This window comes from Abramis brama, assembly GCF_963993115.1.
Source record: "Abramis brama genome assembly, chromosome: 9".
Lineage (NCBI taxonomy): Eukaryota > Metazoa > Chordata > Actinopteri > Cypriniformes > Leuciscidae > Abramis > Abramis brama.
This window is the reverse complement of record NC_139971.1, coordinates 40956214-41064917: the sequence shown is the minus strand read 5'-3', so window position 1 is coordinate 41064917 and position 108704 is coordinate 40956214. Positions and strand designations below refer to the sequence as shown.

Genomic DNA, 108704 nt, shown 5'->3' with positions numbered 1-108704 from the left:
AACTTTTTCCAGGTGCAGAGCTGGTTTGGGGTCAGCTCGGCGGTTTTCAAACATCTACATTTTAAAGTCTAATTGGTTAAAAAAACTAAACTAAAATGTGAATATAGTCCATAAAATCAGTCATCATGACATTACTAAACACACACGCCCATGCAGAGTCAGCTGGCGTTGGTGTTGATTTCACCAACGAGCACACACTTTTAGCCAATCAGCGATCAGCAGGCAGACGCGATTTAGCGCGATCATTTGTAGCTATATTCAAGTGATTGCTCATGCCAAAGTGACATACTATACAGTAAGTTGCAGGGCTCCAGACTAACTTTTTTTACTAGGAGCGCTGTAGCCCCTGACTGAGAATTTTAGGAGCGCAAGCAGAAAATTTAGGGGCACACCTTAAATCAGCTTGCAATGCAATTATTCCAATTTCCCCCAAAATAACTGTAATACTGACAAATGATTTAATAATAAATAGACTTAACGTACAGATATTACAATGTGCAGTTTTATTTTAGGTTCACAGGCACCAGACTAACATCTGAGGGCAGCGGCACCGCAGACACTGAGTTCTACAGAAAATATCTGGTAGCACTGGGGCTTACAATAAAGTACTAGCCTAAGCTTAATTTAGGGCATAGATGAAATTAACTTTAATGATTATCATTCATAATGTCTTCATATTAATTAAAAAGCAAACTGGGTGAAAAAAAATATACTAGGGAGGGAAAATAGCTAATAGCTTAGCCAATAAGCATCCTACTGTTTACAATGGTAATTTATTTATTTTATTATTTTTAAATAAGTGTTTAAATAAGAGTTTAAATAAGCCAATTGTTGAAGGATGAACAAAAAATGTGTTGGTCATCACATTAAAAATAACATTTATATATGATAGTTTGGAAGTGCTGGAAAAAGATGAGTAACAGTTATAGTTACTTGTAAGCGTTTGACTATTTCTGTCACATTATGGTTACAGTTACTACATTAAATCCATGGTGAATGTTGCTGATTTGTGGACTGAAAGCCTTCTGAAAGTGTTTCTCCTGGTTTCCACGTCAGCGCTGTTTGATCTGATATCTATGGTTAGAACTTTGCGCCGAATCGGAATGTTTCTCACTGGATCTCGCAGCGATTATGTTCTTAATTCTGAGGCGAATTCAATGGATTTCTTCACTGGATCTCCAGAGTATGGATCTCCTAGTAACAGTGTCTTGTGATCGAGATCGGCCCGCAACCATACTGCGCTGTCTATTATTGGTCCGAACTAATAAACGGTCCGTAAAGCATAAAGGAGTAGCGCATTTTCGGCAACGTTGTGGTCGCGCCAGCGCGACCTAAATAAATATTTGGTCGCACCAGCAGGAAAAATGGTCGCAAAATGCGTCTGGAGTCTGGAGCCCTGAGTTGTATCTACAGTAAATAGTGTGGTAATGAGCAACTCTAAAAACATACACATGTGGTGGGAGATGACTCGATGGTGAATATAACTCTGAGAGGAGAGCACAGTTGAGTGACTTGAAATCGAATACTGTCCATGGTCTAGCTAGCCTAACCAGACATCTGCAACTTTTACACCGTCCAGACTGCATGCACTCTACTAATCCCTGACAGCTGCTGAAAAAGGTCTGAATCAACGAGGTTATTCTGCTAAATTCTGCGTTATGTTCTGCATTGTGTACTTCCGAGTGTTAAAGTCATCGGTTCATTTCTTGATTGCCGGTGACAGTGTCCACCTGGACATTTTAGTCATATTGGCTAATTCTCCTTAATTATTGCCCTGTAAAATGTATTCCCTGTATTGCCCTTTTGATCCGTTTTCCTGGAAAATTTTTATTTTTTTATTTTATCATCGTTATTTTGTTTTAATGAGTTAAAAAAAAATGGTGCTTATCAACCTTGAATAACATGGTATAAAATTATATCACATTATTTTTGGCAGTAAAATTTTGGGTGTTTTTTCTTGGAGTGGGCAGGTTTTGGTGAGCTTTTGGGCTGGAAATCACTGTACCAATCTGGCAACACTGTGCACCATTACAATACTTTTAGGCAACTTGTCATCATACACGTTAATGCTCAGTAGTACACATATGCGGTTCTTTAATGTATTTGCATTGTACTAAAATGCGTTCATTTTCAATGGGCATATATGCGGCTGAAACAGGTAGCCTGGTAGTGCATCCCAAATTTGTCAAAATTAACATTTTAATATAACATTATAGTCATTATGGCCTTTAGAAAAATGTTTTTTTGAGGAGGTGGGGTAGTGCACTAAAGGCCCCTGTGGCTAAGCTTTTGTCCTTAATGCCATTTTTTTTTCTGTACATCACTTTTACTTTTATACTTTAAGTAGTTTTGAAACCAGTACTTACACTTTTACTTGAGTAAAAAGCTTGAGTTGATACTTCAACTTCTACAGAAGTCTTTTTAAACTTTAGTATCTATACTTCTACCTGAGTAATGAATGTGAATATACTTTTGACACCTCTGCACATGAAACAAGTACATGATATCTTCACGGGTTTCTTGTCGGACAGGACATAGTAAGACACAATATACAAAGCACTGTATACAATATGATTATATGGAGTAGTTTGTATGGTTGTGTTGTGCATGTGTATCTCTAGCTTGCATTATTCTCATTTTATATGTAAAGCAGAGCGTTTGGGAGAGAACGAAAAAGATGGTTCTTTGTGTGTTTCTCTATTTCACATACGAGTATTGTGATGTCTTCATTGCTTTTAAAGGGACGCTGATATACAGTATTTCTAAATTGGTCAGATTCTGGACTAGCCAGTAGTGCTGGTTAAAATATCTCAGATTATAGCAATCTAACTGCGTATGGTGTGACCACGCTGGTGCATAAAGCCTTATTACAGGAAATAATACATTGTGCAGTATTACTCATACTTGTATAAGACATGCGTGCTATCCAGATTGGTAGAGCTGCTTGGTTATTTGGAACTGAAAGCAGAAATGCCAGCCACATCCTGTAGTCTCCTGAAGCCGTTGAGCAGTGGCGTGCACAGACCTCCTCCGGGGAAGGAGCGGAAGGACCAAAAGGGCACTTTAAAAAAAATCTTTTTTTTTTCTTTGTATTATTATTTTTAGTGACAATGGTGTATAAGTGTATTGTTGTTTATTATAATATTTATTGTAATAATTATTATTATTTACATTTATCAGAGAGGGGCAAAAGGGGCAGGGGCTTGAGCCCCTATTCTATTTTTCATAATAAATGCTAAAAAGAAAGATTTTTTTTAAATTAATGGTAACGAGAAGCCATCAATGGTCTTACCTGTATATCCTTATTGTAACAAATGCTATGAAACAATACAAGAACTACTTTTTCATAAGAAGATTCATTTCAAGTTAGAATCAAGAGCTTTAAGTCTGGACCTTCTTGAATTATTGACTAAACAATTGGTTTTCTCCGTGTGTAAAATGTGTTCTGCTAATAATGACAGATATTAGGGAAACCTGGTTTTCAGATATTCCAAGAGATGACAGGAAATTAACATGTTCAGTAGATATAAGAAAATTTTAAGTAAAGATAGTTTGACTTCTCATTGCAGTTACGTCATCAACCAGCTTCTTTGGTCCACACTTAAACCCATCCCAGTGTTCAAGCCAGAACTACGCCCTTTCTTCTCGAAGACCGATCCCAAGCAAGCAGTCGCCAGACGAGGTGAGCATCCTCATATGGCTCAGAAGAAGAAGGCAGAAAAATACTATAGCGGACTGACACACATTCAAAAATAATATAAAAACAAATTACATATAACAAAGGCCTAAATACATTTTTTAATCTCAGAATTATGGTTTTACGGATTTCTTGATATCTCACATGATCACATTGGAGTCAGGATATAAGGTTAATAAAGGATTATTAAATGCATGATAAATTAATGAATTTGTGTGTCTTGAACACTTGTTCCAAAAATAAACCACACATAATGCTGGAGAAATGTTTTATTCACTCTTAAAAAAAGGAACTTTATATTTTCAATAAAACTACATTCACCTTTTTGAGTGGATGTTTATTGCAACCATATTCATCATATATAATTGCAGATTACAACAAAATAAGACCTTGATCTGGAGTTAATAAATCAATAGAAGTGATCATTATGGACAAATTCATGAAAGCATACAATACTCTCTTATGGATGCAATTGAGAAAGTAAATAACTACAGGATAAATGATTGACTGATGGATGTAATATGAAAAAAAAGAAAGAAAATAATTTTCTTGTACAACAACATTAAACCAAAATATTTGTAAAAGGCAAGTAAATATATGCCAACTAATTTCAATTAAATCATGCCACACCCTATACCATTATAGTGATGCAAATTACATTTAGTTCAGACTCTCATTATCGATCAATATTGTTCAGCCTATTTATTAAAAGGTCTTGGGCTGCCGTCCTCTTTATAGATCAGGTCAGTAACACCGTTTATTAGTTTCTTGTCAGTTTCGCCCAGATCCTGTACATCAGCTTCAGAAGATGGCGGATCTACCTCCCACTCCTTCCAATCCATTTTCTTTGCTCTTGAAATCACCAAAATTGCCCTTTTAGAAACACCACGGAATTTCCCAGTAGGAGGAACGGGTGCGTCACAGTTGAATCCATTATACATTAGTGTGACCGCACTGGTGCATAAAGCCATATTACAGTAAATAGAGTCTACATTATGCAGTATTACTCATACTTGTATAAGACATGCGTGCGACATGCATTCTACAATCCGGATTGGTCGAGCTGCTTGGTTATATGCATCTGAAAGTCGAAATGCCAGCCACACCCTGTAGACTTTTTAAGTCGTCGTGTATCTGTTCTTTTCACATCAAACAACAGGATTGAAAGTGTACAGACACGGTGAACGCTCTGTATCAACTCATAACTTTCACAGGAAGCCACAGGACATCACAAAGCCTATCAACGGTAAGATTTTAATAATATGTGTGATAATTTATGATTGAAGCATAACTAGCTCAATATGATACATTCACAATGATTTGAGTGAGCATAAAAATATCACCCAAGGGTTTATATTTACATACCTCAATATCACTATCTGTGGATTTAATACTCATCAATTTAACATTTTACAATTGATCTAAAGTAACAACACTGATGTAAACTGATCACTAGCGCACTCATTTTTATTTCCTGTTTTTCAACAGATGGCAGATTGGCAAAACATAAACCAAATAGTCAATGAAGAGTGGTGGGAGAAGGCATACAAGTTGTTTCTTGAATGTGATCCAATAAATAGAATTCTGTACCATTCTAAATGTTGTATGACCGGAGATAATTGGGATGATTATGGATTCAACCGCACCACACATGTTCCTCCCCCTGGGAAAGTCAATGATGTTTCTAAAAGAGCCATTTTGGCGGTGATTTCAAGATCAAGGAAATGGAACTTGAACTGGAAGGATCTTCCGCCATCTTATGAACCTGATGTACCGGATCTGGAAGAAAATCACAAGAAACTAATAAACTGTGTTACTGACCTGATCTATAAAGAGGACGGCAGCCCAAGACCTTTTAATAAATAGGCTGAACAATATTGATCGATAATGAGAGTCTGAAGAACTGTAAATGTAATTTGCATCACTATAATGGTAGGGTTATTCTGTTCCATGTTTTAATTGAAATTAGTTTACAAATATTTGGGTTTAATGTTGTTAAATGGTTATTTTTGAATAAAAAAATTATGGTCTTTTTCTTCATATACATCCATCAGTTAATCATTTACTGTAGTTAATCATTTACTTTATTTGCATCCATATTTGTCCATATAATGATCACTAGATCAAGGTCTTATTTTGTTGTAATCTGCAATTATGATGAATATGGGTGCAATAAACATGGGTGAATGTAGTTTTTTGGGAAGACGATTAGTAAAAGGTTAAAATGAATAAATAAAACATTTCTTCGACCTAACCATTATTTCTGTGTGATTTAATATTAAAAACATCAGTGCTCCTCGAAGTGAACACTTCTCACATGTTGCCGGTCTGACCGCCCACACCGAATCAGAATATTAATTAAATTAATTGATTAAATCTTGTTCAGAGATTTTATAAGCTGTACGAACAGAACGGATCAATTACTGCGCAATATGAATGAAGCCAAACAGTTTAATTTTGCATAAAGTGGCGGCAGCGAATAACCATCTTGGATCTGAGAGGATCATTATTAAGATCCAAATGATCACACTCAGAATGAGCTTTATTACCGAGTGTTTACACGCACACAGAATTTGTCTTGGTGACAGGAGCTTCCAGTGCAGACAGATATACTTGCCTTTCTTGTAATTAAGTAGGATCAGCAGCGCTCCAGATTCAGTAACTATATGCCTACAGATGTTGACGTTAGGCCCCTCGATGTCACAAAATGAATTAATTTTCTTGTAGAAAATTATAATAATCTATACTCAATTATGCTTAAATGGACTGCTATAACCTCTTCTGAAAGAATAAAAGTCTTTGAAAGTAAGTGACCAAAAATGTAACAAATTGAATTTGTATAAAATAAAAATAAATCAAATTAGTTCATATAGGCTTACAAATTAAACAGTGTGTGACTCACAGAGTCATATTTTATCTCAGTTCACAACTGGACACAATATCACACCCAACAGGCAATATTATATGTCAAAATAAATTAATGTGTCTGTCACACTTCCACTAGCCTACAGATGAACTGAAAAAAAAAAAAAATCAGTTTAAGTGCACTGAATAACCACAGTAAGAATGATAATGAAACGCTCTGTGGGCCCCACATAGAAAAGTTAGTTGCTACCCACACACACCGTTGCAGGCCTGAGAAGTTGCTGGGGTAGGCTACGTGGGGGCCTTTGAAACAATAAACTGGCCGCGTCAATCTCCTGAGTGGGAAAAACAAACATACACAAAAGGTACCTGAACTCAGTTGGTAACCATAAGTGACTGCACCCTGAGTAATCCCAGGAAATCTTCCTCCGTTGCGCTCGTTGCTGCGCGCCCGATGAACACAGGCCAACGACACCTCCGCACATCCAACACATTCTGGCCAAGCGTCAATATGTGACGAGTTGGGAGTGAGAATGTGTTGGCACATCAGTAGGCCTCCGCGGTATTTATGGGATAAATTTAGTATCAAAATGATTAACATGTGCAAGCACACTTATCAATGAACTTGATACATGTTGCAGAAATGTTTTATCCATGCCTTTCAACTTGCGTGTGCAAAATTCAAAATTGAATGAATGTGAAGCAATTTGTACAAATAGAGACATTTTTGTGAATAGCCTACAAATGTTTTCCTTTGTATTAGTGTATCATAATTTGCGCATGCAACAAAGAATATGTGCATGTGTGGATCAGGTGACACGCGTGCATTCATTGACGTCCTTTCGATCTCATGAGTTGATCTCATTTGATTCATTTGGATTTTGAGACTTTCTTTTCGCGGTTTTTAAGCATTTCAAAACCCACACACAAACAACTACAAATGAATAGGCCTGGTGCTAATTATTAATGTGTGCACAACTACCCATCTATTTGACAAATTCACAAATGTGCGTCACTACATTTAAACTAATACAATACAACTTGTGTTTGCAAAATCCAAAATCACATGAATGTGCAGCATTTTGTACAAATAGTGACATAGTTGTTAATACAAAACCTCGATTTTGTATTAATGTAGGCCAGAATTTGTGCATGCAACAAGTAAGATGTGCATTTGTGGATCAGGAGACACGCGTGCATTCATTGACTCGTTTCTGAGTCGATTCTATTTGATTCATTTGGATTTTGAGACTTTCATTTCGCAGTCTCAAACCTTGTAGATCCACACACAGATGTCTGAGAAAACCTGCTACCACTAGATGGCAGTATTCCGCTAAAACAGACAACGGCAGCGTAATCAAGCGTTCCGCATTTAAGACGCTTAATGAGAGTGATATTGAAGCACCAAATTTAGTACACAATATAGGCCTACCTTATTAATAAAGCATACTTTATAGAGGAAAACAGATTACATCAGATTATGAACAACACCCATAGAAAACCATTAGAAAACGCTTAACGTGCAATAGCGCGTTGCATGTTCAATAAGGTATATTGGCTACTGAGTTTAATATCACCGTCTTACTGCATTGACGTTAAGCTTTTTCTTTATGATATGCTCTATAGGAGGAAAACTATATAGCATACAGACAAGAGCCTATATGAACGCGACGCGCGGCGTTTCAAGTTAATGGCATTTTCCTTCCTGTTAAAAAGAAAAAGCTTAACATGAAATTCTGCATTTGCGTTTAACTTTGCATGTGTATGGGAGAGCAACCGGTCCGAGAGCGCAGTAAAGTAAGATTCAGGTTTGATATTCGCCGCATTTTCTAAAGGGGCCATCTGCAAATTCCACTCACAGTCAAAAAAATATAAACGTCCAGTCATTCATTCAAATGAACATCCAAGGTTATAGTAAATGCCTAGTGGGCAGACTGACTTAGCCTACTGTATGTCCAGCCAATATCTCGATTGAACAGTAGCCTACAATTTTTTTAATTACTGTAAATTATTTTTCTATTCATGTTCCAAAGGTTGTGCGTTCCTAGTGATGATAAGTCAGGTGAAATTTTGCATTATTCACCTGTAGTAAGTCACCAAAAACCCGTTTGGTTAATTACAGTAATTTTTGTATAAAATAATAATTGTTTACTGTAAATAGGCTACAGGTATTGGGACAATTTCACCTGTAGTAAGCCAGTCTAGTCAATAGGAACATACTACAACCATTTTGAACATGAAAAAACCCTTTTGGTGAATTACAGTCTTTTTCTGCATAATACAGGCTAAGGGGTGGAGCCGAACCCGAATACGGTATTCGGAAAGGCACAAATAATGTGTTTTTTACGAATACTAATTTCGAACAAATACTTTAAAAATATTTGTATTCGGGAACAAGAAAAACTTTATTTCAAAAAGCTGCGTTTCCTGACCGGCGGTGCTGCTGATGTGGTGCCTGTAAATCCACTTGTTGATAAGAAAGGAGGAAAGAGCCACATATGGAAATATTTTGGATTAGGCTAATGTCACGTTGTCATACGGGGCCGTTCACATAGCGCGTTTTTTGCGCGTGCAGATTTCAAATGAGCGGCGCGGTTGCATAGCAATAGTGCGAACTGCGCTCTCCATGATGACGAGGAAGTATCAGCAAAGAATTCATTGATTTCTACCCCTTGCATTAGCTTTATATTTATGGAGATGAGAAATGAAATAAAAAGCCGTCATTATGTTATTAATATCAGTCCGTCAGAAAAGCAGTTCGGCTTATTCTTGGCTGGATAACTCTTAGCAGGTTTAAAAAGCCCTTTTAAAATGAAATATGAATGCAGTTTTGGATTAAATAAAAGTACAGTCAAGTCAAATAAAACACGTTTTATCTCCTGTATAGTTTGGTAACACTACAATAAGATACCATTCATTAACATTACTTAATGCGTTGTCTAACATCAACACATTGAGTGAACAATATATTTTTACAACATTAATTAATGTTTTGAATGTTATTTGATACAAACACTTGATTGGTCATGTTTGTTCACTTCATTCATTGTGCATTAAATAATGTTAACATAAATAATGTTAACTTTTGATTTAAAAAATGTATTTTTAAATTAACCCCAAGGAGAATAATTGCGACAGTAGCCTATATAGGCCTAACTATTGTTTATTGTTAGGTCATTTTATCTAATGTTATCTAACAAATGGAATCTTATTGTAAAGTGTTTTTAATACTACAGTTTCCATCTTTGTAAACGATACACTTTAATATATGTAAACTTAATCTAAATTAAGCTTTGGTACCGAAATTGGTACCGAGAACCGTGGATTTTCACTGGTATTGGTACCGTGACAACACTAGTAGCTCTGTTAGCTCGGTAATTTAGACAAGGCTGTTGACAGAGTAACGTTAACGTAGGTAATGGCTGTTATGTTATTATTATTTTTTAATGACATTCGTTGTTACATGTTCATTGCTGGATTTAAGGAAAAACATCAACCAATATTGCATATCCATAATTATTATGATTAAAGAATACTTACACTATAACGTAAATTAGAAGTGTAACGCAAAGAAATGGATTTTTACACCTATTTAGAATTTTACTCGAATACAAATACAAATACAAATACTTTTCCCCCCTCAACAAATACAAATACAGATACAAATACCGGCTGCTTTGCACATCCCTGAGGCTACATACATGAAGGGAAGTATTGTCCAAATTTTACTTGTAAGTCAGTCTTACAGGAACCTTCTACGAGCTTTGGAATTTGAAAATGTCTGTTTTTAAATATTTAAAGTAATTTGAATTAAAACAAATTATACATTTTAACGCAGTTAGTGTAATTGGCAGACGTTCCCTTGTGCATCATGAGCTGTGGTTAGCGCGTCAAAGCATTCTCATGTAGAAATATGCAGCTATACACACGCAGGGACAGTTGATTTCCAATTAATATTTCATGTCGATATACAATGGTTGCATATTGTTAAAACTCATCGTGCTATAGTAAGACATTAGCCCATGGCTGGACTGGCCATTGGGCATACCGGGCATTTTCCCGGTGGGCCGACGTGCTTTTCGGGCCGATACATCTCATACTCATACTCATATACATATTTTTTTTTTTTTAACGGCCCATAAAATTTGTACATCGGCGGCCCATTCGTTTGGTTTTGTTTTGCTTAATTTGCGGCGCTGGGTTTGTGCCGGTGTAAAGCATTGGTCCAAAAAAGTCAGTGTCAGTTTTTTTTTTTTCTGACAGACCAGCCCATGAAACACGTAGATCAGCTGACACGTAGATTGGTTCTTTTCTTGATTGACACTGGGCTGGCCCAATCACAACTTTAAACGAGTGAGCGAGCGTGCAGCAGTGTCAGTGTGTATCTGTCAAAATAGTCAGCGAGATGGAGAAGAAACGCAAGGAATGTGCAGAGAAATAGTGTGAAAAAATAGAACCAGGCCCTTAAAGCAGACGCTTTATGTGTCAAAATATATGTTTTCTGACCTTCATCAGCTCCTGTGATGATGATGATAGTGAGGAGGATCAGGAGAGAGATGAGTGAGTGTAGAGCCTGCGGTAAGCAGAACTACTTTCAAAACACTTCGGCTATGTCATGAGTGTAGGAACCCATAACCCAGTTACAGATTATTTCCACATCTGCATAGTTGACGATTACCGCAATTCACTAGAAATCTAATGAGAGGCGTTTGTAAACCATGTTTTCCGCCAAAATAAAAGCTTGATGCAGTTTGCGTCAAAATAAAAGATCATGTACTTATCTCTTTCAAGTATAGAAATTGGTACAAAACTAACTATGAAAGTTTCCTTTATTTTTTAGTGCATTTGTATTACAAAATATGGCAATTACTGTCATTGGATTAATATTATAACTATTATTATGTAGTAGGTGTAATGTAAATAGACACTGTAACTAAAAGAGGTTTGAATTTTTCTTTGTTTAATTTGCACACTGAATATGGGTTGGAGCTTTGATGAATTTAACATTAAAATGCACAAAATTTTTTTGAACCCCCCTAGAAGGACCGAGGTCCACCCACCACAGTTTTAACAAAAATCCTGTAAGAAACACTATGCTATGCCAATGCAGATTATAGCTTGTTTTAGGATTCACCACTGTAAAGTATAGTTCAACTGTATTAATAAATGTCAAATTTTTACTTATTTCATCTGTTAACTCTCACTCGTTCCTACTCACTCATTACATGGCATTAGTGGTTTTAATGAATAGGAGTTGGTATGCATATAATTAAGGGTGTGCAAAGATGGGTGGTGTTTATGATGATAGTGGGCCGGTCTGGGCCAAAATGCCCAGGCCGATTTTTTGTCCCAGTCCAGCCCTGCATTAGCCTATAACAGTGGCTAAAGGGTCAAGGGAAAACAAATGTAGGCCTACTGCGAAAATCGTCTTTAACATTTAAAAACAGACATTTTCAAATTCCAAAGCTTGTATAGGCTACTATGTATACAATGTGTATTCAGATAAAAATAAGCATATAATATGAACGCAACTGCGAAATTTCAAAGGGTTTTTTTTAACAGGAAGGAAAATGCCATTAACTTGAAACGCCGCGCGTCGCGTTCATATAGGCTCTTGTCTGTATGCTATATAGTTTTCCTCCTATAGAGCATATCATAAAGAAAAAGCTTAACGTAAATGCAGTAAGACGGTGATATTAAACTCAGTAGCCAATATACCTTATTGAACATGCAACGCGCTATTGCACGTTAAGCGTTTTCTAATGGTTTTCTATGGGTGTTGTTCATAATCTGATGTAATCTGTTTGCCTCTATAAAGTATGCTTTATTAATAAGGTAGGCCTATATTGTGTACTAAATTTGGTGCTTCAATATCACTCTCATTAAGCGTCTTAAATGCGGAACGCTTGATTACGCTGCCGTTGTCTGTTTTAGCAGAATACTGCCATCTAGTGGTAGCAGGTTTTCTCAGACAGCTGTGTGTGGATCTACAAGGAGAAACCTGCGAAATGAAAGTCTCAAAATCCAAATGAATCAAATAGAATCGACTCAGAAACGAGTCAATGAATGCACGCGTGTCACCTGATCCACAAATGCACATCTTACTTGTTGCATGCACAAATTCTGGCCTACATTAATACAAAATCGAGGTTTTGTATTAACAACTGTCTCTATTTGTATAAAATGCTGCACATTCATGATTTTGGATTTTGCACACACAAGTTGTATTGTATTAGTTTAAATGTAGTGACATACATTTGTGAATTTGTCAAATAGATGGGTAGTTGTGCACACATTAATAATTAGCACCAGGCCTATTCATTTGTAGTTGTTTGTGTGTGGGTTTCGAAATGCTTAAAAACCGCGAAAAGAAAGTCTCAAAATCCAAATGAATCAGATCGACTCAGAAAAGACGTCAATGAATGCACGCGCGTCACCTGATCCACACATGCACATATTCTTTGTTGCATGCGCAAATTATGATACACTAATACAAAGGAAAACATTTGTATTCACAAAAATGTCTCTATTTGTACAAATTGCTTCACATTCATTCAATTTTGAATTTTGCACACGCAAGTTGAAAGGCATGGATAAAACATTTCTGCAACATGTATCAAGTTCATTGATAAGTGTGCTTGCACATGTTAATCATTTTGATACTAAATTTATCCCATAGGTATCGGCCTCTCTGATGATGAACACAGACTCGTCCCTCGCGGCCGGCAAACTCCCGATTCTCTCGTCAAAACATCAACGAACAACAACCAAAGTCAGTTTCTTCCGACCTTGAGTCCGTCCACAGTCATCGATCTATAATATATATAATTGTTTTAATGGGTAACACTTTAGAATAATTTTCTGTCATTAATAAGTAACTATACTAAGTAGGCTAATGCAGGATGTCATAATTAGGCTACCTATTCGTTTGTTAATGAAGCCAATCTCATTAAGTAATTATTGATTATCTAATAAGGAACTATCTTAGTCCTAAATTCGATATTTACTGATTAGTTAAGCTTGTTTACATATTAGTTAATAGTAGCAGCTGAAGTGTTAATGTAGAACTACTAATTCCTGCATTACTTTATTCTATTATTCTGTTACCAATGATTGTAGCCTACAGATTACAAGTGTAGGCTACAGTTTATGTTGTAGCTAATTTACAGATGTACTGCAATCACACCATTGAACAATAACAGCAACAGTACATCTGGTTAACAATCTTTCATTTGTCAGATCTAGAGCAGATCTAATGTTACAATGTTCTTCTCAGGCGCTGTCATGATGTTTGGCTCTTCATACCAGAAAGCAGAAGGCAATATACAGCGGGGAAAATAAATAGGCTATTGAACACGTCATCATTTTTCTTAGTAAATATATTTCCAAAGGTGCTATTGACATGACATTTTCACCAGATGTTGGTAACAACCCAAGTAAGCCATACATACAAAGAAACAAACAAAAATAAGTTCAGAAATTAAGTTGTGTAATAATGTGAAATGACACAGGGAAAAAGTATTGAACACATGAAGAAAGGGAGGCGCAAAAAGGCATGGAAAGCCAAGACAACTGCTGAAAACTTACAGTAATTAAAAAGCAATCCAGCCCCCTGTCAGTGGAAATTAATAACAGCTGGTTCAGTCCCAACGGATGGCCTACAAAAAGGTCTCATTGCCAAGGTGTCACACAAGACACATCTCATGATGGGTAAAAGCGAAGAGCTGTCTCAAGACCTTCGCAACCTAATTGTAGCAAAACATAATGATGGCATTGGTTATAGGCGCCATTCTAAGCTTCTGAATGGTCCAGTGAGCACTTTTGGGGCCATAATACGGAAGTGGAAAGACAATTTCACCATAAATTTGCCTCGACCAGTGCTCCTCGCAAGATTTCTGATAGAGGAGTGAAAAGAATAGTCAGAAGAGTTGTCCAAGAGCCAACACCAAGTTGTATGGTGTTTTTAGGGTAATGTGCACTGCCATTTCTCCTCCAAATATGGTGTGTATTATGGCATCCAAACAGTTTAATTTTGCTCTCATGTGACCACATATTCTCCCAGTATTTCACTGGCTTTTCCAAATGTTGTGGAGCAAACTTTAAATGAGCTTCAACATGCTTTTTTTCCAGTAATGGAGTCTTGCGTGGTGAGCGTGCATACAGGCCATGGCGGTGGATTCTTTGAGACAACAGTACCTGCTATCTGCAGGTCTTTTTGAAGCTCTCCACAAGTGATCCTTGGCTCTTGGACAACTCTTCTGATTATTCTTTTCACTCCTCTATCAGAAATCTTGCGAGGAGCACTGGTCGAGGCAAATTTATGGTGAAATTATTGTCTTTCCACTTCCGAATTATGGCCCCAAAAGTGCTCACTGGACCATTCAGAAGCTTAGAATGGCGCCTATAACCAATGCCATCATTATGTTTTGCAACAATTAGGTTGCGAAGGTCTTGAGACAGCTCTTCGCTTTTACCCATCATGAGATGTGTCTTGTGTGACACCTTGGCAATGAGACCTTTTTGTAGGCCATCCGTTGGGACTGAACCAGCTGTTATTAATTTCCACTGACAGGGGCTGGATTGCTTTTTAATTACTGTAAGTTTTCAGCAGTTGTCTTGGCTTTCCATGCCTTTTTGCGCCTCCCTTTCTTCATGTGTTCAATACTTTTTCCCTGTGTCATTTCACATTATTACACAACTTAATTTCTGAACTTATTTTTGTGTTTCTTTGTATGTATGGCTTACTTGGGTTGTTACCAACATCTGGTGAAAATTTCATGTCAATAGCACCTTTGGAAATATATTTACTGAGAAAAATGATGACGTGTTCAATACTTATTTCCCCCGCTGTATATTTGCCATATTTCCTTGCTAGGGCAGAGAAGCATCAAACCTAAAGATCTGCCTGTTCCCAGATCAGCTGGCTGTATTAAAGGGTTAGTTCACCCAAAAACGAAAATTCTGTCAGTAATTACTCATGTTGTTCCAACCCCATAAGACTTTCGTTCATCTTCAGAATACAGATTAAGATATTTTTTGATTAAATCTGAGAGCTGGATCACTCCTCCATAGGCTTCTCTGTTATTGAAACTTGCCGGCCCAGAAAGTTAGTAAAGACAATGTTTAAAATAGTCCAAGAGACGACAGTGGACCTTAAGTTTAACAAGTGACGAGAATATTTTTTGTGCGCAAAAAACAAACAAAAATGGCGACTTTATTCAACTCTTCATTTTCTTCTGTGTTTCTCTGAGTGAGTTCACGTAGTGTAACAGCACAGCGCTTCTGGGTTGTACGTCAGAACGAAGGCTGACGATTGGCCGACGCTGGTCATGTGTGTGATGCGTAAGCCTACGTGGTGACGTACAACCAGAGCCCGTCTACGGAGAGCCTGCCCACTCCCTATTAAAGGAACACTCCACCGTTTTTTGAAATAGGGCTTATTCACCTTCTTTCCTACATTTAGATAGGTGGGCAAATGCATTTTTGTCTCAGTGCATGCATTGTTTTAGTTTGACAGGGTCGGCGCTAGCTTAGCTTAGCATAATGAATGGAATCCTTTGTTGCCAGCTAGCATGTCCTGAGTAAAAGTGATATAAAAAATAAAAAAACCCCACCTAATTACTTCTTGTGGCCTGCGTATTCACAACAAGTATAAATAGCGATGCAGATTAACACTAGGCGATTTCCTAGACAGATATTGACTTGTATATTAAGGACTATATTAGGGGGAAGCACAGGCGAAGCACTGCTACTTGGGCGTGATATCTCTGCGCCCAAGTAGCAGTGCTTCGCCTGTGCTTCCCCTTAATATAGTCCCAAGTCAATATCTGTCTAGGAAATCGCCTAGTGTTAATCTGCATCGCTATTTATACTTGTTATGAATACGCAGGCCACAAGAAGTAATTAGGTGGGGTTTTTTTATTTTTTATATCACTTTTACTCAGGACATGCTAGCTGGCAACAAAGGATTCCATTCATTATGCTAAGCTAAGCTAGCGCCAACCCTGTCAAACTAAAACAATGCATGCACTGAGACAAAAATGCATTTGCCCACCTATCTAAATGTAGGAAAGAAGGTGAATAAGCCCTATTTCAAAAAACGGTGGAGTGTTCCTTTAAGTCCTATTGAACCGAATTTTGGTTGTAGTTCCACCAGAGTTCCACTGGGGGCGATCGCCCATGAGTGCAGAATGAATGGGAGTCTATGGAGCTAGACGGCTCTTGCCGTTGAGAAATCTCAGATTTAATTGTAGGTTTTGCAAGTTCAACATGGGTTATAGGTCGAAAGTTGAATGAACGAGTACTTATGTCCTTTCGATTTCTTACAGGTTGAGTTGTTGTTGCCCATAACACGCTAGCATTCTGTTAATGAACGCTGATTGGTCAGTGAAGGACTGATTACGACCAGAGATACCGCTTGATGGCATCGTGGCATCCGAAGCGGGACCAGAAACAAACAAAACAAAAACTCTTCTAGCACGTGTATTTCCCTGTGTCAGCTGTGCTGTGTGTTTACCTGTGTCAGCTGTGTTGTTGATGCCTTGAGAGAAAAGAAAGTGCAGAGCGCGAAAGCACCAGAGTGACTGAAGGATTGCCGTGAAGCAGTATCTCTGGTTGCACGATGTGTATGACGTCATTGACACTTTAAAAGACTTTTTAAAGCAAATAAGTGACTCTAAAAAATCTAACACCCAGCAATGTGTAATTTCTTTGCATCTCCTTTCGAATACAATATTCAAATTACTAGACAAAAAATTATATCCTGAGAAAAGTGGATTTTGATGTGTATAGCGCCATAGACCTCCATTCATTCTGCACTCGTCCTGTGAGCGCCCTCATGTGGAGCCAGAGTGGAACTGCAACCAGTTCAGAAGCTGGAAGTTTACTGAGAGTGGAAGTTCTCACCTTATTAGACATTCTCTGGTACAACACAGCTGCGCTGTTACAAAGTCTTGAGTGAAGTGTAACATCTATTAAGTATTTCACTATTAAATCAATCTGATGTTTTTTAGGTCTTCTGGATTATCAAGCTGCTCTAGAAATCGACCCACGAAATGAAGCCCTGCGAACTGATACAGACAAGATTCGTGAGATCATACAGGGCAACACGTCACCATCCAACTCCTAAAAATCCACAGCATGCCGACTAGGATTATGGGTGCAGCTGTGATCAATTCATGAGGACACATGAAAATGTTATGTGTATCTGTGGAAAAAAATATAAAGCGTTTTTATAACAACTTAAATACAATAGTCTCAAATACAACATCATGTGTATATTTCTATGTTATGAAAGAATGAAAGATTTTCTACTGTTTGTAAAGAGGTCCCACAATTCATCTCAACACCGTTTCCAATCCTGGCTTCACAGTTGTTGTTTTTTAGTTATTAATGCAAAAACACAATTACAATAAGGCACTGCAAAATCACATTAAATCCCTAAAGAACAGAGCACAACTCTGTAGAAATGAAACAAAAATTACAAAAAGAAAGAAAGAAAGAAAAATTATACAACTGGGTCTTCTAATAGTTTAAGTTTCTTCCATGTAGTCTTTTCACTTTTTGATTTTACCCTTCTTAATGATTTACGATTATTTAAGGATTATGGGTGCTGTTCTAATCAATGCAGAAATGTACATAAACATGTTATGTTTTTAATATGAAACCACACAGAAAGACTGGTTAGCCAAAGAAATGGTTTTATTCATACTCTTAACTTTGACAGTATTTTGTCTTCCCAATAACTTGTTTATTGCAACCATATTCATAAAATATGCACAATACTGGACATAATCTGCTGTATATAACAAAACAAAACAAGACATTAATCTTGAGTTAATAGTCTATGGATGCAAATGAAAAGTAAATGATTAACTGATGGATATATAATATGAAGAAAAATTAAAGTAAAAGAAGAAACATTTCCTTAAACAAAACATGAAAGCCATCATACGGTCTCATATATTCAGTCTCTACATCATAAAGGTTTTCAAATTATTTTCTATTAGAAGATGCAACAGAATAACCATACATACTATTATAGTGATGCAACTTGCATTTAGTCAAGTCACCTTTATTTATATAGCGCTTTTAACAATATAGATTGTTTCAAAGTAGCTTTAACTTCAATAACCACTCCTGGTACCATATAATGTTCAGTCCATTTTTCAATGATGACACATTGTTGTGATGAACCGCTAGCTTGTGCTAGTCATTTATTTTATTCCTCTTAAAACATCCTGTCACCATGATAACATAAAAGTCCCAGTTCCTCTCTTTAAGTTGACACAGTAAATTATCCTCCAGCGCCACCTTATGTCTACATGGATATATTACATGTTACCGAATATCATTACAATAGTGATAATAGGAAATTGAAGTAAAAGAGATGGTTTTGGCTTTACAGCAGCTCTAGAATAAAGTTATTGTCCAGATAAAGTACATTTTGATTGATTCACTTCTGTTACAAAGATCATTAGTAATTAATTTAACTAACACGGCCGCTTAGTTGACTCACACTATCAATCAATAGTGTTCAACAGTATCTATAAAAAGGTCTTGGGCTGCCGTCCTCTTTATAGATCAGGTCAATAACACAGTTTATAAGTTTCTTGTCAATTTCGTCCAGATCCTGTACATCAGGTTTAGCATATGGCTTGTCTAGATTCTTCCAATCATGCCAATTCATTCTCCTTGCTCTTGAAATCACCACCAAAATTGCCCTTTTAGAAACATCACGGAACATCCCAGTGGGAGGAACAAGTGTGTCGTAGCGGAAACTATAATCATTCCATTTATCTCTGTTCATATATAATTCAGAATGATTCAAAATCATCGCTTTCGGATCGCTTTCAAGAAACAACTTGTATGCCGTCTCCCACCACTCCTCATCCACGTTCTCATTTAAGCTTTGCCAATCTGACATCTGTTGAAAAACAGGAAATAAACACAAGTGTGCTAGTAAACAGTTTGCATCCCCATGTTTTAAGAACATTTAACCCTTCCGTGAGTGCCGAACTTTACTATTGTGATTTGTGAAAGGTTTCACAGGACAGTTTTAGGCAGTGCACAGTTCTGCTGTGTGAAAGGCGAGTGGCTCACGTGTGTGTGGTGTCTCTCAGTGGATCTGTGTGTTGTTTTGGTGAGCTCTGATCTGATGGTCCCTGAGGTGTTCTGCGCGCGAGTAGCGCTTCTCACACTGCGTGCACCTGTGGGGTTTCTCTCCGGTGTGTATCCGCATGTGTCTGATCAGCTGACCGCTTCTCCTGAAGCTCCTCTCGCACTGAGAGCAGTGGTGACATCTTTCTGCCGTGTGTGTGCGTGTGTGGCTCTGCAGCTCCTCTGCGCTCTTGAAGCTCTTCTCACACTGAGCGCAGTGATGTGGCTTTTCTCCCGTGTGGATCCTCAAGTGGATCTCAAGTCTTCCTGGTCGTACGAAGCCCTTGCCGCATTGAGAGCAGTGATGCGGTCTGTCGTCGGTGTGTTTGCGCGCGTGTTCGGACAGATTCTCCTGCGATCTGAAGCACATGTCGCAGTGCTGGCACTGGTAGGGCTTGTCTCCGGTGTGAATGCGCATGTGTCGCGTGAACCGTGTTTTCACGCTGAAGGTCATCCCACACTTTGAGCAATAATGAGGCTTGCGTGCTGATTTCTTTTTCAGTGTCTTCCTCCTTTTCTTCTCTTTCTGTTCTTCTTGCTCTTCTTTATGAACCATGGTGAGCAATTCTACAAGAAATTTGTTTTATTGCAGATTCATTTTTAAGAAAATGCATATATTATTATTATTATAGTTACAACAGATGTATAATCTGACCAAAATTGTACAGTGAAACTTTTCACAAATCAGAATAGTTAAGGACACATGAGAGGATTAACTGACAAAAAACTACTGTGAAACCTTTCACAAATCACAATAGTAGAATTAGGCTAAGGACTTGAGCAAGGGTTGAGAATAGGGAAGTTAAGGAAACAGGAAACAGTTAACTGACAAAACTGTGCTGTGAAACCTTTCACAAATCAGAATAGTGAATTTAAAGGGTAACTAAACCCTAAAACAACTTTCTTTTTAAGTGAATGATCTGTAAGACTGGGGCTTTATTAGTGCTGTTCATTGATTCGACATTTGGGTAAAAAAAAGTGTTTTAATTCTACAATATGGTGTAAAACGTCTGAGTGCTGCCCTCCTCAGGATGAACGGTGAATTTTCCTATTGGAAGTTTATATTTATATTCATTTATATAGTTATTTAGATTATTTCGTGTAGCCTAGGTTGTTAATTAGCATAGTTGTTAGTGTAGTATTGTTAGAAGCATAGTTAGTTAGTAGCATAGGACACGGGAAAGGGTTAGCTAACAAAAACTGTACTGTGAAAGATTTCCCAAATCAGAATAGTGAAGTTACGGAATCAGGAAAGGGTAAACGGACTGTTAATATAATGTTTGCATCTCCAATCACGCATTTCCGGTTTAATCTGTTTACTTACGGAAGCCCTTAAGGCATGAATGAGTTATTTCCTATAAGAGAAGGAAATCCTATAATATCCAAAATAATGCATGGGATATTATTTGCAAGTCTATGACAGAGCACTGGATTTATATCCAAAAGAAATCTTAATTTCCAACCGCAAGTCTGAGGAGGTATTTTAATGCTTTAATCAAATCATCGTGAATGCATCATGATAACGGAATGCAACTGAAACTAGTTATGCTTCAATAATAAATTATCAAGCAGATTAATAAAAACTTACTGTTTAGCGATGTCCTGTGTATATACTGAGCGGCTGCACTGGATGTACACTTTCAGACAGTTGATATTGGTCTGAAAAGGACAGAAACTCGACGACACACCGTGAAGAGTTTGTGTTGACGTTCGTGCAAAACGCGAACCAGCCAGCTCGGCCAACCCGGAAGTGTGTTTGAGGAATACAGCTCAAAGACCGCCTACTTATGCACTAAAAGTATGTACTGATTTTAAGTAAAAGGACACGTGTCCTGTACATCTTCTTGTCACAATTAAAATCCTCCACATTCAATTTAATTTAATATCCCAAAGTTTCGGAGAGAAATGTTGTAGCAGTCGTGGATCATTCATGCAGAAACTCTCTGTTAGATAAAATTGGATGTCTGAAAACACACACACACACACGCACATAGAGAGACAAACAACTCCATTCGTGATTATTGCTCCTTCCTTATGGATAATAACTAGCACATTTCTCATGAGCGTGTGACTAAACAGGGTGTACAATAAATGATTAGATAGACAGAAAAGGAGATGCAAACATATTTATCCTGTTAGAATTAGAATCATGTGCCTTATTTCAGTCCAGCCATTAGCAGTTTGAATGAACAAAGACTACAAACTACAAAGTTTGAATACAAAGACTTTAGACCAAAATAGCTCAGCTTTATTAATCCTTTATCAGAAGATATAGCAAGAATATGAGGGGAGTTCCCCCGGATTAACCAATAAGAATATACATTACATCAGATAGAACAATACATTGTATAACAAGTCCATATATGGTCAGTTTCCTGGCTTAGATCACCACATATACATTTTTATACTGCTTTAGAATAGTGAATAGAAAACACTTCCTCCACTCGAACACTTCGGTCCACATAATGAAGAACAGATGTTGCCAGTACAGTCCTACAGAACAAAGAGAGACCTCTTGTATTATATATACTTGCAGGCTAAGACGGTCAAATTAGAAATTCTAACAATAACAATACTTATCCAAGATGAACCTATAGAAGACCCAAGTATTACAGAGTTTTATAGTATGTATATTATAAATGTTTTGTTCGTACACTTTTTGTTTATTGCAGCCATATCCATCAACATCATGGTTAAAAGGGTCAATTACAAAAACAAAACAACTCAAATAAGAGATGCAAATGTGTTTGGTCACTGTCCCTTAAATTGAGTTTTGTAATTTGGGATATACACATGGCTGTGGTCCAAGCAGGTGTTGAAGGAATTGTCCTGGTACATCCCGCACAACCCGAGGTGCTGTGAGAAGGTCTGGGATATGGGGTGATAGGAACAGGGCGTGGATTCAAACGTCACTGATCGAGCCCCGTAGTCGCTGGATGTAGTTTTAAACATCAGGTTCTGAGATCTGGCCATTGCTGGATCTTCAGCTGATGAGTGAGATCCTGGTTTGACCATGCAGGAGAAGACTGGATTTCCAGGATTAGCACATGGAAACTGATGCTCGGGATTTGACATGACTGACTGCAGGAAAGCAGAGGAAAGTGAATCATTAGTAAGATAGCCAGTTAATCCTTTTAGCTTAACTCAATTTATTTTCCTTAGTTTTGCTGTTATTAAAATATGATTTTAAGAAGATATTAAATGCAATTATCAGTGGTAATATTAACCAGAATTTATAAATACAGATCATTTAACGTTAACCCTCTAAACTTCCAGGAAATGGTCTCTCCATTTTTTATTTTATTTTGTTGTAATGTATTTTAAAATAAATTGTACTGTTTATTATTTGAACATGCCCATGTATCTAGCTTTTTTTAATTTAATATTTATAATATTTTATGCATTATTCTTTCTAGCGCAATTCCAATATTACACTACAATGAAAAAGATCAATTTAATAAAAAAGAAAAAAAGAAAGTATTTTGAAGTGTAAATATAAGCTTACCAGTTTTACACACAGCGAGAGTGGACGTAGTTTCACTCATGTGTTGTAGTTTCGTCTCTATGGCAATGACCGGTCACGTGAGCGGCGCGGGAGCATAAATAAAAAGTTGTAAACATTTCATTCTTCAATCAACTTGATTTGCTCGGAATGCTGGAATCGGCTGCAGATAAACAGATTAAACTAATCAGCAACAACGCAAAGAGAGACACTTAAAAAATCACTCACAGGATTCGTTTAGCCCAGACTGTAAAAATAAAATAAAAAAAGTTTTAGCCCTGTGCCGAGAGGGGTTCATGGGAAATGTAGTTTTTAGAGTTCAAGAATGATAAGACACTTCTGAGGGGATAGTTCCGAGTAAAACTACAACTCCCATACATCTTCCTCTCGGATATGTCTTTTTGTACTTTAGTTAAAAAATAAATGCAGCGAAGTTGAATGCTTTATTTTTATTCAACCAGAGTGAAAGTAAAAGTACCACAATTTCTTTATACCAAAAAAAAAGTAAACAAAATGGTTTTTTTCCCCACTTTGAAATAATGTTCCAGAAGCCTAGTTCTTGAAGATTAACTAGGTAACACTTGAGTAATTAGTGATTTTATGACCACATTTAGAGTAAAATAACGTTAATGTTGTGATTGATAATGAGTAATTCTTTATAATTCGTCATTATTATGTTCTTAATCTCATTCAGTAATTAGCCTATTGATTACCTAATAAAGAACTATCACAGTCCTAAATGTGATATTTCTTACAGATTAGTCAATCTTGTTTCCATTTTAGTTAATAGTTTTATTTAAAGTGTTAATGTAATACTGCTCGTCGTTTCCCTGCATTACTTCCAGTTATTAATTTGACAGACCATTATTCTGAAGTGTAATCACTGTTTTTGTGTCTGCTAAAAGAAATGTGCGTTTTCCTCTAGGAGGTAAATATGTGTCATGGCCTATGCCCTATGGGATGAATATATATAGTATCAAAATGATTAACACGTGCAAGCACTATAATCCATGAACTTGATAAATATTGCAGATGTTTTACTATCTACAACCAAATGCCTTTCAACTTGCGTGTGCCAAATTTCAAAACTGAATGAATGTGTAGCAATTTGTACAAATAGAGACATTTTTGTGAATACAAATGTTTTCTTTTGTATTAGTGTCATAATTTGCGCATGCAACAAAGAAGATGTGTGTTTGTGGATCAGGACACGCGTGCATTCACTGACGTCTTTTCTGAGTCAATCTCATTTGATTCATTTGGACTTTGAGGCTTTCCTTTCGCGGTTTTTAAGCATTTCACAAACCATACAAACAAATTAATAGGCCTGGTGCTAATTATTAATGTGTGCACAACTAGCCATTTATTTGACAAATTCACAAATGTGTGTCACTACATTTAAACTAATACAATACAGCGTGTTGTATTGTACAAACCTCACCTCACAAAATTATAAAAAAATACATTTAAAAATGATACTTTACACAATTATTGTCATTATTATCTCACCCCGTCATTTGAAACCCATTTAACTTAAAAACAACAACAAGAGAAATAAGAAAAACATGATATGAACTTGAAACGATGAGGGTGAATTAATTGTGACAGAATTGTCATTTATTGGTGATTCCTCTAATAACTTGTGCTGGTTGTCCTCCTCTAGTGGACGGATGATGAATCGCACGTCCTTCAAATTTGTAGAACACTTTTAAATGTGTTACTGTGTTATCTCGAGTCTTGTAGATGTGTCAGACAAACAGAATAAGTATTTAGATATTATCGTATTCATATTTAGATTAGTGGTTGATTTATGTTGTATATTTGTTTAGACATTCACCAGCTGTTGGTTTTATTATTATTATTATTATTATTATTTCTGGACTGGTTAGTGTAGATTTACTGCCACTTAATTTAATCATGGGATTTGATTTGGAATGTTGTTTAGATCAGATATCCACATCTATACTGTAAATTATGGTTAAAGTTCATACTTTATTTCTCAAAAAGGGGTTGCAAAGTGCTAGTAGATCCTGCTAATCTCATCTCTTCAGTCCCTCAATTTCACAAAAGTAAAACAAAAGAATTCTAAGTGAATTTGTTTTTAATATTCTGTGAACATTTTGGTTTAGTTTACAGAATAATTTCCAAAGTGCTTTATTTTACTGTAGTGCCTGTAACACAGTCTCATTGCCAAACACTGTCTTTTGTGCCAAATACTGAAACTCATTTGAGAAAATAAATATATTAAATATATTTATTTTCTCAAATAGAGTTTCAGTATTTGGCACAAAAGACAGTGTTTAGCAATGAGACAGTGTTACAGGCACTACATATGACAACATCATAATAATAAATAAATTTTTTATTTATTATTATGATGTTGTCATATGCACCCTTATGAAATGCATTACTTGTGAGCTGACTCTCTACACGCTGATAATCTACACGCTACTGATGATGGTAATGATGAACCAATAACAGCCACAGAATGTGATGGATAAGGCACATAAATTAAACTATTTTACAGATTGTTTGGGTCGATTTCCATCCTTTGCAATCGATATTTAAACGATTATAAACTGTAGGGTATAAAAATATCCTGAGAATAGAATTAGGTTCACGGCACCAGAGAGAAATCTTGACGGCACTCGCAAGAACATGGATAAGTCGCTACATAATCAAATTCACAAATATTACACCATTTAAACATTATTAAAAATACATAGGCTACTGAGTTACTAAACAATCTTTGTCAAAGATGTTACGAGCCCCTGTTTTTAAAATGCTCGTTGGAAAAGGGGTAAGCAACATAAAAGGACACGCGAGGCAAAGTGCAATTTAAACATTTATTACAAGGCTAATGAAGCCGGGATTCACCGATGCGTTCCTCGTTCTGTTTCACTCTTCTATCCTCAACAGGAGCCAATAGAGCAGCGGGACACGGGTGCGCAGAGGCGGAGCCTAACACACAGAAGAGAAAGAAACCAATCAGAGCACAGAAACAGAAACACACAAAATACAAATACAACACTCATAAGGCTTAGGCCGTAACAAAGAATACACTTGTTTGTTCACAGTTTGAACGTTCTTGTTTCCATTTGTTTAATTTCAAGATCTGAGGTGAATTATCCATTGTTTCTTTTACAGCCACAAAACTGGAGCACAAAATGATATTCAAAGTCACATTACACGCTTTTAACATTAAATAAAGCACATAAACAGCACCTGAGATTATCATCGCCACACTTTGTGTTTGTTGTTCCAGCGCGAAGTCGCAGAAAAATAGAAACCGTTTCTAAAATAGGATCGTCACGTGTCGCCGTCGCGGCTGGTTAGGACAAACACTCTGATTAACATGGAAAAGAACCTTTTATCGGCCTCGCGTGTAGTTAGGAGGACATGGTGTAATATGACTCGTCTCAGAGAGTGATTTGTTCATTTTGTGTTGACCGCGCATGCGCAACATCCAATAGGTTCTGTGCTGGAAACAGAAATGATTAGTTCATCTCTCGAGTCTTCGGGTTCGGGTCCGAGTCTTTCGTTCTTCCCGTCAGTCCCATCGAGGCTTTGCTGTCGGTGCCGGAAAGAGAAATGATTAGTTCACCTCTCGAGTCTTTCGTTCTTCTGTCACGTGATGAACGAATGACTCGAACCCAAAGTCAATAGACTCGAAACATGAACTTATCAATTCTGTATCCAGTACTACCAACTGCAAAGCTCAGTTTATGAGTGTCATGATTCATGTCTGTGTTCCCCTGTCTTGTCCCATGTTTAGCAGTTCCCCGTTATGTTGATTAGTTTCCTCAGGTGTTTCTGATTAGCCACGCCCCCTTGTTATCTTGTTTAGCTTGTTTGCCTCTGTATTTAAACCCTGTGTCTTGTGTCAGTGTTTGTGGGTTCTTGACTTTGTCATGTTCCCGAGTCTAAGTCTGTCTGTCAAGTTCTGAGTCTGTTTAATTAAAGCTGTTGTAGGGATGGGGAAATGAAGCCTCATGAATCACTGAGGCTTTCTCCTGACTGTTCCGGGAAAAGATTCAAAGCTTCGAGAGTGTCGAGAACAGCGCCATCTGGTGCTTATTTAAAATAAAGCAGCCAGAAGCCTGTGTTAGAAGCTCTGGCAGATGAAGCAACCACAACACACTCCATAGTTTCAATGTTATGTGTATAAATAAAAGCCTTACATGTTTGTGTTTGATTTGTTCATTAAATAAATTCATTTTCCCATTAAAGTGTGACAATAAAATATAATAGCTTATAAGCTTATGATTCAATAAGATTTAATGTAGGCCTACTCTCTCTCTCTCTCTCTCTCTCTCTCTCTCTCTCTCTCTCTCTTTCTCTCTCTCTCTCTCTCTACATACACACACACACACACAATGAATAAGGACATTGTCTGATAGGATCGTCGTTATTAAATGTCAATATCAATAATTGTAAATATCAACCAGACAGAGGCAACAATGACTCGTTAAATACGATCTGAAGTTCGAGCCTTCTGACACCCAAAGCGAAACGCGCACGTGACTGGTCAGAAAGTGAGGCTTCGTTTGTCATCGATCACGTGACTCTAGTAAACCAATACACGCCTCGATACGGGGCTTCACTACAAATTGTGTCGCTTATGTGATACGCGCATCGAAGCTTCAGTGTCATACGTAACATCACTAAGCTGTTGCACATGGATCCTGCTTCCTCCTTTGATTCAACCCTGCAGCGTTACAGAAGAACCCACCACAAATGGATCTAGCAGCAGCTTTGGAGAGTCTCCAGCCAAGAAGGCGGCCACGCCTAATTCTGATTCCCAGGATGGCCGCCTTCCCGCTTCCTGAGCTTCTTTCTGTTCCTGAGATCGCGTCTGTTCCGGAGTCTGAGCCTGTTCCTGGAGCTTCTTCACGTCAGCCCTGCCGAGCCAGAGACTGTTCACGTCACGTCTGCCGATCCAGAGACTGTTCACGTCACGTCTGCCGAGCCAGAGACTGTTCACGTCACGTCTGCCGATCCAGAGACTGTTCACGTCACGTCTGCCGATCCAGAGACTGTTCACGTCACGTCTGCCGAGCCAGAGACTGTTCACGTCACGTCTGCCGATCCAGAGACTGTTCACGTCAGTCCTGCCGAGCCAGAGACTGTTCACGTCACGTCTGCCGAGTCAGTGTCTCCGGACAAGATGGCCGCCCCCGAGCCAGTGTCTCCGGACAAGATGGCCGCCCCCGAGCCAGTGTCTCCGGACAAGATGGCCGCCCCCGAGCCAGTGTCTCTGGACAAGATGGCCACCGCCACGTCGCCTGAGCCCTCAGCAGAGATGGCCGCCGACATGCCTGAACCTGAACCCTCAGCAGAGATGGCTGCTGCCACACTGTCTGTTCCTGTTCCTGACCCGGTGTCTGTTCCTGCCCATAACCCCATAGCCGCCCCCAAGGAATTTCCTTGGGGGGGGCAGGAGGTCCCTTGATAGGACCATGGACGCCGCGCCGCCATGGCCTCCTGAACTGTCTGGTCTGCCCTGTAGCCCTGAACCGCCAGGTCCCCCTGAACCGTCTGCTCCTCCCTGGCCGCCTGAAGGGTCGTCTCTGCCCTGGTCACCTGAAGGTTCGTCTCTGCCCTGGTCGCCTGCACTGCCTGCTCCGCCCTGGCCGCCTGAAGGGTCGTCTCCGCCCTGGTCGCCTGCACTGCCTGCTCCGCCCTGGCCGCCTGAAGGGTCGTCTCCGCCCAGGCCGCCTGAAGGGTCGTCTCCGCCCTGGTCGCCTGCACTGCCTGCTCCGCCCTGGCCGCCTGAAGGGTCGTCTCCTCTCTGGCCGCCTGAAGGGTCGTCTCTGCCCTGGCCGCCTGAAGGGTCGTCTCTGCCCTGGTCACCTGAAGGGTCGTCTCTGCCCTGGCCACCTGAAGGGTCGTCTCCGCCCTGGTCGCCTGCACTGCCTGCTCCGCCCTGGCCGCCTGAAGGGTCGTCTCTGCCCTGGTCACCTGAAGGTTCGTCTCTGCCCTGGTCGCCTGCACTGCCTGCTCCGCCCTGGCCGCCTGAAGGGTCGTCTCCGCCCTGGTCACCTGAAGGTTCGTCTCTGCCCTGGTCGCCTGCACTGCCTGCTCCGCCCTGGCCGCCTGAAGGGTCGTCTCCGCCCTGGTCACCTGAAGGTTCGTCTCTGCCCTGGTCGCCTGCACTGCCTGCTCCGCCCTGGCCGCCTGAAGGGTCGTCTCCGCCCTGGTCACCTGAAGGTTCGTCTCTGCCCTGGTCACCTGAAGGTTCGTCTCTGCCCTGGTCGCCTGCACTGCCTGCTCCGCCCTGGCCGCCTGAAGGGTCGTCTCCGCCCTGGTCACCTGAAGGTTCGTCTCTGCCCTGGTCACCTGAAGGTTCGTCTCTGCCCTGGTCGCCTGCACTGCCTGCTCCGCCCAGGCCGCCTGAAGGGTCGTCTCCGCCCTGGTCGCCTGCACTGCCTGCTCCATGGGCCTGGCCCTCCATCCCGTCCCCGGGTCCGCCTCCGCTCCACCACCCTCCTGAACTATTGTTTTTTTGTTTTGATGGGCGTTGGGGGTTATGTCATGATTCATGTCTGTGTTCCCCTGTCTTGTCCCATGTTTAGCAGTTCCCCGTTATGTTGATTAGTTTCCTCAGGTGTTTCTGATTAGCCACGCCCCCTTGTTATCTTGTTTAGCTTGTTTGCCTCTGTATTTAAACCCTGTGTCTTGTGTCAGTGTTTGTGGGTTCTTGACTTTGTCATGTTCCCGAGTCTAAGTCTGTCTGTCAAGTTCTGAGTCTGTTTAATTAAAGCTGTTGCACATGGATCCTGCTTCCTCCTTTGATTCAACCCTGCAGCGTTACAATGAGGATGTCACGGGATGAACGAACGGCTTCGGGAGGAGAGGTAAACTAACAGACTGCATAGCCTGAAGACCAAGATGAATTAATTCATAGTTTCTGTTTCTCATAATTTGGCCTTTTCCTTGCATTGCAATTTTTTTCTTATTCTAAATGCGATCAACATTTGATGTGTTTGGGGAATTTGGCTAACATTTAACATTTTAAATACATTCTGCTGAAATGAACGAAATGACTCGGAAAAAAGATTTGTTCATTTTGATGAACGGGATTCAATGATCCGAGTCAGTGAAATGATCCGAACTTCCCACTACTACACGAAATAAGGATGCGTGGCCACAACTTATTAAGTTAATGTGTCATGGCCCCGACAAAACTAAGAGAACCGAACATGTCCCCTCCTGATGAAAGCAACTCATAATGCAAGACTTACTAGATCATTTTTATGCTGTTGAGCTGCTCACCTCAGTTCGCTCACCACATGGGGGAACTCTTCCTCGATCTCCTGAAACGCTTGCAGTGACAGGGTGAAAAGGCTGCAGGTGCTCAGCGCAGAAACTGTGGCCGACTCTCTTCCACCAAACAGGAGGCCGATCTCTGCAGAAACACAAAACCTCTTAAAACGGCGAGTATGAGGCTGGTTGTTTAAAACACACTGGAGTTTCACAGCAAAGATTATCAGACTGACCATCTGATCAAAACTGCACACAAAACTGGGAAAACATGTTCTTGATCTGGCAAGCTCTGTAATCTAATATTGAGCATTTTTGAGTGTGAAACTCATGCGATTGACGCTGTTCTCACGCTCTCACACCACACGTCTGTTTTCTCAGTGAAAAACACTGCGGAGTAAAGAGGACACTGACAACGTGGCGACAGACAAGAGGATCCTTTTCATATGAAACAAACTACATTTACAGCAAAAGTTTAAACAACTGCTTTAAGTGTGCATGTTTTGAAGTCCAAATGTTCTTGTTCTTGAATATTTCTTAAAAATTGCATATTATTTAACATATATATAGTATATTATATATATCTATTATGCATATATATAAAAATCAGGCAGATGAAACTAATTAAATAGTCTCAGGTGCCTGATTTTTTATTTCATTGCAAAATGTTATACATTTCTGTCCAGCTCTTTATATAAGGTTGGATATTTAAGCATGTCCAACTTTATTCGCATTCATACAGTATCAGCATAATGTATACAGCAGATCTAGACTGCTTGATTGCTTGTATTGTTGCAAAATGTAAACTATACTATCGACCAGCTCTAATCTGAGGCATGCAGAAATTCAGATATTATAAACATTAACATGATTTTCTGTAAAGCTGCTTTGAAACAATGTGTATTTGAAAAGCGCTAAATTTGACTAGCACTGCAATGTGGACCAGACCGTTACTCTACACAAGACTACTTCTCAACTTCTCATACATCACCTCCAAAGTGATCTCCATCACACAGCTCCACCTGGAAAGCCTCGTTCTTCACCAGCACGCGTCCACAGTCGATGAAGAACATTTTGTCTGGTTGAGCATTCTGGCAAATGATGATATCACCAGCATTGAAGAACTCATTGTTCAACTTCATCAAGATGGCGTCGGTGAATTCTTTGTTGTGCGACAAAAACAAGCCTTTGTTCAAAAGACTGGAGCATCTCTCTGCCATGATGTCCTTTGAAACAGAAAACATAGCACTATTAAAAATTATTTCTATAAAAAAATACTGTTTGAGCCAAATGATTGTTTGAACAGCAGAACAACGTATTGTGTGTTATCTGAAGTTTATATTTATGAATCAGTTAGAAACCTTTCTGAGCTGTTTTGAGACGACGTCGAGGATGTTCTCCTTCTCCCGGTGCCACTTGTACTCGGCGGTGGTGCGCTGGCGCAACTCTCTGGGCAGATTTTTGAACAATGTGGAGGATTGTAGCTGGTTTATCTGAAATATTGATATATCATGGCATAATCAGAGCCGTCTTGTATTTATTTGTTGAATAATCAAACTTAACAAATACAAACAGCTTTAATTTTAACTCTTAAAGTTCACCTTTACCTTGTATGCATTGCCAGTCGCAGACACGCTCCCAAATGATGTGATCACGCAACAAATCAATGCAAAACACATTATATTTCCAATCACCATACTTACGATCGCTAACCACCGTTCATCCACACCTAAAAAAACAAACAAAAGGGAATCACTTTAGTTCAATGTAAACTTTTTCTTTTACAGTTCTTCAGTGGTGTTTGCTCATGCAAAACCTTACGCCACAATGCTAGGCTAAGCCATTGCCTTTTTTGTTTTCATCTGGCAGATGGAAATCATATATCTGATCACTTAACAGTAACAGCACATCATGGATCAACTAACTTTGTATCACAGGTTTTTAAAAAAAAATCCCAAATCCTGATCGTAAAAAGTGATGCTGTCCTTATTAAAGTGATTTCAGGAGACATTTTTCTGCACCAAAGACTGATTATCAGATTGATTATCATTTCTCAAAAAATAATGAATGTGGAAAGAATGTTGTGCGGCGTACGTGTTGGTGTGTCAGCTGATCTCCAGAACATCTGAGAGAAAGCTCTGAAGGAAGCATAGGAGTATTTTTCCCCGATCGAGGCATTCTGCAAAATGTAACAGAAGAAAAGAAAGACATGTTGAACACATCATGTCAAACAAATGCCTGAATAAGCAATAAAAAGTGAGACATACCTCAATTTTCTCTTTCATAACCCAGCAGTCTTGGGGAAACTCTTCCATCGCAGAGATGAAGTATTGAACGCAAGAGTTCCAGTGCCAAATGAGGACCATCATCAGGAAAGCTAAGACAAGCCTGAATGACTTCTTGACTCCTTCAAGCTGTACATCAGACATCTAAAATGATAGATAATAAAACATAAAGTATCCACAGAACAGTAAGGGTGTACAAAATACAACCAAAAATGTTGCTTGCTGGTTTATCGTGTTATGACAGAGGAGGAAAAATGTGAGAAAATACTACAAAAATGATATTAAAAATCCTTTCATCTTATTTTTTTTTTCTATCGTATTATTAAATACTATTTTAGGCTGTTTGGGGTTCTTGAGTTGCTATATTATTTTTTAGAGCACAAAAGTAGAATGTTTTGTAGAACATTGTGTTCTTTCTATTTTGTAGAATGTTGGTAACCAGACAGTTGACGGCACCCATTGACTTCCATAGTAGTTCTCCTCTACTGTACAGTGTGAACATATTACCATTGAAAATGTCTTGCATAAACATGACGGTGAGTTTTACTTACACTTTCCAGTTCAAACCAGTATCTCAGAAGCTTTGGCACACGGAGTAAACGGATCATGCTGAGAATCCTCACAAACATGAGTATCCGCACCAACTTCGAAACCACCAGTGAAGTGGTGTCAGCGTGGTCAAAATGCTCCTGTGGTGAATTCATTGGTTGTACTGTAAGAAGCATCTCTACAATTTGATCAGTGTGAGTGATATTAACTGATGAATACAATTACCACAATGACAATGATAACGTCGACCGGAAATGCAGCCACCACATCAGGAACAAACCAAGACCTGAAATAATCCTTTCGAATTAATTTCGGATCAAGGATGACCTAGACAGAAACAGGAATGAATTTTATAAACGTATTTTAGAAATGTAAAGCCATAATAAATAATTAATATTACACTATAGACATACAAGACAATGAGGCATGTTCATACCTGACCGCCTTCACTGAAAATGCCCATTCGAAAATTAAAGCCAACATCAACACAAAACATGAGGTCTGAGAATAAATTGTAAGCCACCCAGTATTTGTGGGCACTTCCATGCATATCATCAGAAAATGCCATGTCCAGAGGAATCGTTATGAGGTTCACAAATGTTAAGACCACCATATACACAAGATAGAAGTTCCTAAAAGACAGAAAAAGGCTAATTTTAACATTTCTTTTTAGATCACTGTCACTGTGATGGCATTAATGGCACATTGACAGACATAAGAAGACATTACATGACAACATATGTATTTATTTAAATAAATAGTGATAATGCCATAGAAGACTTTATACCTTGAATTACCATGCAAAAAACATGGCACATAACACAAAGTATCATTCGTAGCACACGTTACGTATTAATTTCAATTGCAAGTGTAACATTTTTAATTTTATCGTTACATTTTATATTACTTGTATTTATTTACATTTAATTGCGTGTATTAAAAATGTGAATGTGAAATATGTATTTAAATTGTGTTTGATTTTATTATGATATTACAAAAAAATATTTGTCCAGTGTAATCAGTTCTCGTCTGTCATTCATGTTCACTCTTAATAACCTTCCTAGAGATAAAATAAGACGTCCTAACATAGCCTATATATGTTTACGTTACAACGATCACACTTCTAATTACCATATGCTGATGCTGAATAATTAGAAATTAAGCTAATTACGTTAGCTTGGTTAATATGAAATATGGTGAGCGTTAGTTTCCAGGCTAGTGAGTCTGTGTTAACGTTAACGTAAGTTACCTGAAGTGACTCTGTGGGTTCAAGACCCAGCGGTGGGTTTCGCCTTCAGCTTCGTTTTTATCTTCATTATCTTCATTTATCTTAATTTTATCTTCATCGTTCCGTTCAACACAGACTGTCACTGATCGTTGTCTTCCTTTTACGAGATCTTTAAGTTTCGTCCAGCTGGTTTTTCCCCGACCACTTGAGCTATTTTCACTCTTCATCGCGACTGCAACTGAGAAACTGCCTGATAAAAACAGACTGCAGACACGATTACACGTATTTGTTATTTGTTTTTGTTTGTTGTATTTGTTATTTGTTTCTGTTTGAATTTTAGAATAACGCGATCGCGAACCGGCGCGTGACAGTCGAGCAGTGATCGGCAAATTACACTGTTTTAAAACTTCGTTCATTCACTGGATGGTTTTCATTTGACTGTTTGATTTGTTGCAATATATCCTGAAATCGTAAGACATTTTCGTGGACAAATTTAAGTAGGCTACACTTCAATGACAGCCATTTAACAAGCGCGCGCACACACACATTATGGGTGTTGTTCATAATCTGTTTGCCTCTACAAAGTATGCTTTATTAATAAGGTAGGCCTATATTGTGTACTAAATTTGGTGCTTCAATATCACTTTCTTAAGCCACATTAAGCGTATTATATGAGAAAAGAACGCTTGATTACGGTGCCGTTGTCTGTTTTAGCAGCTACTACCATCTAGCCTATGTGTGTGTGTGTGTGTGTGTGGATCGTGCAAGGCTAAACAGGCGAAATGAAAGTCTCAATATCCAAATGAAACAAATAAGATCGACTCAGAAACGAGTCAATCCACAAATGCACATCTTACTTGTTGCATGCACATATTCTGACCTACATTAATACAAAATCGAGGTTTTGTATTAACAACTATTTCTCTATTTGTACAAAATGCTGCACATTCATGCATTTCTGGATTTTGCACGCACAAGTTGTAGGCTGTTGTATTAGTTTAAATGTAGTGACACATTTGTGAATTTGTCAAATAAATGGGTAGTTGTGCACACATCAATAATTAGCACAAGGCCTATTAATTTGTACTTGTTTGTGTGGTTTGTGAAATGCTTAAAAACCGCGAAAAGAAAGCCTCAAAATCCAAATGAATCAAATGAGATTGACTCAGAAAAGACGTCAATGAATGCACGCGTGTCCTGATCCACAAACACACATCTTCTTTGTTGCATGCCAAATTATGATACACTAAAAGAAAACATTTATATTCACAAAAATGTCTCTATTTGTACAAATTGCTTCACAATTTTGAATTTTGCACATGCAAGTTGAAAGGCATTTGGTTGTAGATAGTAAAATATATCTGCAACATTTACCAAGTTCATGGATTATAGTGCTTGCACGTGCTAATCATTTTGATACTATATTCATCCCATAATGGCCAGTCAAACTCACTTTTTTGTGAGTGTGATAATGCCAAAACATGTAGTAACCAAAGATGAGGAGTGATGAGGAGAGATAAAAAAAAGAAAAAAATACAGATATTAGAGGGGCAGATAAGAGAGACCACACACACACAAAAAAATTTGACCTCATAGCAAACATTTCATAATTTTATTGCATTGGTAGGAAAATGCTTACACTCATCTCGGATGAGCAACAATAAAAAGAACAACAGACTAGATGCATTTAAGCACAGATTAATTGAAAAAAAAGAGAAAAGTTTTGTCTCTTTAAAAAGAAAACTAAATATTAAGTCTAACAAATTTTTTTTTTGCTCTGTATCAAATCAATTATAAAAATAAAACTTTAACCATAGAATATGAAGAAGAGTTTCAAACTTCTTTAAATTCATGACTAATAGTAAGCAAGCAAGTCAGAGCAAGCAGGTAAATGTGCTGTATTGCATTCAATACAACAGAATCATTCTGTGCAAAATCAGAGCACAGCATCTACAGGTCTGTGCATAGTCATGCTGAAAATGTTCACGCTTCACATGCAAAAGAAAAACATCACAATAATTAAAATTTAAGTAGTGCTTTGACTGAGGATTTACCAACATAGTATGTACAGACTACACAGACATACAAATAACATAATATGCAGGAAGACTGAATAAAAAGAGAAGCCCCTTCATGACTTTGTCGTACTACGTATTTTAAAAAAGCCGACAACAACAAAAATGTCTCCAAGAAATTTCCATTACAGGTATTTTTTTTTCACCTTGAGACAACACACATTTTGAACAACATATTTTTTTCAAGCATGACAGGGATCACATGTATATAAAATAATCAGTTTGATACAGCACATTTAAGAGACAGTGTTATATGGTATATGTACACAGTTCTGGAAGTGTCCTGCTACATGAAATACATGCACAGTCAAAAACAGTAGGTGAGATGCAAGGTCAAAGCCTAAGCAGGAAGAAGACCTCAGGTTCTGAAGGGTTGGAGAAGTCAGGAGGGAGTACAGAATCGTCGTTATAGTAGCGATCTCCGTATCCGTATCCGTAGCGTAGCGAGGTGCAGGATCCTTCGGGCAAGCCTCGGGTCTCAGGACCCAGTTGATCCAGGTAACCAGCGATATAAGAGCCTGTAGAGTGCCTATTTGGAGGAGGATATTGGGAGGAGACTGGCTTATTGCGGAGTACTACTTCCATGGCACTCTGGTGTTTGGAGGCCTCCTGCTGTCTCTCACGTGCACGACTGGCTATATGACGTACACGACTTTGACTGCGGGATGACAGTCGCCTTGACAGAAATGGAGGAGGGTCTTCATGATCATCGACAGAGCTCTGAGGAACCACTGAAAGAGGTTTCGGGGCGGGTTGAGAACAAGAAGGGAGGGGACGCGTATAATCTTCATGTTCTAACGTCACAAGCTTGCGAAGCTGCTCAGTTAAGGGATCAGTGGACTTAGGACGACCGGACATCCCACACATCCGTCTTTGGTCTCGCATTGCAGGAGTGACGAAACTTCGGCTGATTGACTTGTACTTGCTCTGGAAGTTGCATGAAATGTCCTCGGAGGTCAGGTCTCCCAGGCTCTTGGACTTGGAAGAAGTAGCTGGGGAGAGTCCGTTGTGGATCTGAGGAGGTACGGGAAAGGCTTGGCTGTGTGGAGTTGGCTCTTGCAGTTCAACTGAAATCATGTCGTAGTCTGAAACGGGTGTGTATAAGTCCCTCTCTCGGCAGCCTTGAGTCTTCGCAAGACATTCTGAGGATGAAGAGCTTGTGTGTAAATCCTCTGCCCTGCTGACCAAGCTGTTTTGGTCTCTCGTCTCCTGAGTCCTCGCCTGATCTGTTCTGTGACTTCCAAGTGGAAATCTCCCGGTGTCATTATAACAGGTAAACTTCCTTGGCAGGGATTTGCCAGTAAGGTAGGTGTTAGAGAACAGATTTTGGTGTGGAGATTGGTATCTTTGAAAGGATGATGTGTTTGTGGAGTATGAGTGAACAGGAGAGGGAAGGTATGAGGGTTTGTATAGATGTGTTGGTTCGTGATATGGGGAGGTCTGGTTTGAGCCTTGAACACTAGTGAAATCTCGAGTCGAAGGGGTCAGTGTGTTGTCTAAGGGATCCTCGTCCACATTGATCTCCACCTCCATCAGACTGCTGCTTACTGAGTCCTGGCACAGCAAGAAACGGTCTGAAGCTGTGCTGTTAAATGAGGTTTCTCTATAACCTTCAAAGTTCCTGAAGGAACCAGTGGATTGGCTATAGCTTTGCTTTAGATTTCCACGTGCGGACCATTCTAGAGGCATCCTGATGGGTGAGGATCCCTTGCTGACCGCAGGAGAGTCAAATAAGATGTTTTTAGATACAGGAGAAAGCACCTCCTCATCCAAGATGGTAAAGACTTCAGGTTCGGTTGTTTCAGGACTGGAAGGTCTCACGGTTAGCTCTGAGGTTGTGCACGCAGATTTCTGAATGACTTCTTTAAGGGGAGTGCTGGAAAACTTATTGTTGAGATGAGGGAGGTCAGACGGGGGAAGAGAATATTTCAGAGGTTGTGAGTTGGATTGAAGTAATGTGCTCTGCTCAGAAGTGAGCTCAAATTGGCCAATCAGAGCAGAGATTGAGCCACAGGTGTCATACTCGTTATCTAGCGAGACAGCGTCAATAAGGCGAGAGAGAGCGCTGTCCTGAAGGGACACTTGACTCTTCAAGTCTTGCAGATCCATTCTAGGAGGGTGCGATTTGGTGACAGTACCTGAAGAAGAGGAAGAAGAGGAGGTTGTGGAATACGTGGCTGCTTTCGGTGTTAAAATGTTCTTTTTAGGAGCTTCCAACTTGCTAAATTCTCTTTGACTTCCTTTACTCTGTAAGCCACCATTATAACGCCGATCTGAAGGACTTGACCAATGGTCTGTTGGCCCTTTGGAAGAACATAATTGATCTGCTTCAGTCTGGTTGAGACCACTTCTTGAATGTTCTTGGTGAGAATCACTCAGACTTTCCCTACTGCCCACAATGACCAGGTAAGGAGTTTCGTTTGTATCTTTGGGCTCAGTGTTACAGTCTGGAATGGGGTCAGCAGAAAATGAATGTTCATCGGGCTCTTTGAAGGCAGACGTTTCAAAGAGAAGATCCACTGAGATGGATCTGGGTTTCTCATGGAGGAAGGAATCTGTGGAAGACATTGTTTTACAGGAGATGATTGTCAGTAACTTCAATAAACACAAATAAAAAAACATCCTCACAGACCAAATTCCAACACGAAACTCTGTACACCAGACAAATGAAATGTACCACCAAGTACGACGGTGAGAAGGAAGTTTGATAATGGCACTGTGTTGGTGCATGGGGAACATTGAATTTTTTTCAAAAGCTTTATTTTTTCCAAAAGCTTTGATGGATTACTTTTCGTATGAAACACAACAAAAGTTGTTCAGAAACATTGGTGCAATGGCTTAACACTGAAATGTTTTTGGGTGAGTCGACCTGAGTATGGCTTGTGGTTTACCTGCAGGGGTTTTCCTAGTCAGTTTTCTACTATAGAGAAGCACAACAGTAAAGACAGAACAAGACAAAGGCAAGTTAAGGTACTCAAGAAAGAAATGCGTGCAAGTCTGAATACGTAAAAGGGACCAGCAGAACTAAATGCAGTTCTTAAGGTCCTTGCACACTGAGTCCGAAATTTTCACATGTGTTTTTTCGTATTCGTGATTTGATGGCTCTGAAATGTCAAAACACCATTCAAAATGCTTGCAATGGATGCGAAAAACGCAGAAAATCGAACCTGAACCGAATTTTTTTATGACGGACTAAAGTTTTCGGAGGCAGTGTGCAAGTGTGATTGACATAACGTGAGGTTGTATTTATTTTTTAACGTGCGAATATTTCGGATGCAAATTTCGGACTCAGTGTGCAAGGGCCTTTAAAGGGATAGTTCACCCAAAAATGAAAATTCTGTCATTAATTACTCACCCTCTTGTCGTTCCAAACCCCAAGACTTTCGTTCATCTTCAGAACACAAATGAAGATCTTTATGATGAAATTTGAGAGCTTTCTGGCCTTTCATTGACAGCTACGCAACTACCACTTTGATGCTTCAAAAAGATCATAGAGAGATTGTAAAACCAATCTATATGAATTGAGTGGTTTAGTCAAAATTTGCTGAAGAGACACAATGATTGAATTTAGGCTTTTATTCACATTTAAACATTGATCAGTGAACATAAACGCAAGCTCAACCGAACCTACTTGATGCGTGAGAACAAACCTCATTGGTTCTTGCAGAAGATCAAACGTGATGCGTAACACAAGAATGAACCTCATTGGTTCTCACACTTCAAGCAAACATGCTTGAGCTTCATTTACCACAACTGATGTGTGAGTTGATGAATGTTTATATGTGAATAAAAGCCTAAATTCAATCTGTTTGGTCTAAACCGCTTAACTCATATTGATTAGTTTGACGATCTCTATGAACTTTTTTGAAGAGTCAAAGTGGTAGTTGTGTAGCTGTCAATGGAGGGACAGAAAGCTCTAAAATTTCATCCAAAAGATCTTCATTTGTGTTCTGAAGATGAACGAAACTCTCACGGGTGAATAATTAATAACAGAATTGTCATTTTTGGGTGAACTATCCCTTAAAGAGGACTGTGAAACAATAGAGAGCATGTTAAAAGGTTACATAAACAATGAAATTATTAATAGAAGTTAAATAATAGACACTGAAAATGTGCAGTTTTGAAAAGTTTTCTTTTCTGAAAGGATAGCGAAAGCTTTCTTATCACAAAGGTGCTGTAGTGTTAATGATTTGAAGAACAGGGAACTGTCAACATCCACTCTAATTTCCACTCTCCACTCTCAACATCCACTCTAATTATGCCTTATAGCTATAATGGTAGGGATAACAATATAAATGTATGCATTGTGTAACAGCTTTCATTCTGATTCATTAGGACACATGGTTACACTTTATTTTAAGGTGTCATTGTTACAGTGTAATTATATATTTACGTACTGTGTAATATTAAGTAACTACATGTACTTACTATAGGGATAGGGTAGGATTAGAATTTGGTTGAGGGCTATTTGCATGTAATTATGCATAATTTACTGTTATTACTATGGTAAGTACATGTAACATGTAACAACGGACACAGTCCCTAAGGGAATGTCAAGGGAATTATATAAGCAACTGACCAATGATTGTGTCAGATCCAGGATCAGACCCTTCCCTGTCTGGAGTGGACAGGCTGAGGTGAGTGTTTAGGAGCTTGTCCAGTGGCATTGATGCTGGGCGGTGTTGAAGAGCTCTTCTGTTCCCCGTTCTCCTCTCAACATGAGTGGGCTGAGAGTCCCCAATGCTGTGCTTTCTGTCATATGTAGCTTCAGCCAATGGCATCTTGGTCTTTTTGCGGCCCTTGGCAGGAGCGCTGGCAGTCCTCCGGAGGAGATGGTCGGTTATGGACCGTTTACGAGGTGGAACGCCGATATTTGTGTCCACTGAGGACTTGGAGCTTCTATTGAATAAGCCTCTGAAACCCCGCAGCTGACGACCCTGAGAAACCGACAGGGATAAAGAGAGAATTCAGAAATTTGTATGTATATACATTCTAAAAATGCTGGGTTGTTTCAACCCATGTTTGGGTCAAATATGAACGAACCCTACCGTTGGGTTAAATTTTTGAATCATTTTTTAAAACCTAACAGTTGTGTTTGTCCATATTTGATCCAAACATGGGTTGAAACAACTCAGAATTTTTTGGAGTGAGAGAATGATTAATGCAGTATTATTTAATTCCTAATATGATGCATTATTTGTGCAAAATGTGTGATCCCAACCTACATTAATTAATTTCTTTTTTTAATTAACATGATTTTATGGTGATTTATTGGTACTGGTGGTAACATATGATTCATAAAGTCCCTTGTAGTAAAATATAGTAATTACAAATAATATATTTGCATTTCCTCTTTCTGCAAAAATAAGGAGAGGAAGTTGTTGCTGCAAAACCTACAAACATTTGATATTTCTGAAAATCCCAGGATGTCTTTATGATAAACCAGATTAAGATGTACAGTCTCAGAGAAAAGTCTCACACACACACACACACAAATTGTTGCTGGGTCCCAGGTTAAATCAAACCATAATCAGAGACAATAACAATACATACATGCAATGTCACATTCATTTCAAACAGTCAACTTCAATATAATCACACAATGACAATCTTTGACAGATTACAGCGATAAGACAGACAGCACTTCTGCTCCTGTGCGAACTACTGCATTACTGACTACATCCAACAGATGGCAGCATATTCTTCTGAATCATTCAACCATCTCTCATTTCAAGCCTTCAAAATATAACCATTTCACTGGAAGCAACAAAACCAGCTTTACAACCAAGGACAAAACTGACCAAAACAGAATTACTTGCAAAACAAAAACGGGAACAAAAGTAAAAGACGTATCCATACAACTGCACGTTTACAACAGCTTAGTGTTTACTAGCCAAGAACACGATGTGACATCGACACATTAGTAGACGCTCATGCAGTATCATGCAGTGCACTACATATCCAGGGTACCTTATTAGCTCCTAGCAAGTGCATTATGGTATAGCTTGGGTTGAGGACTAAAGGACTCCACTGGAAAGTAAAAAGGTTGGAGGAACTTCAATAAAATGTCAACGGGGGGAAATATCAATAAAGATATTTTCCTATTTCAGATCCCTTTTTTAGATGGAAATGAGAACCAAATGTCACGTTTGTTTACACGGCAGTAGAAATGGACAGAAACAACAGCTTGCATAGCAGATTGTAATGATAACCAGCTGAGCTTTTTTACACCTTTTTTTTTAGCAATTTTTTTTTTAATTTAACCAAAGCAGTTCCACAGTTCCTGGCGCCTTAGTTATCAATAGGAACGAATCTAATTATTAAATCTATGAAGAAATAGCATTGAATTTAAATTGATAACATGCCCAGTGGAAATGTCTGTGGATCTTTATCAAACTGATGAGGTTCAGCTGTGTGTGTAGTCATGAGCTCACCTTTCCATAGATGTCATGCACTGTGATATGGACAAAAATGGATGCTTCTGTCATTCCCTCCAAATAAACGTGTCTATATCCTGTGGGAATGGGAAAGAGGAGCAATGATTGAAAATGGGATGGAAGAAAGGCTTTCTATTTACTAATGGCCCTGAATCCTTCATCATCATGGTCTATTTAATCTGCTTATATTAGTTATTTAATAAGCTGATTATGTGACTGCTGTTCACGTTGTTTATTAAACTACAATCACTTTTATGTCCCAGAGGTGAGCTTATTGCAACAGTTCCCACAAAAATGCTGAAATATTATGGACTGTGAAGATCATGAGATAGTGCGCAGTTCGCTTTGAAACATGCAGCGCAAACAAATAAGTATATAACTTATTTAGTCAGTCTTTTGCGATTTGATAAGGACACAAAGCCATATCGCGCTTTAGATTTGAGTTAGTTTGACAGATAATTCGCCAAAGCAATGGTGCAAAACAACGTTAAATGTTCTGTAATTATGAGAAGTTTTCAAATATTGTCAGCTCATTATGAAACCATGACAGGACAGATGCCAGAGCCTAGGTAATTAATGGGAAACAAAATAATTCATTAAAATGCATATTGATTTATATATATTTACAATAACATATTGGATATGCATTTCTACAACAAATCAGCCACAAGTTATTTTAAAAGTTAGTTTACTACTTTATCAAGGAGACAACAGTGTCAGTGAAGAACATGTTTTGATGAAATGGCACATGTGAAGTCTAAAGAAAATGTCAGGTAAAACATTATTTGTTGATTCAGAAAAATTACAGTTTAGAAAAAAATGACAATCCTCCTCGGTTGCATGTATATTCACTTTTAGAGGACACATGGTTACACTTTATTTTAAGGTGTCATTGTTACAGTGTAATTATATATTTAAGCACTGAGTAATATTAAGCAACTACATGTACTTATTATAGGGTTAGGGTAGGATTAATCATGTAATTATGCATAATTTACTGTTATTACCATGGTAAGTACATGTAACAAGGACACTGTAAAATAAAGTGTTACCGACAAATAAAATACAGTATTGTGTGTAAAAAGTGTTGTAACAATTTAATTTAATTTAAAGTGTCCAAGAAACACCCACATATACTGGAGAATGTGTCTTACCTGGCATGAGACTGCTGAAGGCCACGGTCCTCTGACCCACAAAGTCTCGTCCAATGGGGTCGTGATCCCAGACCAGGAAGCGCACAAGAGCCACGTCAGGCATGTGAAGAGTGAAGGACAGCGTCTCTTCCCACACGGGGTTAAATCCTGCATTACCAATCACACCGAAAGTTAACAAAGGCTGTTCAAATAAGCTCAACAAAACCCTGGAGTCATGAAGCCGTACCATTATCATCCACAACCCTGGTCTGCTCTTTACAGCAATCGACCGGAAGACCGATAATCTCCACCTCGACGAAAGGATCGATGATCTGTGAATGAAGTCCACAAGTGTCAGATACATTCATTGCATTTTACTCTTCTGAACCCAATCCACCTTATTCCTGAAGAGCTCACTGCGTTCTGAATTATGGCTGGCAACTTCCATTCAAAAAGACTGAAATGAATCATTTTAAATCATGAGGTTGCCCTACAAATAAAGCTGATCGTCAGGTTGACTGGATGAGCTGTCAGTTTTCCTTCTGTTTTATTTTCAGACATCGTGAGAATATCGTAACACGTGGTATTTTAACATGACAAGAATATCTGTGGCAAGAGCTCTTTTCAGTTGCTGAATCTTTTCCTCATGATTATTTAATTTTTTCCCTTTGCACATTTGTGGTCTGTTCTCCTGATTTAATTTACGATATATCCCATTAATAATTCACTGGAATACACGAAGAATCTCTAGTTTTTCTCCTCAAATCCTCACGTCTCTTTCCAGGATTGTTCTCACAGGTAAATACAATTTATAATCTGTCAAAATGATGGAAATCGCTTTGAAATAGTATCACACAATGCTGAAGTTAATGAACACTTTTGATTAAAGCAACGTATGTTACATAATACAGATATATATATATGTGTGTGTGTGTGTATATATATACAGTATGTGTGTGTGTGTGTGTGTATATATATATATACAGTATATATGTGTGTGTGTGTGTATATATGTGTGTTTTTGTATATATACAGTATATGTGTGTGTGTGTGTATATATATATATATATGTGTGTGTGTGTGTGTGTGTGTGTGTGTGTGTATATATATATATATATATATATATATGTTACTAAAGTGATATTTAACCCGTCCGTTATTTCTGTGGAACGAATCGTGCTTTTGGGGTTATTTGATCTGTTGAAAGTACCTTGTTGATACTTTTACACTTTTAAATGTCCTTTTAATGTTCGATGGTTGAAGGGTGAGTAGATTAATGTCATCTCATTGTGATACTTTAAAAAAAAAAACGTATTATTGTGTTCATAGAGCGAGCCTTTCACTGATTGTTCACAGCTTAACAAAGGTTACACTCATCATTCGCGTAAAGCATCACGGGGCGCAAGAATAAGGTGTGTAGGAGAGTGCTATCAGAGACGCCTGCTTACCTCACCACGGTCTCCCAGCATTGAATCCGGGGGTTTGGGAAGCTGCTGTCCACTAATGATTTTGATCACCAGCTGTTTCTTGGGATTCGCTGGGAGCGGATCATCATTCAGTGGGTTAAAAGCGCCTGGTACAGATTTTCAGAGAACAGAAGTACTTGACTTCTGACAAAGCATAGTGGTTGTGCATTGATGTAACAGTACTTTGAATGCATTTGCGTACCTTTGCACATCAGGCCGGGTTTGAGCACGTACCCACTGCCTCCGTTCTCCATGAACTTGGCTCTGTTCAGCTGCATCATACGACCCTCCGTCTGGTAGTTTAAAGCCACTGTGCGTTAAGCAAAAGACAAATCTCATTCCTTCTTTCCTTTTTACCTCTCCATCCTTCATTCATTTATTTATTCATGATTTTATTCTAGGAAATAATTTCATGATTTATTCAGGTGTGTAATGCTAATAAATAAACTGGATGGCTAACAAACTACGAAGTTTCATCATGGCCTGGTAAACATTTTATTCAATAAACAATCAGGGAGCAGAACTCAGCTGCGGCGCCACAACTTCCAATTTACTCTGGTTTATTGGACCCTTATGATGGCGCGCACACACACACAGACACACACACAGACACACACACACAGACACATACACACAAACACACACATGCAAGCACACACGCACACACATACACACACACACACATGCAAGCACGCACACACACACACGCGCACACACGCACGCACGCACACACAAACACACAAACAAACACACACGCACAAATGCACATACACAAACGCACACACACACACACACACACACACACACACACACGCATGCACGGACGCACGCAAGCACACACACACACACACTGGTTAATTTCTGATTCTCTTTCTTTTATTCAGTGAGGATGATTGATCAAAAGTGACAACGTATTTTGTATTTTTTTGAATACAAAAGATTTATATTTCAAATGAATATTGTTCTTTTGAACAATTCTATTTTTCTTCTACGCAACTTCTATGCATCAAAAAATGCAGAATTTTTTTTTTTTAATCACAGTTTCCACAAAGATATGAAGCAGCACAACTGTTTTCAACATTGATAATATTCATAAATGTGTCTTGAGGATCAAACCATCATATTAGAATGATTTCTGAAGGATCACGTGACACTGAAGACTGGAGTAATGATGCTGAAAATTAAGCTTTGATCACAGGAATAAATTACATTTTAAAACATATTACAGTAGAAAACAGTAAAAATATGTTTTTACTGTATTTTCTAATCAAATAAATGCAGCCTCTTTGAGCATAAAAGCCTTTAAATACTGTATATTTGCCAATTTTGAACAAAAATGCAAAACAAACGCACATTCACTAGTAAGCCTTTTTAACCCCATTGCATGTGTGTTTGTCTGTGTAAAAGCTGTGTCACTCTCTTGTGAATAGTGCTTGTGTGTGCATGTGAAAAGTGCATATGTGCATTTTCTTAAATGACTTTGCACATGCAGAATTGCACGAGTGAGCTAACGCACAACCAAGACCAGATGACATGTGGAGCAGGGAACATACGGCGTTACAGAGAGGGCTGCTAAAACACACACACACAAAGGGAGGTCAGTAGGTCAACTGGGTCAGATATGCATTTGCCAATTTAGATATTATGAATATCATGCATGGGCAGTTTTTGCCCAAGTTTTTGCATGTATGCATGTTTTTATTCATGTGAATGTATGACTGTCCGTTTATTTGTGAGTGGACATCGATCTGCATGTCTTTCCTCACCTAGTTGGCAACCCACATTCCAGTACGTCTGTGGGTTAAAGTTGCTGGAGTCGATCCGGTAGGCGGAGGGATAGATCCGAGAGAGCTGTCGTTGGTTAAAAGTCAGGAAGCGCTCAGACCGATGGTGCACCAGGTGCTGAGCTCGTGTCTCACTGAACGACAGAACATTAAAGGGCGATCCTGACGGAAAAAGTGTGAGAAAGTCTGGGTTAGATGCATTCATATATATATATATATATTAGGGCTGTCAAAATTAATGCGTTAACGCATGCGGTTAATTTTTTCAGTTTAGGGTAAAAAGTCAAGTGCATCAGGTCTTAAAGTGACAGCAGCCTAATAAACCTGCTAGTGTCTGTCATAAAGGATAATGAAAAAGAGAAAATCACTCACTGCTCTTGACTGAATAACTTCTGCAGCTTTAATACTGATTAATCTAAATTTAATTTATAATTTATGCAGGGAAGACTGTGAAGTGTTTGATAACTTTATTCAATTTCTGCATATTTCCCACCTGTTAGACCTACCTGCAAATCTTAAATCACTGTTTACAAGATTACGTGGATCAAAAACAATGAGAACAATAACCTTTTGTGCATTTTGACAGAACAAGTAAAAATGTGAACTGGTCTGACAGGGCCGATAGAAAATATTGAGCCCTGATATATTGAAGCGAGCGCACAGGTAAATGTGACATTTATTAACTAAATAAATATAAATAAAACACAGATTTCTCACCCTCATCTAAACACTCCTGAGAGGCCACAGAGTTGGTGAAGACCACCAGATCTGATAGATCTCTGCTCAGCTTTATGGTTTTCCTTCTCCTTCCGCCTCTGAAGACAGACACAGCAAAATATTGAATATCAGAATATCAGAAATGTTTCTTGAGTATCAAATCATCATATTAGAGTGATTTCTGAAGGATCATGTGACACTGAAGACTGGAGTAATGATGCTGAAAATTCAGCTTTGATCACAGGAATAAATTATATTTTAAAATATAATCACATAGAAAACAGTTATTTTAAGCTGTTTAACAGTGATATGAACGCAGCTTTGTTGAGCATGAGAGACGTCTTTCAAAAACATTCAAAAATCGTACAGATCCCAAACGTTTGCTCTCAAATAAGATATAAACGAATGAAAAATGAAAATGAAATGAAAATGTCCTCATGATTATTCAACGCATCTTCAAGCAGCGAGAGGTTTAAGCTCAGACACTAACAGCACTGTTAAATCACTCACTGCACATATCTTGACTAGGAAATCAGGGGAAATGAAAGATAAGAAAAGCCCCTTGCAGAGTGACAGTTTCATTACAAATGACTTTCCTCGTGGTGTTCATGTAACCCATTAATCATACAAATGATGGCAAACCCTCATTAGCATAAGACACTAACAATGTCTTCATGACTGCCACATTATGGGATGAATCTATGAAACAGTTGTGCTTGTGTTTATTTCAGTGCATTTCATTGTAAATCTTCTCAGCACAAACATGTCTCCTGTGTAAATTAGGCTCATTATAAGTTATAGCAACAAAACTCAGCTTTATTTTCCAATTAATTTGCTAATCTATTTGCCTGCTAATCTTTTTTGGGTGATTTTATGAAATGTCTGTACATGTTCTCTATAATCATGGCAGAAGTAATTCATTAAATGATGAGGAAATTATATAAATCAAATCTGCCTAATGTTGCTGAATGAAATGTCAAGCCAGGACGAGCTGCAGGACTGTGAAGCTTTGAGTGTGTTGATGGACCCGATTGACTCCATCTGTGTTTTGATCATCGTTCTGAATCCCAGAATTTTGCTTTTTTTATGAAACTTAGATAAAAAATGCATGAAGCTACAATACACTTTTTGTATAAAAGCAGAGGCTATGTTGTTTCTTTAAATATATTGCATGTTCAGATATTCTGGCCGGGGGGCCATGAAAGGTTTGTGAAAATGATCAAAAATGCTAGTGCTGGCTGGCAACTTTACAAAAAAGCAGAAAAAAAATGCTGGTGGGGAAAGGGTTAATAAACAGAAAGTTTGCATCATCCACCAAAAAGACGGATAGACAGACGGACAGACAGACGGACAGACAGACGGACGGACAGACGGACGGACAGACGGACGGACAGACGGACGGACAGACGGACGGACAGACGGACGGACAGACGGACGGACAGACGGACGGACAGACAGACGGACAGACAGACGGACAGACAGACGGACAGACAGACGGATAGACAGACGGACAGACAGACGGATAGACAGATGGACAGACAGACGGATAGACAGACGGACAGACAGACGGACAGACAGACGGACAGACAGACGGATAGACAGATGGACAGACAGACGGATAGACAGACGGACAGACAGACGGATAGACAGATGGACAGACAGACGGATAGACAGATGGACAGACAGACGGATAGACAGACGGATAGACAGACGGACAGACAGACGGATAGACAGACGGATAGACAGAGAGACAGACAGACGGACAGACAGACGGATAGATAGACGGATAGACAGACGGATAGACAGACGGACAGACAGACGGACAGACAGACAAACCTGTTGAACTGTCCACCTGATGACTCCTGCGGCCCCTCATCATCCGCTTCAACACTCTGACATTTCAGCCTTGATTTGGAGTGCCTCTGTGGAACACACACACACACACACACACACACACACACACACACACACACACACACACAAGCGCAGAACACGATAAATAAGTACATGGAGTGAATGTTTACTCCTTTGCATTGGATGGGAGGAAATGAAATTCCTCCTACACACACCAGAGAGGAACAGAATAGCACTGGCCTGTTTTAATGGGCATACAGTACTTGACATAACCACACGAGTGTGTGTGTGTGTGTGTGTGTGTGTGTGTGTGTGTGTGTGGAGTGGAGATTGGAGTGAGGACAAAGAGAGTAAAGTAAGGACCGGTTTTAGCCGGTCCTCACTTTCTGAGAGCCTTTAAAGGCCTGTTTGAGGGTCAAGACTTGGTTTTAGGGATAAGGTTATAATGAGGTTAAGGGTCGGTTTAGGGTCAGGGGTCGGGTTAGGGTCAGGGGTCGGGTTAGGCACTTAGTTGTGATGGGTAAGGTTAGGGTAAGCGGCTAGAGATTGCATTGTGTCAATGAATGTCCTCATAAAGATAGATGTACAAGAATGTGTGTGTGTAAGTGTGTGTGTGTGTGTGTGTGTGTGTGTGTGTGTCTGTGTGTAAGTGTGTGTGTGTGTGTGTGTGTAGCAGGCGTGACTAGTGTCCAAATCATGTGACTTTTTCAGGGCCATGAGGATCCAGGTATAACAGCTTCAGTTAATAGACTTAAGGCTCATTACTAAGAAAAGAAGAACCTTTGAGACCTCATAAACACACACACAGACACATGTCGAGAGCGGGAGGAAATATCACACACACACGAGAGACGTGCCTGAACACATCCTGTAGGAATGACGGATGCGACGAGAAACCGCAACGTAACGCTGACAACCCTGACTGCATTTTAATAAAGAAATCAATAAAGTGTCGACAGCCCAGTACAATCGCCCACAATCAAACTTATGGAGCAATGACCACAAGCCTTGTTTACTCACTTCATTGATTTGCTATTAAGGTGTTGAATTACACACCGACCACATTCAATATAAGCCATAGAGATAGGTGAGCGTTCAGAGAGTTTGTATGCAGGGAACAAAATATGAGAATGCCTCTAGAGTTCAGAGCTGTCATTATGAATATACACAATCATATATGATCTAGAAGGGACTATCAGATATCAAGTCAACAGGTGTGCTTAATCCATGTAGGAATTTTTAAATATAACCTCAGTAAATGTATGCGTAAAATACAGAGACCCAGCGATGACCCTCTGAAAACTGATCAGAGTCACTGATGCATCTTTATGATCTGATCAATAGCGATTATTCATAAAATCCTTCTGCCTCTGGGGAGCAATAAGGACACATTTATGTAACATTTGAGAGCGCTGACACGCTGAGAGGACAGGATGTAGGATAGCCAGACCTGATTCCACAGCAGAGACAGAGAAAAGAGAGAAAGAAAAGGAAGAGAGAGAGTGGGAGAAAGACTGTCTTTATTCTGACCTTGTGCTTGAGGTTACTGATGAAGGAGCGGCTCTGGGATTTCTTCATGCCATCTTTGGAGTTCTGGAAGACACAAACACACACACACACACGCATGCACACACAGACACACACGCACACACACACACAAAGACGCACACACACACGCACACACACACACACACACACACACGCGCGCGCACACACACACACACACACGTTGGGTTTTCATGTTTTATGTGGATTTTTCCATAAACATAATGATTTTTATATTGTACAAACATACAATAGCCTTGTGTGATGAACAGGAAGATATCCAGTGGTCACGGTGTCTATTTTCAGAACACGCAAAAGAGCCGTGTGATCATTCAAAAAAAAAAATTGTTGGCCCACTGATGCAAGAAAATAAATGGTTTGGAATGACATGAGTCAATAAACGATGTCTTATTTCCCAAGTTGTGATTAAAATGTTCCTTTAAAATGCATTTAATTCTAACTCAAACAGTCGAGTGTCAAAATCTATTCAAATGAGTTTTTGCGTCACGCATGGACATTTTCACATGCAGTGATGCATAAAATTAGTGCAGCAGTAACTTAAAATCAACTCCAGACAGAGCTTTCACTCAACAGTTTTTTTTCATAAATATTATGCAGGAACACTGAAGGGGAGAGAAAATCCCTCTGTGCTTTACAAACGGCTCATCAAAATGAATGTTTAGAGAGTGCAAAGTCTAATAATAGGGCAAGAAGAGAGGAAGAACGAATGTTAATTAAGGGATGCTCCATGTCTTTTTCTGGATTGCAAGACTGTGTGCGCACTGATTAGGTATTCCAATTCTTTTCTCTTTTTTCTTTCTTTAGAGCTGCCTATAATAGAACAGGATGAGATGGGATTGTATTTTATTGTTTTTTAGAAACCGCCTCATGCATCATTACATCTTTACACAGGATTTGGAGGCGACACAGACTCAGGAATGCTAAGAACAGACTCGGGAATGCTAAGAACAGACTCGGGAAAGCTAAGAACAGACTCTGGAATGCTAAGAACAGACCCAGGAACGCTAAGAACAGACTCGGGAATGCTAAGAACAGACTCGGAAATGCTAAGAATAGACTCACGAACGCTAAGAACAGACTCGGGAACGTTAAGAACAGACCCAGGAACGCTAAGAACAGACTCGGGAATGCTAAGAACAGACTCGGAAATGCTAAGAATAGACTCACGAACGCTAAGAACAGACTCGGGAACGTTAAGAACAGACTCACGAACGCTAAGAACAGACTCGGGAACGCTAAGAACAGACTCAGGAACGCTAAGAACAGACTCATGAACGCTAAGAACAGACTCGGGAACGCTAAGAACAGACTCGGGAATGTTAAGAACAGACTCACGAACGCTAAGAACAGACTCGGGAACGCTAAGAACAGACTCGGGAACGCTAAGAACAGACTTGGGAATGCTAAGAACAGACTCGGGAATGCTAAGAACAGACTCGTGAGTGCTAAGAACAGACTTGGGAATGCTAAGAACAGACTCGGGAATGCTAAGAAAAGACTCGGGAGTGCTAAGAACAGACTCGGGAACGCTAAGAACAGTCTTGGGAATGCTATGAACAGACACAGGAATGCTAAGAACAGACTCGGGAAAGCTAAGAACAGACTCTGGAATGCTAAGAACAGACTCTGGAATGCTAAGAACAGACTCAGTAACGCTAAGAACAGACTCAGGAATGCTGAGAACAGACTCTGGAATGCTAAAAACAGACTCAGAACAGACTCGGGAACGCTAAGAACATACTTGGGAATGCTAAGAACAGGCTCAGAACAGACTCGGGAATGCTAAGAACAGACTCAGGAATGCTAAGAACAGACTCAGGAACGCTTAGAACAGACTCGGGAACGCTAAGAACAGACTCGGGAATGCTAAGAACAGACTTGGGAACGCTAAGAACAGACTCGGGAATAATAAGAATAGACTTGGGAACGCTAAGAACAGACTCGGGAACGCTAAGAACCGACTCGGGAACGCTAAGACTCGGGAATGCTAAGAACAGACTAGGGAATGCTAAGAACAGTCTCGGGAACGCTAAGAACAGACTCGGGAACGCTAAGAACAGACCCGGGAACGCTTAGAACAGACTCGGGAAGCTAAGAACAGACTCGGGAATGCTTAGAACAGACTCGGGAATGCTAAAAACAGACTTGGGAACAGACCCGGGAATGCTTAGAACAGACTCGGGAATGCTAAGAACAGACTCGGGAACGCTAAGAACATACTTGGGAATGCTAAGAACAGGCTCAGAACAGACTCGGGAATGCTAAGAACAGACTCGAGAAAGCTAAAAACAGACTGGGGAATGCTAAGAACAGACTCGAGAATGCTAAGAACAGACTCGGGAACGCTAAGAACAGACTCGAGAAAGCTAAGAACAGACTCGGGAACGCTAAGAACAGACTCGGGAACGCTAAGAACAGACTCGGGAACGCTAAGAACAGACTCGAGAAAGCTAAGAACAGACTCGGGAACGCTAAGAACAGACTCGGGAACGCTAAGAACAGACTCCGGAACGCTAAGAACAGACTCGAGAAAGCTAAGAACAGACTCGGGAACGCTAAGAACAGATTCGTGAACGCTAAGAACCGACTCGGGAATGCTAAGAACAGACTCGAGAAAGCTAAGAACAGACTCGAGAAAGCTAAGAACAGTCTCGGGAATGCTAAGAACCGACTCGGGAACGCTAAGAACAGACTCGGGAACGCTAAGAACAGACTCGAGAAAGCTAAGAAAAGACTCGGGAGTGCTAAGAACAGACTCGGGAACGCTAAGAACAGTCTTGGGAATGCTATGAACAGACACAGGAATGCTAAGAACAGACTCGGGAAAGCTAAGAACAGACTCTGGAATGCTAAGAACAGACTCTGGAATGCTAAGAACAGACTCAGTAACGCTAAGAACAGACTCAGGAATGCTGAGAACAGACTCTGGAATGCTAAAAACAGACTCAGAACAGACTCGGGAACGCTAAGAACATACTTGGGAATGCTAAGAACAGGCTCAGAACAGACTCGGGAATGCTAAGAACAGACTCAGGAATGCTAAGAACAGACTCAGGAACGCTTAGAACAGACTCGGGAACGCTAAGAACAGACTCGGGAATGCTAAGAACAGACTTGGGAACGCTAAGAACAGACTCGGGAATAATAAGAATAGACTTGGGAACGCTAAGAACAGACTCGGGAACGCTAAGAACCGACTCGGGAACGCTAAGACTCGGGAATGCTAAGAACAGACTAGGGAATGCTAAGAACAGTCTCGGGAACGCTAAGAACAGACTCGGGAACGCTAAGAACAGACCCGGGAACGCTTAGAACAGACTCGGGAAGCTAAGAAAAGACTCGGGAATGCTTAGAACAGACTCGGGAATGCTAAAAACAGACTTGGGAACAGACCCGGGAATGCTTAGAACAGACTCGGGAATGCTAAGAACAGACTCGGGAACGCTAAGAACATACTTGGGAATGCTAAGAACAGGCTCAGAACAGACTCGGGAATGCTAAGAACAGACTCGAGAAAGCTAAAAACAGACTCGGGAATGCTAAGAACAGACTCGAGAATGCTAAGAACAGACTCGGGAACGCTAAGAACAGACTCGAGAAAGCTAAGAACAGACTCGGGAACGCTAAGAACAGACTCGGGAACGCTAAGAACAGACTCGGGAACGCTAAGAACAGACTCGAGAAAGCTAAGAACAGACTCGGGAACGCTAAGAACAGACTCGGGAACGCTAAGAACAGACTCCGGAACGCTAAGAACAGACTCGAGAAAGCTAAGAACAGACTCGGGAACGCTAAGAACAGATTCGTGAACGCTAAGAACCGACTCGGGAATGCTAAGAACAGACTCGAGAAAGCTAAGAACAGACTCGAGAAAGCTAAGAACAGTCTCGGGAATGCTAAGAACCGACTCGGGAACGCTAAGAACAGACTCGGGAACGCTAAGAACAGACTCGAGAAAGCTAAGAACAGACTCGGGAACGCTAAGAACAGACTCGGGAACACTAAGAACAGACTCGAGAAAGCTAAGAACAGACTCGGGAACGCTAAGAACAGACTCGGGAACGCTAAGAACAGACTCGGGAATGCTGAGAACTCGGGAATGCTGAGAACTCGGGAATGCTGAGAACTCGGGAATGCTAAGAACAGACTCGGGAATGCTAAGAACAGACTCGGGAATGCTAAGAACAGACTCGGGAATGCTAATAACAGACTCAGGAATGCTATGAACAGACTCGGGAATGCTAGGAACAGACTCGGGAATGCTAATAACAGACTCGGGAACGCTAAGAACAGACTCGGGAATGCTACCTTGCGCAGGTTTCTCTGGAGTCCCTCGTGTGTGGCGCGGAGCAGCGCTCGGATGGAGAAACTGTCTGTGTCTTCTTTGTCCCCGATCTGAGACTCTTTCATCAGAGAGTCGAGCTTCTTCCTGATGTGCGACTCCACCTGGTTCTGACTGGGCCCGTTAGACTGAAATGAATCAAATCAAAATCAAATCAAAATTTATTATAAAGCACAATAAAAACAAAACTAGTTGACCACTGTGCTGTACAATATTAAACATAAAAAATAAAGACTGCAATGCAATGTAATGAAGAAAAAAGGAGTACATCAAAACACTGATAAATGATAAAAACTCTAGGAACAGTTATATGAATAGGAGAAAAGATGGGTTTTTAACTTAGATTGAAATTCAGATTCTGTTGAAACTAATCTGAGACTATTCCACAGTTTTGGTCCAACAAGATAAGCATGGACTCTCTCAACTTTAATCTAGATCTCTGGACCATCAACAATCTTTGTTCAGAAGACCTCAGAGATCTAACAAATGTATTTGGATGTATTTATTTAAAAGTTCACAGAGATATTTAGGAGCTGATCTGGTCAGAGCCTTAAAAACGAGAAGTAAATTTTTAAAATCAATTCTGTAACGGACCGGCGGCCAGTGCAAAGAGCAAAATACAGGGGTGATATGATCAAACTTCCGGGTGCCAGTCAGGAGTCCGGCAGCTGCATTTGGAACCATCTGAAGTCGATTTATATTAGATTGACTTATTACAATACAAAGAGAGTTACAATAACCAAACCGAGGTGACACAAATGCATGGATCACTCTCTCAAACTCTGAAAAAGATAAAAAGCTCTTAGATTTAGATAGCAATCTTGAAATTAAGTCTTCTACAGAAATATTCTTAGAAGAAAATAGCGCACATTATTTCTAAGATAATTTACACTCTGCAAACTGAAGATATAAACGGCTAAACTGCCTTAATAAAGTCAGATTTACCAAATAGAAAGTCTATCCTGCATCAAGGCTGATACAGATATCTTTTTTCAAATTTTTTTCATTATTTTAAGGCTCTGTGGAATACTTGATTCTGATTGGTCAATCGCGCCATTCAGCGGTATGTTATTCCCGGATAACAACCTGTAAAAACTGATAACAGGCTCATCCGGTCAGCGCTGTATGCTTGTTAGGAATGGTTTTTCTTCATGGAAGTTTTGCATTTGGTAAGCTTATAAAATATTAAAACATAAATCAATATTTTGTGTACTTGTTACATACAAATGCAGCTGCTGCCATTTTGCAGACTGTAACGGATTATAAGATAACAAACAGGTGCGATTTTAAAACAGTTTCATCTCAAATCAATCTCTTATCCTCATAATTATTTATTAAATTATTGTTTTAATTATTGTTTAATCTTTTGTCATGCTTTAAATATATTTAGGTACAATTACACATTTGTAATGAAGTTGCAATTTAGTCAATTTAAAATATATTAACTTGTATTAAATATCACATTTTAATATCAAATTAATATCAAATAACACACCACAGTTAAAATTATTATCAAGTACTTCACATGTGCTTTATTGGTTAGTCAACACCTCAAAATAGAAATGACATTAAAGTATATTCTAGTTTACCATAAATGCTTTTCAGTGCATTCGGCTTTGCTACTACACTTTATTCATATTACAAAGACAACAGAAGTAATTATGAAATTACATATAAAAGATGTACTAAAGTGGTTCACAAAAAGCAAAACTCTAATCCATTTGCCATTAAAAGATTAGTTCACTAGGTCCGCGCTGAAGTCCATTATATAGAGAAAAATCCTGGAATGTTTTCCTCAAAAACTTTATTTTCTTTTCCACTGAAGAAAGAAAGACATGAATATCTTGGATGACGTGAGGGGAGAAAATTAATTCTGGAGTGAACTAATCCTTTAAATGGCAATTAAGCTGCAATTAAGTGTCCGAAAACATTACACTCAGTTCGTACTTATATTCGTTTAAAGTATTCATTTCCATAATAAGTACTCTTTTTAAAAGTATGCTAAAATGTACTTGCAGTGTGAATTCTGTAACTTTAATATGGTGCCAAAACAAACACGCGCAGTGAGAGACGCCGGAGTGATGTTTGTTCTCTCTCTTCACTTCAATGGCTATTCATGAGTCATTTTATTAAAAATCAAAGCCTGGCATACTGATCTGAGAGAGCAATAAAGGGTTCAAAGTGTTACAATTATGCAATTTTTTTATTTTTTGTTTGATTTCTGTCATTTATTAAAAAAGGTAAATGGCTTTAAAATCTCTTGGCCATAATGAGTGTCAACTTACAACATTGCCAGCGTGTTTCTTGTATTTTCTGACATGTTTAAGTAGGCATGTAATGAGATGAAGGATAGAAACCTTTAACTGGCTCCCAGCAATGACTTGTCTGAGTGGATCATTAAACATTAATTACTCCTGACAAAACAACATGAATATTTTGCAAGGGTACATTAAAATGCTATTAAAGCATTCTTCATTCAAGATCAACAAATAAATACTTAACTAGGAAACCAATTTATTGTTGATAAATGAGTCTGGGAAAATAAATGTTAAATATTGATTTCAGCATCAAAATCTGTGCGAAACTGTGGGCAGTCTGATGGTAACGGAGGCAGCGCTGCTGGATGGACCTCTTGGCAAATGGCCATGTTGTTGCATATAAGAGGTGTTTCCACAAAAACAGAAGCTTGCCAGGGGTTCGGCCTGCGATTGATCGGCTTTTAGAGACTCACTGTGAGCCAGAACGGTGTGAGGAGGAAGCCAGATAAATACTGGCTCCATCAAACGTGAGAGATTTTCAAAAGAGGTGGAGAGGAGGTGATAAAGCGTGAAAAAACATAACAGCTTGAGTAGTGGAAAAAGTAAAAAAAGGGCAAAATTAACTTATTGGTAATTCTGATAAGGTATTTGCACAAAATGTGTAGTAGTACAATATTAATGTACAGACCGGCATGGACGTGTTTAGTCATTCACTCTCGATTTTGCAAGACATATGCGGTTGCCTATAGGGCGTTAAATGATAGAGGTAACATGAGAGGATTTTTTTATCTATCATACCACTAACCTCCATTATTACTTACAGTCGCAGTGTTTAAGTGTTGCATAGCTTATGGGGCCCTATTTTAAGGATCTGAAGCGCAAGTATCAAATGCGAAACGCAAGTAACTTTGTGGGCGGATCTCGGGCTCTATTGCTATTATACCGGCGGGATAAATGACTCTTGCGCCCGATGCAAATCTAAAATGGGTTGGTCTGAAGTAGCTTCATTACTCATAGGTGTGGTTTGGGCGTAACGTGAAATAAGAGCCAATCAGAGCGTCATCTCACATTCCCTTTAAGAGCAGGCGCGCTTGATCCATGGCGGATTGCTATTATAACGGCGGATTTGCCAGGAGCGGTTCACAGCCAAAGAGACCGACGTTCTCGCCAGGACCGTAAAAGTGATGTTTTATGGGGATGGAGAAACCCACCCAAATTAGCTTTGGTTAAACAAGCGTATAATAATTTTGGTAAATGTGTAAGCTAGATTTATGCCTATTTTTTCACATCTTCATGGACACCACAATGATTTCCCTTGTGTGGTAATATTTTTCCTTGTAATTATGTATGGTTTGCAAAAATGTAAACTTCTGCATCTGTGTAGATGAGAGAAGCAAAGTGTATGCACGTTGTGCACACGCTACATTATGGCCAAGCATGCGCCCTTAAAATAGCATCTGAATAATGCGCCACTGACTTTAGACTAGGTTTTTCCTGGTCTGTGGTGGAATTGTTTTCTGAAACTGCAAAATAGCACCAGGGAACGTTTGCGCCGGAACACGCCGCCTCTTTTCGCTGAACCGCCCCCGAGAGCGCAAGTTCATTCCCTAATTTACCGACGTGCGTCTGTGGAGGGAAAACTAAGTCAATTGCGCTGGGTGCAAGATAGGGCCCATAGTCTTACCATGCTGTTCTTCAGCTTGAAGTCATCTTCAATCTCATCAGCACTGTCGTCGTCAGACACCTCACCCTCTTCAGCATCTGCAGACAGGTACAGAGGAAGACGCTTCCCCTGCAGACGAGAAAATGAGCAATGAATGCTTCCATAGATCTAACTTGTCAGCAAACAACCCAATATTGAGTGTTAGATAGTGTTTCACCTCTGTTTAAACTATCGACAGACCATACAGCCTGTGTGTGTTGACACAGCACCTCAGATATTGATACTGGAACTGATTCCATACTAATGGCTCTTGGCCACAGGCGAAAGATAAGTGTAGTATGAAACCCCAGGGATATTTTCTTTTTAGGAAGACTGCAATGTAACGTTTTCTCGGTTTGTGTTAATAACCCTGTTGTTTTATTCCCAATAAGACAAACAACTTGTTTTCACTTGTTATTCAGACAACAGAGGACCCTCATTTGGGAGGAACCCACAGTATCTAAACCTAAGGATAACCAGTGTTTTTACAACAGGTATTAAGATTCACTTTGGTTGATCGGATAACAAGTGGACGACGCAAAATACAGGTGTAAACGGTCTAAAACGTATTAAGCTTGACAACTTTCGACCACTTTCAGAGGTAGTCGAAAACACATTGCTTTCCTAGTGTAAACATGTGGTTGAATGTGATCAAACAGCCGCAAAAGATGCAGACTCTCCGTCTTCTGATCTAATGCGTGAACATTATGGGAAGTGCTCTAGCCAGACGGGATTTAAACTTTGTCAGCTGGAGACCCAAGTTTGGTTTAAAGATGAAAAACGTACCGAATACCATTCCTGGTTTCTAACACACACTCACATTGTTCGGCTGGTCTGTCAGAGCAGAAACTAAAGCTGCTGCTCTCCGTGTTTTCTGTCGTCTCCAGTCGCGTTCAAATGTAAATTGCGTGAGCTTATTTCATCAATTAGATCGAAAGATCTGAAAAAGCCCAAACATTTACCTGCCCATAGACCCTCCCCTCGAAGAAATCAGTGGTTGAAAGTGGACAAAAGAGACGGATTAAAACACCAGAAGTAAACAACAGGAATGTGTCTCCCTAGTCCACTTGTGATCTGATCGACCAAAACGCATCTTAATACCAGCTGTAAACAAGGCCTTAGACACTTCAGAGCATTGAAACCTGTTTACGGGTCATTAAGCCTAAAACTCGAAGCACAAACCCTTGTCTCCTCCTAGTCGGTCGGTCTCTCTCACAAATGCATTTGTGTGAGGGCTAGTGGGAAATAAGAGTCGCCGGTGGAAGGACAAGACGGAGGGAAAATCAATTCGATGCTTTTGACCTACAGAGTTGGCAGGAACACAGTCTGGCGGAGGGAGCTGACATTGTGACATGTTTAAGTGTGTGTGTTATTATCGAAAGAGACCCGTGTTCGAGTGCGGGGATTTACTCAAGTGTGCTCCAATCACAAAGAGTCCCTGCTGGGTTTGAGAGTCTGCCGTCACTGTTTGCTCAACTAGAAGGGTCCTGTAGAGTCGCAGGCTGGCAGTGCCATCTGTCTTGACCTGCTTTACTAATGCCAAGATCCTCCATGGCACAATGACGTCCGTATTTACAAAGAAATACTCTCTTCTCATCTGACTGACCACCTGTCATCCCATTACACCCTTAAAGAAATAGTTCAGCCCAAATGAATTCTGTTAACATTTACTCCTACTTCTGAAGCTACATAATAGCTTTGTGTGAGGAAAAGAGTGTAAGTCTTTTTTCATGTGCATATTCAAACTTTACAGACACTCAAGAACTGATGCTGTTTAATGTTACTAATGTCATAACTTGTCTTGATGCGACAAGTTTGAAAATGCCCATGTTTGAGTTGAATATCTCCGGACCGGAACTCTGTTTCTCTGAAGACAGTCAGATTGACAGCTGACAGATGTGAACATGATAACTTCTTATTACGATGAACACAATGCATATATTCACCTCAGAGAAGAAAGTATGGGTTGTATCTCATGTCTCGTTTTTGTTAATCTTGATTTGTGTGTTTTTTCTGTGCGTGTCGGAGTGAACTGCGGTACTAATAGAGTTTCATGAGTTGTGAGAAGACCACAGATAAAGTCAGGATCATTAAATTTCAGTTTGTTTTTCACCAAACCCTATCATATACCCACAAAGCAGTATATGAATATACAACACGGGTCGAAAGGGATCATTCTGTGATACTTTAGCATCTTTTTTTAAAAAGCTTGATATTCGCTATTCACCGCCATTATATGGATGAGCGTGAGATTATTTTTTTTTTAAAGAATTCTCATTTTGTGGTCCATAAAAGAAAATGGACCAAGTAAAAATTTACTTAAAGGGACAGTTCACTCTAAAATGAAAATTAAGTCATAATTTACCCACCCTGGTGTTGTTCTAATGAAACGCACACGGCATTAGAACAACACCAGGGTGGGTAAATTATGACTTCATTTTCATTTTAGGGTGAACTGTCCCTTTAAGTCAATTTTTGACAGTGTGACTATACTGGTTCATCAGTTAGACCAGCATCAAAACAAAACTAGCCTTATCCAGTGTGGAAATGTAGGAGGGTGCCTTTGGTTCACACCATCATACCTTTAAGAGTATCTTTCCTTTCAGGCTGTTCGGGCTGGGGATCTGCTTGGGGTCTTTGTTCAGGGCCTCCCCCACGTCCAGCTTGTCTCCGAAGATCTCCTTTAGGTGCTGAGCGATCTTCTTCTGCTGCTGAATGCTGCAGTGATTCTCTATGGACAGGATCACAGGGAACCTGACGCAGCAGGAGACAGAAGAAAGAACGGATGCAGGTGACAGCAATCATGAACCAGGGAACAGAAACAACAGTCAGCAGATGCTCCTTGCCTTGTGCCTTCCTCTGACATTAACCTTTTATCTGTGTTTCTTTCATCTAGCCTCATCTTCACTGTCATCTTCTCTCTCTCTCTCTCTCTTGACTTCTCACTATTTCCTTTTTCCTGTCGGTCTCTCTTTCTACTTTCTTTCCCTTGCCGTCTTCCTGTTCGGTTTACTTCATTTATGATCTGCACACTCAAAAAACACACAACTTTGGTCACTATTGAAGCTTGTTTCCGCCACAGAATAAAACATTTGAAAAGATAATTGCGACTTTTTATCTCACAATTGCGAGTTTACATCTCGCAACTCTTACTTTATTTCTTAGAATTGCGAGATATAAAGTCAGAATTGCGTGATATAAAGTCGCAATTGCGAGAAATAAACTTGCAATTCAGATTTTTTTTCTTGGAATTGCGAGTTTATCATCTTTTCTCAGAATTGTGAGATATAAACTCGCAAAAGTCCAATTCTAAGAAAAAAAAAGACTTTTTCCTTCAGAATTGCGAGTTTATATCTCACAATTCTGACTTTATAACTCTCAATTGCGACTTTATATCACGCAATTCTGAGATAAAAAGTCAGAATTTTGAGATAAAAAGTCGCAATTACCTTTTATATTTTTTATTCAGTGGTGGAAACAAGCTTCCATACTATTCTCACTCATAGTCTAAGATCTCGACATTGCATATTCTATTCACATTTCTCCAAAAAGATGTTTCCAAGAGCCTGTGAGAAAACACATTTTACAGAGCAAAAATATAAAAATGATTCTGTGCTCTTTGAAAATCGCTGGATTACATTCTGACAAGCTATACCTGAATGTCAGGTCTGTCGGGGAATCAGGGAAACCCTCTGGGTTTAAAAAGCCTCACACTCAAATACACACATACACATGCATGAAAAAACAAGAGAATCAGAAAGACTGAAATGGAAAGATTAAAACGATGCGCTGTGGGGCTAAAGTGATATCAATACTGTCTCAACAGGGATCATGGGATATGGTGAGTTTAATTTGCATGTGATATGCATGTGCTAAATGCTCATTTGCTCCATTATGGTAAGTCATTAGCTGAAACAGGTGGCTGTTTAATGATAAAACACCATTAAAGAGACAGAAAGGTAGTTTTCTAGGAGCATCCAGGCAGTGGAGCAAAAAGCCCTCTTCTATTATTACTGTACCTATCCTCATGGTGAAAAACAAAACAATTTTCCACAACAAATTAAATATAATGTTTATGTCATGCAACTCACTGGGTGCAGTATCTGATAATCGTGAGATGAAGAGAAGCAAACGCAAGGTCTGGGCCAAATCTGAATTGTTTTGGAGATAACAGAAAGCGGCCTAACACAAATCAAATTCCCTTGTCAAGCTGATTACTGAAATATTAATACATTTTTGAGGTGGCACTCAGCAATTCCTATTATATATATAATTTTTTGTAAATGTTTTATTTTATTTATACTATTTTTATGGAATACTAACACACTTCTTACAGCATATTATATACTGTATATAAAAATATTATGTGAGACAATATGCATTATGTGACAAAGTTGCATGTTTCATTCAGTGAAACATAAATCTATTAATATTTTAAATAAAATTAAATCATTACTAAATAAATAATACATTTTATTTTCTTTATAAAACTTTAATTTAATTTGAATAACTTAATAGTGACTTTTTGGAGTTTAACAACAATCATTCTTATTTTACAGGCGTGTTTGCGAACCATAATTCATTTTTTAACCATTAATGGGGATTACCAAAATAAAGGGACTGGTATTGGGCATGCGATGTCCATGATGACCAACATTTTACCCTTTTGTAAAATAAAACTGTATTTCTAGGCCACTGATATGACAGTGTGTGTATCTCATGTGATGCATCAAATAATTGTTGATTCTTTAAGCATAAAGAACATATGGTTGTTTTAAATGAGCTATGGATGTCTGTAATGTGTCCACAAGTGATGCTTTTAAAGCTGTGAGGAAAATGATTTCCTGACATCAAGAAATGACTGATCATAAAGGACAGAAGGAACACTGGAAATACGCACTCATTGTTTACAAAGGCGTATTTGTTGATGGTCTCAATGACAGATTTAAAGGTGATCTTGGAGGTCAGAGTGTAACCGTGTTGAACCATAGGCTCCCCGTCTGGGCCGTCCCAACAGTCCACTGTAACACAAAGCAGAGTCACAAACAGGGCTCAAAAAAACAAAACGTGATTTTGTTTACAACCACGGACACACTGATGTCCTCAGGTTCCTCTCACCCTCCACACAGCGGCAGCCGGCCTGCAGGACCCACGCATACATGTCCGTCTTGGAGTGGGACAGCAACTGGTCTCCAGTCAGATAGGTGTTGTGGGACGAGGCTATGAAATAGTTACACAGAGGCTGGTCCATGTCTTGATTGATCTCGTTGTGCTGAGGGTTGAACACATCACAGACTGGGCTCCGCATGTAGTTGGTGAACCCTGGATGGTGGATACAGGAATGGCTGTATGTCATATAATCTGTGAGCTAATATAAACAAATCCAAAAGAAAAATACAAGCAACCCTTTTTAAAAGCTGAAAAATTCAGTCAAATGATTGATGCGCCGCTAAAATATGGGGACGTCATGTAAAATAATATGAAATAACATATTAGTATGTTATGAAATAACATACTAATAACATACTAAAGGGAGATGGCAAAATTGCAGGAGTGCAACAATTGGAGGGATCAATTCAGTGAGTTTTTTAAAGCTTGAATGCAGTTTTTACCCCAAAAAAGTGCAAATGTTATGATAGATTGATAGATAGATAGATGGATAGATAGATATAGATAGATAGATAGATAGATAGATGATAAATAGATAGATAGATAGATAGATAGATGATAAATAGATAGATAGATAGATAGATAGATAGATACATAGATAGATAGATAGATAGATGATAAATAGATAGATAGATAGATAGATAGATAGATAGATAGATAGATAGATAGATAGATGATAAATAGATAGATAGATAGATAGATAGATAGATAGATAGATAGATAGATAGATAGATGATAGATAGATAGATGATAAATAGATAGATAGATAGATAGATAGATGATAAATAGATAGATAGATAGATAGATAGATAGATAGATGATAGATAGATAGATAGATAGATAAATGACAAATAGATAGATAGATAGATAGATATATAGATGATAAATAGATAGATAGATGATAAATAGATAGATAGACAGATAGATAGATGATAAATAGATAGATAGATAGATAGATAGATAGATAAATGACAAATAGATAGATAGATAGATAGATATATAGATGATAAATAGATAGATAGATGATAAATAGATAGATAGACAGATAGATAGATGATAAATAGATAGATAGATGATAAATAGATAGATAGATAGATAGATAGATAGATAGATAGATAGATAGATAGATAGATAGATAAATGACAAATAGATAGATAGATAGATAGATAGATATATAGATGATAAATAGATAGATAGATGATAAATAGATAGATAGACAGATAGATAGATGATAAATAGATAGATAGATGATAAATAGATAGATAGACAGATAGATAGATGATAAATAGATAGATAGATAAATAGATAGATAGATAGATAGATAGATAGATAGATAGATAGATAGATAGATAGATAGATAGATAGATAGATATAGACAGAGATAGATAGAGATAGACAGATAGTGTTTTCTCTTTTACACAGATGTCTGGTGGACTATTAAAGGGTCACACAGTAGCAGGTCATCAGTTCCATCAGCTTTACTCTAGTAGGAAGTCAATCTGAACTGAGCCTGTGTGTGTGTGTGTGTGTGTGTGTGTTATTGAGCTTAAGGGAAGAGAGCGTGGCCAGTGTTCAGACAGAACTCACAGACCCAGAACATAAAGCCCCAGCAAGACAAGATGAAGTTTCACGACACACATTGTATTATTACAACATGTATTATTATTGTTATTATTACATTCCGAAAATTTGCTACTGAAAATTTTCATCTGAAACAACTATTTAATTAATTTTATTAATGTGCTATTTTCAGTTTTAGGCCGAAATCAGTGACCGAATGTGTTTAGCGCTTCTCTGGTGGCACTTAATTTATATATTTAAATGCTTATTGTTATGGTTTAGCATTTGTCTCGACTAATCGATTAATGGCTTAAATGAACGGCTAACAGTCAACTTGCAGTCGAGGACAGCCCTATTTTCTACGTAATTAAGTAAAAATAAATGTATATACAGATGATCAAGAATAATTAGACTCTAGCTATTCTGTCAGGTACTCTGCGATAAACGTAGGAAAATAGGAAGAAAGAAAAGTAGAGAAACCATAAAGACATAATTCTCACCTTCGATTCCAAGAACTTCATTCTGCTTGTTCTCCTCTGAGACTTCAAACTTATTGATTATGTCCAGACAGTGTTCAGGAGTCACATTAGACATCTGTGCAGAAATCAAAAGAGAGGGTGAACCTCATGTCCCTCTTCCAGAGAGGATCCATGGACATGTCAATCATCTGCTCTCTGAGGGTCACCTCCTCTTAAAGCAAGATCACAAAAACCCTCCGAACTGCCATTCTTTCACTAAATGGCTTCATCCTTCAGTTTTATCTGCACCCTTTCCCTCTTTTCTCAAGTTCCCCAGGGCTTCGGGTCCGTGCGTGGGCAGAGAGAGGCTGTTCATAACCTCAGCTGGAAACACATTATAATGGCTGATAGAGAGACAGAGGCTTTCACTTTCTGAATCTTAAAGAATGCCCAAGAGCTCAGGCAGAAATGCATGAAGCACAGTAAAATGATCTAAATGACTATATACATGATAATTACAAATTGCAACTAAAATAGAATAAAAAGAACCAATTGGTCAGAGACAATAAAAGTGAAATTATTTCTGAATTATCAATCTGAAGCAATATGTGGAATGATACAATTTTGCTTTGGTTTATTTGGTTGCACTTTATTTTAAGGTGTCGTTGTTACAGTGTAATTATATATTTAAGTACTGAGTAATATTAAGTACATGTACTTACTATAGGGTTAGGGTAGGATTAGGGTTTGGTTGAGGGTTAGTTGCATGTAATTATGCATAATTAACTGTTATTACTATGGTAAGTACATGTAACATATGTAACAAGGACACTGTAAAATAAAGTGTTATTTTCTTCTGCTCACCAAGGCTGCATTTATTGATAAAAAAATACAGTAAAAACAGTAATAATGTGAAATACTATTATAATATTACATACAGTAGTAAGATGCAAAAGCTTGAAGAAAGGAGGAAAAGGAAGTAGTTCAGAGCCTGACCGTGTGAGACATCTGAGGCGGTTATGGACCATCAGTCAGGATGATGTTTATGGGATTTACATTAAAAAAACTAAGTAAGGCTGAGGTAGAGAGCTTCTGCAATAACTATATATGCTTATAAAAGCGTGAAAACCCCTAAAACAGTCATGGCCATTGGAACATGTGTGTATCAGCCCTTCAAGTCCCCCTGTGGTGAACATCAAGTTTATATGTTGTTTATATGTCTATGTGTTTTTAATATGCTTTAAGACAAACCATGTGCAAATTCATAAGTCAGCACCATTGCTGAGTATTAAAACTGCAGTGTGTCAAAAACGTGGTTTCCTACCATCACAAGCAAGAAACCAATCCCATCAACCAGGGGGCGGGGCTTTTCTCCACTGACTTTCTATGATGTTCAAAGCATGTTTAAGTGGAGGCGGAGAGACTAATTTGCATATTCATGAGTCTGCGTATACTAAATGAAGCAGGTGTAGAGTCACGTTCAAGCTATTTTAAGGCATTAAGAAGTCATTTTGATGATCAAATATGAGTTTTAAGGGATAAAATAATTGACTGCAGGGTGACATCGATCCAAGCTTCACTTCTGGATGAGAATGACACATACTGTAAATATGGCAAATGGAGAGACAACATATCATTTTGATCAGGAAGAGATGTTACATTGACCTTTTGCTCCACACGCAGAAAGTTGCCGAGTTCCTCTGCGGTCAGATGATCTTTCTTCTCACTGAAGCTCATGAGCAGCAAGAAGAGGTCTCGCCTTAAGGACATCATCTTATAGAAGACGGAGAACTCCTCAAACGTCAGTGAGCCCTGCTGGTCATCAGTGTCCGCCTCCTGTGATCACACACACAGAAAGAGCAAAGCTGCATGACATTTAACAAGAAAATATCCTTAAATGTCTTTACTATTACTACTACTACAACAATAATTATGCATAAAAGGAAGATTATATTGAAATCTATCCAATAAAACTGTGTCTTACTATCATGCCTGTTCGTCAATTGAGCAAAATTCTAAGTTTAAATGAGAGGTTTTTCATTCAGTCATGCATATTATCCTCCCTTTCTGTCCAATTCTCCCTGTCTAAAGTATTTCAAATTCAAATTCATTGTCTTTAAGAACTTAAGCAGTCACAAGTAAAAATGGAGAAACAAATTTTTAAGGCACATTAATCATAAGGTGATAAGGCACACAATGGAGTTCGCACAGCTCTTCTGAACAAATAGTACATAGAAAACAATGTCGTTCTTAAAATTACAATTTGTACCCTGCTTTGAGGGAACAGCGTGAGCTGGATTTATTGATTTATTGAACATTGATTGATTTATTAACATATTAGATTCAATTTACATGAAGTGTAAGAATTTTCACCTCTGTGAGTCCACAATGCAAGTGAATAGGTTCCCAAATGTTGAAGCTCAACAAGGTACTTGATAGTAATCCATACAATATACCAGTGCATGAATCATTGTCCTCTGAAGCACAATAATATGTGTGTGCAGGGCTTGACATTCACTTTTTTGCTGTCCAGCCACTGTGGCTACTGGTTTTCCAAAGTTACTAGCCACTCAGCATTTTAACTGGCCACAATTTTGACATCTGATACCATGGGGAAAAACTGCCATACAGATATTTTTAATATTATCTCATAATAATATTATCTCATGCACACCTTCCTGTAGCTCAAACAGTAGAGCGTTGGCGCTTGTAATGCCAAGGTCATGGGTTTGATTCCCAGGGAAAGCAAGAACTGATAAGAATGTAAATGTGTTCCTTGAAATGCAATGTAAGTCACTTTGGATAAAAGTGTCTGCCAAATGCATAAATGTAAATGTAAATTTGGCAGCAGGTTTATTAGGCTGCTGTCACTTTAAGACCTGACCCATGGATCCATTATACTGTTACACATGCGTTTTCTTTCTCAACTGTTTACATTCACTTAAAACATATCTGACTGTGTTTACGTCAATATTCGCCAAGACCATTTCTTTAAGACTTCCACTTTCCCGCATACCTGGAACATTTGTTTGACTTTCCTGCGAGGCAAGTTGACGTTCATCTTGTGTAAAAGCTGGTAGATCTCCTCAATGTTCAGAAGACCGTCTCCATTCTTATCCGCCTCCTCAAACGTCTGCTTCATCCACTTACAGCAGGGTTAAGGGAAAAGTGACACTGTGATGCCAACATTGTTTAAACTGGAATAAAATCATTGTAGTTTTGGATGGTTTTGGATGAGGGTGTCTCTTTAAAAGAAACCTAACTAGGAATGTTATTATCTAAACTACTTTTCAGTCTGTGCACACAGGAGAGGATGAGCTCATGCTTTTCTCTTCTCAAAACTGTAACACAATTAGCTCTAATGCACAACTGAGACAATCCCATCACATACAGACACGCAAGGCTTATTGTGAGTGCCGGTGTGCATTTGCATTGTTTTTCATGAAATAGTAATGTGTCAGTGCAATTTTAATGTGTCAGTGCAACTGGTCTGATCTCGTAAAAGTATATAAGTCCTTAGTTATAGTATGCTAAATATAACGGGCTTTATCTCAATACACTTAGCGGGCGAATGCATGATATGCAAGATATGCATGTGTGAATCATACTGTATGTAATACTGTATGTGAAATTTGCTAGGATATTTGCAGATGTGTGTGTATGGGAATATTTCTACATGCACAGGTGATCAGCAGTGAGAAGCTGTCAGGAAATACATCATCTATACTGTGGAAGAAGAGATGTCTGGTTTTATGAAGTATGACATTTGGCAGTGAGCCTGTGATGGATGTAATTACTTCTGTGACTGAAAGGAAAACTGAGGCTACTTGGAAGGGTCTGCAGACTTTGAAAGTCATCCAAATATAGCGGTCGATTCAGGGCTAATCAGAGGAACATTAACTTTTAACCTGAGCTGCACAAAGCAGAAGATCTATTTTATATTATGTGTCATTTATTGTTAATCTGTGCTCTTTGATCTATTATAAGCATGTCTTGTACAGCGTGGGTAAATTTATATGTCTGTTTTGTAGGACACGCTAAAAACATTGATTTTGTTATTAATTCCAGTCTGCATTTGAACAGTCTTGATATTGGTTCTTACCATTTCAAAATCAATCACAATTCACAAACAAATGAGTCTTCTGAACTGGTCCTTTGTATTAAAGCAAAAGCAAACAGAGCAACCAGTGTAGTCCAATTCATAAACAAATGACTTTTTTCAAGTCTGTTCTTTAAAAGAATCATTCAAAAAGCCATGAGTCACTCAGTTAATGATGAATCAACACAGTGATTCAGTCAGAGCGGTTGATGAATCAATTACGTTACTAAAGAAATGCAAGTTAAAGCTGAGGATCTGTGAACTGGAATCTGCATATCAATCCCCAACCCTACATTCTTAAAGGGGACAAAATTCACTTTTACATGGTGTTTGAACACAGATGTGTGTCCACAGTGTGTGTAAACAACCGGATTATAATGGTAAAAAATCCACCCACTCCTTTTTTTATAATCCCCATAAATCATAACCAAAAAACAAAAGAGCGGTTCCAGATTTCCCCCTACTCTTCCATAAGAAGCTCCGCCCATGATCTGCTTCACAAACGAGGGTCAGTTCAACGCTGGATTTGCACAAAAGTCGTTTCTGAAAGATTTTTAGCTTAACATGACAGTACATGCTAGTCGATTAGTTGAATCAACTTAACTCCACAACAACTACATAAATTTATCAACTAACCATTCAGAAACGTCCAGTTGGATCCTAGAAATTGTAGTCTCTCCATCAGTGTCCGACTCCGATTCGAGCACATAAGGCTAAACAACAGCTACTGACAATTTCTGACATTTTGGCTGCGTGAGATTCTCCAGTTTTGTTGTTGCCGGAGTATCCGAAGCATGAGCTGTAAAGGCTCCGCCCACTTCTGGAAAGGGGGGCGGGGAGCAGCAGCTCATTTGCATTTTTAAAGGACACACACAAAAACTGAGTGTTTTTACTCACATCCAAATAGGGGCAAATTTGACAAGCTATAATAAATTATCTGTGAAGTTTTTTTGAGCTGAAACTTCACAGACACATTTTGGGGACACCAGAGACTTACATTACATTTTGTGAAAAGGGACATAATAGGTCCCCTTTAAGGTGCGAACAAATTACCAAAAAAACAAAATTTGTGAAAGTATAGCTTTCTGTTAGCCTGGAAATCCAGACCTAAATCTGAAAGATTAATGGTCTGGCGTCGACTAATGAAACTCGGCCAGCTCGAGGGGCGGCACCAAGCATGCATTTGAAAATCTCACTGCACGCAATTGGATAACACTACGACCAATCACAACAAGCCCCATACGCTTAGCTACCAGTGGAGCTAACTGGTAGATTAGACTCTTGCCGTATCTGGTCGCAAAACAGCAAAAACGCCCTTCTTGCAAAGGAACGATTCGAGCGCCGTCTTCTGTTCCTCTTTTAGATAAAAAGCCAAGTCTAACTCGTTCATTGTAGCGGCCAAAGCCGTTTCAAACAACTGGTGTTCATCCATAGCCATCTTGCAATGTTTACTAATGACTTCGACGTCACAGCGCTGTCGTCATCTCGCCTCTGGCCCGCCTATATCAGATAACCCGATGTGATTGGTGCAGCTCGGATACAAGGGCATATTTAATGAGCATCATTACTCGACGCCAGAGTAACTCGCTGAGCAAATTCAACTTGTGCTCTCGCGAGAACTCTGGATTTCCAGGGTAGCTTTCTGTTGGTCAATGTGGTAAATATGCATGACCAACTTAAACTTGGTACAAAATCTGCATAGGGAAATCTTTCGCCCTTCCAGATTGCGTAAATTCACATTAAAATTTAAATTTGCAGAACAATGGTAAATGGGAACTGTGTTTGCGACCTTATAGTCCGGCAAGTCTTCCTCCATCCTAATTTTGAAGACTCTTTAAAATACTTTAGGCTGCTCGTCTGGTTCCTCAAGGGTTGTGTTTTTAATACTGAGGGCACTGGAAACTGTCTTCATGAACAACAGTAAAACGGGTCACAGTTGAACTGCCATCTAAGTGAAATTACCAGCGGCCATACGCTGTGTGTCTACAGTTATGGCAGATTATAATGACCGCCTCCTGATGACTCACTCCTCTTTAATGAGAATAACAGACATAAACATAAGGGAGGAGAGGATGAGCAGCTCTGGCTTTTTATCTCCTCTTCCTCTGAGGCCGGTTCTTTAATGTGAGTCAGTGCTTCTGTGAGAACTCCCCGCAGAGGAAGACTGAACTGTAACAACTGACTCAAAGAGCTCTCACTCTCTCTCTCTCTCTCCTTGCATTTCTCTCTCTTCTGTAAATCAGTCTAAATCAATCAGTCGATCACAAATCCTTTCTGCCTTCATCTATTCATCTAATAATGTATTCTCATCAATCCATCCATTAAAAGATTAGTTTAGCCAAAAATGAAAATTAAGTTCTGTTATTAAATTCTGAATGTCAATGCTGCTCTTTTACATACAACAAAGGCAGTGAAAAAAAATCACCATAAATGCCACTCCATTTCAAGTCTTGTAAGCCCATACAACAGCTTTGTATGAAAAACAGTGAAATTTAATAATACTACTAATAATAAAAAAATGCATGCATATATATATATATATTGTATATATTGTATGTACTGTATATACTGTGTGTGTATATATATATATATGAAGAGTTCAGATGCAAAAGTCTCTAAGTGCCATCTGAAATTTTCTTCTAGAATGATCATTTTTATGAAGCTCGTATATTTAAGTTCAGTAATTTCACTTAAATGGCAATGGAAATTACCTATTAATTGTCATTTAAGTGAAATTACTGAACTTAAATATACGAGACTGATAAAAATGATCATTCTAGAAGAAAATTTCAGATGGCACTTAGAGGCTTTTGCATCTGAACTCTTCATATATATATACCGTATATATATATATATATATATATATATATATATATATATATACACACAAATGCTCACGCACACATATATATATTGCTCAAGGTGCTTTACATACACCTAATATATATACGTCCGTTCAAGTATTTGGAATTTAAAAAATAATAGTTTTATTCAGCAAGGATGCATTAAATTGATCAAAAGTGACATTACAGACATCTTGTTACAAATGATTTCTATTTCAAATAAATGCTGTTCTTTTGAACTTCCTATTCACCAAAGAATCCTGAAAATAAATCAAAAAATATGAAGCAGAACTGTTTTCAACATTGATCATAATCATAAATGTTGAGCAGCAAATCATCATATTAGAATGATTTCTGAAGGATCATGTGACACTGAAGACTGGAGTAATTCAGCTATGATCACAGGAATAAATTATATTTTAAAATAGTACTGAAAAATCTTACTGACCTGAAACTTTTGAACGGTTGTGTGTATATATATATACTGTATATATAATTGCAAATATGCAGTTGTTGTATGGAAAAAAGCAGCCTGAACATTTCTCAAAATATCTACTGCGGTCCACAGAAGAAAATACATGTAGATGAGTAAATTATGACTATTAGGCCTACTGTAATAAATCCATCCATCCATCCATCCATCTATCCATTCATCCATCCATCCATCCATTCATCCATCCATCCATTCATCCATCCATCCATCCATCTATCCATCTTGCAGTAAAGGATATTGATCATGTGTGCGTTGTCTCTTGGCTAGTGAATCTTCATCACTGATGCCGGCCATCAGATATCTGAGTCCGGTCACCCATGTCCTCGCCTCCTCTGAGTTTGAGGTCACCAAGTCCAGAGATTCCATGTGGTTTCCGTGGTAAATAGTGAAACAACAGCTCGGATCAAAGCTCCCTTCCGCATGGCGATGGAAGATGTCAGACTGTCGACCTTCTGTGACCTTGTAGAGTGAGTCGATGGTGACTGGGGAGAGAGAAAAGAGAAACCCTGAAAGCATGACCCAGTAGCGATGGATGACCAAAACGCAGAGATACATTCATTAGCAAAAGCCTTGCCAGCAGCGATTTGACCCACATTAATCAACTACAATTAAGGATATGCTTGGGTGAACACGTCCATTTCAAAAGAAATGAATAGAAAATGAAATGAATAGAAGCTGTTAATGAAGCTTATCTGATTCTGTAACTGAATCAACAATTATTTGGAGAGGTTTGGAGAAGTTATCACCCCCACTGCCCCTTTCTTATGTTTGAGTCTCTTTTCACTTCTAAAGCATTAGACCATTACACTGTGGAATTAGATTTCAGCTCTGTTTCCTCACTGTGCCTTTTACTTTCCGTTGCTTATCCGTCACTCTTTCTTTGATTCCTCATAAGGGAACACAGGCTTTAGTGTTGGAGATTCAGCATGATCATCTCACAGTGTGTTTGCTGCTACGACCTCGTCTGACTAGCCAATAAAAATGCAACATGAAATGGCGTATTGATCAAAGTTTATTAGATCCATGTCGTACAGTGTGATTTGTAATGATCTTATAGGATTTCGAAATCGCAAAGTCTATAGCAGGCATTACATGAAACTCTTGACAGCCTCTGCCACTTCAGTCTTATCAAACATCCAGACACAAGCCAGCCTCTGAATCTTTCAGCAATGCCTTTTCAAAGAGATATTTCACTTAAACATGAAAATTCTGTCTCTTTTACACACCCTCATGTCATTTCGGAGTCGTATGCTGTTATTATTTTTGTGAAACACTCTGTTTTGCAACAACTTCACACAGCTCTGGCCATGCAATGACAGTTTATAGCAACCACAGCTGTCAGGCTCCCAGAGCACAACACATACCAAAAGCAACAACAAAAGCACCAAAAAAGTTTATCTTTATTCCAAGTCGTCTTCTGTGATAGCTTTGTGTGAGGAACAGAAACTGAAATTAAACCATTTCATCATTGTTCCAAACCTTATGAATTTTTTTCTTCTTTTTGAAGAATATTCATATAACATTCTTCAAAATTATCTTCTGACTGAATTTTCATTTTTGGGTGAACTATCCTTTTAAAATGTAACTTCGACGATTTTCAACCCACTTGGTTACAATGTCGGTATTATATGTAAATGGAGAATATTTACTCGTTCTCCTTGTTACCTGGACCGAGAAATTCACGTTTATTTGTCAGATAAAGTCTTTTGACAGCTGCAGGGATTTAGTGAAAACGAAATAATTTCAATAATTATTTTCAATTATTCAAGGACTTTTCAAGTACCTTTTCATAAATACAGCTGTTTTCAAGGGTTTTCCAGAACTTAAATTTAAAAAAGACAAATTCAAGTTCTTCAAACGCTTTAGTTAAGCATCTTGTGCGAACCCTGTTACCTACTCTCATGTTGTTCCAAACCTGTATGAGTTTCTTTCTTCTGCAAAACACAAAAGAAGATATTTTTTTACAGAAGAACCTCTGTAACCAAACCTATTGCAAAGACAAAAAAAAAAAAAAAGCACCCCCCCCCCCCCCAAAAAAAACACTGAAACATTCCTTAAAATATGTTATTTTAGGCTCTAGAAGACAGATTTTGGACCGACATCACGTTGAGTAAATGATGACAGGATTTTCATTTTAAGCTGAAATATCCCTTTAAAGTCCCCCTGTGGTGATAATCCAGATTTTAATGTTGTTTATTCATCTATGTGGTGTTTTTAATATGCTTTAAGACAAACCATGTGTAAATTCATAAGTCGACACCATTGCTGAGTATTTTCTCCTTAAAACTGCAGTGAACCAAAGACAGTCTCAAAAACACGCTTTGAAATCGCTGGTGTTTCTGACGTCACAAACTACCTTGTAACCAATCAGATCAACGTGTGATCGTCAACCAGTGGATCTCTGAGCTGAGTGAGTGAGTGGAGGCGGGGCTCATTTGCATATTCATAGAACCGCGCATACTAAATGAGGCAAGGGTGTCGAGTTACATTCAAGATATTTTAAGGCATGACAAATTTTTTTCAAGGAAAAAACTATTAAAAATGTATTTTCAGTGATCAAAGATGAGTTTTAAGGGATACAATTATTGACTACAGGGGGACTTTAAATTTCAGTATGGAATAGAATACGATATAGAATAGAATATACCAACCATCCATCTGGATCACATTTTTGATACTTTTATAGTGTTTTGTGTTCATTATATGGCAAAGGCTTTGTGTTTCACTGGGGGGGGGGGGGGGGGGTATTATTGTATAATAATATAATTTTTATATTAAAAATTCAATATAAAATGATTTTTTTCTGAATGAATGAATGAACAACTCAATCCAATAACACACATCTTTAAAACTTCCTGTTATGATAATAATCTTATCAAACACATGTGGAGTCACATCAAAGCTGTTGATTCCAGTGCTGATCCCTTAACCTGACAATGATCTGGGCACAATCTCTCTCTTTTTTTAATAATGTCTTATCTTATGAGAGCAGTTCACAAACATGACAGCAGCAAAATAGGAAGAGGTGGGGTGAAATAGGGTGAGATGGAGGGGGACAATAGCACTTGAGCTTTTTTTAACTGCACTGTGTAATAATCCACCCATCTGGGCTAGGTCAGATCAGCTCTGCTAAACAAAAGCCTGAAGTGAACATGGAGAGGAGTGAACAGGATTTATTTCCAGCACAGTAACAGAGCGCTCACCCAGGGAAAAAAGGAGCGCTTATGCGGGATTCACTTCACCCAAACAAGTGACACAGATTGTGAGAGAGCGGTGTGTTTCTGGAAGCCCCTGGCCTGTGATTCATACACAGCCATTATGTAAGCGAGGAGAGACACTCAACATATCAAAATCTACACGGCTGCTTTGATGGGGAAGCAGAAGGGAGCGAGTAATACACCGAGACTAAAAGAGAGCGAGGGAAAGAGAAAGGGAGAGCGACGAACAAGAAAGAGACATCAAGAAAGTGACAGAAAGAGAAAGAGAGAGATCAGTAAAGCACAGATGTGGAACATTGAAAAGCAGATTGTGTCTGACTCTGATTTGTCACTAGATGCTTCCATCCAAATAGGGATTTTAATGTAAAAAAATTGGAATATCACAAAAAAACAGAGTGCAAATGAAGCGGAGCTTCAGGAGCCGTTCAGGAGAAGAAATTTATTAGTTCTGGGGGAAAATGGTGCAAAATAGAAAATTAAAGCTTCCGATTTTTTGAGGCAAAGACACATGACTTTGATGTATTCAGTAAATGTGTTTGCTTTGTACACAATAAAAATCGTTTTTGATTTTAGTAAACTAAACTTAATTCACTGTTTATTCAATTGATTTGTCCAATGTATGTGAATTCACACCTTTTAAATAAAAAAGCCAATCACCAATTAGTAAAGTCATTGCGTCACTGCAGCGGCCTAGAAGCTCCAGTCAGTGTTCAGAGGACCTGTTTACACCTGATATTAGGAAGTGTTTTCATCAATCCGGTCACAAGTGGACAACGCTGAATACAGGTGTGAATGGGGTCCAAAACGTATTAAGCTTGTCCACTTCAAGCACTTCCAGAGGTAGTCAAAAACACATTTGTAGTGTAAACGCTCATGTGGTTGAATGTGTTCAAACAGTTCACACACATCTACTGACCTAATGTGTAAACAATTTGGGAAGCGCTCTAGCCAGACGGGATATAACTTTCTCGGCTGGAGACCCAAGTTTGGTTTGAGGATGAAAAACATACCAAGCACAATGTTCTCTCACCATTCCTGATTTCTAACACACACTCACAGCGTTCGGCTGGTCTGTCAGAGCAGAAACTAAAGCTGATGTTTCCCCGTCGTCCCCTTTCGCCTTCATATGTAAATTACATTAACTTATTTCGTCCATTAGATTTAAAGATCTGAAAAAAACCCTACATTTACCCGCCCATAGACCCTCGCCTCGAAGTGTTGGGGAATCTCATGCAGAAGTCTATGTGCTGTAATGCCAAGCAGAAAACTAGGTCACAGGGTTTGTAAGGATGGAAAAGTACCCAAAAGCTCTGTACATATATCTTATGGGAAGGTGGACATGGTGAAAGGCACGAGAAGGTACTGAAAAAAATATAATATGAGAAGTTTTCAAAAAAGTACAGGTGAAATTCGAAAAATTAGAATATTGTGCAAAAGTTCATTTATTTCAGTAATTCAACTTAAAAGGTGAAACTAATATATTATATAGACTCATTACATGCAAAGTGAGATATGTCAAGCCTTTATTTGATATAATTTTGATTATGGCTTACAGCTTATGAAAACCCCAAATTCAAAATCTCAGAAATTAAAATTTTCATAAGCTGTAAGCCATAATCATCATAATTATAACAAATAAATGCTTAAAATATCTCACTTTGCATATAATGAGTCTATATAATATATTAGTTTCACCTTTTAAGTTGAATTACTGAAATACATGAACTTTTGTACGATATTCAAATTTTTCGAGTTTCACCTGTATATGTAATATGAGATGTTTTAAAAATAAAGTGTATGGTCAGAGATTCTCCACCAATAGAAAGAAGGCCTCGGAGAAGATGTTTCTAACGGTGGCGATATCTCGAGGAGGAGCAAAAAGAAAAAGATAACTGTATGGATGCTCATTGGGTACCGAGCGATAAGAAAAAGGTATAAGACCTGAAGGCTGACCATTGTAGAGACCATTGTCAGATGAACAGCTGGCATCTCACTTTGTTGAATTGTTCAATAAAGTTAATTCTTCTGAGACTTTAAATCTGCCACAACAGAAGAAATCAGGACAGAAGTGCCTGAAAGTGGATCTTTTACATATATTAAAGAAAATCTTTCAACATCTGGGTGTGTGTTTGACTTACTCTTGGCTTTCTCGCTCTTGCGAGACGGTCTCCAGCGGATGCAGGAACGGTGTTCATCCAGATAGAAGAGCCGGACCAGACCTTTGGAGCCGTTCTTCAGCTTCACCATCTGAGTCCCCGACTGCATCACACTCATGCATCGCTCAACTGTGGGAACAAAACAAACACACACATGCACACTGAGTGGGTGGTGGGCACTTGAACAGTGAGGAGAAAATGCACAATGATATAAAAATGGATTCTGTCTCTAAATATAAGGAACTCCAACAGATGGAGGTTATAAATTGTTTGATAACAGCACTATGGATATTTTTTGAAAGTGTGACGATGGGCTTCACTTTAATTATGACGCATGTAGAGCAGTTATTGAGCGCATTGAGTGGTGGGATATGACGAAATGGGATAACTGGCAACTGGAACCAGGCTCCGCTCAGGATTTTTGGGAGCAGTATCGACCAGGGGTGTGTTTCCCGAAAGCATCGTTAGCCAACTATGTTCGCAAGTTCCGTTGTTATCAGCAGTTCAACGAGTCGGTGTTTCCCAAAACCATCGTTCCAACGAACATTCGCAAACAGCATCGCAGAGTTGTGTGTTTGGAACGACAGATCTCGACCTGTGGTTAGAAGCAGAGTTTCTAGTTTGCATGACATGTGGACTTAATAAATCCTTATCTTGAGCAAAATAATCAAGCTGACATTCAGTGCAACCTGTGTCTTTTATTCAGAATACATACAAATGTCATTTACATCTTTTAGTTTGTCAAGAGATTTAAAGTGTCGTTTTTTGAAGAGTGCGCATGTGCGAACGTGCTCTACTATGTAAGAACGAGTCTATGATTGAATCTGGAAATAAAGCAAAATAACTGAGAAAAATGAGAAATAGTCCTCAGATGTCATGTCTGTAATTAATATCAAAACATCTAGCGTTAATTCGATCTCAAAGAGATTCATTAAAATAAGTTATTACTCCAACACGTGCGTGATGTCATAAGCCAACGTGGTTGAACGACCAATTTGCGACAATACAGTTTCGTGACTACCTGTAGCTAGTTGATTTCTTCAACGATGCATCGTTCTATGGTAGTGAAGCAGCAGGTTGCATCATTGTACGGAAAACGCACCCCAGTATCGGCAATAACCGAAATAAATAATACCACATGATAAAAATAAAGCCCATGGATGTTATGTAGCAATTCTTAACAACAATGTCTATGATATACTGTTACACATGCAATTTATTTACCAACTGTTTATGTTCACTTAAGACATGACCAACTGTGTTTAAATTAATACTCTTCAAGCCGGGTATTTTGACATATTTCTGTGTGTATTTGACCTTTTAGCTGTGAACCCGAAGCCCAAAGCCCAAACACATAACAGTCTCTCTTTCATGGCTAAATACAGTTTTAATAACTCTTTTTATATTGAGCACGTCGTGCAGTTCAGCAACTAGACTGCAGTTTACGACCTGGTTCTGGTTAAGTTAACTCTAATTTAAGGAAATAAATGTGAAGGAAATAAATGCACTAAAATATCACAGCACTAGTTTCTTGCTGTCGTTGCAATGACGTTGCAAATGAATTGTCTTTTTCTGAAACCTGGTAGAACAGACCGGTGAATAGTGACGCAATTTTAGCTGAGCATAGAAAATTTGTCTTCGGAGTCATCGGATCGGCCTTTATAGAAACCACTGATCAAACTATATAGCAATTATCGACCGATAACGACCGGCGCCCAATCGAACGGAGCACCCTTAAACTGAAAAGGTTAAAGAAAGTTCAGGAAGCCTGCAACAAACAAAAGCCAACATGATGCAACACAGCAGATGTTCCCTGCAACCCAGCTCATCTTCTTGACCGAGTGAGATGGGAACTCCCAGTCCTACAGGCCCACTGGGACCAATCGGCTTCACATCGCCTGACAGATCTGACGGTCTCTAAATAAAACTTCTGGCTGGCTCTCTGCAAAACAGAGCTGCAAAGACAAGCTCGAGAGGAGAACACGTGCACGTGTGCATGAAGCGGAGATGCTTTTCCTTCAAAATCACTTCGCACCGTGACACGCGTGTGCTTCGGCTCATCTCCTCCATCAGAGCGCTGAGGGGAAGGACACACAAAGCCTGAAAACTCTCTCTCCAAACCTGCTCTACTTTATACTGTCAGTGTGATTTCAGGTCGCCAAGGAGAATCCCATATGTGAAATCGAGCAGATGAAACTGTGCGTGAAGCACGTGTGTGTTCTCTGTCTGACACGCTGGAAGCGGGATGGCCTGAGGGGCTGGTGGGAGGAACGAGCTCTCGGATGATATAAAGCGGGAGTGGAACGTGAAGTGATTTACTGTATACAGGAGACAAACACATTTAATACTCTGTTTCCTAACAAAGTGCAACTTAACTGTATGTATTCTTACTAATAGTTAAACATCACATAAAGCAATAAAATATTGGCCAATACGAAAAGCTGATGTTTAATATATATGCATGTATGCATGTGATTTTAGACCGATGGGAATTCGGTTGGATAAAGCCATGCACCTAATAGCAAGACATGACTGATTATAGTCCCATGTACATTTAAGAAATGCGAATTGCAATTTCACATACAATTTTTAATTCTTTCATCATTTTTCTTTTCTTTAGATTATTAAATGAATATAAAATATTGAACATAAACAGAAATGTTTAAAAAATTTACAAAGACACTATGTAAAAATGACTAAAACGAATGCTGAAAATATATGAAAATAATTTAAACTATTAATTAATGGTGATCTTCATCATAAGCCATATGATAACTTTTTATGACGAATAGATTGTAATATTACGGAGCCACTAAATGGACATGGGGAAGGAAAAATATATGAGATGGCAGGAAAAACGTATGTCAATGCTTTTGCGTTCGCTCGTAAAATGTTTGCGTTACCCGAGAAAGTTAGCAAGGCTAGCATTTTATCGGAGGAACACAAAACTTTTGCGAGCGAACACAAAAGCATTAAAGATATTTTTTCTCCCATCTCATTTTTTTTACTCATTACCACATCCATTTAGGGGCTCCGTAGAATATAAATCATTAATCACTGATGTGATTAATTTACATGTGAGGATCAAACCTGGTGTGAAATGTTTTCACACAGAATACTTGAATATACACAAACGCGAGTACAATTTGGAGCTTTTTTTGTCCATTTTGAGTTTAGATATATAGTATGTTTAGATGTAACTATATGCCTTCATGGAAAAAAGAACAGAAAATCATACCAGTTTAGATCAACATGAGGGTGAGTAAATGATGACCGTACTAAAAAAAGAAAAAAGGCAACAATATGAGATACTGTGTATTGTTACACAATATCTTAAGTATGAAAAATACCTTCTGAACATCAGGGGCCGATTTCACAAAGCTATTTTAGACCGGTCTATAGTGTTAGACAAGTCTAATATTTGCTCATAGACTAGTCTAATGCAAGTTAGACTGTTTCACAAAAATAAAGACTGACTTAATTTAGACCAAAAAAATTAGACGCCTTACCCCCAGGCTAACTTAGGTCTAAGACTCTGTTACCTTGGCAACCAGCAGTAACAATCAGTTACATTTACAAACAGCCAAAAGAAAAGGGAAAATGGCTCATAATTTAAACATTTCTTCTTGTTACTACATTCTCCGCTAAATTTCCCAAGTAAAATGTCCTTGTAACTGTTATACTCCTCCAACAAACACATATTTTCTGCTGGGGTAAACTGCACTGAGCGGTTGAATGCGCTTACTCGATCCGCCATGTTTTTTGTTTTGAAAAGTGTCTTATTTTACCCAGAATGCATTGCAGTGTAGTCCTACTTAAGATAGTCTTAAGTGCTTTGTGCAACGGTCTGATTTAGATGTCTATCTGAAGTCTGACTATCTACTATATCTAAGCCATAGTCAAAGTCTATCTTTGTGAAACCGGCCCCAGAGATCATCTTCGCACCATATATTTGCCTAATATCACAGTTCTATCTATTTCAGTTCTTGTTGAACACATGCATCGAACACAAGACCGCAGTACTGAAGGATATAGATCAGTTGGAGCAGGGTTGAACATAATCGACAGGACAATTGAGAAGGATTTAAAAACTAATCTCACTCTCAGAGAGGCGTCAACATGATGTAGATGCACACACTCATAAACAGTCAAAACACACTTCTCTGCTAGATTAGAAGGGCATAATGGATGCAGGCTCAGACATTGTGCGCCAATTCACGGCCTGTGATGATGAAGTGGAATTAACATGTCTGAAAATTAATTATAAAATACAGTACATTAGAGAGAGATAAGGAAAAGTCCTCCATATGCTCCAATTCACACAGGATGAACAGTAGTTCGCTGAGCTAAGATGCTTATGAAGAACCCACGTTAGATATGGGTCTCTGGGTAAAAACAATGAATATGACCCAGATTATAAAAGCCAGACATTGAAAGATCATGTTTTACAGTGATCTACAAATCCAGAGTTATCCCTCTCTAGCTTCTATCCCTTCCACTGACTCATCTATTCATCTAAAATGAGAGCAAGAGTGCGGCACCATCCTCTTCCTGTCCCAACCAAACCAGGCCCACTTTCACTATCAGCACTTCGCAGATTGGGACACAATCCACAATCCAATTAGATTTGACATGACCATGAAAGACAATGCTTTCTATTCCTCATTTGAAACACCCACTAACCCTGTTTCTAATTTCTCTCTCACCCTCTCCAAACACTGACACTCACTTTGCACCCAGATAGAAGACCGAAAGTAGGTACTGTGTGGTGCCAGTTAAACAGAAATATATGTAGGGTGACCAAACGTCCTCTTTTGCCCGGACATGTCCACTTTTTACGTGAAGGGGCGTCCAGGTTTTTTTTATAAATTCATGAAAATGTCCGGTTTTCACTGTTTTTCATGGGACCATTAAGCGTGTACTTTAAATTGACTGGCGCTTGCCTTTGCACACAAAACATATGAAACCGGCTCATCAATGCGTTCCTCAATCCGCAGCGGCAAGCAGAGCACATCAGAAATCAGAGGCCTGTGTGTGTGTTTGTGTGTGTGTGTGTGTGTGTGTGTGTGTTCATCTCAGCCTCATTGGTCTGTCACTGCTCGTCAATGTCAGAATATTTGAAATGACCAATCAAATCAAAGTAGGCAGACTTTATGTTAACAGAATTGTAGCAGCATGACTCGACGTTTCAGTTTACGGTCAAGCACGAGATAAAATGTAGTAATTTTTTTTACTAACAGCGTAAAAATTAATAAAAAATCATGTGTTTTCGTTTCGGTCGGGATTAGTGTCAAATAAAGGTGCTAGCGACCTAGAAGCCCACATAAGGAAAGTAAAGGCTACAAGAGAACATCAGGAGGATTGAAATAGTTTTTTACTGAAATAGTGTAGTAGATTTTTTATTTTTTTTATTTTAACCTATGGCCATGAAAAGAAATAGTGTGAGGTAAAAGGTGTTATAAAAGCTAAACTATTAGAATTTTTTTATTATTCTATTGTTGCGGGCCAAACGTTGAATGGAAAGGATGTATTACTTTATGTATTAAAGTACAATAACTGCATTCACCCCCAACCACGCCCCCACCCATCAACCACGCCCCAAACCACGCCCCCACCCATCAACCACACCCCCAACCACGCCCCCACCCATCAACCACGCCCCAAACCACACCCCCACCCATCAACCACGCCCCAAACCATGCCCCCACCCATCAACCACACCCCAAAACCAAGTAAGTAAAAGTAACTAATTGCGTTACGTAGTTACTTATTATGACGTTACTTTTGCACGCCCCGCACTTTGAGAACCACTGCACTAAAGTAAATTTTGCTCATTAGTAAAGTTGAATTGGATCATCGAAGGTCAGCCACAAAAACATTGGTTAATAAAGTAAGATTAAATACATAAAGTATATTTGTGTCATTTAACATATTTACTTATTGCAAGTTCAATTCTCTGGGTTTGCATTTCACTTTCTAAAGTCCATTTGTAGTCAATAGTTGTATCCCTTAAAACTAATCTTTGATCACCAACATGACAAATTTAAATGTTTATTCCTTGAAAAAAAATCTTCATGCCTTAAAATATCTTGAATGTAACTTGACACCCTTGCCTCATTTAGTATGCGTGGCTCTATGAATATGCAAATGAGCCCCACCTCCACTCACTCACTCAGCTCAGAGATCCACTGGTGGACGATCACACGTTGATCTGATTGGTTACAAGGTAGTTTGTGACGTCAGAAACACCAGCGATTTCAAAGCGTGTTTTTGAGACTGTCTTTGGTTCACTGCAGTTTTAAGGAGAAAATACTCAGCAATGGTGTCGACTTATGAATTTACACATGCTTTGTCTTAAAGCATATTAAAAACACCACATAGACATATAAACTACATTAAAAACTTGATTTTCACCACAGTGGGACTTTAATGATTTTGAGGAATACTGAATATGTATTTTTGTGCAAGTGAGATGAGTAAATGCATGCTCATAGTTAGTCTAGATCTACAAAGCTGACTTTTAAGCATCATTACTCCAGTCTTCAGAGTCACATGATTAAAAAACAAACCTTTTATTCTACTGTATCTCAACCTTATATATCTTACATGTTAATGTAAAAAAACAAGGGGCAGAGATAGAAAACAAGGAAAGAGAGATTCTTAAGTTCACACTCTCTTCAAACAAGCCCGTCTTATAATGAAAGATTCAGGTCACTCTCCAAAGCATATTAAGATACTGTGACAGAATAGCACACTCTCTGGTCTTATTAAGTGCTTGGTTTAGTCTGGCTTCCAATGTTCTTCTTCCTTCCTCTTTTAATTTAGGTATTTTTAATCTACTCTTTTGCCTTTGTGGCGTCAGATTGCAAATCTTCTTTTTTCCACCACAAAGATTTCTGTTGTTCCGGAGTTTCTGAACTAGAAAAGTAATAACAGAGCAACTGAAGAAGTGTCAAATAGCACCCAAAAGCAGAATATATATTCACAGACATAATAATACTGCAGTTTCAGTCCGGTCCGCACACACATAAAACTTTCCCAATACTTTTCTCTCTCACTCTCTTGCTCTTTATGAAGTTTCAGTGATTGCAAAGTCTCTGTCAGACAGCGTTACTGAGGAAGAAAACTATTGATTTTCATTCTCTTGAAAGCAGTGGCTCCACCTTTTCCTCTGCAACACACTGTCTCAGGTTCTCGCTCTCCCTCGAGGTCGTTCTGTATGTCTTCGCCTCCAGCTGGGTTTGAAAATAAGTTTGTAGCACATGTTGCAATGCAGACGTGAGCAGCAACAAGCTACAGCATAATCTCTAGGGGAATGGAGACTTGAGCTTTTTTTCAAAACTAGGGCCCTATTTTAACGATCTTAGCTCATGGTCTAAAGCGCACGGTGCAAGTGCACTTAGTGCTTGTCCGAATCCACTTTTGCTAGTTTAACGACGGGAAAAATGGTCGGCGCTCCCGGCGTATGCTCTAAAAGGTTTGTCCCTGTTCTCATAATGAGTAATGGGTGTGTTTTGGGCGTTACGTGGAATGAACCAATCAGGGTCTCATCTCACATTCCCTTTAAAAGCCAGTTGTGCTCGTGCCATGGCGGATTCGCTATTTACATGACGGAATTTGTAGGCGAAAAAACTGAACGCGTCTCTAGCGAGGAAACAGATCTGCTCGTGCGTGAGGTTAAAGCGAGACCATCTACGGGACAAAGTGTACACGCGTTTTGGACCCACCTATAGGCTCATATTACTAACACACTTTAAATAACAAAAAAAATAGTATTATGGTAATAGTCTATTTCAGTTGCCTCAAAATAGCAACGCACCAACAATGCGCCTACACACACCTCGTTTATATTCTCTATTTAAACAACGTGGTGCAGGACGTGAAAATGATAACTGCGTCAGGCTGAAACTAGCAAAAAAAACTTGCATTGCGCCGGGTGTATGATAGGGCCCTTAGTGAGCACAGAGTTGCCTACCTAGGCAGGATGGTAAAGAGATAGTTCACTCAAAAATCATTTAAGCTGGGTTTTTGGTCACTAGTGAGCGTTCCCACTACTGTTTACCCTATAATACTTATGCATGACATTAACGGATGTTATTCCACCAGGATTCGGATGGCAGTGTTCACACTTATTCAAATGAACCGCACTAACAGAGCAATCGCACCCGGGTTCGTTTTAATCCAACCAAACATGCCATGCGTGAACACACCCAAAGAGAATAAAATCGCATCTCATTTGTTGGGTGGACAGCATTTCAAATCAGCCACTCATAAGATCCATCTCGGTTAAGGACGCTGTCTTAAGGCTAATTCACACTACAACGACAGACGGAAACCAATGCAGACAATCACCAGATGAGGCTACAACACTTCTCAAACATTCCTCAACCTGATAAATGCGATTGAGAACAAAAGCAGACCAACGGCAACAGATGCCAACAGGGGTAACGCACCGATCTGACGTTTGTTTGGCGTCTGTGTGAATTAGCATTTTGAAGGCAGCCCCCTATAGGCAGTAGACAGCAAAGTCAGCTCACTACCTTGAGGTTTCTTCTGAAAAGATAAGCTTTTTGTACTCTGTAGCAAATGTTTATGCAGCATATAAACAAAGAATTTATCTTTCTTTGCTTTTTTGTTTAGCTTCCAACTCCTGGTGAGTGTTTTTGTAAAATGTTGACACTATGGTTCAGAAGATCTCTAGGCTGCTGTTCCCTCGTGCAAGCAAAGCTGTACTTTGGATGAATAGTTGGTGGCTTTCTACAACAACCCACACTTTAAATAACCCTCACACATTTGTATCTCAAAGACCAACTGAAGCACAAAATAAAAACACTGTGTGCTGCTTACATGTTTCCATATAGACCTGTTTTGAAGGAACTGGATTACTGTGTGCTCTTGGACTCATGGGACCCAAACAAGTGTGATAAGAATTTTAAAAAACATGGAAGCAACAGTACATCAACTTCCACAAGGACACTCAACATCCGTGAGGACACATGCTCTCCAATTGACTCAGTATGCCAAATCATGCAACTTAATTGGGATTTGCAAAGAGCCAAACTGGAGGGTGTGAAGGAATGGCCAGGAGGGTCAAAGGTCACAGACAAGCACATGCTGCCGCTCTTGACGCTACAACTGAGGGTCATCAATTAGATCTCTAAATTAAGAAATCCATTTTAATTAGTGGTCAGGACTAATGAACAGTTAATAAGGGTCTCTCTCCCTCGCTCTAAGTCTCGTCCTCCTATTATCGGTGTCCTCATGAGTCTCTCCAGCTCATTTGAAACAAATTAGTCTTATGTTGAGTAAACCTTCACGGACGATTACTGCGTTCTGCACAGTGGGGACTCAGCTCAGATCTCGAGGGAGCGGAGCGAGGGAACGAAACGTGTTCATTAGGCTGCAGAGAGAGGTGCGAACACTTGAGAGAAGGATTGACAAGACGAGAGCCCCTCGCTTCAGGACGCCAGCCTGATAATAATGAGTTAAAGAGACAATTCATATGCACTCTGGGGCAGAATATGTGTGAAATAAATGAATGAATTTATTGAAAAGAAAAAAAAAGTGTAGAAAGTATAGTAGAAATAGTATAATGCAATGTATTTATTCCCATATATACAATATACTGCATTTTTTTCTTTTGCATAAATTCATGAATTTCACATTTTAGTTCATAGTTTTTTAGTAGGGCTGCACAATATATCGAAATTATTGAAATAACGCAAATGTATATATCGCGATATGCATATCACAACGGCTTGCAATAACTGGGGTCATGAACAAAAGACAAAGAGAAAATCACTCACTGCTCTTGGCTGAATAACTTTTGTATTAATAAGTTTTAATAAGAATCAGTATATATTTAATTCATACAGTGAAAACTATAAGCACAGTTTTAATTTTTACATTTGATCATTCGGTTTCTGTTGTTTAATAAACCTAATGTAGGATAACCTGAACCCCTAAACCCTGTGGTTTACACTGATGTTAGAATAACACTTCTTATACTACAGTAAAACAATGATGTTCACTTTCAGAAGTTGTAGGGATGTTTTATTGTCACAGAAAGAAACACATATGTAGATTATATCATTTTAAATATATTTTTAAGATAATTTAAGTTTATTTTACACACATTTTACATATTTTAAGCATTATCGTATCGCATATCGAATATCGCATTATATAATGAGTTATCACATAACGCATTTTTCTTCAATATCGTGCAGCCCTATTTCTTAGGCAGCATTTCCACTACAGGTCTTGATTCCCAACTCCAGTTTGTTGACTATATCCAGTTTTTGTGACGAAAGTGACCCATACCCCGTGCTTGACATTAAGACCCGCCAACCCACCAAATGCGTGTGTATTTCAGCAGTGGAGTGTAACGCAGTCACTCAAACTAGCCACTTTGGTGGGTTTAATTTTATATATAATAAATACAATTTTCAGTTGTAGTCTTTTAAACAGGCATCTGAAATAATAAACTAAGTGCAATGCAGTGTTGTCAAAAAATATAGATTTTTTGATACATATCGATGTACTGAAATATCTGAAATGCTTCCAATACTCATTTTTTTCCGTAGAATAGATACACAATGCTGCTCTTTCTCTCTCTCTCTCTCTCTCATCTCTCCGACAGCGAGTGACACAAACCCATTGCTCCGCATGATTCATGTAGCTACACGATACACTGATTCACAACCCAGCCAGCCACGGAGCAGATTGAGATGCACCCTATGTTAGATGTGTATTGCACTATCGCTCTCTGGGTGCGTCTCAATCAACTCCCTAACTCCCTAGGTCGGGGATCAGTATATTGCGTACACGAATAGTGCCCTATTTAAGGGTAAAGGGGGCAATCTGGACACAGCCTATCTCACACTGCAAAAAATGCTTTTCTTACTTAGTATTTGTGTCTTGTTTCCAGTCCAAATATATAAAAAAATTCTTAAATCAAGATGCATTTACTGAAGTAGTAAAATGCCATAAGATATTATGTCTTGTTTTTTGGGGAAATAAATCAAAATGAAGTGAGTTTTTGCTTAAAACAAGCAAAATTATCTGTCCATGTTTCTGTTTGAATTGAGATTATTTTTCTTACCCTATGGACAGATCATTTTGCTTATTTTAAGCAAAAACTCACTTAATTTTGATTAATTCCCCCGGAAAACAAGACATAATTTCTTATCTAATTTTACTTATCTAGTAAATGCATCTTGATTTAAGAATTTTTTGATATTTGGACTGGAAACCATACTAAGAAAAGCTTTTTTGCAGTGCAATTACCCATGCCCCATTTCTTGATGCAGTCCACCTGATTGTTTAATAAAAGCTGTTGGCTGAGAATGCACTTATATTCCTATATTTGTCAATGGGCCAGATGGATTTAGGAAGGGATGCAGCTTAAGAGAACATCACAAAGCAACCAGAGAGGAAAACAGAAGCTGAATACAGAGGCCAGCTGTGTGAAACGGAGAAGCAGATCCAATACTACAATAGCGTTACTGCTTTTACCTGCTTTTGACCCAGGAAAGTTAAAAGTGACAGGAGGGAGAAGAGACACGAAGTGTAAATAAATCAGGGGGAGAGTGTCTTTATAGGTATTGGAGACGTGGGAGAGCTAAATGTGCTCACCGACGGCTGGAGACGAGAGAGCAGATCAAAGCGGCCTGATCTGATCTGTGAGAAGTACAGGAGATATCAAACACTGAATAAGTGGGTCGTAGAGACTCAGGCTCTGATGCCTAAATCACAAAGCACTGCGTGTTCAGAACCATCAGAGCAGGAACACAAAACAGGGGATGAGACATGCATTATGCAGTCAGACACCTGCGCACAGCTTCACCAAACCGCCTCTTCATATGCCTTTAATTTCTGACACTGCATAAAAGTAATGCACTGAAATATCTTTACAACTATAACAAATTTCCTCACACTCTATAATGTTTTGCTGCTGTAATCTGATGGTCTTCTCATTAATGTTTTTTCAAAAATATAATATTTTAATACTTGTTCAGCAACAATGTTAGCTAAGTTCACCATACAAAGAGTGTAAATGACTTATTTCATTATAAGTGCCTTCTGTGTTGATGAATTACACAATGAAACAGTTATAATGTCAACATTTGGGTTCATTTTATGACAACATTTAATGAATCACATGCATCAACGCATTAACATTTTGCGCTTCAGATCACACTGGCTGAACCACTGAACTAAAGCAGCACTGTACCACCTGGGGAAGGTACTGATGATTTTCTAAACGATGATACATATTTTACATTAAAGCATTTTCAGTTTTACATTGTTTTAGGGACTTTTAAGAGGTACACTATGTGACTTTTGGCCCTTTTGGCGGTTAAAAAATGCATATATTTTGTGGAAGAACATTGTGTGCTTCGGCTCTGTGTGACTGTGGGGATGAATATGGTTCCTTCTTATTACCAGAAGAGAGAGAGAGAGAGAGAGAGAGAGAGAGAGAGAGAGAGAGAGAGATTATCCTCCTGCTCATAAAACATTCACTACTGGGCTCAAGAGATATAACGGGTTTAGATGGAAAGGATCTCAAGCTGACTAGCTGAAGACGTTACTGTAGCTTTACCCATTAAAAGACATGGTATTTCCTTGAAAATAAACTCCAGCACAGCGCTACAACCATAATAAAATGATCTTCAAAACAGATAATGCTCTACAATCAACTCTATTAGAGAGCTATATATATGGCAGTTTATCTGTTCAATAAAACATCTTATTCACCTGTATAAAAACACCATCTCTGCGTCGCTTTTACAACATTTCAAATCCCTCAGTTCTCGCCATCTCTGAAAAACCAAGCTAATGTTGGTTCTTGTTTTATTACGAGCTCTGTCTCGTTCTCTTTTCTCCAGCAGACTCTCCTCTGTTCAGCGTTTGTTTAAAACGGGTTGGAGATTTAGCTGAACCTTTCTCACTTATAGTGACAATTAACCTCTGACCTCCCACACCAAACACACACACACACACACACACACACACACACACACACACACACACACACACACACACACACACACACACACTTAACTAACCTCTGACCTCCCACACCACACACACACACACACATTCTTGTACATCTATCTTTATGAGGACATTCATTGACACAATGCAATCTCTAGCCGCTTACCCTAACCTTACCCATCACAACTAAGTGCCTAACCCGACCCCTGACCCTAAACCGACCCTTAACCTCATTATAACCTTATCCCTAAAACCAAGTCTTGACCCTCAAACAGGCCTTTAAAGGCTCTCAGAAAGTGAGGACCGGCCAAAATGTCCTCACTTTACTCTCTTTGTCCTCACTCCAGTGGTCTAAAACTCAAACTGGTCCTCACAAAGATAGTTGTACAAGTACACACACACACACACACACACACACTCACACACACACACTTAACTAACCTCTGACCTCCCACACCAGACACGCGTCAAATTAGCCAGAGCAACTTTTCTCTATTTACAGAGATGACAAGTCTAAAATATAAACACTTTTAATAGGCTTACCAAAGTAAATCAGGGTAAGACAAAAACACATTTTGGAAGAAGGATTGATGATATATTGACTCATTTAATTTGTGTTAATAAAAAAAAAAGAGTAAAATATGTTTTAATTTATGTACATCTCAATGAACACCATAAAACTGTATCATATATCAGCATTACCATCAGCCCACCAGATGTCCAGATCAGCATCAGTCTCAGCTACTGAAAAGCCCATAACTGTGAAGCCCTAATAATCACTGTTATCTTGATCACCACCAAGATCATCATGAGAGATCAGGTTAGATTATAGCTGAAGCAATAACCACATATCGCCCCACGCGCTTTCCACCAGAAGAGGATAAGAAGCCTGAGCCACTGCCAAGTCTGTTTGATGGTTTAGCAGGCCTGTCATAGTGTTCACAGCGCTGTGAGGCAGGGGATCTGGATGGGGAACATGTCACACACACCAATAAAGCAGATTAAACTGTGTATGTGCACAGTCTGCGCTATAAATACCCAACAATATATCTGTGCATGCTCTGTGCTCTCATTGTTCAGTGTCAAATATCCGATAACACATTTGCTCCCATTCTCACCTGCAGCACTTCAATTTCGACTCTCTTCATGCATCGAAATCCAAGCATTTTGCTCTTGATTAATTAAACCAAGCTCCAATGGGACAGACAGGAATGGGCACAAATGCATTCAAATAGGACACCATAGCTGTGCACCTTCTCATGCACAGAGATCTCTCTGAGACTTAAAATAGCCCAAAAGCTGGTTTGTTTACATTTGTTGGAGAGCGCTGCTTTTTAAGCCATCTGTTCCCCAAAACACTGTCAGTTTCACACCAACAGATTCAGTCAGGTAGACTAGCAGGCAGAGAAAGGCACGCGCCGTCATTCTCACACCCTCTCCTGGGCTCTGAATCCCAGAGTAGATGTCTTCCACTATTTCTGAAAGGTGATAATAGGCAGAGCATCAATTTTTTTTGCTCTTTTACAATTGACTCTCATATCTGATGCAATGTAGCGGTAAAAACACAAGCTCACACATGTCAGTCTAATGAACATGCAAGATAATTTTAGGGCTCTGAGCAGGGAGTAGGAGGTTAGTGATTTCAGCCAAACTGACAGCTGGAAAGCCATTAAACAATAAAGCGCAACAAGACAAACTGACTTTGAGACCTGTATCATGTATCTGTGGATGAGGAATACACTCATTAATACAAATGCAGACAAGCTGATGTTATGATATTTGCGGATGGATGGATGGATGGATGAATAGATGGAAAAATAGGGAAAGTGAGCATGAACAATGAAATATCCATTAACTTCACTGTAAAAAATTATATTATCAAGATTATGATAATATATATTTTTACATTGCTTTAACTCATCAAAATAAGTTAAGCTATTTTTTCAACTTTTTTATGTTATACAAGTTTCAACTAATTCCTTAAAGCCAGTTTAATTTAATTTAAGTTGAAATGACTTAAACAACCAAGTTGATCCAACTTTTTTTTTTAAAGTGTTTTGATACAAATGTAAAAAAAGAAAAAATCAGCTGACAACTGATATGATACACTATCCATCCCTTGCACACACACACTTACTCTTACAAGAAAACGTCTCACCTATATATGCCAAACGACACTTCTGTGGCACCGCCACGCTGCCTCCAACATGGTAGAACCTACGGGCCAAAAGAGACGCCACGCTGGCATTGGCCGAGCGCTCTGATGTCACGAAAAAGGATCCCGAGACATCAAAACAAAAAAGTGACCGCTCGAAACTGAGTGTCATCCTTAAAGTACTTCCTCTTGCTCACTTCCCTTAAGACTGCGAGCCGAACACATCTAACGCCCACTTCTTTACCCAGAAACCCTCACTCACTCCACCCTCTCTTTGGTCATCTATCTTCTATCCCGCTAGCTATTCACATGGAGCCTTTGAACCTTTGTGACAGTAAAAAGCAGTAGCGAGCAGGGATTTACACAGAATAGCTAATGTATTGTTGTGGGGGAAATGTGCATGATGGTGAGGCTTTGAACAGATGTGTTTTTGTCCTAGAGGGTCAAAGTGAGCAGCATAAGTAAAAGAGATGGAAGAGAAAGCAGATAATATTAATGGTATGACATAACATGAGTACAACTGACTGTGATCCCACAAAATCCGATGGGCATTTTTGTCCTCAAAACTAGGACATTAGTGTTCATAGGCCACATAAAACCATTGCAGCATAAAGAAGTTAATGCAGACAGAAAGATGTAACTTTTAAAAGATCTAAAATGAGCTCTTTGACAAACCTAAGAGGAGGGATTTAACTTCCAAACGTTGGTGGATCTCTCTCAAGTCCAATGCTGTGAATTGAGGTCATGGAGCGCGAGAGTACCGGAAAAGAAGCCACTAATTTATTGAAAACTCCTCATGATATCAACTGAACATCCACTATAAATCATTCAGTCTCAAAAGTTGCAATATGAATGCATTTCTCCGAAGTCTTCACATTTTCGTGCCCTCCTCGTTTTCTTTCAGTCTTCCTCCTCTCTTTTATGCTGCACATGCTAGAGTGAAGATGAATTCATCCACATATGAAATTGTATTAACCGTTGCTCTGCTTTTTGACCTTTGTGACCTGACCGCTGGTCAGATGCAGGAAGATGTCCATCTCAGACGCAGCGGGCAGAAGGCCTGTAATGTGGCATTTAAACTCTCTTGACTCCAAAGACTCTTTTTGACAAACAATATTTGTGCAGGAGAATCTGGGTGCTCCACTCTCCATAGCAGGACAAACTGCGTATATCTTCTGGGAATAAGCAGACTGTTGGGTCTCTCTGCGTATGGATTTTAAAAACTTGTTATTTGATAAGAGAAACTATATAGAACACTCTTAAGTTATTCAACTTGGCTATTAAAGGTATAGTTCACCCAAAAGAATTCTGTCATGAAAACTTGTGCATTATATTCAATGTCTCTGATAGCTTTGTGTGAGATCAGACCAAAATATAAAGGGGTCATGACATGGGATTGTTTTTTATTCATTTTATTATGTTTCTTGAGGTTCGATTATAATGTTAATAAAGTTTTTTGCAAAAAAACAAACAAAAACAAATATATATGTGGAAAAACGATTATTTATTTTCAATCCTCATTTTGATCCTCTGTCTGAAATGATCAGTTTTTAAGGTGCGGCTCCTTTAAGGCTTGTCAGTAAACGGCCACTGTTATGATTGGCTAACGTCATTGCATTGGAAACAGTATCAACGGCCATTCTGAAAATATTATACATATAAAACAGTGATTTACAAAAGCATTATGACGTAGAAACTAAATGCACATCTGTATACTGTATCAGTGTAGACAGCATCAGTGATTATAATGGATTCTATTTGCTTTTGACGTGACGCTCACATCCAGTGTAGGCAGCTATTTGCTTTAAGGTATAAAGTCAAACGTTAAGCGACTGAACGCCAGTGGGCGGGGCCTATAGTGCAATGATGTTTAACTCTTCGTCGATGTCTTGCTCTGGAGGCGGGCATATGCTAATTTATTTGCCCATGTGGTATCACAAATCCCACAAAATCCACATGAACCATATTTGGAGCTTGATTAAATAATTTCTTTGTTTATAATGAGGAGGATGATTTAAGATATGAAACTTGCAGTTACTTGCAGTTATTTGTAAAAAAAATCTATGCATATTTGATTTCTCATGTCATGACCACCAGGAGCAATACCAGTTCTCTCTTTATATATATTTTAAAAAAGCAAACAGTACATTCTTCAAAAAGTCACCTTCTCTGTTCCATGGAAGAAAGTAAGTCAAATGGGTAAAAAAAAAAAAAGAATTTTAATTTTTGGGTGAACTATACCTTTAACAGCAGTGTGCTCTTTTTATAGAAGTGCCAAATATAAGATTTTATTTCTTCTATTATTAATTTGAAAACCTGTCAGGGTATTCAGAAGGGTACATCTTGTGGGAGTATATGGGAACTAATTAAAGAGCGATAGCACCCTTGTGGACACTATTGGAAACTGGCTTCTTGCAGAGCACCCTTGAGAGAAGGCAGATCCCCAACATTCACGCACCAAATGGTGGATCCAAACAAAGAAAACAACCACTTATCGCATCTTCTCTGTCTTAATTAGACGCAACTGATATAACTGCCTTTACTCATTCTGCACCACCATGCTTTCAACAGGAACCCCACTGAGCCCCCACAATCCATCAGAGCCAAAATAACTGTGCAGAATCTTAATATATTCATGACTGCTGCTCTGACAGCATTCCCTAGTATTGACATCAAAGAAGCACTGTTAGGAAGGCTGGCGTTCGGGGAGATGCTCAGGAAGGTATTGGGCCAATTGGGGAAGCCCCTCCCCTTTGCCATTTCCCTTTAACCAGCCCAAGGATGGAGCAGAGCTGATACGGATATCTCACAGAACAGAAACGAGTACCCCTGTGAACTGTCTAATCTCCTCCACCTCAGAGAGAATGGCCATGGAGATGCATTGAATGGAAATGTACCTCCAGCTTGGCTCTAATGGTGCTTGTTGTGCAACTGAAGCTTATTAGATTATAGAGTGGGAGGCCTATGGCTACATTCAACATCTAAATGAAAAATCCTGTCCATTATCTTGAGCTCACTACTCTTGATGGCTTACATAAAACAGAAATGGGGCTACTGCACATTCCAAAAACAATCTCTTGGTTTACCTTTATTTCACCAAGTTAATGGATAATTAAAGGTGCAGTAAGTGCGCTTGTTAAAAGTGTATTGACCCGAGCAGCACAACACAATTGCAGCCAATCAGCAGTAGGGGGCGTGTCCACTCATGATGGGGGAGGAGAGTGACCCAATTAGCAGTAGGGGGCGTGTCCACTCATGATGGGGGAGGAGAGAGAGTGACCCAGTCAGCAGTAAGGGGCGTGTCCACTCATGATGGGGGAGGAGGGAGAGTGACCCAATTAGCAGTAGGGGGCGTGTCCACTCATGATGGGGGAGGAGAGAGAGTGACCCAGTCAGCAGTAAGGGGCGTGTCCACTCATGATGGGGGAGGAGGGAGAGTGAGCCAATCAGCAGTAGGGGGCATGTCCACTCATGATGGGGGAGGAGAGTGACCCAATTAGCAGTAGGGGGCGTGTCCACTCATGATGGGGGAGGAGAGAGAGTGACCCAGTCAGCAGTAAGGGGCGTGTCCACTCATGATGGGGGAGGAGGGAGAGTGAGCCAATCAGCAGTAGGGGGCGTGTCCACTCATGATGGGGGAGGAAAGAGAGTGAGCCAATTAGCAGTAGGGGGCGTGTCCACTCATGATGGGGGAGGAGAGAGAGTGAGCTAATTAGCAGTAGGGGGCGTGTCCACTCATGATGGGGGAGGAGAGAGTGAGTGAGCAAGAGGGAGATTTGAAGAAAGACTGTAGAAAGAGAGATGGCTGAGAGACATTACAAAAGAAAAAAGGTCAGAGGAATATCACTGGAAAAAGAAGGGTTATGATCAGGCAAGAGCTTTAGGACCCGATTTAATATTAGAAAAGCTTTCCAGCGCTGGAGGGACCGAAGCGGGAAGGCCTGAAAACATGCGTGGTACTGCTACTACTACATGAGTAATACTGGTTTTGCTATGTTTCATAATATGCTGTTGTTGTAATGTTAGCTGTAGTAACAGTTTTGAGTGTCATTGTTTGTCTGGAGCTGCTGGCAACTAACAACCAACACTTGCTTGTATATACTCTTGTTTATTTTTTGTTCTTCCTTGTCGCTTATTCATCATCTTCGCTTAATTTTGCTTGGCTTCAGCTATGATAAAGAGACATGCATGTTCATGCACTTCAGGGGCGGAGCAATGAAGGGAGGGGCGTGTTTGTTTGGGTTGATTTCAAATATGTTTCTCAGATATTGCTAACTGCACCTTTAATTTAGAAAAAATACACTGAAATCTACACAGACAGAATGGAGGAAAGGCAGGGAGCAATGACAGCAAACACTGAAAAAAATTCTTAGACGAAATCTAAATCTATTAAGTTGAATGAACTATTGAATGTAAAAAAGATGACAACAAAAAACAGCAAATAATAAACAACAAGAACTTGCGATGTAAAGTTTGGTGGTAACGGCTGCTGAGCATGCTCAGTTTGATCACTGAATAATTGATTGCACTTGAATAATTTGTGTTTTTGGGCAAAACACGTGGACTTATGATGACTTAAATGTTCGTTATTAGATGTTTTAGCTTAATGTAGTGTTTTGGATTATATTTTGCTATAAAAGTTGTTTCACCGTTAGCGTGATTAGTGTTCTCCTTAGTGAAGTTTCTTCCATTTCACTGATATACTTGTTTTGGTGTATTAAAGTAACTCTACATAACCTTCTCAGTTTGCTCAACAAACTGATACACAAGACAAACTAAGCAAGTTTTGTGTCACTATCATGGTAGTTTGGATCCACAAATAAAAACATATATTTTTTTAGTTTACAGAACTTATGTTAGGAAAGGAAAGGAAATGGAAGGAAAGGATGTACGTAGGTGAGGTCTGAAAATGAAAGGAATACTGCAGTGAATCATCATTATCTGAGGGGAAAAAGCACATTTTTGACATGAAAGACCTATTTTCTCTTTTGCGGGGGAGTAGCAAACAGTCACTGCAGTCAAAAACATACATAAACTCACAAACCGTATGAGAGCAACCTGTTGGCATAATATTGCCTTTCAAAGAGAATCCTTCGCCAGAGTCTCCAAAGGAATCATTTAAGTAACTTTGGGTTACAAAAATAGCAGAAAAGCACCGAAGGAAAGGTTCACTCCTTCATAAACACCTTTACGGTTCATTATATCAAGCATCATATCATCTCAGGCTGGTGCAATAATAGCAAGGGATATTACAATAGTCCTCAAATGTAACACTACACAACCAAAACTGACTTGGTTTTGAAATCATTTAGAACTGCTGGTGTCTAAAGCAAGAAGCAACACATAAATCTGTGTATGTGAGTATTACATCTTTGATTGCATTTTATATAATTACTATTTAGTAATACCAGAATCGCTGTCAGATACCTAAAATCCCATTCTAATAAAGAAGACTTTTAAGGCTGGGGTAAAAATCCCATTCCATTTTACTGCTCCAAAAATACAGATGGAAACGCTCTTCATGGTGGAGCGTAATGGTTTTAATACAATTAGTCTCACAAAGAGACAGAACGTCAATTATAAAATCAGAGCATTAAGTTTCACAGCTTGGGAGCTAAATAGATGGCAAACATTCAATTAGCCAAAGCCTGTAGATTCGTGTTTTGGGACGGCTTCCCACCAGCATTCCGATGCAGAACCCTGGACAGCTCCTCTCAGACAGCATGCACAAACCCAAGACCAGCACAAAGACACTAACACACGGGCTACATTTGTCATGTTTAGTTGCATTATGTGAGACTTAATCTAACATCTAATTGGTTAGACTGAATAAAGTGCCTTAATGCCGAGGGCGCAATTGCATAACGTGCACACATGCCAGAAAATAAATCAATTATGTGACTGATATTTCAACAGCGTAATGCATGACTCACCCTTCTCAAAACTGATATTTTTTAAAACTTCCAGCTCCGCCATTATAGTTGATAACAGGTAAACACTGCATTAAGACCGAATCTGTGCGGCTATCAGAACACAAGACGCGCGCTTCGGAATGCAGGTGTCACTGCACTCTTCCATTAAACATATCTGTAATATCACTCCCTTCATCGGGAATTTCCAATGCAGTTACGTTTTAATAATCAGTTCCTGACTGTGCATTTTAAAGAAATCATTTAAAGAAATCCATTTGATGCATGTAATCAAAGGGCGCGGAAAGGAGCTCTCCAATCTCAGTGAGGCGCGCGCGCGCTCCTCTTCTCTCACTCGCGCTCGTTCCGCCTCATGCACAGTGACTGATCTCTGCACGCGCTTCTTTTCGGCACATATTATTCTCATGCTCGAAAGAGGAGGGAATATGAGGGGAGGTGGGTGTTATGGAGGCGATTAAGGGGTCGGACTTTCTTATAATTCAAACTAAACGCACATTACTGGAGGAGTCGTAGTTCACCTGAGGCGCATGTCATTTTGTCTAGAAGTTAAAGTGAATAGTTAACACAAAAATCCTGTTTCCTCAAGTCGTTCAAAACCCGTATGCCGTTCTTTCTGTCATAGAGATTGCTCACTCAGGCATCATTCACTTCCATTACCTCTTTTTCCAAATAATGGTGTCTAAGACTGTCATTCTGCTCCACTTCTCCTTCTCTATCACAGAAAAGAAAGAAAGTCATTCCAGCTTGGAACAACATGAGAGTGAATATATGACTGACTTTGGCTTGTATTTGATGTTCTTCAGCTAAATGTAAGGCAAACTGGGTCACTTTTTGACAGTGAATTCACAAAAAAAAAAAAAAAAAAATGCTGGGTTGTTTTTTTAACCCATGTTTGGGTTAAATATGGACAAAAACAATTTTATAAAAAAAATTATACCAACAGTTGGGTTTGTCCATATCTGACTCAAACATGGGTTGAAACAACCCAACATTTTGTAGAGTGTTATAAAAATGCCACAATTTAATTGACATCACCCTAGAAACAAAAGATTAAAATACCATCCGATTTAGTTTTAACTCACGTTTCTGTGATAATAAATGAACTTTCTCATCACATCATTACAGATGAATGCGCATTGATGCATGCTTCAGAGCTATTAAGCGGACGGTTTCTAAAAGATTAATAAGTCATAATGCATTTCTCAATCTACATGCTAGAATGATGCAGCTGACAGTGAGAGGAAATATGATGTGAGAGACATATGAATTACACATCAACACATAATGGCACTACATTACACAATTACCACAACTGTCAAAAAAAGAGATAAACATTTCTTTCCAATGCTTGTCTTAAAAGCAGTTCACCCAACAATATCCTGTCATTTTTTGTTCTACAGAGGAAAGAAAGTCAAAGGTGTGTAAATAATGGCAGAATGTTTTTCTATTCTTTTAACAGCTCCTTTTCACAGTAATTAAATTTGCCGTAATATCTGACAAACTGTAAAATCAATGATTACGGTCGTATCCCATTTATTCCATTGAAATGTTTACATCTGCTAAGGATCCCATCATGGCAGCACAGCAGGAGCAGCTTCCATCTCCACCATCACCTCTATCCACACTAAAATGGCTGTTAATACGCCCCTATTATGCCATTGTAAACATTCCTCATTTGTTTTACATGTCTCCTACATTAGGTTTACATGCATCCAATGCCAAATAACACTTTAATTTGATAAAGGATTTGGTCTTTCTAAACCCCGCCTTTCCAAGAGTCTCCTCTGCTCTGATTGGTCAGATGGCTCAGTCTGTGATTGGTCTACTCTGCGCTGATTGGTCAGATGTTCCAGTCTGTTGTGATTTGTCTACTCTGCTCTGATTGGTCAGATGTTCCAGTCTGTTGTGATTGGTCTACTCTGCACTGATTGGTCAGATGCTCCAGTCTGTTGTGATTGGTCTACTCTGCTCTGATTGGTCAGATGTTCCAGTCTGTTGTGATTGGTCTGCTCTGCTCTGATTGGTCAGATGTTCCAGTCTGTTGTGATTGGTCTGCTCTGCTCTGATTGGTCAGATGTTCCAGTCTGTTGTGATTGGTCTACTCTGCTCTGATTGGTCAGATGACCCAGACTGTTGTGATTGGTCTACTCTGCACTGATTGGTCAGATGCTCCAGTCTGTTGTGATTGGTGTATGTCAGAAACGAAATGCTTGTTACCATATGTGAATTTCAGCTCTTCCTCAGTGCTTGTATACACAGTGATACGAACAGTAAAGATGCCGTTGTTTTTACCGCATCAATTCCAACACGAGTCCTCATCCTTAGGAAGTGCACGCAAAGTGGATTCGCAGCGTAAAAACAGCATCTTCTCGACATATTGACAACACGACATGTTGCTTCTCAGCTACAACTAGAGTGTTTGAGGGCGGGGCAAAGTAGACATTGAATCGATTCTTTTCTTTTAGGAGACAATAACTTTATTTGTTGTGCACTTTGCAGACCTTTTACATTCACAAACAGCTATATTACACACTGCATGAAAGGTTATATTCGAAAAAGCATAATGGGGCACTTTAAATATGCTCAGTGATGTACCAAGTTGAACATGCTCAGTGTTTCAACAGGCGAGCGCGTCGCTGAAGCCTCCGTCACACTCATCCATCACGCCACATCAGTGACAGATGGAAATAAAGCAAGTCTGGATCTCATCGCCGATTCCTTAGAGGGTTTCATATTCACAGCATGTAAATTAGCCGAATATGCTTCTCATCTCCAGACTGTGTGTGTGTGTGTTACTGCCCTTAAAGTGCTAAACGTCAAAAAACAACTGAAAAATAAAGTCTAAAATAACCAATCAAATTCCCAGGAATAGATTGTAGTGGATCCCGATATATGTGAGTGATGCAGGTGTTCCCAGAGCCGTAAAGTGGTTTGGAATAAAGCTGATCCGATCAATGTCATCTGAAAAATGTTATGTCAGGACAATGTTAGGTTTCCCGACCTGCTCTATTCATGCATTGAGTGGCAGATCGGGCTGGCCATGCATTACTGGGGGAATCTTAGCACTAATCAATTTATACACTGACACACGACACAAGCAGCTCTCGCTTTTATTATACACTACCTGATTCACATAATACCTCTCTAGCACTTTCCAATAATCCACTTTAACTCGATTTTCACTTAATCTTTACTCATTTTTTTCTGTCATTCCCATCTCCTCCTTCATCTAGAATTGCACTAGCCATCTGAGACAAATGTGCAAGCGAATGACAATGAAACAGCGAGAGTGAGAACGAGAGCGAGAGACACAGTCTGAGAGGGAGAAACTGGAAACCAATGCAATATAAAGAAGGACCTGTGGAATTGGGAAGGAAACACAGGTTTCATAAGATTAAATCACTTGCTTTTTTATTTTCCAGGCAGGTTGATCCATCTCTGGCTGCAGGAGCAGCGAAAACGTTTAAAGAAAGAGGGTAAATGACTGCAGCGGTTCAGCAAGAGCCAGACAAAAGCTCCCTTCAGAGTCAGACAGACAGACGTCTGCAGTTCACATCATGCATCAACCGCCCAGACACTAGACAACAATCCTGTGTCTCTCAGAGGAATAAACACATCGCATGCCACCACACAACTGCATCTCGCTCTGGTCAATATATGGCACTGGGATATGGGTATGGTAGGCCTACTTAAGCATTTACACAGATTATAATGATCCTCAAACGGGTCACTGTACAGTAAACTTGGTGATGGTACATATACTGTACAGAGAGATTATAGCTAAAGCAAACCCATATATACATATATAAACTCAATCATCTAATGTACCTTCCATCAGCAAAATATTTTAAGCATAACACTTGTTACAATTGTTGTTTATAAATGGATTACATTATATAACCATATATATATGGTTCTTGTTTTGAACTTTCAAAAGATTCTTATCAAAGAATCTTGAATTCTTTTTAAAAACATTTTACAAATCTCAGACTTTTGATCAGTTGTGTATTAATCTATAGAAGCTCCATGACTTTTCCCATGACGTTTAAAAATGTTATTAACTTTCATGGGAAAATATATTATTATATTCATTAAAGTTTCCATTTAATTCCCAGGCCTGAAAATCCTAACATGATTTACAAAAAAAAAAATTAAATTAAATTTAAAAATTTAATATATAAAATTAAAAAATTAAATGACACGAAAAGTCACCAAAAAAACGAGTCAGACCATCTAAACATTATCTGAACTTTCTTGGTTAAACCACAATAAAGCTAATTTGCATGCAAACCATTTAAGCATCTGATCGACATACAAAGATCTGAGGCATAACCTTTAGCATTTAATAATGAGAGTTTATTTCCAGGCTCTCAGCACATCTTTCAATATTCCCTCCTCTTCTCCCATCTCTCCAATCTGTGTGTGAGCATGCTGGACAAATTCTTTAATTCTTCAAACCATCTGTAGCTATTTGTAGAAGGAACTGTTGTAATATTTCTGTCAGGCTGTCAGTTTTGTGTGCAGTGATGTGGCCTTGGGGACACAGTCCCATTTAAACAAATGCCATCAAGTCAAGGAGGACTGATCTCCTTTTCCTTTGTGTACCGTAGGCAATTCCCAAACACTCCAGCGCTTTATCATCCTCGTGATGTGAGAGACAGCACCACCTTGTGTATACCAGTCCCAGTTGCATTTGACGGTCAAGCAATCAAAGATCACCTTTCACATTTCCTGAGATTTGGAACAGAGCTCATTTTATCCTCAAATGACCATGAAGAGTCTGATTTAGTTCTGTATGACGATACAGCATTGCAATATATCCATCATACAGGCATAAACCTACCGTGGAAGATGCTGTTGTCAGTCAGAAAATGACGGCAATACTGTGGGCTTCCGTGCTTGTCCATCTTCCTGTAACTCATGATGGGATCCAGGAAGGATAGAGAGCGGAATATCTGTAATAGAGAATAAAGAGATGTTATTATATATTCAATATGGCTTATCAAACAGTATTACATGTTTATTAGAATATGCATGATGACACTCATGTGACTGTAAATGTTTTGACCCATGCATGTGCTGGAGGTCGATGTTCGGTTTGAAGCCTGATCACACACACACACACACAAGTCTAACATATCGTCAGACACTAAACACGCTGATTGGAAATGACAGGTGCAGTCCTGCAGTCGCAACACTGATTGTACTGATGGGATTACAAAAGAGATTGTGGAAACAGAGAGAGAGAAACAAGAATGAGACGGAGTGTGTATGTGTGATGGGTGGAAAGATCTTTGAGAGGAATGAAGGTGCCCTGAGGTAGTTTAATACACATCCACTACAATTATAAATGCAGAATACATTAAAGGTGTGAAACGATAAGCTGTTTTTAAAGGGTTAGTTCACCCAAAAATGAAAATTCTGTCAGTAATTACTCTCCCTCATGTTGTTCAACCCCGTAAGACTTTCGTTCATCTTCAGAACACAAATTAAGATATTTTTGATGAAATCTGAGAGCTGGATCACTTCTCCATAGGCTTCTATGTTATTGAAAATGTACTTTTCGTCAGAACGCAGGCTCACTATTGGCCAACGCTGGTCATGTGTGTGATGTGTGTGATGCTGGCCAATAGTGAGCCTCCGTTCTGACATACAACCCAGAAGCGCTGCGCTGTTACACTACGTCAACTCACTCAGAGAAACACAGAACAAAATGAAGAGTTGAATAAAGTCGTTATTTTTGTTTGTTTTTTGCGCACAAAAAGTATTCTCGTCGCTTGATAAGGTTGAGCCACTGTAGTCCATACCTGTCAGCCCTCCCGTTTTTCCCGGGAATCTCCAGTATTTTACCTTGCTATCCCGCTATCATCCCGTTTAAATATTTTCCCGTATTTCTCCCGTATTTTTAATCTTTCTATAAAACATTTTTTTAAATCCCACTGGGCGCAAACCAGTTAAGCAGAAATCCCGCCCTGCAGCTAATTTCATTGGTTAAGGTTACATAACCCCGGTTACTTAAAGGTCCACTCAAGTAGTTTGGGGAAAAAAAAATTGCGCGAAAAAGAACATGAGAGAGATGGCATTGGAGACTCTGTATGTAATGTATTATGTATGTAATACAGAGATTATGTATTTATTTATGTTAATATCTGCGCAATTAATATGTATTTAGCCTTCCCCCCCTCCCCCGTTCAGATCTCCTGTATTTTTCTATTGTCTTGTCTTTAATAACTTTCTGGGCCGGCAAGTTTCAGTAACATAGAAGCCTATGGAGGAGTGAGACAGCTCTCAGATTTCATCAAAAATATTTTAATTTGTGTTCTGAAGATGAACGAAAGTCTTACGGGGTTGGAATAACATGAGGGAGAGTAATTACTGACAGAATTTTAATTTTTGGGTGAACTAACCCTTTAAAGATGAAAAACTGTGGTGTAAAATGATGTGCAGTGCCACCTCTCTAATCTTCAAGAGTTTTCATTTAAAATAGAAGACTTCTAATTACTCGCAAAACAATGAGGACCTTCTGACCTGAGGGATATAATTACTCTGCCCTCATGTGGTCTTCACCCTTAAACCAGAGATATTTAAGTGGGAACAGATGGATCGTTCAAAAGAAAGAAAAAATGTAATGGAGAAATTGTAATGCTCAATTCAGCGGCTGTAGATAGGGGCGGGCGATATTGCAAAAATATATAATTTTCATCATTTGTTCATCATCACGATCTTATCAATCTCATCACGATTCTATTTCATGTTGGTTTTCAAGACTATTTTGCAAGTCACTGAGCAGTTCAGCCCTATTATAAAAATGTACCCTTACAAGGTAACAAAAGAAAAAAGATTGGCAGATCATTTAGGCCAAAGTAGACGTGGGCGATATGACCAAAATCATATTATTTTATCTTTGTTATTAAAAATTAGAACAAAGATGCAAATTACAAACAATAGGACAAATACAATTTAAGGTACAAGGTGTTATTTTCAGCTATAGGTGTATTTAACAGTAGCATTCAAGTATGAAATTAATGTAAAAATACACTGATTCTTATTAAATTATACAGAAGTCAATCAGTCAAGAGCAGTGAGAGATTTCTGCTGTCCTTTGATTATGTGTGATTTCAGCAATCCTATAAGATCATTACAGATCCCACTATGACATGGATCTAATAAACTTGTGTACGACATGTATGCAGACTGAACGATGATGACACCTATTGAATCGTAGGCTACGTTAGTAGTATAGAAGAATAAAACGTCATCAGCATGCACTAGTGGTGAACAAACAGAGCAAGAAGAATCGCATTGGCAATTGTGGTTTTTATGTGTGAAAAGTGAAAGAGGGGAATATGGATGCGATCATGGCTAGAGAAAAGAGGAAAACTTGGCTTTTCAATCTTGCAAATGGAGCTTGAGGAAAGTAGTTTTAAGTTTTAGCGCCATGTCGCGTTGATCAATCCGCCACTTCATGTTGCATTTGTATTGGCTCATCAGTAGATGTAGATCATAGCAGCAAACACACTGTGAGATGATCATGCTGAATCTCTAACACTCTCAAAAAATTATATCTTTGGTCGCAATACCATCTTTGAACCTCTCTCACTGTACGATTTTATAAAAAAAATTATCCTTCTCACTTTCCAAACCACCAAAAGACATTACAACTGAGAAACTACTTTCAGTAAGGATGACAATGCCATTTTACTATGAATAATTTATGATCAGACCCCTAAAACTGCCAGTTTA

The 108704-nt window shown here is 38.9% G+C and overlaps 3 protein-coding genes and 1 long non-coding RNA gene across 8 annotated transcripts; all 4 read right to left on the bottom strand.

Moving 5' to 3' along the window:
- Nucleotides 1-3951: 3951 nt before the first annotated feature.
- On the bottom strand, nucleotides 3952-4555 carry LOC311089875. The gene is made up of 2 exons (XR_014607771.1): nucleotides 4303-4555; nucleotides 3952-4245 (listed from the first exon to the last, which is right to left on the bottom strand). It is a non-coding gene; the product is annotated as an uncharacterized lncRNA (long non-coding RNA).
- Nucleotides 4556-18244: 13689 nt separating this feature from the next.
- Nucleotides 18245-21472, bottom strand: LOC311089874 (uncharacterized protein). 2 transcript variants are annotated; one of them, XM_084124904.1, is made up of 3 exons: nucleotides 21309-21466; nucleotides 19664-20287; nucleotides 18245-19487 (listed from the first exon to the last, which is right to left on the bottom strand). In XM_084124904.1, exon 2 carries the CDS (start codon nucleotides 20274-20276, stop codon nucleotides 19680-19682), a length of 597 nt encoding a protein of 198 aa, XP_083981030.1. In that variant the 5' UTR covers nucleotides 20277-20287; nucleotides 21309-21466; the 3' UTR covers nucleotides 18245-19487; nucleotides 19664-19679. The 2 variants fall into 2 exon arrangements, with proteins under 2 accessions (XP_083981030.1, XP_083981029.1); XM_084124903.1 differs by having other exon boundaries at nucleotides 18245-20287; nucleotides 21309-21472.
- Nucleotides 21473-26014: 4542 nt separating this feature from the next.
- On the bottom strand, nucleotides 26015-34998 carry hcnl1 (hyperpolarization activated cyclic nucleotide-gated potassium channel-like 1). The gene is made up of 11 exons (XM_084123819.1): nucleotides 34569-34998; nucleotides 33756-33951; nucleotides 33545-33646; nucleotides 33322-33459; nucleotides 32753-32914; nucleotides 32580-32664; nucleotides 32093-32214; nucleotides 31847-31978; nucleotides 31477-31711; nucleotides 30498-30630; nucleotides 26015-26183 (listed from the first exon to the last, which is right to left on the bottom strand). The coding sequence occupies exons 1-11, from the start codon at nucleotides 34961-34963 to the stop codon at nucleotides 26135-26137; spliced, it is 1749 nt and encodes a 582-aa protein (XP_083979945.1). The 5' UTR covers nucleotides 34964-34998; the 3' UTR covers nucleotides 26015-26134.
- Nucleotides 34999-36144: 1146 nt separating this feature from the next.
- Nucleotides 36145-101305, bottom strand: plch1 (phospholipase C, eta 1; the record flags this gene model as incomplete). Of its 4 annotated transcripts, none has more annotated exons than XM_084124497.1 (24): nucleotides 39040-39177; nucleotides 39514-39542; nucleotides 41202-41559; nucleotides 42593-42652; nucleotides 43057-43136; nucleotides 44214-44360; nucleotides 44440-44524; nucleotides 45641-45765; nucleotides 45861-45968; nucleotides 47425-47604; nucleotides 48160-48257; nucleotides 49996-50081; nucleotides 51544-51606; nucleotides 55888-56049; nucleotides 59864-59971; nucleotides 62464-62635; nucleotides 64782-64902; nucleotides 65000-65203; nucleotides 67111-67204; nucleotides 68734-68904; nucleotides 70085-70215; nucleotides 74743-74985; nucleotides 79860-80006; nucleotides 95035-95203. In XM_084124497.1, 23 exons carry the CDS (start codon nucleotides 95201-95203, stop codon nucleotides 39532-39534), a joined length of 3123 nt encoding a protein of 1040 aa, XP_083980623.1. In that variant the 3' UTR covers nucleotides 39040-39177; nucleotides 39514-39531. The 4 variants fall into 4 exon arrangements, with proteins under 4 accessions (XP_083980622.1, XP_083980625.1, XP_083980623.1 ...); XM_084124498.1 differs by having other exon boundaries at nucleotides 39514-39539; XM_084124496.1 differs by lacking the exons at nucleotides 39514-39542; nucleotides 95035-95203 and adding an exon at nucleotides 100965-101305 and having other exon boundaries at nucleotides 36145-39177.
- Nucleotides 101306-108704: the final 7399 nt, after the last annotated feature.

Coding starts and splice junctions, on each gene's coding strand:
- hcnl1 (XM_084123819.1), bottom strand. CDS start 34,963: ATGAACGAAGTTTTAAAACAGTGTAATTTGCCGATCACTGCTCGACTG. Junction 32,215..32,579: donor ATCAGCTGACACACCAACAC/GTACGCCGCACA, acceptor TTGTTTTTTTAG/GTGTGGATGAACGGTGGTTA. Junction 31,979..32,092: donor CGACTGGCAATGCATACAAG/GTAAAGGTGAAC, acceptor TCAATATTTCAG/ATAAACCAGCTACAATCCTC.
- LOC311089874 (XM_084124903.1), bottom strand. CDS start 20,276: ATGGTTCATAAAGAAGAGCAAGAAGAACAGAAAGAGAAGAAAAGGAGG.